Genomic DNA, 144179 nt, shown 5'->3' with positions numbered 1-144179 from the left:
AAGTCACTTTAATGTAGGTGCCTTTTTGATGGGTTTCTACAGACGGGGAGTGTCAGTGTGTGGGAGGATGCTAACAGCTGTGCTCCTTGTCATCCATACTGGAGCTGGAACTGTGGTGGCTGCTAACGTTGGAGCCTTCCGGGGACATAGAGGACAGCAGGGGATCGCTGCATGAAATCGACGACAGGGTGTTGTCCCTTGCCAACTCCTTCATTTTAAGGGTCCTGGAGTTCCCATAGGGGCCAGGGTCCGCAGCGTCTGCAGGAATGTGGTCAAAGGTGATGGTGCCGTTGTTGAGGTCCAGTGTGGTTGGAGGCGACATGTCAGGAGCCGAGCCATGCTGGTAGAGCTCAGAGGGGCAGTCGCCGAGGAGGGGCTCCTGTTTAATGGCTCGGGCTAGTAACTCTGATGTGCAGACAGACGGAGATGACACCACTGTGAGACCATGAGCCCGGGCCTGGATCTCTAACTCCTAGATGAATAAACAAATAAATAAACCATGTCTACTTTTAAACTTTATAGATATATTTATAAATACACACATCCTATATGTTTAGAACACAAAATGGCACTAGTAAAGGATCATTTTCTTATTGATGGGGACCAAAACATTTGGGGAAATGTGCAATTTTTCAGTTTCTAGTTTTCTTGCAAAGAATTAGATGAGAAAAAAAACTGATTCCACTCTCAAGGCAACATGCAGTTAGCTTTGCTTTGCAAAAAGAAAGACAGAGATACAACTGGCCTGGCTCTGTCCACAGTTTAAAAAAAAAGCACTGCCTGAAAGCAAATTTAAAACTCATCAGTTGACATGTTAACTGTGATCATGTTTGTATTCAATAAATTAAAAGAGGGAATACGGGTTTACACAAGTTCGACAAAATGTACTAATGTATGTATTAAAAGCACTATGTGTTGTTTTTAACTTTTTAACTTAACAGACTAATCACTCGTACAAGATTTACTGTAAACCTACAGGATACACAAAATGAATTAGTGAGCTGTAGAGGTGCTAGAGTGTAAAGTCTTTCCCCTATTCATGCAAAGCCACAGTAACCAGCTGCTTGTTTTAGCATCATGTTAAATGGACAGATAGGAGAGAGGCATTAATACTTTCATCTGAACCTCAACGAGGAAGCAGTTTTCAATAATATATTCATAAAGTAATACATGCTTCGTCATAATCATGCCGGGTAAAATATGTCGTAACATTAACTTTGTCAATTGGACACAGGCTGCAGGACAAGACGTAGGACACAAAAGCAAGTATTTAGCCATGTAATATTTATATTACATGGCTAAATATTGTGGTATTATGGTATAGACTGTGGTCTCTTCTAGTTGCACAGATGATCCAAATACCCCTAAACAGTTAAAATATAGTCGAGATGTACTGTGTATCTTTTCTCAGTTTACTATCTGACTTTGGTGCTTTGTTCCACTTTTTTTTTTTCCATGACTTGAAATTATGGCAAAAGTGTATTGACATGTCCTGTTACTACCATCTTAGAATAACTCACCTGTATACGAAGCATCAGGTGGCGGTTAGCGTGCTCCACCTTCCTCTGTCTGCACTCGAGCTCCTTGGCTCTCTGCTGCTCCCGCTGTAGCTTCCTGATATAGTCCACCGAGGCCTTCAGAATGGTGCCCTTATTCCAGCGCATGTCTCTGGGGTATGCAGGAGACAAAGATCTACAGTCAGCGAGTCTGCTGAGCAGCTGACCAGCTGACCAGAACAGCAACCGGATTCTTTACAGCCGCTCTGAGCAAACATGCCATCGCACTAAAAGGACACTTGAACACATGGAGTGGAGGATGTTGGAAATAAAGAATAAGAATGAATAGACAGACAAACAGATAGACGTGGTGGGCACACTCCACGACACACGTAAATACAAACAGGACAATACTTACGGGTCATTTGACTTGGGAATCAAAGTTCCCAGCTCTTTGATACGGTCGTTGATGTTGAATCTCCGTCTCCGTTCAACTACAGTTAATGTCAAATGGGATATACGGTCAGTACAGCAGCCTTGTAATCCGGTCTGTTCAGTCTAACTTCAAGTTTTAGAATAAATGAGTGTAAATTTATATTTTGAAATGTATATAAACATTCTACTTATCTTAAATAGTAAAAAATGAAGAAAAAAAATATTTTGAATTTACTAACAGGACAAAAATGCTAAAAAATAAAATATATAAAACAAATGATGAGAGTATTAACACTGCACACCATTTCTTTCAGGAGATCTGATTCATCATTTTATACCTAACAAGCAGCCTCCCATTTTGCTATAGAAATACTGCATATTAATATAAGTAAATATCCAGAGAATCACTGAGAGAATGAGCTCTAAAAATTGGATTGTGTGGACTTACTTAAGTTGTGGTTGTCCTTCTTCTGTCTCTCTTTGGCAAGAGCACGGACTTCAGCCTCTGTGAACCAAAGAGAAATGTGAATGTCAGCGCATGAGAAAACAAACCATCATTGAGTTGAATGGGTAATAAGACACTAGATATGTAAAATGATCGCATGGAAGCATTGCACATATTGTAAATGAATTGTCCACCTTTGCACATTTAAGATGTGTTAATTTTATGCTGCATAATCACGGCTAGTAAAAAAAAGTCAATTCGCTCTTCAATTTCTATCATGCCAGTTTATTCATATTGTGTGCGATTTAGTCATACAAAAAATACTTTACATACAATTCATGAAAATCAGATTTTACAGTGTTCAACACTTCAACTTCTTTCACTTTCGTTCATTTTGCTTTGCTTACCTACTGGAAAGCCGTCTGGCCTTTGATAGTTTTCGTACTGGCCACTGGATCCAGACTTGTCCAGTACTTGCTTCATGCCAGGAGCTGGAGTAATTATTTGGCAAATAATTTACTTATTGGTATCTAGTGCATTTCCAAATTGCACACAATATCGACAATGGCCAACAAGAATACTCTCACGTTCTACATTCTGATGGAAACACGTTTAATTTAGTCCTTGATTAGGATTTAGCAGTTATTTACAGTATAACTGAACAAGTCATGTATGAGACCTTAGACAAATGACAAACTTTTCATGAAGTTATAGGTTTATAGAAAGTGGTCGGTTTTCAGGAACACATAGGGTTTGAATTTACAGCACTCGTGTGTGACTCTCATTTAAAGTGAGCCGGGAGCGGTATAATACATAGGAACTGTAAATCAACAGTAAAAAGAATACAAAAATAGGGACAATCCCAGATAAATGTGAAATGTGTTTTTCTCAGTGGTTTACCTGAGTATTCCCTTTTGATGCTGGATTGACAGGAGAGGCCCGGGAGTGGAAGTCCTTGATTGCCATACACATCAAGAAGGCTGCCAGACACAGGGAGCTACAGAGCATGAAACAAAATGTCCGATGTGTAGTTATGACAATTAGGTATTAATAACTGTTTCCTGTGTCATAGAGCGACATCATCCATTTGCTGTCATATGCAGTCATATCCTTTCAAAGAGGTACGTATCACTAACAATTACCGTGTTGTTAAGTTGGAGTCCTGGGTCCATCAGTCCAAGAACATCTTCATTATAACTGGACTCCAAGCTAATAATATCATCAATGACATCATCCATCTGTAAAAATAAAAATCACATTTGATTTTGGGAGCGATAAAGCAACAAATGTTTGTCATTACATCATATCGGGGCTTCTGAATGTGATGAAATCAAAGGGTCATTAGCCGACGTACCTCTTTCTCACAGTTGGAGCTGAGGGTGAGCAGGGCCATGGGACTGTTGGGGGCGCTGCTGCCGGGCCCCGGCGGCATGCCGTGTTCAGGGGGCTGACTGGGGCACTGGTTGCCGGCTTTGCCACCCAGGGTTGTGGACAGATACTGCCTCACCTGCTGCCTCTGAGCCTGCTGGATCTGGTACTTTGTGGGATTATCCAGGTGGGACTGCACCTACGTGAGCAAGACCAAAACGACTGAATACAACGGCAGATTTTCAAATAAGTCGTCGATCAAAGCTTGCTTATGACAGCATATATATATATATATATATATATATATATATATATATATATACTTATATACATTTTGGTTTATATAGTAAGGTAGAAGGCAATGATTGAAGATCACAAACAAAAGCTTATTCGAAAAAAAAAAAAAGTATAAGGCCGTAATCTGAGGAAACATGTTTAAAGTACATACAAAATAAGTGCGTGGATTTCAATCTAAAATACGGCCTTGAATGCGTTCACAGCATTATGATTAAAATAAGTAAAATCTGTCAATAAAGACGCTTATATAGATTAAGTTTCATTGTGGGGCTTCTATGTTAAATTCAAATCATAAGCTTTGCTTCCAAAGTAAATACTAAAAATGTACAAAGCAAATACAAATTGTAGTTGAATAAACCTTTTTTACTACTGTATTATGTTGTTCACTGTAGCTTAAAAATTCCCACCAATTTGAAGCTGACTAAACTCCTTACAACACGCTATTCATGCTATGCTGAGTCGTAGAAATGTGTTGAAGCAGTTCTTTTTCCTTAAATGACTTCAAATCTTTCAATTACAGGCTGAAGGACTGATCTCAAGTGTACAATGCATATTTAAGCATCATTCACGCCGACAGGAAATGGACCAAAACTCTTTTCTCCATGAAAGGGACACTGAGGAGCATTACAGCTGTGTCACATGATCTATGGCCGGTTAAAGTTAAGGCAACAACTTTGCATCTTTTAGCCTTTGCTATGTTAATGTGTGGTTCTCATGGCATCAACAGACGTGTTGAAGGTACATAAAAGGTCAAGCAGAGAATAAGGCACACCATGTGAATGTACATACTGTAGATAAATGCAATTTTGATCACAACATATAGGTAGAAATAAAATATTAACAGCTCTGGAAATTTCAACAACGTATTGAATGAGAAATCAACCCATCTCACCTGATAGTGGCTGTATTCAAGCATCTCCATCATGTTATATGAGTAGTATTCGATAAAAACAATTTACATACAGTATATAATCCCTTTTATCTTGTTAGCCTACAGTGTGGACAGCAAGCTAGTTTGTGCAAATCTGAGAGCAGTCACTAGTCCTGCTTAATTTATCCAAGGCTCAAGGCTCATTAGTTATGCAAGTTAAGAAATGGAGGAGGACACTGAGACACATCCTCCCACTACTGTGTTGTTCCAGCTTAACTATGAATTTATGTCTTTATGGAGCCCATTTGACGTCACCACCTCCAGCTCACAAAGGCGTCTTTCTACTGATCACCCCGTAGTCTGCGAACTGAAGCTTGCTTAAGGCCAACTAACGTTTAATCTTTAGTTCTGCTCATCTAGTATAAAACATTATTTGTTCTGAGCGCCAGCAACACAATTGACCCCACTGTTTCACAACAAACTGGCCATATTAAAAACCAAATGTATGGTGTGTTTACCAATCCGCCCATTTTTTCGGGATTTTCAGAGGTTGATTACATTTAAACGTCAATTGTTATGCAGTCACATTTCCGGGGGTGAAGAAGGTGAAGGGCTCAGGCTGAAAGTGTTTTCAGGCTCAAGGGTTTCAGAGAAACATATTTAATTTGACGCTTCAAATGTTTGTTTTTTTCCAACATAGGTCAGCTCCCTTTGTACTAGAAAGCAATTGATATCAACTCCAATAATAGCAGAGCAGCAGTCAAATAGAGCATTTCTGCTCCAAAGCTTTTTATAGGCTTTATTTTGTCAGTCGATCGTGGCACTGAGCGCAGTGGAAAGGTGCACTGCAAAAATAAACTGTAGGCCGGGATGCATGGTCCAGCTGTGGCTTAGAATGAGGTTCCAATTCACCTTTTGGAACCAAGCAAACATTTGATAGACATTTATCTTTCTGCTATCCAGACTCATAGACAGACTTATCAGATACAAAGTGCATTTAGGTAACTCAAATCATGAGAATTTCAATGCGGTATTATTGCTTCCACCGAGGAGGATATGTTTTCACCCTTGTCTTTTCATTGCTTGGTTGGTTGGTTGGTTGGTTGCCTGAAATACGAAAAAACAAATGTCCACGAAACTGGGTGGAAGGATGAGCCCTCGGCCAAGAAAGAGCCCATCAAATTTTGGCATGGATCCAGAAAAAGGGCTGATCCATAATTTTTTTTTAAATCCCTTTTCTTTAACATTGCGAGATGGGCCGCTTTCCCAGGGAATAATACTTGGATCTTGTTGGAAAAGAAAATATATATATAACTACGGGACTGATATCTATGAGTGTGCGCAATTTGGTGCAGTTTGATTTTGAATTTAAGGGGATTGTTGAGCCATTCTAGTTAAGATTTGTTTGTTTGTTTTTTGTTCCCTTATTCTTAAGACAAAGTTATTGCCAAAACATCAATGTTTATAAAATATAATGAAAAGATGTATGTGGACTGGCAACCTGTCCAGGGTGTACCCCGTCTCTCACCGTCCCCACCTTAAAGGATATGCATAATGACTGAATAAACCATAGACCAGTGACATAGTATTTGCAGTTACATGTGTAAACTTTAGGTAGTTACAGTTCTTCATCCAGACAGTGCAGTCAGTCCAAAAGCAATTACTTTAACATGACATTAAGTTGTACAAAAGTCTCAATTGTCCATAGACTACTGTCCTTTGTGTTTATTTAAAATGTTTATTCATTCATAATGACTCTTTTGTTCCAAGCTCGCAGCAACACTGGATAAACTGCGTATGCTTTTGTGCCACCGACTGCAGGCACTTTTTAAGGCTGTAATATCATCAGAGGGATAACATCAATGTCACGCAAAATTCTTTTTTCAATCTGGCTCCCTAATTTAACATTTCATTATTTTGCCGCAGGGCTGCCAAATATTTATGCACTCAACTGAAAGTACATCAAATGTTTTGCTCTTACAAAACTGGAGCATCAATCATTTACAGCATTGCAACTTATATTTCCTGAATTTTTCCTGCTCGCAGAGGCAGAGCACACTTGACACACTGCATTTGAAGCTGATTATACGCGTCTGTATTAATGATGGTGAATAGTAATCTATTCTCAGAATCCAAAATTGATCCAAGGAATTGCACTGCTTAAGAGGAACTGCACGTGTGATGAAGTGCGATCATTTGTGCGGCTAACCGATGGAAACGCTTGCCGTTGCATCTCGTGTAACGCTGCAAGGACACACAGCATCATGCCTTTGTCTGTATTTATTGGAAACTCATCAGGAGCTGGAGAGGTGAACACAAACACAAGAGAAGTGCCCCTGGCTGGACAGAACCTTATACCATACAACAGAGGAAGCATTCTTTCTAAACTCATAGTAGAGTGTTTCTTTGTCTCCCCATCCACTCTGTGGCCTTTTCCTTCAGCCAAACCTTTGGGTTAAGAGGGAACTGTTAACAAGGGATGTATTTCATTTATCCCTACAGCAAGCTGAGCTCTCACTTTATTTGTAGACTCTTTATGAGATAGGCATTTATTACCTTCTGAAGGAGAGCACATGGGTCCATGTTTTAGACTTCTGCCCTGAGGACACATAACGTTTCGAGAAACAGTCGTCACTCCTTGACCCCTGAAGAGAAACAGATCCATTCATATCTCTCAACCAGCTCCACACTGTTCTCTGCATGCTTGGCCATGCAGAGAATTGAGGGCATTTTGTTAAAGGAGGATGCTAAACATTTACTGTGCGTGGAAATTTGAGCGGATGGCTGCCACAGTAGAGCTACGTCGCTGTCAAATCACATCAAAGGCAACGACTTGTTAAAAGCACAAAGAATGGATGGATAGACGCGGGTGGAGTGGGATTAAAAATAGGCCTGGTTAGTAGTTTGATCCCAGCTCCTCCAGTATGCATGCCGAAGTGTCCTTGGGCAAGACACTGAACCACCAAATTTCCCCTTTTACGGCTGTTGCATAGGCGTGTAAATGATGTATGATGGGGAAAAAATGTGCATGCGAATGGGTGAAGGTAGCTTGTTGTGTATAGCGCTTGGTGGTTAATAAGAGTAGAAAAAGTAGTATTTATATATATGAATACAGTCCATTTACCATTTTGACTCTGATATTTTATTACATTATAGTCTATAGATGTAATGATTCAATTTTATTATTGGAAAAACACCTTTTCATATCGAAGCCCACATTTATAACTACAGAGTAGCTCCATTCTCACAAATGACCAAATACGTTTAGTACAAAGAGAGAGATTCCAATTCTAAACTGGACACTACAGAAGTAAACAGCATATATACATTTTATATGTATTCTTTTTTTCTGTTCAGTTTTTTTTGACTTGCTCTTTGTGTAAATTGAATCCACAGTCCCAGTGCTTCCATTGTGGATAGATAAGAAGTACTTATAATGAACCATAAACCATGTAAATCAGAGATAAATTATTATCCTTCGATGACTCAGCCATATGCTGGTATTCTTCATAACGCCTGATTTTTTACATGTATTGATGTGATTTCATGGTGATTTGATTTGATGGTGTGGCAGGGATTCAGGTTTAGAAAATATTTGCTTAATGTTGACAATGAGGTTTACACATGCATAGCTTAAAAAACTAAATGACCCAAAATCTAAACCCCTAAAGGTCTGCAATATTCATTGTGGTCAATATATCCTCAAAACAAACAATGTCATGTTGTCCACCATGAATGGCGAGGTTGGAAGTTGAGTGTGGTTGAAAGGGGCATTAGGATGGAACATTATGTGATTTCTTGTATAATAATAGACATTTTGGAATTAGCTAGAGAGCATGTCACTGGAGTCACCAACACAATTATATGCCAGGACTAGGGACCTTTGGAACATATATTCAGTTATGGCTATGATATTGGACCATGAGTTATTTAATTAGTACACCATACACAAAGGACATATGTCACACTCAAATTGATTTTATCTATGCTTGTTAACATGACTTCAATAAAACCTTTAGTGAGTAAAAAGCTAAAAGGAGTCATTTATCAAAGCACTTTTTACAAATAAAAAACATATAAAACACTAAATAAAAAGAAATATTTCCAGCAGCTTTGACTTTCTGGCTGAAAGAGATGAATACGCATCAGCAGTAAGGGGGTGGACAACAAAGGACAGGATTGATAGCGATTGTTTTCTTGATTTAACTTTATTTTTTATTTTACTTTTTTGTTTTAATTTAAGGAATACAGTATATACAACATTGATTGAAGTATAACTTGTATCATTAAGGATCAAAATCTTACATTTGTTCCCACGCAGCTATTTTTAACTTAAGATGTTATAAACTTCACTGATACTGTTCTTAAAACTATATTCGGTCATATAAATTGATAAATTTCAATCCTGTTGATCTTTTATACATATTATTATTTTAATATATATCCTACTTTTACTTTTAGTAGTAGTTTATATTTACACTTAAATAAAGTAATAATAAAGAACTGATAATAGTAGTAAGAAAACCCCGACAATACTCCAATAATTTCATGTGCACATGAAATTAAGTGGAACTCCAGGTCCAAGTGTTTTTGGATAATGAAAAATCATTTGTTTGTTGAATAATTACATTCCATCATTAAATTTTAATCATATTTATCTTCATTTTAATCTGCTATTCAATACTTAATAATACAAGCATGGATACTTTGTTTTCATAGGACATAATTCTGGAATGGAAAGCGTCATTGGGAATCACTACCCTAAATGACATCACGGAAATATCTGATGACATATTAAAAAGGCCAGTTGACCTAAAATCCAAGCAAATTCCAACTCCACAATGGCTTGTGTGCACAAGATAAACCGTCCACACAATGTCAGCTTTCATGACAGAAATACAGATAAAGGAATACAGTTCACAGAGCAGAGATTCAAAGGGAAGGGTGGTAAGGGTTCTTCTAATTAGCAAGCAGATTCCCAGGTTGTTGAAAGCTGATCTGTATTCCAGTGACTAATGCAATGTAATGTGAATTCACCAAGACCTATGCAGTTGCCTATACCACATCACATTTTGCAAATGTCAAGCAACTTGTTGCGGTGGAGTGATTCTAGTGTTAGGAGGAATGCAGACGACACGATCATGAAATAATTAGCTATAGAACAGAGTCAATTACTATTAAATAAAAAGCAATAGTTGTTTCAAGCTTCAGCAAACTCAATATTTTTCAGGCTTTTCACACATACCTTAGACCTGTATCTTTGGTGAGCATATTTTCTGCTCGCATGTGTGGGTGACAGTAAAGATACAGTATCTGGTTATTAGCACGTGTTTTAGACTGCATGCCAATGAATGATGATATTTCCAGTAACCTTCTGTTTTATTGGATTAGTAGCAGAGCAAATCTGCTGTGACAGAAATTACAAACAGCGCACTAAATAGTTGCAAAATCAAGATCACAGTGAAACTTTTCCACAATTATACTACTATGAAGAGGAGATGGAGTTTATGTTATACAGCAGCAGTAAGTTTTATTGTCCCTGTGACGATGCTATTTTAGCTATACTCTCGTCCCAGATACCCCAGTTCAGCCCACACATCAGATAACAAATCAAGACCTTTGGTAGAGTTTGAATGGAGGTTGCTGTTGCGCAAAACTACAGACTAATCTTCCCCTACTGGAAACCATTGTGAATAACATTACTGCAATTTATCTCAACTTTTTGTGCCAATAGGTCCTCAGGGGCTCTTTGAGGATATTAGCATCTCAATATGCGATGGACTTTTGTCAGAGTCACTGAATAAATGACCTTAAATGCTAGTGTCGGGATGCAGCATACTCAAAATGCTAATGGTAACATACTAACATTTTCTTAGTGTGTTAGCATGTGTTGACAGTTGGTAATTCGCAGCATGGCTGATGGGGATGTCATTATAGCTTGGCATTCATTCAGTCATTCAGTATCATACATAAAACAAAGTAAAAACATTCAGCAACCCTTGTTATTAATGACACCAGTGGCCATTGAGGGAACTTTGGTCAGCATCCTGTTGCTCGCACTCATAGGTAGGTGCAAGCAAGCATCCTTGGCATTGGGCACTCCCCACCATATTCTCCTTCTGAATGAGGTTTCAGCTTCTTAGCTATTAGCTCACTCATGGCAAAACATGCATGTTACACAACATTGTCTCACCCTAACCCGCAAAAGAGGCCAGGACATCTCTTTATCCAAGAGAATATGTCCTTGACACTCCAGTTAAGATGCATGTTTCCACCTGTAACTATGCTTGAGATTGGCCTTTTCATCAATGTAAGCACTTACTGTACAGTAAAGGGCACACTGGCTTGGACACACTGGCTGGCCTTTTACTTCAACAAAAAGTAATTGTTTGTCCATTTCTTTTGGAAAGTGTGACCTTCCATATCTACTTTTATTTTCTTGGCAGCCATGATATTTGTAAGTGATGACATGTAACAGCTACAAGTGTTTTGTTCACTCTGACCCAGATCTGTATACAGCCAGGAAGGCTGTGGGAACAGGTCGTATTGACGACTTGAATCATGGGCCACATCAAACGGTCTTTTTGGGTGTATATGGCCAAGAGGTCGAATATTCCTGATGAAATCCGTTTTCATTGAGTCATACAATTTCTGCATTATATGATATGTGATATGTTCGCTGGTTAGCCAGCTATTTAGCTCAATTAGTTGGATGATAATGAACTAGATAGAATATTATGGATAAGATGTGTTGCCAAAATTAATTTTTGTTGTTTTAGTTTTGATTACAATTCTTATATTGCAAAACAAATGTGCTCACTTTTCAGTCGAAAAAGTACTTTCATTAGAGCCAGACCAATATATCAGTTGGCAAATAATGAACCTTGTTAACATTTGCTGATATGAAAACCTTTCTTCTTCAGAATAAACAATGCAGAGATGATTTTATTTTTGAATTTCAAATAATAATGAAAATGTTTCTTTTCTTTATTCAAGTTCTACTGTATATATTTGGTTTTATTTGCATTTTTGTTTTTTTTCCTTTTATAATAAAGTTTATGGTTAAACTATTGAAAAAATCAAGCCTCAGTTATTCTAATGACATCTTAGGAATCATTGCCACTTAATATAAAACTACCCATTTCCTATATTTTTCGTTATTTCAGGATTCCAGTTCTGACGGATAATAAATGCCCTGTCAATGTTGTCCCAATGACAGTCACATTTGGGTTTGGTTAGACGGGCTTCATTAGATATTACTTTTTCTTTTGTTTTTTATGCTTACTTTGAGTTTGTATTGTATATATAGTCCAGGGTGCCAGTCGGTTGTTGATGCCTCCATTTATAAGTTAACATACTGCACACTGTTCGTGCTGAAGAGAAGCATTGGGACAAGGCACTAGGTGTCTTGCATCCTTTTACGTAGAATTCAGTCCTGAGGCTGTTCTAAGCAAGCGAGAAAGTTGCATTTGATAAAATTAAGAAGGTTACATTATAATACTCTCACACATGGCGATAAAAAAACGAATAGTACAGGATATAGCTTTTCGCTCCTACATGTTAAACCTTTAATTAAGATATGACAGGATCATTCAGGGAATCGCCAATGATTAATCCTGACGGGGACATGGGTATCATCATCTGTAACCATTTGAATACATTTTCAGTGAGAAGAGAATATCAAAAAGGATTTCAAGTTATTTTATATTAGCATTTAAACACTGCAAACACTCAGGAAATAGCTAGCATGGCTCTGTCCAAAGTCACCAGAACCATATCAGCATTTAATCATCTGCTAGCCACTTTCAGAGAGGCTTATTCTAGCTAGCTGCCATCTCCAACCTCCACCTAAGCTAACACAGCAAATAACCCATTGTTCCTAAAATTAGAGAAAGTTATGGCTTTACTGTACCATAATACCTTACAATACTCATCTTTACTGAATATATAATGACATGCAGAACACATTACGTACTATCAAAATTGCTTAAGCCACTAACCCTCAGATTTGTAATTGTGGTTAAAGTTGTGCTCTTCTTACAGTGGGTTATTGGGCAACCATTTAGGCCTACAGTGACAAGTACATCTGTGCATATTAATAAAATACATATAAAACATTACTACAATTAAGGGGCTATATTTTAGCTAAATGTTTTTTTCACCAGTAATTTGACACCATGAGAAGACACCAAAGTGATAATAGGAGCTGGGTTTTGAGACGAACAACTACCACATGTGCTGATTTTCTCCATCGCCTCGAGGAAGTATATTTTTCTCTCTTGCCTAATGCCCTTAGTAACAATTCTCTACAGCAAATAGCACGTACTTTAGAGACAGACCACTTTATCAAGAGGAGGAGCTTGGAACAAAGAGATGTTTTCTCTGCGCCTTACCCTGTGGCTACAGCAAGAATTTAACATCCGTCTGTGTGGGATAAGGAACATGCACTTGCTTCAGTGAAAAACAATAAAGCTTAATTTAGCAGCTACATAGACAGAGCCTCGTTATCATGCCTGGTGTGTTGCTATGCAATCTATCAGCTCAGCTTTTTAACAACAGACTTACACAGTAAAGTGATTCAAATGAGATACTGTATGTTTCCCATGAGCAACAAGGAAAAGCTCACACAGCACTATCTCTATACTTAACAGATGAAGTGCCATACAAAAAATTAAACACAAAAACTTGTCATTGTGGAAAAAGAACTGGCGGAAAATTTCTTGTGGTAGATATTAAAATTTGTGCAGACATGTCCCACACTTTGAAACTTTATCTTGAGAAATCAACTGGTTCTTAGAAATGGAGAACAGAGGTATACTCTGATAAGTTTCATGAACAAAAGGCTCTCTTTGCTCAGCCTCAGCTCAGTTTGAGACCTCAGAGTCTTCCCCGAAATTGAAAGAGCACAAACATGTAGCATTATTCAGCTCAATGTGCCTGGAGTTTGAGCAAAAGGTCAGTGTAAACCACTAAGAGCTGCACGTGGAGTTGTATCTGATGATTTTTAAAAGTCAGGGTTTTTCAAAGCCATCAAACAATACGACTATCTTTGATCCCATTGTTGACAGTGGGACACAGAACAGTTGCCTTGTTCAGAAAAAAACAATAACCCAATATTTCTGTATACAGCAAAAGAAGAATCACATATACAAAAAAAAGACTGAGATTTTAAAAAAGTGAGATTTACTCAGCTACTGTGCACACTACCACTGTTACAAAAGTGCTTATAAAGACAGTACAGAGCCTTTTTTAAATGATGGGTTATTAAAGGTTTATATACAAAAAGAACCCACAAGAGTTGAATTATGTGTTGACTGTAATGAATGATTACAGATGTTGGGTTAAGGAATTACAAAAGAGTAAGACAGAACATTAAAGTTTCAGACTGCAAACCAACCCCAAAAAAAGATTCAGGTGATAATTGTCTGTGGGTTTGTCACTATAAGCAACCGCCCTCTCACAATTCGCACAGCATGACAGCAAATCGCACATCACGACAACAAATCGCACAACACGACAGCAAATCACACAACACGACAGCATTTCACCGCAACATGATAGCAATTCACCACAGCAAAACAGCAATTAACCACAATAAGACAGCAATACACCACAAAACGACAGCAAATCACACAACACGACAGCAATTCAACACAACCACGACAGCAAATCACACAACACGACACCAATTTTACACAACACGACAGCAAATCACACAACACGAGAGCAATTCATCACGCTGTGGTGTTGTGCGAATTGCTGTCGCGTTGTGCGGATTGCTGTCGTGTTGTGTAAAATTGGTGTCGTGTTGTGTGATTTGCTGTCGTGGTTTGCACTTCAGGGCCACCGTAAAGATTTGATCCAAGCATGCACGGGAGAAGTGACAAGCAGAGAAGAAGAAAAAGGGAGCCTGGAGCTCCTGAAACGCCTCATCAATAGTCCGGCTGATGCTCCCCTAGAATTGCTATACCACAATGTTACAGAAGGGCATAAGGCATGTCTAACGGCTAGTCTCGACTGCCCCAAACAAAGCCAGATAAAACAAGAGCAGAGGCCTTCACTTCCTAGTCAAGCTAGGAGCGGTTGACCAATCACAACAAAGTTGGCCAGTTGACCAATCTGGCTGCTTTTCTTGTGAGATGGTGGTCAACGTTCCCTTCTATCTTGTACTTTTGTCACTCTTTCAGAGTTTACAAACTTAGCGCAGCTACCGACGGAGGAGACGAGCCTTCATTGCCTCTGTCATAGCGCAAATCAGCACATTCACCCGGGTGTGACATTCACATCTTTGCAGATCGGAGGTGAAGCCGATTATTACCCAGGTCTATTGCAGAGTCCTCCGACCCGGGGCTGAATGCCGATTAAACGATTTTCAAACTTAAGTGCAGAAGACCTTCAGACCTTCTCTGCCCTCGGCCAGCGAGAGCAAGAGCGGACCAAATGTCACTGCAAATGATGCAATCGGCCTAGAAAGAGGAGGAGGAGAGACAGAGGGTTAAGCGAAATCTGCTTGGAACCTTAGGCTGTTCCTCTACCCAGGCTACTTCTGGCTGATGTCCAGTCGCACGGAAATTAAATAGATTTTGTACTTTTGTTTTGTTATTATTTTTTAATTTTGAGTAGCATAGAGCGACTGCAATGGTAATTCTGTTGTGCAAAATGGCGTTGCATATTGATAAATTGAAACTTAATTGATCGTAATTCAACTGAATCCATGACAATTTTTACTTTACTTTCTATTCCCATCCCCCAAAGCTCCCAAGTTATGGAAAGTTGTTTTGATTTTCCCAGGGGGGCTTACAGTCTCAGAATTAAAAAAATTTAAAAAAAAACCTTACTTGGATTATCTTGCGGTGTATCAGTTGAGTTTCAGCTCAGGTTTGAACTCCAATTTTGATTATTTGTTGCTAACTTGTGAATTGAGTATGTAATAAAACTCTGCATGCCTGTGCCTTGATCTCGGATCACTTGATTCTAACTGGGGTCAGAGGTAACCTGGCTAATTAAGGGGCCCCCCTCCCCTTTTGGACAACCCCATCTGAGCTTTATGTTTTCACTTTCATGGTCTAGCAGCTCTGGCTGGTACATCTAAGCTAATTTTGCCTCGCCTGCACGGTTTTAGGGGGGGTCTCAGATAATCCACAGGTTAGGTTCAAACTGTCAAGAAGTGTTTGTCCAGGAAACTAGCATTGGTGTCTTGATTTTGTTCTGTGAAAATGCTACAGTATAAGAAAATGCTCTGCCACGTAGTTTTCCTGTCGTGTATTAGTGCAATTGTACTTTTCAGTTCATTTCTCTTCCAGCATAAACCTTAGCATAATTATCTCATGACATGGCAGAGTAATATCGTTACAAGGAAATAAACAACAACAAAGTCATTTCCTGTTTTGCCCATAGACACATATCCACGTGAGAAGAGAGAGCCACGTGCCGAGCGACACTGTGGCAAAATATCATTTTCATGCTGAAATTACTTGAAGTTGTATAGTGCTAAAGGATTATGTCACTCTGCTATCAATAAACCCACTGATACGTCAAAGATGAAAATGGCACTTCTCACAAGTTGACAAGTTATGTCATTCATGACCTTAAAAGAATGTCCCCATGACCCAACTGCAGAAACGCTACACTCATCTTGCAGAACATATTGAGCTTAATGATATCGCACATCCATATCTGTGATTACTGGCAGTATGGAAGACATTGTCAGAACTTGTAAGGATATTAAATCAATAATCACAACACTGATATCATTGTTATCACTTTGAGATTGCTTTTAGCAATGACAAGTGCTCTATAAATGAAATGTATTATTATCATTATTATAATAGTTGAAACTGTCTTTCACAACCATTTAAAATGCCTAAAGGGGGTGAAAACTAATACCTGGTTCTTATCTTTAACTGCCGCAAAATGCACTGATTATATTCAGTCAAGAAACATTCATCATAATTATCTAAAGGACTATGTAAGAGTTATTTACGGGACAAAAAAATATTTTTCATATGCCCATGTATTTCATAGGGTCCACATGGTCGCACCAGAAATCAAATGAATGAAAATATGTCAGTGTAGTGGAGCAAATAGGATTAAATGAGTTGAATGCCCAATGTCTGGAAACAGGAATTCTGTCAAGAGATAATCCCCTCTGTGGATTTACCCCACACCACTCAAGAGCTGACACAGATGTAAGAATTCTGCAGCCAAAGTGCATTATGTTGTTAAATTATTTGAAGAAAGGAACATCTACAAATCATCTACTTTCCAATACATGGACACGAGCATACACAAGAGAGCATCCACCACTTTGTTGAACACTGTCACCTTTCACATCACAGCTGTCGCTCATACAGGTGCACCAGACTGTTGGTAGACTTACCTTGAGAACTTCCAAGGGCGGTTGGCTCACAGCAGGCCGGCCGGGAGGAGGCGTTACATGGATGGTGAAGGAGTGTTGGGTGCTGTGATGTAAAAGGTCCTTGGTTCGCGTCTCTCCGTCCTCCCTGTGCTCTTGACCCGGGAGACGGGTAACAACCAGTTGCTCTCGGAGCCGGACCTGTGAGACGTCACAGCCAGGAGAGGGGGGTGTGGGGGGGGGACTCTGGAAGTGCTTGTAGAGACCATGCAGGTCCGGGGAAGCACTGAAGACCCCAGCCCACCCAAAGGCATAGAGAAGAGGGAGGAGTTAAACCAAACCAGGCTACCAGGCTAAATAACCTGCTTGTTTGTACATTCACAGCCAATGGCATTTCTCTGAGCCATCCTGAGTCAGTGAGCAGTATGTGGTATTGTAGGGGAGTACAATATGACGATTGAGAGAGAGGGAAGCCAGGGATTCTTTCACCGAGAATATGTTATTGTTCTTTGAATTGGGGTGAAAGATGCATTTATGTTTCAGGAAGTTATGCGATGTGTGCTAAACATCCACACAGTGCTCCCTAGTCCATTTTAGAAATGTTAACTGCTCCAATGTGAAATGTTAATGAAGATATTGCTTTATAAAATGTATTTTTGAACATCATATATTTTGTTTAACATATCTGTATAGTTGTATTTACATATTTTTTTGTTGGGAAGCAGGACAAAGTTGTAAACACTAAACACCAGCAAACTGGTTACACTCGCATCAAGCACAGCAAAATATTAGCATTCATCATGTTTGTATCCACCTGAAGACTAGAAATCCAATAGTTACTTTCCTTTGAGCTCTGCTTTGGTCTCCACCATATACTTTATTTAAAGATGGTTGACATAACAGCTCCCCAAAAGTGAAGACAAAACATCACTCCCTGGTGGCTGGCTACGGCATAGGTCATAAACCACACCTTTTCCATGTTAGCAGATGGGACATAGGGCAAACTAAAAAAGTTAATTACACATTTATAAAATTTTTCCCAAAGATTGTTTTCTTTCATTTTTGTTGTACTTATCAAACTGATGTATGTTCAATTGTTAATTTTTCTGATGTTTGGTTTTAAAGGAGACATATTATGCCCATATTCAGGTTCATACTTTTAGCTGGCTTATTACTTGAAAAGGTTAACATGCTCTAATGTTCAGCAAACACTTCAGTTTCCTCTTACTGTCCACTCCTGCGGCTCCTCTTTTCAACCTCTCTCTGAAACACTTGGTTTTAGCTCCTGTCTCTTTAAGGCCCTCCTCCCAATGAAGCCCAGACTGCTCTGATTGGCCAGCTGACCCACTCTGTTGGGATTGGCCAACCGCTCCCAAGGCATGTAGGAAGTTCTTGAGGTATGTCTGTGACCGAGAACACAGTACCAAGAACGCGATAACGATGAGGTTGTTCATTAGTTCACTTCTTACCCATACGTGTGGTCACGTCTCCTGGAACTCCAAAGATGGCGAACAACAACGTGACATCTCACCTATTTTCTTGGATTTTATGCTGTTAAAGCGTTTAAATTCTGCATTTAATTTGGTTCAGGCTAGGGTAAGGGTTCGGTGTACACTAAATTTAACATTAGAACAACTTTTTTCGAACCTATCAAAACAAACAATAAATAGGTTTTAGAAACAAATAAGCACTACAATAAAAAACAATTCACAACCGCAATTCATTACCGCCACATTTTAATATGTGCCACGGTCAGAGGAAAGGGAAAATTCCGGAGCAGAAGGTACCGATAATGTGCCTATTAAAAACGATGATGAAGAGTGTAAACCAGATAATGTTGCAATCTCTTAGCTGGTTGTGGCCCAAGAACACGGCCTCCACCATAGCTCAAGTTCTCTTGCCCCCCACGTTACCCGGCTTTGTTGGGAGTGTGCCAGACTAGCCGCTAGACATGCTCGATGCACTTGACAAATTGGCCGCACCACTGACGAGGCGTTTCAGGAGATTTCAGAGCAGTGTTTTCTGTTATGTAGAGGATCTCCCTTTACCGCGGACTTTCAGCTTTTTCACTTTGCAGACCTTTTAAACGTATACACAAAACCTATAACACACTTGAGGAGAGGGAACTAGAGGTCACCTTGAATTAGTTATTTGAGGTTATAAAAACAGGGTGAAATGTCCCGATTGAGGCTGTCTCTTAATTGGTTGAGAGCGAGTATCGCCACAGTCATTTGATCAACTGTAGCACGTAGAAACACTGATTTAGAGCACCTTTAATTCAGAGTTAGGGTGTCACATCACTAGTTAAGTCTGTTAATAAGGCCGGCATCAGCAGTCAAACTGAGTTTTACCCTCGCTCACGGTTTGATGGCACAAGCTGGTGTCGGGAATGTGTCACCAGACACCAGTAATAACTGGTCTGTTGTGAGGTCTCAGTAAAGTACCTGTACCCCCCTGGAAATCACCCAACCCCTTCACAGTTTTACTCGTGCAACAACCCACTGAGCAAAGTCTCAGTTTGTCTGATCTGAGTTCACCCTTTTAAATCTGCAGCATACTTGAGTGGACAGTGCCCGCACCATCCCGAAACCGAAATGGATCTGGCCATGCACACGCTGTCAGGATGAGGCATTCCCCAGGAAAATGATTCTTTTGATAAAAACCACTTCAAATCCTCTCAGCCTGTGCAGCTGTGTGATAATCGCAGTAATTAGGCGGGTGCGTCGGATCTAGCCCCGGTCCGCAGCTATCGCTGCAGCATCACCGGTGGCCACACTTCAGGAGTAGAAAGGAAACTCAATGATCTCTTTCTTTTTTTCTAACCACAGAATATTTTAATTATTCCCAAAAATCTGCGCCTTGTTTCTTAAAGTTCTTCAAGACTGGTGCCACTTGACCAGTGTAAATCCGATACACTCACCAGAAGTGATCTGAATAGAAGATTTGTGAAAAGTTTTGTCGCCTAATTGTCTGTTGCCGTTCTTCTTTTGCCTTGGAATTCTTTTCCCCAGTATAGATCTTTGCAGGAATGCTTTGAAATAAATATGACGAACATTAACCAAACGGTAATATAGACTAGTAAACCATTATTAAGAATACAATCCATTTGTTTATAATTTATCTTTTATAATCACATCTTTAATCAACACATCTTTAATTAAGAACAATCCCACAAGGCACAAAAAACAACAACAGTGATATCGATGAGAAAATATTGCTTTACAATTGTTGAAAGTGAGGCAGGTGCAGGTCAGTTTATGCCTGTTAACAATGGTTACTAATCTCATTTTAAAGCATGTAATGATTCATGTCCAGCTGGCACAGAAGCACTGGTCATGCCCACAATCCATTACAAGGTCGGTACAATCAAATTTTAAACCTTCAATTTCAGCCGCGTGACTGTAAGTGGTTAGTGCGTGTTTTTATTTTTTTTAATTGATTATTGTAAACTTACTGACTTATAACTTAATGGGCTTTGTTCTGTTTCTGAATGAGCTCCACAGTTTTGTTTTTCTTGTGAGCCAATTAAAGAAGTATTTCCCATTATCTGCGACAATCAAATACCACTGAGCTCCAAATGCTTGCTACAGTATATAGAAATTGAAATGCTTCTTATTGTGTTCACAGAAAGGCATCGTTCAGCACACGAAACATATTTTGTAAGATATTTTATGGCACTGAGTGACCTTTTCAAATGAGAGGTTAATTGCCAGATGCAAGAAGCCTATATTGATTTATTGTGCAAACAATGTGCCACCTATGTACAATGTCACCTTTAGCTCATACCGTACACTTTGTTCATGAACCACTACTATACTAGGAATGGATGACCAGGGCATAACGGTGGAGTGGAAGTACAGATAACTTTGTTTAGGGACAATTTTTTCAAAAGTGCTCACAAGGTTGTTTTAAGTAAATATTATATAGAATACTTGCAAAGCTATTTCTAAAAGATTTTGAAACCCTGCTTTGTCTACGTCCATGTTTGCTAGCTTCTTCCGCACTGCCTATGTGGGCGTTTGGCTCTTCAACCCATTTCCGCCACCAACTCTCAATCGGTGGAATTGCGTGAAAGTAGAGGCAGGAATGTGTATTGCATCGCGCCGCTAGAAACCACAAGCAGCGGTAGAAGATACATTCAGATCCCTAACTTGAGTTAAAGCGTCAACACAGCAATGTCAAAACACTCCAATACAAGTAAAAGTCCCATATGGAAATCTGATGGGTCATGAGATGATTACTGTAACTGTCCAAAAATTGCTTTAGTCATGTTAGACGCATATCCACTCTGACGAGCTTGCTCCTACAGTCGGCATTAGGGAAAACAGTGTGTCAGTCATTTCAATTACAAAACCAAATATCACTGATATTAAAACCAAATAAATAGACCAAAAGGCTGACTTGCAGGATTTACACATGCCACAGTTGGCAATTTTCTAATAACATCCTCCCCGGACAGGCAGAACACTGACTTGTTGCATCAAGTGACATTTTTGTCAGAGAAAAAGCAATGACCCGATTATGATGTCAATATGGTCAACTGTATGAAACTCACGGAAAAGCTCATAGGATTCTATGTAAATGAACCTGCCCCACTGCAAATGCCAACATTTGGGTACATTCCAACTTGTTTTGCTTCATTTTTATTTATTATTCACTTATTTATTTGTTTGTATTCATTTTATGTACATGTGTACAACTGAGTATGTGCGTACATATATTTCACAATTCTCATAGTATTTTTCTTCACATCATTATTTATTGTTAATCCATCCATTGATTCCCCCTCCCCCATGAACGATGTAAATTGGGTCATATGCATGATGAAACGCTGGTGGCTAAATTCGTCGTCTTTAACTCAGAATCAGTTTTACTGACTTCTGTTTGTAAAATCGTTAAACCCCAGAAAAACACGTCTCTACAGTCTGCACTCAACAGAGGACAATGACAATGATGTTTGTGTGAGTGTGCGTGCGTGTGCGCGCGCGTACGTGTTTGTGTGTGAGTGTGTGTGTGAGTGTGTGTGCCTCAGACAAACAGCTGATGTGTTGCCAATCGTTGGGATGTGGAAATGTTACAAGCTCAAGCGTAACACACTTATCCAGTCGCTCATAAACACCCATTAGTTAAGCATGGAAAAAGGCACATGGGAACACAGGCAACAACATCTGTGACCTTTATATTGAACTGAAGAAGAATGAATCTCTAAAATACGGAAAAATAGATACAAGGATCCTTTTTCTCAGAGAGGGTTCCTACCTTTTTCAGCTTCATGTTTGTCAGTGATTCAAGGGTTCCCGTCAGCACTTTGAGGAATCAGGTCCTTTTGAAGGGCTCTCGGAAGGTCAGGACTTGCTGGTGTGACACAACGATGTCTCACAATGACGAATCACAAATGTCTTGACGATTGTGCTTTAATTGGATAAAGCCTATTGGTTTGAGGAAGTATTGGCGGGTGGTTCTGTAGTTTAGCAACATGTTCCGGCACACACTTCACTGCAACTAGTGAGTGGAGCAGAGTGAGTGGCGGATTATGTACTGTTTCATCTAAGAGGGTTTTATAAGGTTTAAACTGTACCTCGGGGTCTGCAGCACCATGCCTGTATCCACTGGGTGTTTCAAGGTAAAGTGTGACCTGTCCCAGGAAAGACAAAAGGAGGGAAATGTACTTAAGAAAAACAAAGAACTTTGTAGGTGAAGTAAGTGCATTTTGAAAAAGTATCTATAAACACCACAGCTGAACATTCTGTGTATGCCCACCTGTGATATAGATCACAACTCATTTTGATTGTGACACACAAACAAGCTTCAGAATTTTGGTGAGGAATTTAAAACAAATTTGCTGCTTTTACTTTCATTTTATCGCAGAGGGTGAGATGAGATAACCCGCCACACCACACTCCCTGTCTGTCCGTTAAATATGAGTTTACTGCCAGATTCATGGACTGTATACAGAAATGGACGTAGACGCCGGATTGTTCATTGGTTCACCGTTTGCGCGTGCGTATCGTCGCGTCTCCTGGAAATCCAAAGATGATGGGGCAAAGGATGTAACGTCTCATGGATTTTCTTTGATTTTACACTTTTAAAGCATTCGAATGCTGCGTTTCAATTCAATCGGGCTAAGGGGTCAAGTTAGGGTAAGTTTCAGGGTGAGGGTTCGTTGTCGTTACAGACTTAAATTAACATCAAACAATAACTTTTTTTTATAATCTATCAAAATGAACAATATATTGGTATTAAAAACAAATGACCACTGCATCTTTATTACATTACTCAATGTAGGTGCCACTCTTCTTTTCGCTTTTTTCGCCACATTGAAATATATTGCCACTGTCCAGTGGGTGCAGGTTGCAGGTGCAGGTGGGCGTGCAGGGTCCTTGGCCTCTGAGTCAGGTCCAACCCCCACTCCTCCAAATATGGTTACTTCTGGTTTTAAAAAAAAAACAAGATAGCACTGGCCAATCCCCCTTCGCCCTTCGAAATAAATGACCTTTATCTCCGTTGAAGGAGTTATAAGATCCGCATGGAGACAGCCAAATATCTTACAATATTCATCGAAACGCTTCCCACGTGTAATGATCACGGAATGCTATTATTCCCAAATAACGCCGGTGCGAGGACCTGTCACACTTCATGGAGTAGCTAACACCATAGATGTAATCGCTGGATGCGCTTTTGTGTTTACACACAGTTTTGTTTCCCAGTGGCGATGGCGGCTCTAAAGCACAGAGCAAACCGTGATATTTACTCCCCGGGGCCATTATCCTTGTTCACCTCATCTTCAACAGAGGTCTCTTGTCTTGGCCCTGGTGATTAGAGCTTTGTTCGTGTTTGCATATCTGACTTTTGCTTTATTCATTCCTTGTACGGATGTTCCTTTCGCTGTTGTTGTTCCTTACTCTGTCGCCGAGGAGCACTTCTTTGCGTGCAATCTTTGTGAGGCGACTGACACTACATGAACACTGTATTATTGCTCTTGTATAGCGAAGCAAAGATCCCTGACTCCACTTGTATACGTCAGGTGGACAAATGAATATGGGATGTGCTGATGAATATAGTGAAGGACTAGCCTCAGTTTCTCTGTAGAAGCTTGAATTCTTCAGATTGTAAATGTGGCCCAGCTATTGCGGCCGCTGAAAACAGGAAGCAGGGAATGTGATTCGGCCATTTCCATGCTGAAACTGCTCTAAATTTGGTGCTTTTTTTCCAGACAGTTTCATCATCTTCCTCTAGCTGCGTGAGATTAGAGACTGTTCAACCTTTTTTTTTTTTCTTTTTGATTTTTCAGAGGTCTAGAATCCTGCTCTTCAACGTTCGACTCCAGCGTGGGTCAACTAAAAGGAAGAGGCTCTTCTCCGACGTAACCAGGACAACGTATATACAATCTATTTTGTGTATCTCGTGTGTGTGTGCGTGTGTGTGTGTGTGTGTGTGTGATCAGTGGCAGCCCACTGTGACGTCCCCCACACTGTTTTGTGTCCGTTTTTAAACCTTCGAGTTTGGCATTTTTTGTCCGGCACCATCTTGTTTTTTTTAAAACAAGAACTTACTTCAAATGATTTTCTCTTTCATTCATGAAATAATGTTTTGTATAACACATTTTGTTCCCGTCTTTCTAATTACCAACAGAAATCACCACTGAGCACATCAGATAACAACAGGGCTTGACACAGTCTGTGTGGAGTAAGAGAATGTGGCTTGTCAAATGTGTTTTGCCTCATTCAGAATTCAGTGGAAGAGACTCCCCCTGTGTCTCTCCACTCCATGGCGGGGTGAGGCAGAAAAATTCATTTTTCTGGCTGATGTGCAGGGATGTGACTGGTTACAAGGCCAGTTGTCTGCACACAAAAGGACAATTCAAAGCAACATCTTGTGTTCTTTCCCCCGGATAATGAGTTATTCACAGGATCCAATTCAGAGTAGTGCAGATGATAAATCCTTTTTTCTAATGATCCAACCCACCAATGTGTTTGTATAGGAATGCAAAACATTACCGGTTGAGATCTAAAAATATATTTGTTACTACTTCTTATGCATTACCATTCAAGGTGGTCCTTGTCTCTGACTCACAGGCTGTATCAGCAGAAATATCCAAGTTGAGTAGAAAAGAGAAGAATATTTTCCAGCAAATCTTTCACTGTACTCCTCATCCTCAACCCTCATCTTTTGTGGGGGACCCCCAGGGTTCTATGCTGGCTCTCCATCTGTATGTTCCATTAAGTCACATCATCTTTTACACTGTGGCCACGCGGATAATATACCTGTATAATCAGAGCTGGGATCGAACCGCCAACCCTGGACGAACGGCTCCACCCGCTGAGCCGCAGCCGCCCTGCGTGGATGCAAAATGGTGAGCTTTTGAGAGAAAAATGGGACGGACAATGGACAGGCAATAAAATGAAAGCACGTTCATCCAGTTTGCGGTGATGGGAATTTGACAGCTGGAAACATGAAGCTCGAATTGAGCGCGGCGTGAGTCCAGGCAGGCCACAAAGACTAGCCCAGCCACTGCGCGGCACTCGAGCTGACAGTAGAGATCTCGATGCCAGGCCACATCAGCTGACGGCTCAGCTGATCAACTTCTACGCATTCAATTGGCAGAGATCATTTTGTGCGCCCTATTTAAGCTGCTTTAACCCGCCTACTCTTCTTGCTTTACTGCACGCCACTGCGCAACCCACCTCTACCCCGACACCCCAGTGTCACGTGTTGTCACCGATGCCTGCTCCGTTCTGCGTTGGGGGTCTCCCTGCCGCACGTTCCACGAAGGCTCGTGGAATGGTAGGGAGATGTGCTCTCCCTATCTCAGGCTTCCCACGTATGCACGTGCCAGGGCAGGCAGGTCCAAGAACAGAGCCGTACAGCCAAGCATGACTAACTGTCACTATTGAAATGAAAATGTAATTTGGACTATAGTGGCCCTGACTGAACTGCAGGTGCACCTGGGTGAACGTAATGCTCTTCAGCAGAGTTTGATGTCCAACGAGAAGCCTTCAGTAGACCCCATTCTGACAGAGACAATGTTATACGGACGAGTTTTGTGGTGAGTGAGCGAATAGCTAAGAAGCCGAAACCTCATCCATGAAGAGAAAAATGTGAGGGAGCTTTGTTGCTCCCGAGGAGCTGCTTGAACCAGACGAAGGGATGTTTTCCCTAAGTGTCGGTTGGTCTCGAAGAAGCATTGGAGAGGTTACTGATACGTGACAGGATACAGAACAAAACTCCAAGGGACAGAGCGGGATGTTTCCATGTTTTTCTCTCTGGCCTGGGATGAAAAATGTACATCACAAATACAAATAAGTTTGTTTAAGCCACAACCAACTGTGAGTGGCATCATCAGCATCATCATCACTCATATCAGATGCCTCAGCAAAGTGACGCACCTCTAGCCATCGCTTTAGAGAGGTTACTGTGATGTATGGGTTCAATAATTTGGTATGAACTACATTTGATGTCGTGAATATAAATATAAATGTCATATTGAAATGGCCCTTAGAGGATGGGTTCCACTGCCCCGTGGGTGTCGAAGCTCTGCCACGGCCCCGGATCCAGACATGTTTCACGATGACCTTGGGAAAAGTTTGGAGTCCTGCTGGATGTGCCTGCACCTCATGTGACAAGGCAGACAACAATACCAGATTCAGTGTTCGGCGATCTTGTTCGGAGTAATTGTAAACCCCTTATCTCAATTTTCCCCTGTATTCAACAATTTTGTTCTGTATCTCTGCACTGTACAGCACTTTGGGTCCACTACAGTTTACTGTATGGATATAGAGTTGATTATAACTAATAAATGTATGACATCAATGAGGCAGTAGTTTGTGTTTACTTTCTTTCTCGCACTCAGACAGTTCTGCTGTTTCCTTTGTCTTTTGAATGAGCATGAAATTGCGGAAAAGATGTGGGTTAAATTTTGACACGGTGCATGTTCTTGTAATTTTGTACGGATTAGTCACATGATTTCACTGGTTCTATAAGCACTCTGCATGTGTATATGAGAGAGAAGATGTGAAGATGACAAACACAGCAGATTAGGGCCATGGTGTGTGTGTGTGTGTGTGTGTGTGTGTGTGTGTCTGTCTGTGTCTGTGTGTGTGTGTGTGTGTGTGTGTGTGTGTTATTTCCTACGATTTGGGTGATAATAAAGTCAAGTAGTTACAATAATCAGAAATTCTCTGAATATGCCTCGAAAGACCGAATCAAAAATCAAATCATGTTGATTAGATTTTGATTATATTTTTTGTCAATTAAGACCTGAATCATTATCATAAGCATTTGGAGCAGGCATCTCTGCTGTGCATTGCCTAAAGCCGAGTGATCAAGTTGAAGTCTGTGTGTGGCTTCTCTTCTACTTCAAAAAAAGATCCTCATGAAACTCACTTTGTGTAAAGGGACACTATCACTAGTGACATTAGTGTATTTTTCAGATGAGTATTGTTGTAGCGCAAAATGTTCACCAGATGGCGCCAAAGACAAATAAAGCGCCAAATAGGAGTCATCTTTACTTTTAAGATTAAAAAAAAAGAATTTAAACTAATTATTCTTTTTATATTGTTTTCTATTTCAATAATAATTGTCAGTGAAGGTAGTTTTTTCCTCTGTTTATAACATTTGTTGTTTTTTTGCTTGAAGATCCTTGAGAGATTTTCCACTCTCGCAATATGTTCATACTGTCCCCAAAAATAATGTTTAGAGGGCTAAGGGGGTGAAACAACAGCGTTGTGCTGTAAAAGCTCACGGAGGCAGTTTCAGTCACTCCTACTCACCCCTGGCCCTAAAAACCCTGTGAGTGAAATAGATGAGAAATAACTTACTAGAGAAGAAAATTTTTTTTACTATCATAATACCACTAAAACACAATAGAAATTACAACAATGTAAAAGTTAATTATTCTTGGAAAGGATGAAAGCCAATGTATGTAAAAGGATGATAAATGTTTGAGTACAGTACATTTGATATTTTGTCAGAGCTGCAGTTTCTCAGATTCCTGATGACATATCGTTCGTTGACAGCTCATAATCCTGAGACCCTCTACATTACATTCATTTAGCTGACGCTTTTTTCCAAAGCGACTGACAATAAGTGCATTCAACCACAAAGATGTTACCCATGAAGTGCAAGAATCAACGAAGTACAGGCATATTCATCAAACAGGCCAAAACAGCCTCAAGTGTCCATTTTAGAATTTTTAGAATGCTGTTTTTAAGTTCTAGCTCGTTCAACTATCTCACTGTTTGATCACATTATGTTTTTAAAGGAAATAGTCAAAGGGAAAATCCAAATAAAATCAGTAATTTGGGTTCATATGAGAGCGATCTGCATGTGTGATCTGGGTCTTTGCTCACTGACCAATCGCTGACCAAGTTTCAATCCTCACGCTGAGCTAACGTTAGTTTGAATAAATCTGACCTCTGCTTTGGGCAGTGGTTGACATGTGGCCAGTCCTGCATGGACTGGTGTTCAACATTCTCACACAGGTCATTGTTAAAACAAGATAAGATAAGATATCACTTTATTCGTCCAACAACGGGGACATGTGGCTGTTGACAGCAGCAGCAAAGCAGATAGTAGAAAAAATGTATATCTATATTAAAAAAAAAATTCTGTTTGTTAATTTGAAATCTGTACTGTATATATACTATTGCAAATCTATTGTCTGGATGGCTGGAATCGTGAAGGGTCAAGCAAGTATTGTGCAGTGCATTTTACATTTACATTGCACATGTCTTGTGGGTTGTAATATATATAATATTTCACATGTCAACATATTCCTGCCCTCGGTTTTTTTCAGGACAATGTGGGGGAGGGATAACAGACAGTGAACTTCTGAATTCATTCACTCTGACCTGGAAAACACTAAAGACACGCTGAAATGACCAGGCTATCAAGGAGTATGGAGGCCAGTCGCACAACAGCTGACCTGCTACGAGGTCTGATGAGAGGATGGGATGGCGATGGGGGGGGTGGGTCCGTGCTCACTTATTGTTAATGGTACTCGTTGTCATCCATCCTTTGTTTATCTCTGCTAATTGTGAATTGCCTAAAGGTTGTCTGTCAGAGCACAAAAGCAGATGACGTTACCAGCCCATCAAGGTCAGGGTTGATGGCATGGGGGGGGGGGGGGACAGAGTTAATCTGTCTTGGAGGGGAGCAGGGGACGGTATGCAACTGCAGACTGAAGACTGTGCGACAGTGGGCCTGTCAGTGGCCGCTCTCCGGAGGAAAGACCTCTCCATGTTAACGTCTGTTCCACAAGAGCAACATAATCCCCCTGTCCTTAAAATTCATAGTGTCCTCCCTCTGCGCGCACAAGGGCCCCCTCCACTTGGACAGTTTGCGTCCTTTGTTCTCTTCTCACTTGTTCAACGTGGCCTGCAAATCTGAGGTGCTGTGTTCATTTTGATTAGATTAGGGGCTTAAAAATGACTTCCGAAGTGTAGAGCATTTAGATACTAGCATCTCCCGGAGATAAAAAAAAATAAAGATTTTCTTCATTAGGATCGTGGCCGGGGGGGGGGGTTGTTGTTTTTTGTTTTTTGTTTTTGTTTTTGTTGTTTTGTTTTTTCTTATTATTATTCTGTACTTTTTTACAAATGTTTGTTTTCATTATATAAACCAAACCCCCGGAGGTTACCACGCATATATTTATTCTTTGGACTCACCAAGTAGTGCTGGTATTATCATAATGAGAGTATGGCTTATATGAAGTGTCATCACAACAATAGCTAGTGGGCTAATCTCATTGGGAGCTAGAGCAAAGCAGAGATTGGAGGAAAGGGGGTGGGGGGGTACTTGGTGCACACATGGCACTGGGCTGAGCCTAATCATGGGCTTGCAGAAATCCTCACAAATGGGGAGGGGGATGGGGGCTCTCCCTGGGGTGACTCATTTAGGCTTTGAAGAGAGCATTCTAGCTCCCGTACGCAGCGCCGGCCCTCTACGCAGGGCAGACATGAAGACTCGTCTCGTTCCTTTTTCCATCCGCTCCTCTCCGCGTATTGCACAGCTGAAATGGGCAAGGGCGGGTCCCATCCGCAGCTGCCCTGGTTCACACATGGTTCAACCGGTGCATAATAAACTGGACGGTTTCATCCCTCCCATTTCCTTGCCCCTGCAGTTGTTGTCGGGCCTTTTCCATTGTTCTGCCGGCCACCGGGCCACAACAGTGTGGCACTCCTTTCCTTCCCCTCGCACTGTAGTCACAGGGAAATCTGGTACGTGTCTCCCAAACGTTGCACATAATGTTCCAGGCCAAACTTGTACAGCCACCCGCGTCCAATTTCACTTACTTATACTCCAAAATCGGACTCCTTTGGTAAACTTCTTTTCTTCATGCAATGCCACAGCATTTCGTGAAATCAGATAAATGTCCCGGAAATTTTGTTGAATTTTCCCAGTGAGATATAAATGTGTTGACAAAGTAACCCGTCTTTGTGAGCTTTTATTTCTCAGTTGGGGTCACAGTCATTTCTTACTGGGAAAGTCAACAAAGTCCCGTGACAGACAGACCGACGGACAGTATGGAGGAAGTATAATAGATGTAATAGGAGATAGCGAAATGTGATGATAAAGATAACAATAGTCAACTAAAACCTGCAATATTCTATGTTCTGTCCACGTGTGGGCAGTGCAACAAGTTGCAAAGTCAATATGCCACAACCACATTGAGTCGTGTAGCAAACGTGTTACCGAAACACAGCTGCCTGTTTGAGCCAGCCACGGACACAGGGCGACATTAGCTTTCATTCGCAGTCATATATTTAATCACATGATAAACCGCTGAGTCCATTAAGTCCTCTCTGTAGCTGCCAAATGCTCCACTGTTTTTCACCGGCCTCTTCATAATGCTGTCTGCCTGCCACTTGGTGGGCGGCGCACAGCGGGGTTTTTGAACAGAGCTCGCCTGCCCGCATGCGTTTGCTTGAAACGACCCTGACGAGAAACATGGCAGTTTCCCCAAAAACATGAAAAATTGCTGCTGTGATGCGTTCAGCCATGTGCTGTAAATATGAGCTTATATGGATGATTGGGGGACACTGGGCCACCTAGCCCGCCTTCTCCTACTGATATTATCTTCTTATGTAATGGACCTCGGGTCAGCGTGGCCACTGCTGGCAACATACAGCGACTGAAGGGCACATTAGACAAACCCGTACAGTTGGACTACATATTTGCATCTGGATATTACTGTAAACAATTTCCCCTAACCCGAGCTCTAAGATTGTCTGTTCAAAAGCTTCAAGACACGATGTGATATGAATGTTAAACTATATAACTGCACTCAGCTGTGCTTTATTGAGCCCCTGACACGCTTTTTTTAATTTTTTTTAAGTCTTTATTGCAAATGAAAAAGTACATAGTGTACAGAATATCATACAAAGGTACACAACACCGTATGCAAAGAACACATAACAATAACATTGCCAGGGGTGGCCTATATTTCAGAAAGAATATTTAAAGAGGTCCACATGTTGAAGGTTTTCAAAGCCTTTTTGTTGCTGGATTTACAAATAATAATACAAAAATAATGTTTAAACCTCATGGAGGGAAAACTGCAAAGTTAGTTTTTTTTTTACTGCCTAATTTACACTTTTTTTTTTTTGCCATTAGAATAAACACATTTATATTAAAGCATTTCTTTTTTTCCCTTTGACTTCAGAAAAAACAAAACACCACACTTTCCCACATTAAAGCACAAATCTTTATGTGTGGTCAATGATGAATCTCCTGAAGTTCTGCCAGACTTTTCTGGTAAGTGAACAATGCCAAGAAAAAAGGTGCAAAAACAACTCCTCTTCCTTCACAGAAAGAAACAGTTTGTATTTATTTTTTTCATTTTTCATTTAGCCATGCAGTGATTTGCAGGGTAATACCCGTGCATGCCCCTCCACGACACTTCCTTCACCTTATTGTGAGGAATCATCCATCCTTCCGGCGCCAATATGTCACAACACGTGGGATGGATACAACCATCCCTCTGGGACCAAGCGCGTATGTACCTATTATTCATATTTGGAGGATCCCCTGATCCGCTGTGATTCGCACAACGCGTCACAGAGGCAGCTCCCAGTGCCACTGAGGAGAGGGGGGGGGGGGGGACCCGCCTGCCCCATCCCGCACGTTGCTGAAGCTGGAGGGCAGAGGAGAGGAGGCGGGGAGCGGGAGCGGACGGGACTGGCTGGCTGCGTGGAGTGCGGGAGACGAGGTCCCACTGTGCCGACACAGAACCCCCCCCCCCCCCCCCCCCACCCCCCCCCCCCCCCCCCACCTCCCACCCTTTTGCAGAGGCGACTCTTTCTCATTCATCGTAACAAAAAGACCAGAACAAGAAGAAGAGAAGCGCTGGGCGAGTGCGCGTCCGTCGTGCGCACAGAGGTGGATTATTCGCTCCGAGTGACGGACGCGCCGGCGGAGGCGCGCGGACAATAAGTGGGGGGATCCCGGCAGCAGACAAACAAAAGGTGAGAGCCGATTGATTAGTTTCCCCCTGATTTTGAGCTCATTAAAACCCCCTTTCTTTTTCTCTCTCTCTCTCTCCACATGTTAACAGTCAAAACAGTTTGTGATCACCTGTGCGCAGCCTTTGTGCCAATCGCGCGCATCGTCTGTGTTATCCTGTATTTTCGATTGGATTCGCCGATCTCCATGACGCGTTTTTCCCTAATTGTGAGCTATGAAGTCACTATTTTGTGCCTGAAATGTATTCATTTATTTATTTATTTATTGTACCTGACTTTTGCTGACTGAATGTCATCTGGCTGCTGAGCTGTTGACATGTCAACAGAGAGGCCCTGTTGGGTCAGGAGGGTGTGCTGGAGTTTTGCTCCTGGTGTTCAGGACAGTTTCAACACACACTGACCGTGGAGTGGGGCCACCTCACAATTCAAGAGCCGGTATTCCTATAGCTTCTTCTTTTTAGAAAAAAAAGTTTCTCCGGCTCTGTGGTCTGCTCCTCCGTGTGAATATCCTGTTTCCTGGACCAAACAAACAATGGGGGCGGCAGGCATGTGATATCCTGTGTGGGTCTTGTGTCACCTCGCGCCGTGAAGAAAGAAAAGAAAAGGAGAATGTATGCTTAAAAGCGGAGCTCCGAAACAATGTGCAGGACATCAAAAAGGGAAATGTGGACCGACACTGTCTGCTTCAGTGTCCTCCATTTGTTGTGACACACAGCAGGTCTGGCATGAGGACACCCAGTGACAGGAGGTGTGTGACTGCTACGGAACAAAGGCCTGTACTGAATTTGTGCCTCATGAGAGAGACATGTGCTGCAAGCACACACACGCACACACGCACACGCACACACACACACACACACACACACACACACACACACACACACACACACACACACACAAAGTGCAAAGGCAGCGGCGCTTTGTGTTGACTTTAGTCCAGGATGTTCAGCTGCTTTTAATGGGGTCAGCGTTTCTGATTCAATAAAGCTATTAACCGTCACAGAATTTTTCCAACGCCGCCGTTCTGTTGGGCACAAATGGGAGAATATTTGCCGTTCAGTGGCCATTAACGACCTCATCCGTGCACGGTTGCAGCCTCTACAAGATTGAAAACGCCACATCCAGTCCACCTGGGCGAGTGGGAGCTCAGCCCATGACGCGTTCCCACCACCTCGCCTCCGAGCCCCTGTTTTTTTTTTGTGTGCCAAAAGTTGCTCGTCAGCATGTTTGGTCTTTTTCCCACACGTCTTCATTATAACGCTCTGCGCACCGATTTGAATGAGAGCATTTGTCAGTTAGGCAACGCGATACTGTTGTCATGCAGGTTCACATAATTCAGCACTTCTGCTTGAAAACAAGTTGCCGCCCGACTGGTTCCGTACGCAAATGATCCGCACGCGGGAGGATCCAACTCTCGGCCACGGCATGTGACAGGTGGGGATGTAAATGGGACCAAGTTGAATCGATGCATTTTTACATGTGCTGCTTTGATTTCCAGGTAACAGCATGAGTTAATATGGCCTATTTAAAGATTTAAAAAAAACAAATTAATCTATATTAACAACAAAAAGCACCGGAGCAGAGAGTGCTGCGTTCACTGTCGTCACATTCGGAAGAAAAAAAATAACATGGACGGTGCCGGGGGCCTAATTCAGGGACAGACACTGAAGTGTTTTCTAGTTAATGTGTTTGTGGGTCAACAGTAATCTATAAGCTTTACAGTGGAAATCAATTTAGATCCCGAAGGGAGAGGGCCCATCGGAGCAAAGAGGCTCTGCGCTTATTTAGTGTAAATGATTTGGTCTATTTAAAAAAGGGGAAGCTAACTTTCATCCAAAATGTCACAATCCTGCTGTGTTTGGTGTAAATGTCCCCGGTGCTGGTGCCTGAAACGTAACCACTGAAAACATTGGCTCACACTGAAAGTTGTGTCAACAGGACTCTGTTCCTCGTTGGCCGCGGACAGACGCTACATCTCTTTTCCTTGTTTCATGTCTGCTTTGTCCGCTCAGACAGGACATCCTGAGTAAGACAAAGAGTCTCGAGCTCGGTTTCACATTTAAACCCCCCGAGCCATCTTTTTGAAACATCCCACGTTCGTTGTGTGCTTCAAAACATGCACGGCCCTTTGCATACAAGAAAATAACACGTGCAAGAGTTGGAGGGGACGCCAAAAGAAAAAAGAAGACGCTGTTTTTCTTCTTCTGTCTTTCTGATTTTTCTAAAGGGATTTGGTCCTTTAATGCGGGTATGTAAAGTGTGCTCTGTTTATTTCCCTCCAGAGTAAAGCAGAAAACACCAACATCAGCCCGGGAGAGTGATTCTCAGCTGGTTTGGGAATTCCTCCGGGAGGCAGTCTCCATGTCATTTAAACGAAAGCGACTACATTAAAAACAAGCCTCAATCGGTTTAAGGAGGCAGGCACTCGCCAGTTGGTGGGCGGCCCCCCCTGCTTATGAATTATTTAAAAGAACGGCCACTATGATGGATTTATAGGTTACCCATGTGTTTCAATGGCTATTGACCCGGGCACTTCAGAGTAAAAGCCCCCGGTCTCAGGGGGATGTTAGTGGGGAATTAATCGCAACTCCAACCGTTGCTTGGTTAACACCAGCACAACAACCTGTACCAACTAGGTGCTACGGTCGGTTGGTGACACATCATTATTTCCACATCACGAGGACGACTGCTTTAATGAGAACGCTCAACGGCGAGCAAACGACAGGCTGTTTCAAATGTCACTCTCGCGTAGCGATCTGTGTTTATAGAATACGGACAGCAAAAAGGAACACGCGTTATGTTCTCAGAAGGACCAATGACAGCGATCCTCGGCGAATCCTCACGGAGAAGTTACAGAACCACATGTCACAAGCCGCTGACACGTTCACACGGATCATTTCCAACTGTTGTTCGACGACTTCAGTCACCGACGATTCTAATAATCGATTAATCATTTAATCGTTTGAAGTCCTAGACGTGAGCATTTGCGGCATAACATTAAAGTTCCCTATTTTTTTGCTGCTAGTCAGATGGAACAAAACATCGAGGTCACTGTCAGCTCTAGGACATTGTGATATTCTACAGTTTTCTAGAGGATAAATGGCAGATGAAGTGATAATCATCGGTCAGTCTGTCATCTATTGCCGGTTGCCTCGCAGTAAAATAATGAGCCTCAGGCGGCTTCAAATGCTTGTCACTTTTTTAGCAGCATGCTGAATCTACTAAACACCCCATACATTACAAAATGTAGATATTGGGCCGGTAGAATGGAACGCAGGGTCATTGCATCTCGACCGTTGCTATGACAACGTTTACCTTTTGTACGTGTTTGTTCAAAGCCGAACCCTTAAATCCCCTGTCAGGAGTTCTCACCTGCCACAGTGACAGTTTATAAAGTTGTAGATTAAAACCGAGGAGGACAGTTTTTAAGGCACAAAGAAGAGCGTGTTCCTCACTTCTTTATTTATTCATTTCAGAAATTGTAACAATTGAATTAAAATGGTTGTCATTTCCCTTCTTATCATCGCCATCCAGGTCTCTTTGTTTATCCAGCTCTAAGTATTCATAACGCATCTGAAATCAAAAGCTTTTACACCGCACAGGTGGGCAGGTGACTGCCTTCTTCCTGCGGCAATGGATGGGGGCCTTGAACCCAACGGATCTAAGCAGTGTTCCACCCCAGAGCAGAATATCCCCCTCTCGGTGTGTGTTTACCTCCTCCTCCTCCTCGTGTATCTCTCAGACTGGGATGTAACTGCTGTGAGGCTGAGAACATTGGAAATAACAACAAAGCAGAGCCCTCTTCAAACCTTTCTCTCCGTCTGTGCTGCTGTTGGCTTGCCTGGAAGGTTTTTGGAGAGAACGGGCTGGGAGGAGGCGGGGGCGGGTTCTCCCCGTAATTATGCTGCTTGTGTGCCCCTCTCCATCTTTCCATCCATCCCCCTCTTGTGATCACTCTCCATTTTTTCCTATTTTCCTCTTAAATACACACCACATATCACATGAACTCTCTCACACACACACACACACACACACACACACACAAGCACACACGCTGTGAGGTGGTGATGTAGGGAGGATGTTTGAAAGCCTGAACGATAATGACCAGAATGAGACTCCAATCCCCGTGAGTGTGTGCAAGGTAAAGGAGGGGTGGGGGGGGGGGGGGGGGGGGGGGGGGGAGGTGGTGGACGGAAAAGGGCCTGAGCTGCTATTATTACCCTCTCGGGCGCAAACAGAGAGGTACACGGTGTCGAGTTTGAAGAAAAAAGAATCAACAACAACAACCAAAAAACCTCCTTGCTGTCTACAGCAGACGTGCCCCGCGGCCTTGGAGCTGCAGTGATCAATACTGCTCAATGCTTAAAAACCCCATGTGAGTGTTTCGCATGTTTAGTGCCAGGAGGGGTGGAGACGGTAAAGAGACGCACCAGAGACTTGTGTGAATGTGTGATGCTCCGAATCCCCCCACCCCACCCCCCCCTTCGAAGTAATTTCCTGTTGAGTTGCTGTGCTATATTTTATTCTTCTTCAAACCTCGCCTCAGTGCGTCGATTTAGTTCGGGTTCTATTGTCCTCGGATCTGTAGATTCGGAGCCGCCCCCGGTGCAGTGTGGTAGACAATGGAGATGGAGGACGTGTAGGTGCTCAGCCATTAGAGCTGAGCCTTCATCATTAATGGAGTGTTATGTGAGCCTCCTCTTTTACTGGGTTAATACTGGCCACAAAAACCCCCAACATAGGCCGATACTTTCACACACACACTTACACGTACACATACACAGCAGGTCCCAGACACCCCTCACCCTCCAACTCGTATCACCTGCAGTTTAGAAAGAAAGAAATCATCCCGATCTGCAGTCACCTTCACCGCTGCAGCTCGGGATGAGGAGGAGGAGGAGGAGGTGGAGAAGGAGGAGAAGGAGGGGCGAGGCCAGGGAAGTCATTATCACCTGCCCCGTGGACCGAAACCGAGCACCCCGCTGGTCCACTCAGACAGGCCCGGGCTGAGCTCGGTGACAGGGGGCAGGGGGCCGTGCAAGGGAGACGGCGTGTTAGCAGTAAAAATATGGAGAAAGCATGAAGGTGTGTGCTGATGACATGACAAGGGGAAACCACGTTGGAGTAAATCCTGTAATTCGCCATAGAAAAAGTCTGTCTTTGATCCAGAGGTCTTTCTTTTCAAAGTTCCATTGTGTGGCCAAGAGGCTTGGCTACTTCCTTTTCAAATTCATTCTCGTTCAATATGAACATACCCTTTCACCTACTGCACCGCAGTCTGTCGCAGCAGCGGCACACACGTCTCATGTAGCGGGGTTGGTCATGCACGCTCCCATGGCAACAATGTGCTGCGTTGTCCATCGGCATAGTCAGTGTGCAGAACTGAATGATGTCAGGACAGTGTTTGGTGACTGGTAGAAAGCTGATATGGGGATGGTGGCGCAGGGCACAGTTGTAACAGGTGTCGGGCACACTGGGTGGAAAGATGATACTGTATCCCCAGGGGAAGGCCGTGGCTGTTGGACTGGGGGAAATGACCGGCGGAGCTAGCATGTGTCCGCAAATCCATGCATGTACAGTATTCATCTTTCTGACCAGACTGGGTTTGGAAATGTTTACCTCGTTGCTGAAAGGATTTGCTCATTAATTGATGAGTCGATTGAGTGAAAATGTAATGAACGGACATTTGACTAATCACTGAAGACAAGTTGACAAACTGGTATTATTCTATCTTCTCATATGTTTGAGGGGTTTACGGCTTGTATATTGATTAGATCTGGTTTAGGACTTATGCACAGGAAAAAAAACCAACCTAATAATTCTAGGATTTTACCTTAGGCCATGGGAAAATCTTTAAAGATTTTTTCTTCCTTTTAGCTGGTTATTAAAAAAGAATAATATTATTTAACCAAAAAAGAATAATCAATAGATTAGTTGATATCGAGAAAAGATGGTCCCTTTAAGTGACATTACAATCATACAAGGATTTAACATGTTGCAGAAATCCGCAATGTTTACTTTCAGTTGCCATGTTTGAACTCATGACTGTAGCAGTCTTGTGTTTGACATGATGTGGCACATCCGATGATGAGCATGGAACCCTTGTCATTCATTTAGCAGGCCAGATGAATAATGATCTGTGTGGTTGGCAAACAATGAAATTACAGGCGTCCCCTGGTAATACTAATTCCAGCCAGATACAGCTTTTACAGTGCGTGCGGGTAACTGATCTGGATGGACCTACAGATGTCTCGGACCACTGTAAGGCTGCCGCTGTTATCAGAACAGGAGCATCAGTGATTAGACGACACATGGCAGCAAATCAAATCAAATATCTCAAATGCGGCAAACAACACTAGCTTTATTTTTCATCTACTTCTCTGTACATTCTTGAAATCCGACTGACCTCCAGCAACAAAACGACCAGAGGGTCGTATGACCGTATGACGACTTATTAAAAGGGGCAGTAAGCAATTTTGGAGAAAGCTTGCCTCTATCTTTGTTTTTGTTGTTGGTGATTTTACTGCTCCGACCGGGCCGCGAAACCGCAGCCTCGGGTATGGGAGGCCGACGTGCTAACCGCCACGCCAAACACCCTTAGTCACGGCGCCATTCGCGAGCACATCTCTTGAGGTGTCGGGGAGTCATTTTTACAAACTGCACACGCAGTGTTGTGAGGTGCGGCCCGCACCATTTCTTTGGTTTTCAATTGACAGAGCCAGGGCTGAGCCCCGAAACCCGGATTGTTTTTCCGGCGCACACACAGAGCCGACAGCCAGTGGACCGATTCAAATCGCTCACCGCCGCTATGAATGGATATGCTTATATTCTGCAATCGCGCTGATTCTCTGCCATAACCACACTAACCGTCACCCTTGACCTTTCAAGCTCAACACCCATGCGTTGGTTAAAAACAAATGCAGACAATGCCCGGAGGCGAAAAGTATTTGTGGCATACTTCCTGTCACCGCTAGAGGTGCTATTTTAGGGAAAGGTTCATTCGCTCGCTTTTACCACACACAACATAGTTTGTCGTGAGATGGAGGATTCGGTGATCTAGGTGACATACAGTAGGTTTGATTTTTGCTGAAAACAGCGGCCTGCAGGGAATTGAACTGAGAATGATGAGAGCTGCTAGAGTGAACCAAAATAGCCGAACAATAAAATCTACAAAGATAAAATGCAATGGCCGACTGTATACGCCATACCTTTCAATCCACATATATTGATTTGACCCATGCTTATTATTAAAATACTTTTGCAGCTGACAGTTTCAATATGTCTGATCTGGTCGTATTTTTTTCACAAGCTGCCTCTTTTACTGTATCTATGCCATTCGCGGTCAGCCAGTGAGACATTCTGTGTCTGTCTCCACAGCAACTCTGAGAATAGTTGCTCGATCAAAACCTTAATTTTGTTCACACGTGATGTCTTTTTCTAACCGACAAAATATTGAGAAGCAGTGGGACACGTTTTCCATCTGCGGCGCAGCTGTTTCAGAATATTGGGTTAAAGGTATTGAATAAGACATAGCAACAGGAACAGATGCCAGGCTCTGAGGCGCTTTGCTCCACAGACTCTACCTTCCTATGAATCCATTGGACCGTTTGAGGCGCCCTCTCCTCAAATCACAGCACCTCTCCAAATTGCCCTGACAGAGCTGGAACCTTCAAGAGCTTTTAGCCCATTGAGAGCTTTTGTATTTATACAGTAGGACAAAAATAGCCACATTTTTGGTGTGATATACTGAAAGGACAGTGGCAGTATTCCTCTGTCATCTGTCTGTGTACTGCATGTTAACTTGTAGTAAACAGTGCCGTTTTCAGCGTTCACTGCGCCCTGGATCAGTCGTTATTTTCCAGGCATGCCTGTGTTGTCTGCCCTGATGAATCCATGTAATTGATCTGATTATCTAGTTGGGTAAGTGGATTTGGAGTGATAAACCAGAGGGACTCATTACTGTTCATGGTCTAAATGCAGATATCAGCTGCCAGAAATCAGCTATTTGCAGATTGTTGCCCCATAATGGATTTAGACACTTCATAGAAAAGTATTAGTCTATCTGAAGGGAGCTATAACCCTTCACAGTTAGAGGCACGAGGGCAAAGATTCTGGTATCAGATTAAATCAGGTTGATATGCTGTAGATTATAGGTACCAGATGTCTCCAGCTCCAAAATCAGATCCCGAGAGCCAGCTTGTCAGAAGTCAGGTGAAGATCCACATATAGGATGTTACAACTTCATGGTGAAGCAAAATAGGGAATATCCTGATTTTAACCAGCAGTTTAGCCAGGAGTCTTTTTGCTATAAGCTGAGGCTGAGGTTACGGGTCTTAAGCTATGATATTAAGAACTGTGACCTTTTCCTGCTTCTCCACACGTTTTTCCCTTGACCTTACTCACATAATTGTCTAAATTCATTTTCATTTTTCCCACATGGCTTATTCTTGTACATTCACAGAGCAGGGTCATTCCATAGCTCTGAATGAGGAAAGCGTTGTGCCCATCCAAAGTGACCTATAAGTGAACTCTGATGGTTTGTTGCATGACCAATATTTTATAAAGGTCGTAATATATTACAATGCAACTTAAAAATTGTCGCACTCTTTCACAAAATATATACATTTATATACTTTTAACATCACATTTATATGAATGAAACCAGGATTTATGCATTTTGAAAGCCAAACAAATTAAAATGATTCTGTTCCCTTTTTTTTTTTTTTGCCTCCTTGCAATAATTGAACCGCCTCTGTCGCCTTAAGGCTCATTACAGCCCCTCACTTGTGGTGTCTCCTCCCCTCCCCCTTCTCAGCCTCATCTATGTTGCTTTCTCTTTGTTTCATTTTGACGCCTGTGGAGATGTCCACAGTGACCATTCGTGTTCTCCATAGCCTGACTATGATATCGAAAACTAATAACACAGGCGCTTTATGCTCCATGTAAGAAGTGCCTGGGCCAATCTGGACACCCACAGACCCCCAGGGCAAGCATTTTATCGCAGCAGACAGTGTTGGGCTGTTGGCTGACTCTGTGGCCTCTGCCTCCCACACGCTTGGTCGACCCGGTCTGACCTCCTCCTCCTGATAGCATCTGGGTTATACACACACATGGTTTGTCATGGCCTGTGGCCTCGAGCGTGGCTTTGAGCGCCGTCCCATACAGCGAGAGGAGCTGGCCCCAAATCCCCTGACACAACCGACAAGCCGATCGTTGGATGGTGGCAGAATGAAGCCCCCGGCCCTCGCCTCTTTCCCTGCCTTCTCTGCATTTTTATACCCCCTGCCGGCCCGGCCCACACAAAGGCCGGGTTTGACTGTACCGCCCTAAACACACACAAAAGCTTCACTATCTCTCCATTCATTTACCAAATGGAGCTTTATCACATGGTGTTAATTGGCTGTAATTACGACGTCTTGTGGTTTCTTAAACAGACGCAGTGGCAATTTCACTCATGATGGCTAATGGCAACCTCTAACTCACTGGCACGACTGTCAAATCTGAAGGCGTCAGGCGAAATATACAGTGTCTTCATTTTTGTTTCGCTCATATTCAGCGTGAGACATGCAGAAGCGAAGCCATGGAAAGGTGGGGCATGATCCGTGCATGACCAGAGATGGCCCTCTTTCATGTTTCCTAACCTTAATCTGTGTGTGTGTGAGTGTGTTATGCAGTGTGTCTGGCATACTGCATGTGTCAGCTGCAGTCTCAGTATGTGGCAAAGCTTGTCATCTGTGGGCCCGTGTGGAGGGGCAGCTGGTTGCCTGGCCCGCTCCGGCTCTGTCACATTCACTCGGGGGGCCTTCCCCTTTTAGACAATTAATCTACCACTTACTCTACACGGTAATTGCCATCCCATGTTGAAATGAGCCCGGGGACAGAGAGCTGTGACGATCTTGGCAGCGCGTCTGCCCCCATCTCGCCCTGTCTTGTATTCTCAACAGATTCAGGCCTATTAATACGGAACTTCTGGGACTGAGCAGGGCAGGGGGGGTAAATTGTAACAGCCCGTCTGTCTGGATTCTTATTAAACTTTCAATCCAGGCATCACAAGCGAATGGAGGCCCTTATATTAGGAGAAAGGGCATGACATTGGCATGAAGGTAATAGGAAACCCCTCAAGACAACATGATTTACCACACAATTTCCCACACTAAACGTATTCCCTCTTTTTGTTCCCAAAGGGCCGCGGTGCCACTCACTCTCCCCATCTGCTGGCTTCACAGAGGCACTGCAGCGTGGAGAATAAACACGCCAGCCGCCACTGCCCTTCCACAACAATCGATTGTCCTCAGCCCGAGGGACAAAGTATAGCAACAGCTCGTAGACAGTGACCCTTATTTGCGTAAACATAGTCTTGTGTGCAGCACATGACTCGGTGTAGAGAAATGGAGTGACATCAGAGAGGGTGACGGAGCGTGGTGTGAGGCCATGGGGTCCGGCTGGAGACGGGGAGAGGCGGAGATTGTCAGACAAAAGTTGTGTATGCATTGTAAGGCATTTGCCAGGCAAAGGAAGAAAAGAAAGGAAAAAAAAAAGATGCTGCTGAAAAAGATGTTACCTCAGAGGGGGAAAATGTACCCAAACATATTATGAAATGGAGAACGCAGCTTGTTTGCCTCAAGAGTTGAGCGCATGTGACTCTGAAGATGTCATCTTGAGGTTGTCCTGTTGATTATTTATTACGCAGAGTTTCAAAGCTGCTTTAAGCAATGTTTTCATATTAACAATGAACAGACCTTGTGTGATGTTGACGGGCCTTCTTGTGGTGACGAGCCCGAGACCCTTCACCTGCAGTTCCCCGCAGCTTCGTGGAGCATTTTTAGCGTCCCTCTGCTCGCTGATTTGGTTTACGGCCTGCAACTTTTTCTGTCTTCTTTCCCCCTCTTCAGCATCATTTCCAGACACAGCGGGGAGGGGCTTTCCGAGAAAGAATTACTAATAAACACTCAGCGAGACTTTGCCAACACCAGACAGCCGAAGGTAGCGACTGCAGCCGGTGAACACGACGGAGCATTTAGAGCCAGATGTTTCCGAAGAGGGCTGATATATGGAAACCATAACAACCATATGCAAGAAAATTGGAATTTGGAAGTTTACCAAGTGAACAAAAACACTCACAATTGAATGCTAATGCTGCTGGATGTGAAAATAATTTTGCTACATAATGTCATAATATGTCAGATGTAGCGTTTACAGCCGGTTCCACTGACCCACAGGTGGCCAACAATAGCATCAAATGGGAAGGCATGCATGCACTTATTACTAGTGAAAGATGCTGCAGAGGTGAATGTCTGGAGATGGACCGAGGCAGACAACTTGAGGATCAGATAAGCAGCACGTTGTACATCTCTCAGACTCTGGCGCCCTCTCTGAGCTGAGGCTCCCAGAGATTGATTCTGGCTGAGGTCGTCGCCTCGTCCTTCTTCTTCACCCCTTGGAAACCCCGGTGTAGAGTGTGGACATCAACGGGGATTATGTGCTGCCTGTGGCATGTGTGTAGTTCTGTTTTTTTTTTTTTGGGGGGGGGGGGATATGCATGTGTGGGGCCATCAGTAGACACTATGACATTTCATGCGCTTCCATTGAAAAGAGCCACTACACCCTGAATAAACAATTCAAAGTCTTATTGATTTATTCCAAAAGTTTTATCTTGTAGGAAAATTTATTTTTCGGTGTATTTCGAATGTCATTTGCATATTTCGGAAAAATCAGACCTATTCTTGACTCATCCTGAGCGATCTACTCCACATGTTTTTCTGAAGAAAGTGTAAAGCTGGCGCTTTTGCGCGTGAGAAATGTGTGCTGCAGATGCATGGGTACCTCCTGCATATTAACAGATACGTGGCCCAGAACACGCTGCTCTCCTCCTACACACGTGGCGATCGTGTGTGTGTGTGTGTGTGTGTGTGTGTGATGACCAGCGGCTCGTGTCCACCATATGTTTGGCTGTCTTGCCTGCTGTCGTTCCAGACAGCCGTGGCCTCACACGCCTGTCCGTGTTTGTCATGGTTAGCTGGTTACGGTGAGTCGATACTTTCGGATGGGTCTCTAATGATGAATCCTGCCTTGCGGGAATAGATCCTTCCGGTTCATGCCGGATTACAGCATCAATCCCTTTTTAGGAAACTTTTAAAAAGGCTTTAGAAATGACAGGAGAGCAATAAAATGGCCGCCCTGTTATAATGTTCATAACACTAACAGGGCATTTGCCGTGTCCTTCTTTCATTTGTCTTTTTCATTTGAATTTCATCCCAACCACCTCCAGCAGAATGTTTTTGAATGTCTGCTGAAAATTTGGGAAGTTTGCCGCTAACCACAGAGATCCTGGAATGTATTTTCCATTGTTTCACTGTCTTGCCAAGAGTTTGATGAGACCATTGCAACAACTCTTGTGTCAGAAATGGCAATTATGCAGCTGGTTAGTAAGCTCGGTAACTGGAAACTGGCTAACGTGGCTCTGTTCAGTCAATATCCCAAAATGCTGGACTACAGCTTAATAAGTATATGAAAACAAATTTGCTGCAGAATAAAGGCAAACGTTGATACTGGTCTCTGAGAATGGCACCATTATCCCGTTGTCAGTAAAAGCCCATCATCACGGCCGTCGGTCACTGCCACTGCTTCATGTAGCCAGATCACTGCCTGTATAGGTGCGGGAAATTGACGTGTTTATTTCCGACATGTATGATTTACCCTCAACACGCGTGCAGCTGCGCACGCTGCCAGCAATTTTACGCCTGACTGACAAGCCGGCCGGTTTTGTGCATCATGTGTTTGCGTTGCAAAGGGTCACTGAGCAGTGGGACAGTTCTTCAACAGGGATCTGACTCTGGCTGACTGAAATGACTGGCCTCGTAAATAACCGCAGATGAGGCAGAAAAACAGCAACGCCCGTTTACTCCACCTGCTTTTTGTTTTCATTAAAAGGAAATTTTCACTCTGTGTCCTCCGTGCCATTACTGCAGATGTAGGGGTCACGGTGTTCATGCTCCGAGGCAAGTGTGCTGAGCACATTCAATGAAACAGCGCCATGTCGACTGTGGACACTTAAGCGTTCTTGGAAACTGGGGTCACACAAACAAACAGGCAGATATTGTTTCCAGCTGAGGCGCATCGCAAAGCTGTTCCGCTTTTTTTGGGGGGGGGGTTGCCTTGTTTATCTGAGTCAGGTGTACGACGGCCTGCGTGCGACATTTGCTTATTAAATCGCAGCGGTGCAAAGGAAGACGTCCCGCCGCGAGACACGGGCGCACTTACGTCCACATTTTGGAACATCAAAGCCTTTCTAATAGGTTTCCCCACGCAGTTTCACTTTTAGTTTTGCCCCGTCAGTTCTACAATCCCTGCTGATACAAACGGGGCCAAATTGTTTTTAGTGTTCCTGCAGTATATAATGGGTGGGGACGTCTGGTCTCCTCAGGAAATTGCTCCCACATCCCAGGCGAAGTGTCACGCCACCCCCGCGCCCTTTTCCCAGACGATGAAATTGAAATACATGCTGAAATGAAACAATAACCTGGATAAAAGCTGCAAAGTTAATGAAACCGTGCACATTTGGGTGACACTTCCATTGGTGATCTTTATGAAACAGGGGAGGAGTAAAAATCGCATGAACCAAAACATTTTCGCCATGTGAGTCACAGAGCAATGCAATTGTGACTTTAGCGGTTGAGTTTGTGTCTGTGTACAAGTGTGTTTATGTGGAGGGGATTTGGAGGCCCTGCAGCAGGGGCCCCGTGGTTCTGTCCTGCCCTCCCCTGCACACGATGAGGCAGTGTTTTTGGACCGAGGCCCAGGACCAAGCCCGAGGCACGCTGCTCTGCTCCAGCCTCTCCAGAGCGCCGACTCTCACTGACATTACATCAGCTGGGGAGACATAGTGGACCGTGTGTGCGAGTGTGTGTACTCGAGTGTGGACGCTCCTTTTTAGCTTGTTTGCTCTGAAGCAAAACAACAAGTGGTCTGCAGATCATCTCCTCTCCCCGGTCCCGGATCTGCGAGGTGTCATCAGCAGGAGTAGAAAAGGGGCACCCGGCCATGGCTGTGCGCATCATACGTGGAGTGGAAGACCTGGTGGCATCGGGCAGCCAGCTCGTCTGGAGCCTGGCACATCAGACCCTGAGGAGGTGGTGCGACCGCGGGCTGATGCCCTGCAGACGCTTCCTAGAAGCCTGGCTCAGGATTGGAAAGTGCTACCAGGTACGGCAGTTCCTCTCGCAGTGGGAGCATAAACGCTCAAATTAAAAAGGGCTTTTTTTATCGATCGCTTTCCTGACAGCACGTGTGATCGATCGCCGCTCGCCAGACGGATTCTTCGGGTCGAATTTGCGCGGCTTGTATCACCTACCGTCTCGCCTTGAACACTTTCCCTCCGAGTGAGGCGAGTCGGTAATTCCTCCCGCTCGGCTCATTAGTGTGTGCCTGTGTTTGTTTGCGTGAGCGTGAGGAGGCACAGGCTGCCTCTCGGTGAGTCATAAAAGCGAGAGCTTTTTAACAGGGGTCTCTCTCCCCCCCACACATGGCAGTGGTTAGACAGCGGCGTGACCTGCTGTTTGGTCTCACTTGTGTTTCTGACGGAAGAGGAGAACTTTCAGGGTAGCCTTCGAAACCCGTCGCTGCTGGAACACCGGAGCGCTTGTGTGTATGGTCCCACGCATCCTTCTCACCTGCTCTCCGATTCGCACGTATTTTTCAAGTCAAGCGGCATGAAATACTTTCATTAGCACAATTTCAGCGTGTTAATAAGGTAATCCACTCCCCGTTTCATCCTGAGTCATGCCGTGCAACACGAAATCCCCTCTGTGACGCCTTTTGAAAGTGCACCTGGTGCTCATGTTTTCTCTGTAAAAGATGTTTAATTTTGAAGCAAGATACCAGAATGCTGCCCCCCCCCCCCCCTCAGAGTCTCACACATCACATTTACACCAGTGTAAAATGTATTCAGAACATGAACGGTAAGCAGAAGTACATCAAGACTATAGCAAGTAAAAGTATAACAACATTTACCTTAAGTATAATCTACACTGGAATTACTATATACGTTAAATTACCCCTGTATGTGTTATGTTATGACGTAATTGCAATCTTTATCGTAGATTTAACACGTAAGGACTTTTTTAATGTTGTAGTTTAATTTTCGAATTGCAAAATTGTCTTCATTTGAAAAGTAACAAGGTCTTCTTTACTATATGATATTTATCTTCTTTACATTGTAGAAAGGAAATACTCAAGTTAAGGGCGACCTCAAAGTTTTTACAGCATTTAGGTATAAGTTTTTGTGTTATGTCCCACCACCGTGTATCCTATCGACATTCAGCCTAGCTTTGTGGTACCTGGGGTTAACAGGTGAGGTGGTTGTAGACCCGATCAAGCTACAGGGTGGGCCCAGCTCAGACCGAGCAGGTGAGTGCCTGAAGGGGCCTGACACAGTCGTGACCTCTCTTTTTTATCATGGTTGACATCACCCTGAAGCACAGGTCTTCTCTTAAGCTGGACTGAGTGCCAGGATAAAACTGTCTTACAAAGCTTCAGCGCTACTTTGCACTGCGGTCACTTTTGCATACTCGTAAAATGATTGCCTCATATGAGCGTATACACTGTCATATTGTTTTTTTTATAAACATGTGATATTTTTTTTCAACTCTTTTGAAACTGGTCATGGATTGACACGAGGAGAAATGACAGAGATAAAGGATTCTGAGTCACATGCGCAGCTTTTTGAAGGTGAATATAAAATGCAATGGCTGCCCTTGAGCTTGAAATCAGACTGGTAACTAAAGGCCTATTGTCTATTCGTCCATGTTTTGACGTCAGTGGTTGACAACAATGCCGCATTGATCGACAGGCTCTTTGGGGGATTGTACCGAGCTGGACAAACCACTGCAATTAATGAAAGGGTTATTATAGTAATTAATCCCTGATAAAACTTAGATAGAACTTACTCATATTTCCCATTGAGGCAATTCGGTTAGAGGTGTGGTTTTTTTATTGAGGGGAGTTCTTTGGTATTCATATTCTTGACAGTGAAGTGTCTTGCCTCTTCTGGGCCAGAGACATGAAGCTATAAAAAGTCCCTGCTGTAAAACTCACATCATATGTGGACTAAAGTGTGCAAATTACCAAGTCAGTGTCACTGTAAATGAAAAACCCTTTGTTGAGTGGCAAGCCCGCTGCCCACAGAGCCATAAATCTCAGTGAGGTTTAGGGCGTTGAACAACAACAATGTGTAAAAGTAGCTTGTGCTGTATAAAAGTGAAATGACAGCTCTGTTGTGGTGCCGAGAACAATATGTCCTGGCGGACTGCAGTTAAGCGCGGTGCCAGAGAGCGTCTTCCCGCCCCGCGGTCGCGCTGGACGTCAACATCATGACTCTCACTTTCCAGCGCACAGGCCGAGCAGTTGGACACCACATGTTTTTCATTGAAGTGGCAGAAATGAAAGGCGCCCATGCAGGACACATTCCTGGGCTGCAAACAGCGTCAAGTAAACACCAACACACACTGCTGGCAGTGAGGTTCCGCCTGGTGCCTTTTGCGATCAGACAGTAGTAATCACGCCAATGCTGTCACCGCTGTAATCTGATCAATGCAGGTTCACAGAGTGATGGAATAAGGAAGCAGCTTTCTTTATGGCACCATGCCGCATCTTTTTCAGATTTTGTACTGAACTCCTCCCGCGACTAACAGGCATAATTTCGACACTTTAAAAGCCACTTTGTAACAGATGAACATGTGATTACAGCATTTGTCAGGTTACTGTGATGAAACTCTATCCTTTTTTGTGTTTAGAAGCTGACAGCAAGCACTGTGGGAATTGGTGCTGTCTGGTTTTTTGTTGTTGCTTTCAGCCAATTTTGATCTGCATTTTGTGTCTGCCACAGTATCTTCCAGATTCCACCACTGGTGGAGCAGCAAAGTCTGGAAATTCAAAATCCACACAGAGGTTGTAATTGATAGATCATTTAAACAGTGTGTCATCAAAATCTGTACAATTAAACACGTTTTCAAAATATCAGAATAGGGGCCCGAATGTTGCCTACCGTTTGATACACTGAAATATTTACTTGAAAATGAATATTGTCCATCACCACACAATAGGACACCTGCCTTGTTCTGTATGAAAGGCAGTTCTGCTGACTGCGACAGGCTGACTCTTAAAACTATTCATTCTAAACAAAAGGAAAGGAAATTCAATTAAACCAAGCAGAAGCACTTCATTGTCCTTTAGTTTGGTTACTGTGCAGGAGAGGAAAACGTGGGATGCGACTTTTCAGGGATTTTCATTAGACCAGTGTTGACGCAGAGGAAGGATGTGTGGGTGAAAAAGACAACGGTGTATATCGGAGCTGACGACAAAGGGAAGTTCAGACTCTTTGGTAATTATTCACGGTGCACTTATAAAGAGCTGATTTATGACTCTGCTGCACTTTTTCATAACGCAAAGTAAGGATGATGATCTTACAACGCCTTTGATCTTTTGGGCCGTGGGTCCCATATGGACACTTGCCTGGTGGCTCTCCTCACCTATTCATTCAGCGCAAAGACAAACATGACATTGAGATGAATCACCGTACTAAAACAGAGGAAGGGCGGCTGTGAGTGGAGAGGCGCAGGTAGCGGAGGAGGCAGTGTGCCTTGACTCTTGCAGCAGCTGACATGTCTCATGTGGTCTTTTTTCTTCTTTTCTTCCCCTAGATGACCGAAGGCCGTCTTTGCCAGGTTCACCTCCTCGATGGCAGGAAGCTGGAGCTGCTGGTGCAGGTATAGTTTCATTCATTTCATTCTCAGCGGGATGTTTCGGGACCAGTATTGGAGTTCTGTCTCGTGTACACTCGAGTACCCCCCTTAATTTCTTTAATAGTACATTCAAATGTTTGTTAGTGTGCAAGTGATCTAAACTCAACTCCTGCGTTTCACCCTCAACTCTCCAGCCCAAGCTGTTGTCCCGGGAGCTGTTAGATCTGGTGGCCTCACATTTTAACCTGAAGGAGAAAGAATATTTTGGATTGTGCTTCATAGATGACACGTGAGTGGATTTTCTTCATACAAGAGGCATTTTAAAGCCAAAAAAAGTCTGAGCATGCACTATTACATTACAATTACATTACAACTTGTGATTTATGTGTTTATTGCTGCTCAGTGGCCAGAATAAGTGGCTCCAGCTGGATCGTAAAGTCCTTGATCATGACTTCACCAAGTCTTCTGGGCCATTGGAGCTCAAGTTCCTTGTGAGGTGAGTTCCCTCGCCGCAAAAGCTTTCCAAATGTGCTGTGTTTTCTCAGGCAGATCAGTCTATACTATTAAAATCTATAAAATCTTATTGTTTTACATATGCAGTCAGAGGTTAGGATGGTAGAAGCCAGTTGTATTGAGAGCTGCATGGCTTGGTCTGGCCAGCAGGTTGCAGCGATGGACCACAGTTTAAGTCCTACTGAGTGACTGACACACTACAGTAGATTGTACACAATCGAGTTTGCTGGTTAAGTTGAAACACTGGCATAATGCATTGACGCTACATTTTCAAGTGAGCCTTGCTGATGAACTCTTCACAGGTTTTACATTGAGAAGATCACCTTCTTGAAAGAGAACACGACAGTGGAGCTCTTCTTCCTGAATGCGAAATCTCTAGTGTTTAATGTAAGTGTTTTCAAGCATTTATTTTCTGAAAGCATGTCTCATTTTTCTTTTTTGTTTATCATTGACAAATTTGGCATGCCCTCGAGTTCCATGTGATTGCACACAATCATTGCACACAATCATTGATTGCCATATGAGCAGATGCCTGATTCAACTATTGATCAGCTACCATCCGCTAAACAGATTTCATTCAACTTGGGGTTGATGGTCAAATGGTCACATGATGATCATGATGTTGCAAATTAATTGTTGTTCTTACAAGATAAACCTTGTCTATAACTTTGAAGTTTTATATTTATAAGATTTACTAAACAAGTACATTTAAAGTACATTGTTGTAGCACATAGCATAAGTGTAATGACCTTAAGCCTCATACAATGTCCTATTCCATCTTTACACTGAATTATTCTCCATACATAGCATTAATGGCATTTTATTCATGGTATGCTATTTGTTGTGGCAATATGCATTTCTGTGTCAATGCTTTACCCACAATAGGTTATTTACATGTTTAAAACTTATATCATAATGCTGCTTTCAGGTGCTGTTGGGAATTTTCCAATATAATCCAAAATGGCTCAGTGTCATGCACTTATTCACTCTGAACAAAGACCAATTACAACAGTAATAGCTTAATCAAATATTACAGACACGGACTTTGTGTTTAGGAATATATTAGGAATAGTTATTGATTTCAACTTTAAATAATCAAAGTAAAATATTGATTACCTGCTGTCCATAGACAGAAAAAAATAATATACATGATATGAATCAAATATCGGCAGAAATGTATTTAATAAGGGTGGTATTAGGAAAATATTAACGTAAAAGTGTGTTGCTGTGGTGGGCAGGTAGTTGCTTAAACGAGGACGTGGAACTTTACGAGGAGCACGTGAATGCGGCACGTGATCAGACGTTGCAGTGCCTTTTTTTTTCTTCTTCTTCTTTTTTTTTCGCGGGGAGAGCAGACTGGTCTCCATGGGAGACGGAGACTGTTGAACCTGCTTTCGGACCGTACCACTTTTCCGACAGGGGCCGTAACCTCAGGCAGGACCCCTCAGCTTACACTTCCCATGCACCCGCGCGTGTGTGTGTGTGTGTGTGTGTGTGTGTTTTCTCCGTTTATAGAAAACGCGACGATAGCTCGGGTGCTGGAAAACCGTCTTTAAAAAAAAACAAAAAAACACCCAACGGTCCGTTTTAACGGCAGCGCCGTCTCCGCGGCAGTGGTTCGGTCGGTAACGGTGGGACCGAGGTACGGGACGGGGAAGATTTGCTCTCAAGTCAAGTGTTTCCCGACTCGCAGCACTTTGTGCGTGGAAGCTTCTTCTTTCTTTTCCCCCCCAACAAACATGCTAATGCGACTGTTTTCTTCTACGACAGGAGACCATCGAAGTCGAGAGTGAAAATGTTTTCAAGTTAGCCGCATTCGCATTGCAGGTAAGAAAAGAGTTTGTTCGCGTGCTTTTGCCACACTGTAAATCCCCCCCCCCCCCCCCCCCCAACTGTGAATGAAGAGGACGGTCCGGGGCAACGCAACATTTGAAAACAGTTGCTCTGCGCTATTGTTAATTAAATGTGACCCTTTCGTATTCATATCTCCACCTAACAATGAGCTCTTTGGGGGGGGGGGGGGGGGGGGTTCTGCTGTAACGTTGCCGTTCCCGCATCGGTTGCAGCTCGCTAACATTTAGCATGCCGGTTGTAACGTAGTGACGCGTTTTCCTCCACTACTTTGACCAACTGCATTATTTCGCCCTTCTTTTCTTTTTTCTTCAGGAGGCCAAAGGTGGTTACACCAGGTAAGACGCTTTCAATATTATAATGTAAAAAAAAAGGCCTTTAATGAAAAACAAACAAACAAACAAACAAACAGAAAGGGTCCACTTCAGAGGTGTCTGTTGTTGTAACATTAAGGTGACATATGAAACACTTGAGATGGCAAGAATCTACCGGCACAGTGTTTAGTTTTTTTGTCCAGTGTTCAAGTTATATGTACCGTCATATCTTGTGGTGACCTAGGCCAGCTCTCAGATCCTCAGGTCCTCAGGTCCTCAGGTCCTCAGGTCCTCAGATCCTCAGATCCTCAGGTCCTCAGATCCTCAGATCCTCAGGTCCTCAGATCCTCAGGTCCTCAGATCCTCAGGTCCTCAGGTCCTCAGATCCTCAGATCCTCAGGTCCTCAGATCCTCAGATCCTCAGATCCTCAGGTGGCTCTTCACTAGTTGTTCTAGAGGCCAGGCGAACAATCTAAGGGTGACCGAGCTCTCTCCATCAGGGCCCCTCGACCTTTGGAACGGCCCGCCTGAGGAGATGAGGCTGGCAGAGTCTGTGCCTTCTTTTAAGTCACTTTTTAAAATAAAAAATCCATTTCTATAGACTTGCTCTTATGTGAGATTGTCTTTTTAGATCTTTTTTTTTGTAATACAGATGTGTGACCTGAAAACCGTGCTTTTGTTGCAATGCTGATTTTAATTGTCTGTGATTTGTATTGGTTTTGTGAATGCACTTTGTGAAGCTACTTCTGAAAGGTGCAATATGAATACAATTATTGTTATTATTATATATCTTGATATTTTTGCTGTTTTCATATACAGCGACACTCATACACACTGTATTGATCCAGAGGCTACAGTTGAAAGCACACTCCACACAATCTACAACGTGTTCGTAGCTGCACCCTGAGGAGGAAGCCGGGTTTTCATTTGTCAGTGTGTAAATAATAGCTGTGTACAGCCAGTTAAAGCTCAACTCAATTAGCTTTTACGCTGGACTTCCCTCGGTTAATGATTTACTTTTTTATGTCGCCCTTGTGATATTGAACCTAACCCCTGCTGGCTCGCCGCCACCCGCTCGGTCCAAAGGTTTTTGCCTTTTTCAAAGCAGAACACTCGTTGCTTTTTGTCGCACAAGTCGCCCCTCGAAGGCAGACCCGCAGATGCAACGTGTCTGCGGTTCAAGCAGAACTTTACGGACGCAGTTCTTTTCCAAATGTTGTGATTCCGATTGCATCATCTCCTCGTGTGACACTACGCTCCACACATTTAAGGGCAAGGACACCGGTGGGAGATTCAGTACGAAACCTCCATAATGTGTTCAATGGAGGAGATGATGTTTTCATAGTGGGCCTTGCTCTCAGAGGCTTGACCTGCTGATAAGGTATGTTGGTTTGCCTGCCACAGGAGTGAAGGGCATTGGCTCCCGCTGGTAAACACTACTGTGTCTGACTGAGCGGCCGAGCAGGTTGAAGCAGAACAACCTGTGTGTTGTCCCTGTGCTTTGCCTCTGAAGGCCTCTCTCTGGCCATTATGTGAACACAAAGATTTGTGCTCTGTAAGGAATTGTGTGTGTGTTGTGTGTTGTGTGTGCGCGCGGTTTGAACGGTGATACATGCAATGCTGAAAATACAGCATGACCCCTCGTCAGCCACACTCTTGCAAAAAAACAAAAACAAAACCGAAAGGCAAAAGTTGGCTGCATCTGCGTGTGCTCATTAACTGTCCTGCACGACTGACCTGATAGGTTTTAATTTTTATTAATTATTACGGCTTTAGTACAGATTTATGACTTTAGTGCTTTGATTCAAAATTACTTCACCCTGAGGTGCTGTGCAGTTTGAATTGTCAGTTAATGTGGGTGTGGATGGGCTGTACTTTGTTTTGACTCTGAAAGCACAATAAAGGACAACCTGCCAACAAATCTAGGAAAAATCAGGAAGAATGGGAGTGTGTCCAAATCTTTTTCTTGTTTGCACAGATACGGTTTTACCCCCCTCTTGCTCTTATTGTGGTTTCTATTTAGTTGTGAGACACTTGGAGCATTGGTTTCGTGTCAGTTAACAACAGTTATAGGAGGATGTGTTTGCTTTTTGGGAGGAATGTGTTGAAAATTGAAAAATAAAGGCGGCGTTTTCCAACTTCTCTTTTAACTTTAGCACAGCACTGGCACCAGCATCTAACACTGTTTTTGTACTGATGCATCCCCCACTGTCCTGTGGCAGTATGTCTCCTTCCTGTGAATGATGTCTTTTATTTCGACTTCTTTGAGAGAACAGGCCCAGTAAATCCCCTCATAAAGCATATGATATAAATGTCTCTCCTCTACACTGTGTCAGCAAAGGGCCCTGGAGCAGAGAGATTATCTGTTGAGGAGTTAGGGAGACCTCCTCCTCCTTAAGAAGGATGAGCCAGGCCCACTGTCCAATGGCAGACAACTTGGCGTCAGGAGGGCTCGCTAGAGTCCCGTTATTGTGGTGGTGGTGTAGGCCAGACCCCTGCTGTGCATTGAATTAATGCACCATCAGGTTTCACATTGTACTTGCCGTGTAGTCCATTTGCCTTGTCATTATGGCTTTGCATCTTGGTCTTACTTTACTGATTCACTAAAATGTTTTGTTGCTCTCACCAACTGCAGATATAATTCACAACTGAGTGTTGTGATAAAATGGATTGTGGGAAAACAGGAAATCTGTTTTAAGAGTAACTAAGAGGGGCTTTTGATTTCCTGGTGCAGTGGTCAACAGCTTCACCGAAATGCTTCAGACATCTTTCTGGGCTGCTATACATTAACAGCCAGTATTTTTTTAAATGAAGTTTGATTAACACAATGTCATGTGTGTTTCTAATTGTATCCACACGAACCAATCTTACACCCAGGCAGTCTTAGACCTAAGTTCTATTTGCAGGTGTAGCCTCTAGTTAGTGGTTCATTCACAGCAACAGGCCCTCTCATTTTGCTCCCTCACATAGTCACCACGTCTCGGCCCTGTGGAATAGCTGACACATGAGTATTATCTCTCCCACACCGAGTAGGCTGCATCGGGCTGGGCTGTACTGGGGTGTAGGATTTGCCCCACGCTGCAGGCTGCCGGGAGATAACAGACGTAGTAATGAATTCCAGATTGCTGACGGGGCGACACGGCAGCAGAGTAGATCACACCGACAGCACCAGGCCCCAGCTACCCATAAAAATGTATGCCATCAAACACACAGCGAGGTGCCGTGGCAGCAAAAAACAGTCAGCCTAGGAGAGGTAGCTACGGGGGAGAGTGTTTCAAGTGCCTCTGACCTTGTAGCTGCTCACCTTTGTTTTTGTTTAGTAAGCGGTTTCGCATAACTGGATCATTATGGTTTTGTCCTACGATGTTATCGGCAGTTAAATCCCATTAGAGTTAAATTGGTGTTCATGAAAGGCAACATAAGGTCAGATGGCTTTTTGACCTACTATCAGCCAGTGCTTCATTTTCTTATGTTGGGGGTTTTGTCAAAGACCTAGCTGGTGCACTAGTTGAGGATGTTCTAATAGTTCATGGTCTAACCTAGACCTCTGAGAGCTGAAAGGCCACTGCCTGATTTTTAACAGCCGTGGGGCTCGTACAGTACCTTTCAATACAGGCAGTGGCTGCCAAGTGCTTGTGAATGGCTTTTGTTCAGATCTCTAGTGGACTGGCCCGTCAAGCCAGGGCCCTTTTTTGTCCGGCAGACACTGTAGACCCAGTGCTCCCGCCTAACTGATGCTGGAGTGACTCATAGTTCACTATCGTAGACCTTGACAGTGACAAACACCACGGTTTGTCTGTACAGATAACACAGGGAGTTGCCGTGTTTATTTTGACATCCAATGCCTGTGTGTAATAGAACTGTACCTGCTGCATCTGTCGTGGTGTGATCACCTGCTGAGCTGTAAAGGAGATCAGTACACTATATTTTACCTACAGTAAAGGGGATAACCGATATGTGCAGTACTGTTGAGAAACTGCATGGAATGGCTTTGATATTTTTGAAATATATTTTTTTTCTGCCAAGCTCCTCAAAAGACTCGCTGTAACTTAAAGGCCCCGCACCTGCTTTTAGAAATGAAGTTTGGCAAGACATAAGTGGAGCTCAAGTTTAGTCTTGGCAAGCAGTATTACTCTTTATACATAGGAAAGATGAAAACAATATCCTGACACTGCACCTTTTACAAAGGTTTGCAAACATGAGTTATTGCTGCCATGATTCAAGATACAAATTCAACCCATACTGTGAAAGCACAAAAGCGTGGAGAGCTGTTCTCTACATATTTGCAGACTTTGTGTTGAGATTCTTGTGTAAATATTTACCTTTACTTTCCCTTATGGTCCACATGCTGGAATGGAAAATTCATTTTAAACGCACAGTATGTAATTTTCTGCTGCTAGGTGTCTGTCAATCAAAACAATACCAAAAGACAGAGTTTGGTAACATCATGAAGTAGCATGAGAACATGGGAGTTGTTGCTCTCCTAGTTAGGATTCCTTCACTGGTAATTGTTCAGGAGGTTTTTACTGCAGAGGTCTTCGAGGTCTTCTCCAAAACAAACAGTTGAAAACATGTGTTTCTCTGACCTGTGTCTATGATCTAATGACTAAAATGATTCATTAAAATAAACACTGATTGCCCAAAACATTAAAACCAATAACGGGCCTTTCTTTGTGGAGTTTGCTAGTCCTCCCCTGTGCCCGTGTAGGTATTCTCCTGGTGCTCCAGTTTCCCCCCACAGTCAAAAAAGGCATGCAGCTTAGGTTAAAGGGGCAGTAAGCGATTCTAAAGCAATACACGTTTTGTAAAAATCAGCGAATATTTCCTCACGGTCCGCTAGCTGTCCGTTATGCAGCGGAAAAAATTGCGGACCGCAACACACAACGCTGTGTGTGCAGTTTGTAAACATCACTCATCGACACCTTGGGAGAAGTGCTAGCGTATAACGTTATGACTCAGGGATTTTGGCCTAGTGGTCAGCGCGTCCGTCTCCCATACCCGATGCTGTGGGTTCAGTGCAGTAAAATCACAACAACAAAGAGAGAGACAAGCTTTCTCTGAAATTGCGTACTGCCCCTTTTATTGGAAACTGAATTGCACATAGGCGTGAATGTGAGTGTGGATGGTTGATTGTTTCTGTATGTTGGCCTTGTGATGGACTGGCGACCTGTCCAAGGTTTACCCCGCTTCTCGTCCAATGTCACATGAGATTGGCTTCCACCTTAATGGGCGAGTCGGCACATAGGTAGCTCATGCGAGCAACTTAATCAGACATTACTCTGACTTTTTACTAGGGAGATGGCAGGGTAAAAGTGTTAAATGACCAGAATGACTTCTTCAGACAGAATTATATTTTTTCATTAATTTGTAATTAGTATGCTCTCATGTGCATCCAAATGACAACTACAGAGAGGGCGGTTGTTCAGGTAGGGACACACTAAAACGTCTAACAACCCACATCGCCAAAGACCGCTTTCTGTGTCTGCTCTTGTCGCCGCTTCAGCCAAACAACCCGCAACACACCGCCACGGCCAACTAGCTCGTACATTCTGTGCCTGCGTGAGATGAAATAACTCCTCCATACCAGCAGGTGGCGGTAGTTTGTATATGTCATTCAGAAAGGGAACCGGATATCAGTTGATCCTCAAAGTATTCATTTTAAACAGACACGTCGACCCAGATTGACAGATAGATGAAGATAATCTGGCTGCGAGCCAACCTCTTTAGTCTTGTGGGTGTGTACTCTCTTGATTTTCCTCGTTTGCTTTCGTACTTCCAATTCTCTTCTCAAGCTCTGATTCACTAAATCTGAACAGCCAACCAGAGTGATCCCTTTCTTCATCGACTCCGACATCGATTCAACATGTTCATTCGGCAGAAAAGCAGCTTATTGACAAGTATAGACGGCCATCAATTTCGACAGTGCGGACACACCACCACTTCGACTATTAACGCTCGTCGACATTCAGATGAGTTCAGACAGCTGACAATGGCTGTGGTGTGAAGCACCCTGTAGACCGAGGTCTGCCTGCCTGCTGAGAACTATATGCCCACCGTGGGAAGTTGAAATTAATGATTTTATGCTGACTGATGCCCGTCTGTTGAGGAGGGAAAAAACTTTATGGATTCTTGGAAATCCCACCGACGTGGCAGGTCCAACTATGACAGATAGGTCAATGAGGGAGATGCACACAGCTCTATGATGTAGCAAAAGCAAATTTTATTATGAGAAGTGTAAAACTTTTATCGGATCGTTACGAAACTTTAGTGGGACAAATTGGACTATGGCAGGCCGCCATAGTCTAGGTAATGAATGGGAAACACTTGCATTCAAACAGTACAGTGAGGCTCCTCTGGGTAAGGTGTGAAATCAACTCAGTCGAAATGGCTCTTAAAAAGGACTCGGTTATTGTGAATGAATGCATTTGGTGTTTGTAATCTTTTTTGTATATATTTTTTTTTATTAGTGCTGAGACTGCCAGATCTGACCTGAAGGAGCTCCCAGTGCTGCCAACCAGAGTTTTAAGGGAGCACCCATCTCTCAATTACTGGTAAGAGTTCTTGACGTTCTCGGGCGATGGGGAGAAGAAACTCTACCTCACACCTTCCTCTATAAATGTGCTTACAATCAGCTTGTCGGATTTCCTCAATAGTCAGTAACACCTGGTTGTACCGAGCAGTTTGTAACCTAGAAGAGCCATTTTGGGCAGTGTGGTACATGCAGACCTGTCTGGTGCTTAGTTAAGTAATGCCTGGGTTGTGTTGAATATGTTTGCCCATTAGCCCTGAGAGAGCACAGGGAGGTACAGACTGACACTGACTGGCTGAAGGATGGCTGTCTGTCTGTCTCTTCACTCCACACTGCTGTTATTGCTCCATTGCCCGCCCCCTCCTCTTCTGTTTTGATAATCATCTGAGGCTGCTACAGCTCCCAAAGCGGCTGCAACGAGTTTAATATCCAAATTAAAATTACAGTCTTACGGTACATGGGTGAGCACATGTGCATGGCATGCCTGTCTCTCTCTCTCTCTCTTGTTTCTTTCTGCTTTTTGAGGCACAGTGAGTTTGCAGTCTTGCTGTGCAATTAAAAGCGATGATTACAGTGCTAAGTTAATGGGATGCATCTGCAGGAGAGGAGGATGAGAGCCGTCGGCGGGCCAGTAGGCCAGACTGCATTTTCTGCATGAGCAGACACAATGTGTACCAGAGAAAGGGCCCTCTCACAACAATCACTCTCTGACTGGAATGTGTAACACTTGATGGTTTATTCATTAAATGTTTTATCTATCCATTTGCAGCGAGGACAAAGTGATTGAACATTACAAGAAATTGAAGGGACTGACCAGAGGACAAGCCGTTGTGCAGTAAGTAGTGAAAAATGAATAAATACGCTATCTTTATGGTTTTCAGAATGAGTTTTCAAAATGAACCATCCATAATGCATTACTTCCTCTATTGCACAGTTCTCCACATCCGTTCTTCTTCTCTAACCTCCTGTGCCTGATCTGTGGTGGCTGTTGTTATTAGAGGTGGCTGCTGTCACCATGCCAGAATGTGTCATTAATTAGAGGAGGTACTCTTAGTGTAGGCAACCGGCCAGCACTGGGCGGATCAGAGTCCTCCACTGTGTGTTTTTTCCCGGGACTGTAACTCCGTGCAGCCCAGGGTCATTTTCACTGGGATGATTTGTGCCCTTGGAACTGATCAATGGACTCTCTCCCTCCCTCTGTCACGGCCCTGAAACAAATCGATCAGCTTGCCACTGCAAACGACTGTGGCTTCTCATTCGCTGCAGCTTAAATCCCTCTCTGTCTGTCTTACAATAGCCACCACTTGACAGTGATGAAGTGTAAGTGGCTGAATTCCTGTTAACCTGTTCCTCTTCCTCCGAAAGGTATCTCGCCCTGGTGGAGTCCTTGCCGACGTATGGAGTCCATTATTACCCAGTGAAGGTAACAGTGGTGCCCTGAGTCTTACTGTGGCTTAACCTTAGAAGAAGCTTTTGTCTATGTGTTGCCTTCATTTCTTAGTCTTCATCTAATATAATGCACGAATCTCACCTTAATTGGCTTAACTTTTATTATATTTGAGACTATTTCCTGTTTAAAATGCGAGATGTGGCTAAAGCAGCCCCACATGTATGTTTCTGTAGGAACTCACAGACCTGTACTGGGGCTGTTCGGGATGATAGAGAATGACTCAGTCCAAAATTAAACCTCTTAATAATAATAATAAAAATGTCAGGAATCCTCATAAATTATTGCTGCAAATGTATAGTGTAGCATGATTTAAGTGATTCCTCCTGCTTGCTTTTACAGTACTTGCATCTGCTAACTTTCCCCACCAAGCCCTATAAATTCAAGGTGTCTGAGGAGATCAAACAGTGATGTTAAAATGACTCAGTCAGGCTTGTAGAGATTTTAAGGCCTTTAATGTATCTGATCTCTTCTTTGCTGTGAGCCTATTGGGGTAATCGCTTCGGTAACACGCCTCTGTTTTGTTGTTTTTGTTTTTTTGGAGGAGGGAGGTTTTTTTTTCAAACTCCCACAATAAAGCTTCCTCTAATGAGAAGTGTGTGTGTTTTCATGCAGGACAAGCAAGGGATACCGTGGTGGCTGGGAGTCGGCTACAAAGGCATTGGCCAATTCGATTTGCAGGACAAGCTCAAACCACGAAAGGTAGATTTACTTTTATTTTAATTTTTACTGGTCCTTTATTTTCCTGATCTGCCTTGCCTATATAAACTTTTTTTTTAGTTTTTTTTGGGTTTCAAAGATCAAAATACACAGGGTTTCATATGCTGTACATGTAAGCCCTATGGTACTAACATGAGGTGTGGGCTTTTTAAATAAACCTGACTTGGTTTTCTTAAAAAGAAAGTCATTTCAAATTTGTCTCAACTTTACTAAAGCTGAATTTACAACTTTTTTGGGGATGTTTTTCCTCATTAATCACAGGTTCAAACATGTCACCCAAAAAAAATCACTTTTGGATTGGTTTTGGATTACAACGTTGATGACATTTAGCTAAAACTGACCTATGTTACATTTGATGGCGTTAAATGAAACGCTTGTGACTGTAACCCTAATTATACTTCGAAAAAGGGCAAATGACAGGCTCAGTGATTACATCTTTACCGCCACTTTCCCCCCTGATGATGGTGTTAAACATTATTGAAATACACAAGTTACCCGTTGAATTCTCAGCTTTCAGCCCCATGCTTCATGTGAGCAGGTTAATGATCAATCCAAACTGTACAGAGGCGGAATTGAGGCCTTGTTTCCCATGCTGGTCAGGAGAAAGAGGAACACATGGGAAAAATGTTTCAGTCAAGGCTGAATGTTTAACACCAAATACAGTAAAAAGCAATATTGGCAACAGTGAAATGAAATGCTGTAGGAATTATAAAGCAGCGCAACAAAGTTTGAAAGGGATAATACAACTTTTTTTGTAAAATTAAGTAGAACAAATAGTTTGAACCTAGTGTTAAGAGCAGTCAGGTGCTCACTGACACATCTACGTAATTATTTGAATCTTGGCCCATGTTTAATATGCAAGTCTGACATTGTAACTTCCTGCCATGTACACAAAGGTGTACTGCTCCTGTGCACTTGTGTCTGTGATTACGGACCCCTCTGTTGGAGAGGTGTTCTTTTATCGTACCCCAACCGAGGATTTCTCCCCAACCTCGTTCATTTGACTTGTCATTGCTGGTGTTGTGAGGCAGGAGCCTATTGACATAGCAGGGTGTGCTGTTACACTGAATACTGGGGCATTAATGGGAACAGCCACAGTTTGTCTCTGCCCGGCCGTCTTAGAGGAAGGTGTAATTATGGTGCTCTGTGGGAAGCTGTGGGCCTCTGGGACTTGGGTTGGCGCCCTGCGAGCTGGGTGGGTGGGTTTGGAGTTTAGGAGACGGCAGTGAAGGTGTTGGGGTTCAATAAAACTAGGACTCTGCCTTCTCCAACTCCTCCACACAAGGAGGGGACTGTCACATGGGAACCTCACAAAGAGTTTCCTGTTGTGGGGAAAAATGTTGGCTTTCTAAATTACCTTTATTTAGTCACTTGCTGATAATTGAAAGTGTATGGCTGCGTTCCCTTTGCCTTGGAGGGACTCCTCTATATCTGGAGAATATTGATAGTGTTTCCTGTTTTAGTCCACAGTCCCTGTATTCAACCCAGCCCATCCCTTCTTGCCCTGGGCTCAGCTTCTCTCAGCTTGCTACATTCACTGCTGTGTGTGTGGTCCAGGTATTACTGCTGTTGGAGAACTAAATCTTCTTACACAGTCATGTTATTGAGAATTGTATTCCTCATGGGGACAAAAAACAAATCCTCATAACACAATTCATAGAATAAGTATGGTCGGGTTTAGGATTTCAGATTAGGAGAGTTAAAGTACGTTTCCAAGTGTGTGTGTGTGTGTGTGTGTGTGTGCGCGCGCGTGCGCGTGTGTGCGTGTGCGTGCACGTGTGCGAGAGAGAGATTGTACCCCCCCCCCCCTTCTTGTTCTGTGTTTTTTTTTCTTGGATTGAATACAATTGATGAAATGATGCAAAATACTTGACCAGGCCAGCAGTTGTGCATTTTAGATACATATTTGTTATCATTTCAAGGAGCTACAATAGCATAACCTAACATTATTTTCTCTGCATGCATGGCAGTCTGATCACTCCTTATTAAATATCCTTAATACTGCAAAGCTCAGTCTTCCTTCTGTGTTTAGGAAAAGCCCCATGTTCAGTAATGTGAATACGCCTTCATCATTATAATCACTTACAGACACAGTGTATGAACATGCATTGTGTCTGATAAAAGGGACATATTGTTTTTTCAAAAGATCCAGAATGGACTGAGAGAAAAAAGGAAGATGCTAAAAGAAGTGTTTTGTCTAGGGAAGAGGATTAGTTTCATACAGACTACTTGATATAAGGAAAATGTAACTGTGTTTCCAGGTCAAACGATGGGACTGAAGCAGATGCCAAAATTAGTTAAATTCTTTAAATTAAACCATGAGACTTTTCTTTCTCTCTGCCTCTCTCTTTGTCACTTGGGCTCCTTCCCAGGGGTAACGGGACACTCCTAAAGACCACATGCTGGTCCGCATAAATGATGAGCCTGCAGAACCAAAATAAATCTTCAGTTGATTATGGGTGACAGCGTCAGCTTTTGGGGTAATAATGATATAAGAACTGAAAGGATCATAAAGTTTCTGAACAAAAACACAAAGGTAAAATGAAAACGGAAATATCCTCACCACGCTCACTTATCTTTTAATTAAACTCCCCCTATCAGGAATGAAGAGGTGATACAGTTCCTTCCCCCGTCTTTTCCTGTTATCGAGTCCTCACAACTTGATGCTATGTGTCATGTCGTGGAAACGTACAGTCTTGCCAATCGGCCAGTGCCAGTATGTGATAAGTTACGTAAAGGGTGGGGCCGATCTTTTTCTGTACGGGTGTTTTGAGTCAGAGCCTTTGACACATTTCCATCCATGTGTGCTCCTGCGGACGCTTGCTCTGGCTCCAGGGGGAACCTTGAGTTGTCAGTGTGGGCTGGATCCAAACACCCTGATTTCATCTGAAACCACAGGCATTTTTGGCAAATGTCCGCATGCGAGTAATGAGACATTTGGCAAAAACAAGGGCGAGATGTACACACTGAAGATACAGACATTCTGTATCACTCAAATTATCATTGCACAATTAAGCTGGTGGTTTTTACTCCTTTTCCCCCCTCCACCTCTGGGTTGTGCTGTTCTGGTAATAAATGGAGAGTATGTCAACTTGCTTGTGTGCAGAATGGTTTTTCCAGGCTGACATTGTGGAGTTTGAGGTGTGTCACATCCTTGACATATTTTGGCAGTGTCGCCACCTTCTGAGTTTCATCTGTGTGCCGAAACACAGGTGTGGAGTTTCTCTAACAGGAGGCACGGTCCAGGGAAAGTGTGTCTATTGCCAAGGCCCTTGTTAATATTTTTGTTGCTGTTCAAATGATGCTAAGTGACAGAGACTAGGGGGTGTGAATTGGTGTGGGTATCCCTCCTCAATGGCATGAGGTCTTGGATGCGTCCTGTTCTCTGGTTCCCATTATCCATTAAATACCATGCTCTTTGTTTCACTGGCAGGCGGACGGTGTAATTGATAAGGAGTGCGGTATTGGCTACAACAGCATGTAGAGTGTTATGGGCAATAGCAATAAGGTATAGAACTGTAGCGTTATGGCATTAAAGTGTAATATCAGCATTTAAAGAAAACATGTAAGGTGAGATGTTTCACAGAAACCCTCTGTATTTTGGGTAATTCTTTAAATGTATTATTGTTATTCTCTATATTTTTTGCAATTTGTGTATTTTACATTTATTTGTGTATATATTTAGATATTGTATATATTTTTCACTGTGTGAAACTTGCTGCTGTTCCACCGGAATTTCCCAGCTTGGGATAAAGTAAATATCTATCTATCTATCTATCTATCTATCTATCTATCTATAATACTTGTTTGCTATTTTTTGACAAATAGTGTTTTCTACCTGGGTGGGGGCCCTTGCTATTAATGATTAAACCATAGTGACAGATTCCTAACATTTTTGCCCTGGGGGGGATAGTGGATTCAGCAACACAACAGTGCTTTGTTGGGCATTTATAACATTAGAAGAAGTGAACTTCCCAGATTCCAGTGGTGCATTCAAAGTCTGTATACGTTTGATGGTTTATCTGTGAGTGACAGGACGCAGAGCAAGTAGTTGTGCACAACCTGCGCGTCTGGCTAAAATCAGAATCAGAATCGGTTTCATTGGCCAAGTAACGTACAAGGAATTTGACTCCGGCTTTCTTTTTTACACTCTCTCAAAAAGTAAGCGAGCTGTGTGTGTGTGTGTGTGTGTGTGTGTGTGTGTGTGTGTGTGTGTGTGTGTGTGTGTGTGTGTGTGTGTGTGTGTGTGTGTGTGTGTGTGTGTGTGTGTGTGTGTGTGTGTGTGTGTGTGTGTGTGTGTGTGTGTGTGTGTGTGTGTGTGTGTGTGTGTGTGTGGTGCAGAGCAGGTCAGAGCCTTTAAGGCGGTGTGAGTTGTCAGTGATGTCAGAGGAGGGGGGTGGTTAAAGGGGTGTGGCCAGCTCAGCTGAAACTCTTGCAACACCTATCTGGCTCCCTGAGAACAGACAAGAGAGAGTATTGTTCGAGCAGGCTGTAGCCCTGTGGGAAACTCTGCCAGAGGATTCAATCCCCGGCAGGGATTTGATAAGTGCAAAAGAGCCATCCCGGTAAGACACTCTATTATGTCCACCTATTACCTGCTCTGTTCAATAGGTTTTTATGTTTTATTTTCCTCATGTGCTCCTCTAAACGGTTTGTCTGGTGTAGTGTTGTACCTGCTTTCTGTCATACAGATACAGGCACCGTGTCATTCTGTGAGTCACGCTGTTGTAGAGGAATGTATGTAACCTTCTTTGGCTTCTTTGCTAAATATAAACTATGATCATTAAGTATGTTTGATCAGTGGATGTGAAGAAATTTCAGTTTTTGTGATATATTTAACACTGCACAATTTCTCTCCTGATTTTTGGTTTCATATCAGGTGAAATTTGTTTAGAAATTGTGTTGTTCCACGGCGTCTGATATTTTCCAAAATGAGAGCAGGGAAGAGTTGTTCTCAGGCAAGTGGCTCCAGATCTAGTTTTAATGAGCGTGCTATCTGTGGAGCAGATGTTTCGCTCTGACACAGAAGTCCTGCATGTGTTTTCCTCCTCAGCAGAATGAAGAGAGTAGCTGGCCTGCCGCCTGACACCGTTTCACTCCCTGCAGTTGCGGCAGCATTATAATTGCCCCTGTGTTAGGCTGAACTTACACCTGACTGGCTGGCCCGCTGAGCCCCATTCACGGCTTCTGCTCTTCTGCCGTTTTTTTTGTTAATGTTGCAAGTCGACCAGAACTGAGCCGTTTTAAAAGGCAGGCTGCCGTGGCAGAAACAAAGCCAGTTGTTTCAATACCTGCCTGGCTGTTTTTCTTTTGGCGAGATTGACCCCCCCCCCCCCCCTCCCTTTTAATGAACAAATGTATACTTTCGTGTATTTTAGAGCCTTTTTGTAACAAGTGATTTTTTTATATACATACCAACAACATTTCACGCAAATCCTATGTTGGCTTGTATACTCAGCAGTGTGTAATTTCTCTCTAACCATTCCTTCCTCTTTTGTGTCTTGTTCTCTCTGCAGTTGTTTCAGTGGAAGCAGTTGGAGAATTTGTATTTCCGAGAGAAGAAGTTTGCAGTGGAAGTGAACGACCCACACAGGTCAGAGAGGGCACACAAACTAATTTAGCATATCTGATCTTTCCCTGTTTTTCAAGTGTTCCCGTTTTAGCTGCTGCTTTCTCACCACCGATGTCCTTAACCTACAACTTGCAAATTGTGAAGAGCATCGGCAGCGAGCGGTCCGTTTAGGACGCCATGTTAACGGCTGTAACCTGCCTGTGAAATGACTGCTTCCCCCCCGTCAAGGGCCACTTTATTACTCGGAGGTTGTTATAGGACCTCTGCTCCTCTCCCAGCTATAATGTGGCACTTCCAGCCTCCAGAGCTGTCATTAAATTCCACGTTTCAAAAGTTTGATGTCACCGCTTTGTCTCCTTTCGAGTAAATTTACTGCACAAACTTTAATAGGAAAATGATTTCATGAGAATTTTTTCCCCCCAGTCTTTGATCAAAACATTTAAATTTTAATGAAAACCTTGTTTATCTACCATCAACTTTTTATGCATTTAGCTGTTGATATGATTTGCCTCCTGAATCAGCAGGAGTACTGAGTTTCTGTCTTACTATCTTTTACAGAAGAACAGTGACCAAGCGAACTTTTGGACAGACCGGCCTGGTCATTCACACTTGGTATGCCAGCCACTCGCTGATTAAAACCATCTGGGTGATGGCCATCAGTCAGCACCAGTTCTACCTGGATAGAAAGCAAAGCAAAGTAATAGACGTTTTTTTTTCTTGTTGTACATTGTTCACATGTCCTGCCAACTCAAAGAAACGTCTGATACTCGTCTTACACTAATTCCTGACCTTTGTAGAGAAGTGTGCCTTGTTATCGAGTGACCCACCGACAGATCGGGGTCGGGCAGTAACCGGTGTATGGTCTTACCCTGGTTAAGTGAATAACGGATGTTTTGCCAGTTCTCCCCATATACATGAGCGGGGAAGAATGAGGGGAGTAACTCTACCTCCGGTACAGTAGGTGGCGCTCTGACAACGTACAACTGGTCGGAATAAGGCTTTTTCGTCCGGTTGACAAAATTCATCCCTTGTCAAAATCACAACAACTTGGAAAGCGGAGGAGAACATGGACAGCTTTTCAGCACTGTACATTTACATGCGTTCTATATGCCTTAGTCACGAAGTCGTCGAGTTTAAAGGTAAAGCTTGCGTTGTTGCTGTGTTTTTTTTTGGGCGCTGTTGCTTCCTGATCTCTTGTATTTCCGGGTCGAAGACCACTGCAGCGGAGTGGGGAGGGGCAGTTATAACCTACGGAGCATTCGCGGACGCGTAACCCGAGCTTACCCCGGTTAAGGTGTATACATGCACGAATACCCCGGTTACTTAAGGAGTTATCTAGGTCTGTTGGGTATGAGAACTCGAACACGATGCGTGTTTTCTGTTCTCCGCTGGTTGATAAGATGTATTGTTGTCAAATTAACTTAAGCTGTAGTGTTGGCCTGTTTTCATCTGAGTAGCCTCCGACGGATTAAAACACACAGAGGTTGAAGTGGTTTGAATATGGGCGGAAATTCTGTTTGAAAAAATGATGGTGCACGTATGACAGCTTAGTGCAAGAGTGACTGTTCATCATGTGATGCTCTGCCTGATCCGTATCCTATGCCTGTGACTTGTGTAAACAGGGATATGACAGGCCTACAGGTTTAATATCAGTGGGTCCCATGCTCGTCAGCTTTATGGTGTATTGTTAGGTCGAGCTTATAAATGCTCTGAGGGGAAGTTTTCACTCGAATGACATTGTATTCAGAATGATCGTCATTGTAGTTCCTGTTATTGTGCCTGTTTTTTGCTTTGTCCAGGGCTTAATAGGAAATTCACTGAAGTGTTATGGTGAAGAAGGGATATGTGTGTTTTATGACCATGCCATTGAGAATAAATAGGAAAAGGTACAGCGTGTTCACAGCCCAGGTCCTTGTGCAAGTGTAAAATCTTGCCCCAGTCCCCCGAAGACATTCGCTGCTTAATGTGTTTGTGTTTACGGTGCATATTTGCTGAGCATTGGGGCAATTATAAATTATTAGTGGGTGTGAAGTGCATTTCGTGGCGGAGGTGAGCATGTGTGGCTGTAGTCAAATGAGGTTACTCAGCCTCTGTCTTCCACAGAGGCAGATGGTGTGTCAGTGTTCATCCAGGAATAGAGCCCACACTGATTGATGAGAGAGCAGTGCGCTCGGAGTACAGCGTATGCAAATGCAGGCCAACGCTATCGCAGTGCGCTATCATTAAAATGAAATACTCGCCATCTTCCTTGTTTTCTCCACCCTAACTGTCCTGCTCCTCTCTCCCTTGCAGACAAAGATGACCACAACCAGGAGTTCGGGTGACATTGCCGTGGACCTCACGGAGATCTGCGCCCCGCGGATCAGTAAACTCTCCAGCATTGAGAGCAAAGACCAGCTCATCATGGCCAGCAGCGGAAGCCTCATCTCAGCCGGTGAGCGGAGAGTTAATCAGCTAATGGCCTCTGTTCCCCATCAGATTGATAAATAGTGATTCATGGCCATAATATTTCAGCTAATCAGACATTGGCTTATTCCAGGTTCGGCTGATTCCGAAGTCAGCGAGGAGCAGAAGAAGGAGAAGATTGCAGAGTTAAAAAAGAAAGAAAAGGGCCTTCAAGACATGCTGACACAGAAGCTTGAGGAACTGAAAAAGATCTGCATGAGAGAAGCCGTGAGTGTCTCTCGCTGTCGTTCTGCAATGTGAAGTATCCAAACTATCAGCTGACTGGTGGTGGTTCTTTTTTGCAGGAGCTCACGGGCAGGTTACCTAAAGAGTATCCCCTGGCCACAGGCGAGAAGGCTCCCCACGTCCGTCGCCGAGTCGGCACGGCCTTCAAGCTGGATGACCTTTTCCCCTATGATGAGGTTTGTGTTGCTGCGGTTGTGATGTTTTTATCTTTATCTTTTTGTGTGCTTTAGCATAAATAGTTGGTTAGTTTACTTTAACATCCCTCTGAACCTTTGACTTTGTGCTGAGTCTTTTCATTGCATGTTTTGAATTGTACTGTTGTTGTACAGTCGTAGCTGGTTTATGGAATGTGGAAATATGAATACGAATCAATGTTGTATTTTAAAATGGACATGTTTTTGAAGTTTGTTTTTTGTACAGAGGACTGCTGACAGTCTTTTTTAAATATATGTGTGTGTGTGCACAGGACCCACATCTGAGGAATCTGGAGAGCATGTTCGCCTTGCAGCAGAAAATTGTGGAAGCAGCCATCAAGTTGGCGAGCGAGGGCGACCTCTGCAAGACGGTGAGGAAGAAGAGGAGAAATAACTTTCTGGATGCAAAAAGGAAGCTGGAGGAGATTGAGAGGGAGATCAATGCCTACAGGATCAAGAAGGGAAAGAAGCCCACCCAGAGGGCATCACTGATCTTAGGAGGTACCCACACAGACACACACATCACAAACAATCACAAATTCATCAATGCGAAGCAACCGACTGTAACTATCTGTAAAAAGAAAGCATCTATAAGGACCATTCCTCTCTTCTGTTATCAGATGATGTGAACCCCTCAGACCTCAGCTCTCTATCTGACAGCCTCACTCTGGATGATGGTGAGTTTTCAGGCATAGTAAAGCTCAGTGTGCATGTGCTTACACCCTCCTCCCCCACGTTTCTCCATTATAGATGAGTTAAACTCAGATTATTGCTTTTTATCTTCCAGATGACGAGTTCAGTTCGCAAAGGCAGCGGTCCAGATCGGTGCAGTATTCCCCAAGGCCCCACCACGCAGAGACTCTGGACATCCACTACAACAAGGACAGACGCATCTCTGCCAATGAGCAGCACGGAGAGAGCAGGTACAGTAGACGGCCAGCACCGACACCTTTGGAACATATTCATGTTTTTGATTTCCAGTGTGTGTGTCTGAGCAGAGGCCTGACGTACGGAGCCAGTACAGACCTGTAGAGCAGATCCAGAGCTACATTCCTGCCAGTAACCTCCTCCCAGCTTTGCGCTGCCTCTCCAACACTCTCCCTCTTATCAGCCCAAACGCACTGGCTTTAAAAATAGATTCAGAAGAACATGTCACTGCCTGTGAAGGAGCAGTCAACAATCCGAAGTTGGGGGGGGGGGGGACAGGAAAGTGGCTCTGGAAGCTCTGGAAGTTTAAACGGCAGCCACTTCACAACTGTGTACAAAATGATAGAAGCAAGGTGTTGCCCTAAGCTGTAGAGATGTCAGCCTCTTTTAAATGGTCACCATGCTTACTGTTGCATGAAAAGAAAAGATCAATGGACTATGAAATTACAGACATTCAGGTGTAAGTGATGACTAAAGTGCAGCAGTCAAGCACACGCAAGGTGTTTTGTTTTTTCTTCTTCTTCAGTTTTGAGAGGGAGTTGCGTGAGGGTAGAGGTGTTTATCTTCATTTAAAAATAAAAGCCCTGAAAATGTTGTTCTTATCTGTGTTCCAGATTAAATTACGGACAAGTCCAGGAATTGCTCCACTACAGCCACCGCGATGCCTTATCAAGCCACAGCAGCCCTTTCAGACCGGCTTCCAGACAGCCGCGTGATGCCCGCAGCATGCCCCCCACCCCCCTCCTCACTCGCAATGCCTACAGCAGCACCCAGCTCAGGTGAGGCCTCAGACATGGACTGTGTATTACTGTAGATTTTCTTCTTCATCTATATGTGAGTGAAAACCACCATGTTTTCCACTTGTAGATCGGAGGACCCTCCTCAACATTTCCGCCAGCGTAGCGGGAGTCTGGAGTCCCAATCTCAGTTCCTGACTGAGGCTGAACCCCCGGTGCCGACGTTGACCTTCTCCCCAGCCCGACGCAGCAACAGCACCGAGGTCCTCGACGACGGCTCCTCCTACACAAGCCAGTCTAGCGTGGAGTACAGCGCTCCCGGTAACCACACCCACAGACGGAGAGCTCGCGGTCGCCACAGAAAGGACTTGTACGCAAACACAGGCAGCATGCCGAACCTGGCTCAACCAGACACCCGCTGCTACGCCTACCAGCCCCGCGCTCGGCCCACCACGACGGCCTACTATGTCACAGGCTATCCCAGCTACGCAGACCCAGAGCCGTACTCCAACGGACTCTACATGTACGACAACGAGATGGAGGGTCACTACAATGTCAATCCCTCCTACCCCCCCGCCCCCCCAGATTATCACAGCCACGATGTGCACAGCCACTACGGTAACGACGAGCTGGACGGCATGTCGCAGCACCCGTACGCCACACTGCGGCCGCCCAGGAACCGCCAGGTGCCCCACAGCAACGAGCATGTCGGCAAAAACATCCAAAAGGCCTTGGTGGCGGAGCACCTGAGAGGCTGGTACCATCGCAACGCCGCGCACAAACAAACTGTGTACAACTATGACTACGACAGAGGCTCCCAGCAGAGCCTGGGCTATCAGACCATGCCTGCGCCCTACAGCCACAACAACAGAAACGTGTACTCATCAGGTCAGACTGCCGCACCATGTAAAGTGTCTCTTTTACACTATGTCGTTTCACACGTAGGTGGGTCATGCTCCATTTTTTTCCCCTCCAGTGTCCTCCGCGTCCTCCACTGGAAACTGGCACAGCCACATGAGTGGTGGTATGTCGGAATATGACATGCCCATGCATGCGCCGCCATCCTTCTCTTACAGCACAGCCCCGTACGCCCACTCCGCCCACAGCAGGTGAGAAAGAAAAACTTGGCCTTGACTCAGCTCCTTATCCAATAAGCCACTCCCTGATCCTCCTTATCCCCAGAGCTAAGCACCAGTGTTTAATTGCCCGGGATTGGTTATCCCTGACACACAACACTTCTGTGGACTAATGTGTAGCCGGCGTTGCCTTTTTCTTTAACTTCACCTTTATGACATGTATCTGTTAAACGTTACAGCCTGGTTCAGCAGGATTAGAGAATCTGCGCGGCCATGCAGCCACGTCTTCGTCAGAGTCTAAGAACGGTTCTCCTCTCCTCCTTAACTCTCCATTGGCCCCTTGCTTTCTTATAGATATGGCGCCTCGCAGCTTTTAAAGGCTTCCTGGCACAGCCCCGATGGTCGGAGGCGCTGTTCCTTTTTTCCTGCTAGTTCCTCCTCCTCAGCTTCCTCCTCCACCTCCTCCCTGCCCTCCTCCTCCTTTCCCTCCTCCTCCTCCTCCTCCTCCTCCTACTCCCCTGGCTGTCGGGTCAGACAGGTGGCCTCCAGCCCCGCGCAGCCTCAATCCTCCAGAGGGCACAGGCTCAGTAAGGTGTCCTTTGCTAAAGGTAGCTCATAGTAAGTAAACAGTGACAGCTGGAGCCTGTGCGTTTGCTTCTCTTAGTCTGTCCGCAGTGTGACTAGTCTTGCTTGTTGATGTTTTTGAAGTGAACTTTTGCATTTTTGAGATGTTTTACTGACTGTCCATTGTCATGTATGATACGGTAACTGCATGGCTTCTATAAAAAAAACATGCCTGCCCTACTTCCTCTTCCAGCCAGCTTATTGCCATCCAGTGGTCACATTTCTCTCGTTATTTCTCCTCTGCTGTTTGCCTCCTCGGCACGTGCAGAGGCTCCCTGCCCATGAGCTGCGATTCACCCTTGACCTTTGCCCCCTCTCATGTGCAGATGTCCCCCAGAGTTTGAGAGGCGGAGCTGTAATAGGATGGCGTGCCCTGTGAGGCCTTTAGAGAGGTGTGGTGCTGCGGCCTATGCTACTGACCAGGAAATTTACCCCCCCTCCCCCCTCCCCAATAATCAAAGTCACAGCACAGAAGAAAGGGTGAGAGACAAGAACGAACAACTACCCCACATGGTTATCATGGTGATGGTGATGTGTGTTTTGATATGCGTGGCAGGGACTGACAGAAAGCTGCAAATCATTTGAATCTTTCTGATTTTTATCTTTTGCTGCATTTCTCTGGTGTCTTGTGGTGGTGGGGAGCACTTGTGTGGCAGAGGGAAAATGTGACCGCTGAACATTGTTGCAAGGCTTTGCGTGTTTATCATATCTATGTGTATCTGCTGCCTTGTTGGGTGAGAATGTGTGGCCCTGGGCTGGAAACTGAGTTCAACATCAAAAGTGGAATAAGTGATTCTGAAGAAAGATATTTGACCTCAACAGCAAAACAAACACATGCTCCCCCCTCAGTGCTCATTCAGGAGCGCCGCACCCCCCAAATGCATTGGCGTGCATCAATCGTTCTTCCTAAAGAGCCGCTCAATAGCGATTTTCTTTTTTTCTTAAAATCCCTAGCGTCTTGTATGACGTGAAATTTAACACAAACCCTAAAACGTCAAACAAATGACATGCTAGCATTAACTTGCAAGACTCGTCGTTTAGATTGTTTTCATGAAGCCACAGGGACAGAGGAGAGGACTGTAATTTTGTAGCTATGAGCTAACAAAGAGGGTAACGCATCATGGAATAGTATTTCAAATATTGCATCAATCCAAAATAATCCAACTGCATAAGCAAACTAGGAGTTTGTGGCTGTAAAAACATTGTTTTGACAAACACCATGATATAGTGCAAATGGCGAGACCACAAACTGTCACTACAGTTGCTCCAAAGCTTACCATGATACTCTCCAGCTACTGTAACCAACATCACACTGACCGCATCTCACTAGAAAGTAAGCCGAATGTCCCCGGGCCAGTCATTAAACGTTATAGGACACACAGATGTGACATTGGTACCTCTTTGCTAGCCAACCCGTTTGAATTAGCCATCAAAGACTTTAGCAAACAGGACAAAACAATATCGACCCACCTGCTCTGTGAAGCTGCAAAACCAATGTTCCCCAGCCGTCGGGCAGAGAACAGAGCCACCCCTGCATCCCTCTTCATGCCTTTCAACTCTCAGAGCTTGCTCTACCACAGCTAGACCGGGCCTTCAGCTCCACGGGGACAAAACCCAGTGGGCGCCGCATCAGTGAGTCGGTGAACCGTCAAAAAGCATCCATAAAGTTTTTAACAGCACCATTAGTCTCCTTGCCCGAGCTCGCTGTGCACCGGTCGTGCAGGCCGGTCCTTTCCCCACTCTGACCGGGCAGTCTCCCCCATTTGTTCCTCTGCCGTCTGTCCTTCTTGACACTGTGATTATGCTGTGGAGTACAAACCGCGGTCACGCCACATTCACCTTAACGTCGCTGCCGGTCTCTAATCTTTAATCACTATCATTCAAGACTCCACGGTCTGGCGGTGACAGAAGAGAAGATCGCTCCTTCTCCTGCCCATGAAAATCTTTAAATGTGCCAGATTTACCGTCTCTCGCTCCACCATCTCCCCTCTTCTCGTACAGCATCCTGCACACAAGCACCGCTGTTCATTGGCTGGAATAGTGTTGTGTGGCTCAGTCCAAGGCCGCTCTGTTTCCCATTTAGCCTACTCTGTGCAGGAACAGGCTACTTCTGTGTGTGTTTTTTACACACACACACACACACACACACACACACACACACACACACACACACACACACACACACACAGAACAGACAGCTAGCGGACCGTGAGAAAATGTTCATTATTCACTGACTTGGACAAAAAGTGTCCTGGATCAGAATCACTTACTCCACCTTTATTGTACCTGAGACACATGGAAACTTTTTTTTCATTCCTCCTTTTAGTTTGGCACTTGATGTTGGTATAAGTTGAATAATTGTGGCCCAGGGTTGATTCAATCTAAACCAGTGGTTAACCAGTCACAAGCTACACACTACACAGATTGACACCTGTCTAATGTGTGTCACTCTCTTGTGCCCATCGCAGGTCCTACATAGACGTCAGCAGCCAAATGCACAGTAACATGGACCCAGAGGACCAGATTCACTGGCACGAAGACTCAAAACCGGGAACGATAGTGTAGCCATCACCGAGCCACACGAATCTTTTCACCTTGACACGTCGTCACTGTGCCTTAGACTGCACTTACCCACTGTTCTGGGATCCAAAGAATGAAGGAACTCTAATGTGGAACTCTGAGCTTGTCCGGAAACACAATCGCCAAACACATCCTCGTGTTGGAATCGTAACAAAACCTCTTGAGGGAGCGTCTGCGTGTGTGGAATTTGCGAGTGTTTGTGGTGATGGCACTGAAACTATACCAAGACCTGCTGTGGACTGTGTGGCATATAGCCAAAGGGAACGTGGACTAAACTTCTCCAGTGTTTATCCGTAGAGAGACGCCAGCTTCACAAAGCGAGGACTAGGACTGTCTCTGTGAGAGGATACTGAGCCGAAACGAACAAGAAGGACTCCCCCTGCTTTGCTTCTTACACACACACACGCGAACACTGTAACCATGAAGGATTGATAAGGAGGTCGTTAAAATGAAGGATTGAACTCATTAAAAATGAGTCAAAGAGATGGCAACTTCCTGGAACTTTGTACAGCCACCCGATCCAGTCTTGTCGAACAGCATCGCTTCAAACTACCACTGTGCTTCCTGTACTCCTGTCTGTTATTTACTCAGTATTCAGCACATGTCACTGTCACGATTTAAACACAACGATTGAGCCAAATACCTGTGCAGCGTCACACACACCGTTTGAGTATTACTCGACATCACCAACTTTGATATTACTGCCACATCTGATCGGTCGCTGCAAGAAGACAGAAACACAATGGGGTTTTTGTTTGTCGTTTTTTTAACATGGTTCTTTCATCCATGCTGGAAATCATGGAATGGTGCTCCCATTTTCTCTCAGAGAATGGAGCTGTATGTAAATGTTGGTATTGTAAATACACTGGTTCTGTCTTTTTTCCCCATTTTTTTAGAGCATTTTTATGTATTTGAAAAGCATGTAATATATAGCAAACAACTGTTGTTAAGCTGGTTCTTAGTCATTTGTATAATTGCATTTGTTTGAATTAAAAAAAACAAAATCAGCATTTGAATCATTTTGTGTGGTTGTTTCAAGGTGATATTTATCCAGAGGAACGTCACAGAGACTTTAAGCTTCTTGGTCAATTCAGTCAAAAGAAGAAGAAAAAAAATCTCATCCCTCTCAGCGCAGGATTGCTCCAAAATCCAAATGCCTTAAATTAGGTAAGTGAACGTCTGTTGATCCAGTGCAATTAATGAAATGGGCTTTGAGGGGGGGGAGTACGGCCACTCAGAGGAAATCGACTACTACCTTAAGTCTCTTTTACAGTTAATGGCTCTGAAGAACAGGTTGTGTGTCTGCATTCTCCACATATGAATGGTTTAGCAACTGCTTATCTGGGGAACGTTCAAGGAAGCAGATTAGAGTTGGGGAGATAACCGCAGGGCACTGGCCACAGCCCGGCTTCTCCTTCTCTTTTCTTTTTGTAGCCCGTAAGATTGAATGCAGAATTGCGAGCAGTCGTGATGATAGCAAACTATGCAACAATTATTTGTTTTTTTAAAACTTGCTCTCCTGCTGCAGAGCTCTGTCACTCTTGTGTATGTCTCAGGCTGGCCCCCCCCCCTTAAGCCGTAAACCGACCAAACCAGTCTTTAAACGCAGTCACACCCTGTGTGAGCTAAAACCTCCTCTTCTGTCCTCCCTGTGAATGACAAGCCAGTCTTTATTGCACCAAACCCTTCCTCCAGGCATCCATGCAATAGAAGTCTTCTGCAGACATGCACTGGGCCTCCACCCTCCCACAGATAATGCCCTAACCCTTCACCTCGTTTCCCTCCCCTCCTTCCTCGCATTCTCTGCTGCCACGAGTGTATCCTGCCACCGGCGGCCTCTTTAGTTGAGCGGCTTCACTTTGCTCGCTTTGCCTCGCGGCGTTTTTGCGTCTGAAGCGAGCTCCTGGGGAGGTCTCGGATGCTCAGCCTTTGGCCAGAGGCGGCGTGAGGGGCTGGAGTCGTTTCTCGCATCCAGCTGTCTCCCTCCGTCTCTGCTCCTCTGCTGCCTCACACCAGCTGCAGCCAGACGTTAGGGGAGGCTGTTTCTCCAGCAGGCACCTCCACTGCATAAACAATGAGCTCCTATGTGCTTTGCTCTCGTCGAACTACAGACGAAACTCCTCCAATGTGAACAGCAGTAATGGGATGGGTCTTAAAACTTAGTAGTTAGTTGGTACTGATCAATGTCTGGAACACACGAGTATCAAGAACCATCAGGTGTCTGTGGCCTTCTTAACTTTCTCTCTGATTTGGATGATTCCTGATTTAAAGCCGCACCAATCAATATTTAACATTCTGGTAATACAGCCTGATACTCAAATGTTTTGGCTCAGTCTTACAATTCACAACCCCCATTTTTAACTGAAGGCAGGACATTTCTGTAAATAGTGCAGATAGATGACCCGCCTCCGCTTCCTCCCAGTGCACAAGAATGACGCCATGATACCCCAGATATGGGAGCTGCCATCTTGAGATGGTGATGTCATATGGAGTCAGTGCAGTAGTTGAGCCCAGTTTAAAGAAACGTCTCACCTTAGCTGTTTTATAACATCAAATATCTAATTAAAGACGAAAAGGAACATTTTAACTTGTCAAAAATGACAGAAACCATCAACCATTGGAAAAAATACTTTTATTAACTTTTTTAGCTCGTCACATTCCATCCCATAGAGGGGGCGGGGTTTATGACACATACTACACAGCCAGCCGCCAGGGGGCATTCAACATGTTTTAGAAAAAATACATACTTTAGGCATTGGTACAGAAACTTTGGTATCAAATCTGTGCTTTCAACACAACCCAGATTTAAAGTGACCGTCAACCATCCCAAGGATCGGCACATTGCACCTTTGATCCACGTGTTAGTGGTCCTGACAGGTGATGAAGAGTGAATCGTTGGATTAGCTGACCGGTCACATGCACCGAAGCCTTGTTAACATGGGCTAACATGGATGACCTCTCCTGCAGGAGGCCCGAGAGCAGCGGGGCGGGTGAGCGGTAAAGGTTGAAGAGCTCACATGAGGATGCAGCCGACTGCGAAAGGCCACAGCGGGTCGTCTTTAACGTGTCACGTGAACTGGCTCCAGGCGGCCGGATCTGCTGAATGACTGTTTGAGTTGTGCGGCTAGCTAACCAGCTTAGCCGGCCAAAAGCCAAAGCCTCTCAGGCAAGTTCGAGGAGGAGGAGGAGGAGGAGGAGGCGGAGGAGGGAGGGGGTGGGGCTTGGAAGGGTGAACACGCAGGCGGCGTGTTGTCAATGTGAGTCTGACCGAACCCAACTAAAGTTTTGTCTGACGCAAAAATGATTCCCTGACTCTCGTCTTTGTGTTGTGGCAACTAAACAGGTGGATGATGTTGCAAGTCAAAATCCTGGACACGAGTGTTGTTACTTCGCAGCCGGTGCCACAACAGAGCACAGGTTTGTGCACTGGCTGCGGCTGCCTCGCCGGACACCACCTTTGGGACGCAATTGCGGCTGTTTCGAAAATGACAAGTTAGATAAAGTGTTGCTGATTCATGCAAACAACACCGAGGGAGGAGGAGGAGGATGGGAGTTTGTGTTTTGTTGTGCGTCAGCGTCGGTTGAGGAGAAAACACAGAAGACACACACACACACACACACACACACACACACACACACACACACACACACACACACACACACACACACACACACACACACACACACACACACACACACACACACACACACACACACACACACACACACACACACACACACACACACACACACACACACACCTGTTGGGTGAGCGGCAGCACACGCGTGTCGGTAGGACCCCGACAGCAGCTGCGGCAGCGAGAACAAGGGCCTCCACTGTGCCCTCGGGGACATGACTTTACTTGTGTTCCCTCCTCCACGTTGCACAGTATGGATGGAGATGGGGGCACCGCAGCGGGGGGAAATAAATCACTACTGTAGCAACGGGGTGGGGGGGTAAAGGCCTTGCAGCTTGAGTCAAAGTTAAAGTGGAGGGCCACTGGAATACTGTTACACCAGAGTGTGCAGAGGTCATCTGCGGGGTCAGTCCCAAAAAAAAATATCATGCATTCCTCGGAAGAAGCGGGCCACATCACGTGCTAAAGAGTGGGGGGACGTTCTGAAGGCAAAGGGTTAAACTTGAACACAACAGGCGCCCTGGAACCCTCCTTCCTTTTGATGCCCATCATTCTTATCTTCACATATCCCCCAGCTCCTTACACACCGCCCCTTAAAATCAAAATAACAAGAGCGTTATGTTCCAGGCGGATTCTCGCTATCTGCGGCCAATTTTCAAATGGAATCCCAATATGAAACAGCCAAGGCAGCTGACGCAGCGAGTGACTGGGACTCGGAGGTGAACGACTGCAGATGAGTCCACTTGGTCTCAGCTCGCCACACTATAATCTACTGCAGCCCATTGATTAGCATTGGGGGTGAAGTGGAGAGGAGAGCAAAGTTGGCCCAATCCATCACCCAGGGGGCATTGTCAAGATTAGACAGTCAAGAGGTGCAGGAGGAATACTGATGGGCACGGGGTTAAGAACCTCACGCTGCTTTGAAGTCTTCATTTTAAAATATGGACACGGCTCTGACTCAGTTCTCTCTTTAGTCTGGCTCTCTTTACCAGCATGAACATGAGGTCGGTCGGTTTGTAGTCAGACGTGTGCCTGAGTAAACTGTTGCATTTTTTTCAGCCCCTCGGAGTGTCTTGGCAGCGACGCGTGTTGACTGTGCACTTTTTCACTCTTTGTTAAAAGGCAACACTTGCATCGCTTTCACAATTTGCGCTGAGCGTGAACTGGCAGGAGTGAAGGTTTGTTTCTCAAGACTGATTAAAGGCAGATTTCTGTACGAAGGAGGGAGTCTGCAAAGCTGCGCGGAGCACCGAACACGCTGCATAGCAGAGATGTGAGGCGGCACTGAGGTGCAACTCGATCGCCGCTTCGAAGAAAAGGGCCCCGACAGGTTCTGGGTGGAGTGACAGATAAGCCAGAGGCAAAGATAACAAACCTGCTGTTCGAAACACACAAGGGTAAACACACTGTGTACGAAACAAAACTTTAAAGCAGTTTAGGCTGAGAGATACAGACATTTGTTACATCTAAGGGGGAAAAAAATCTGATTCTTTGACCAAAATGATGGACATGGGGTGTGTGTGTGTGTGTGTGTGTGTGTGTGTGTGTGTGTGTGTGTGTGTGTGTGTGTGTGTGTGTGTGTGTGTGTGTGTGTGTGTGTGTGTGTGTGTGTGTGTGTGTGTGTGTGTGTGTGTGTGTGTGTCCGTTCACTCCTTCAGTTTTCCCTCCAGAAAGCTCTGGATCTTTTGAATGTTCTCCTCTTGCTGACCCAGAGCCTCCAGCAATAAGCCCATGGGTGACCTCTTCAGTCCGGCGCCTTCAATCTTGTTCTCCAGTTTATTCTTCATGTTGCGGAGGCGAAACGAAGCGTGTGCCATTATCACTGGAAGGCAGATGGGAGGGCGACTGGTTATGTTGGAAAAGGCCTTGGCAAAAACAAACCTATAAACTTTTCAAAGAGTCAAACTATGATAACGTCGGTCTCTGAGAATTTGAAACAACACATTCGATTGATTTCTAAAGAACTGAGATCATTTCATAATTCAAATCAACAGATCTCGACACTGCAAAAAGACATTTATAAAGTAATAAATGTTTTCAACTTAGCTATTACATTTATTTCTGGCCTCATCTTACTTTAATGCCAAGAATATATTGCAGAATTAAATATATATACATCAACTTTGCGTCGGTTTGGTTTAAAATCAAAATGTGACAACGTACAAGCCAGAGGTAGAGTGATCGCCGACATGAACACCATGACACTCCCCATCATGGAGATTAAGACGTAGCTGGCGACCATGACGGCGATCACGAACGCCGTGGGATTCTGCCTCTTGAAGTTGTTGATCACCGCTCTGTTCTCTCCGGCCCACACTGAACCCAGGAAGACGGCCGACACCACGGACATGGCTGTGAACATCCCCAGAGGGTTCAGGAACCTGCGGGGCGGCAGCACAAGACACCACAGAGCAGTGGGGGTCAGTTTTACGATGCGAGTGCAGGCAGGATTACTGTGGGGTATTGGCGCCACCTGGTGTTTAAGTGCTGTATGTGCAACAAATAGACCATCACTATCCAAATAAGGCTTCAGAGGTGAGCATCATTTTGTGTGGATTTTAAATGTTTACAGTTTCGGTCCATTGTGTTCATCAATCAAAAATGATATCCCCAAAAACTCAAATTGAACTATAATGAAAACGGAATAACTGTTTCTGCTTTTCTTTGCTTCATGTGGGGGGAAAGGTAAATACACACACACACACACACACACACACACACACACACACACACACACACACACACACACACACACACACACACACACACACACACACACACACACACACACACACACACACACACACACACACACACACACACACACACACACACACACACACACACACACAAAAAAGACTCTCATCTTCCACTGTTGCTTTGTTTTTCTCCCTGGCCAGACGCCTCGTACAGAAAAAGCTCTGTCACAAATCCAGGCCTGGCATGACTGCAGTCAGTGATGTCATCAGGCCGAGTTCATGACCTCGGTGCGTGACCAAGGGCCTGTCTCACACTTTGTCTCACTCTGCCTCTCTTTGAGGTATAGGACTTTGCTGATAGCGGAGATCCGAGATAACTGGCCATCACAAGGCTGAGGAAAACAAAGTTTCCTTCTTAAAGGACAGACCATTGCCTGTCCCTTTTTATGTATTTGGAATTATATTATTGATTGTTTTATAAAAAATTCTTCACAGGTTAAATAAATTGACTTGCCAGTGCCCTCTGGTGTACAACCTGTGTATAAAAAATAACCTCCAAAACAGTTCTGGTATTTCTGTCCTGCGACTTCACGTTATTTATCATTTTACATACTCGCTGATATCAATAGATCTGTGATAAGCTAGTATCAACATAATACCGATACATCTGCCCAAGCCAATTTATTAGTAAATGTCGACCTCATGATATTAAATTTAAATATTAATAATTGCAGACCCTTAATAAAACTGTGTTTTTTATTTAAGAAATGCTCATTAATAAAGACGGTTGTAAAAGAGTTAGTAAAGAGGCTATTTCGCATCTGTAGTTCTCCTGGACAAGATGTCACAAAGTTGAAATTACAATTGAAGTTAGTCGTCATTAATAACATGCAGAGCAGTAATACAAAGAAAAGAGAATATTCAAGTTATAGAAAAAAATCATTCAGGACACCCTTCTATTTCACTGACACATTTTTATAGTAGGACATTGACTGTATTTACAATAAAACACATTGCCATTGAATGTCTTTCTACAGATTTGTAGAGATGACATTCTAATCCTGGACAAAACCTGCTGGTGAAGAAGAACTGTAGGAGGAGGCCCCGAAATGTTTTAAGTTCAATGAGCTGGATAAAAATATGGTTTTATGAAACAAGTCTAATGTTGCAACAGTTATTCAATTAATCGATTACTAAATTAATCACCAACAATTTTGCTAATCGATTAATCGGTTCTAGTAGTTTTCATGAAGGAAAAAAGAAAGAGTCAAAATTCTCCAATTTCAGCTTCTTCGATGTGAATAATTCGGGTTTCTTTGCTCCTCTGTGACAGTTGACTGAATATCTTTGCTGTGTGGACAAAACAAAACAGCACGTTGAGATTTTTGGGAAACACGATCAACAATTTTTTTACCATTTTATGACATTACATGGACCGAACAACCAATCGATTAATCGAGAAAATCAATCTGAATTCTGAATCGATTGTGGAGATAATCGTTAGTTGCAGCCCTAAACAAGTCAATTGAATGTGTCAAAGTTCAGCCACGAGACTTTGAGGTCATGATTCATGATTGACTCACTGAGGGAAAAACCCAATACTGCTCCTACAACCAACCAACCCCCCCCCCCCCCCCCCCCCCCCCACACACACACACACACACTCAATGACACAGGGTCCGGCTGATTGAGCTGCGGGTCTCATAACTGTGCTATCTGCAATGCAACAGCTGACTGGACAACCCATTGCAACAGGATGTCATCACACCGCCCAGTGGACGGACCGTGGCAGAGGGCATCACTATTTTTAGTCAAAGTGGGCTTTAGTTTGGAACAAAGTTGCCAAGTAGAGCCAAGATATTTCATAAAGCAGAGGCCCCCCCCCCCCCTCTCTCGCTCCCTGAGCTGATTGGATTTGGCCTTGTATGGAGTCATCAGATGATGAGACTAGTTCTTGCAGCAGTCTGGGGCTGTGGTCTGGTTCCGGGTCCAGGTCCAGTGTGACTCTCAGGGGCCGACGCCTCTTCACTCAGCGTTTCCAACAGGAAACACCCCGCGAGGCTCATCTCAGCACATTTGCATGAACTTTTTTTTCTTTCTTTCTTTTTACTGGCAACATAACAGTATGAGTGCATCACGTGGTGCCTGCAATAATAGTTTCCCATTCATCCCTGTGGGACTCAAGAGTCCATTAGCAGTCTACGCCCTGCCCTCAGTTTAAATCCCTCTGAAGTAGGCTTCACGTCGGTTGCACACTAAACAGGAGATGCATGCACCGGAAAAGGTGACAGACATCTTGCAGAGTGGCGTTGTCAACACAAGTTCGCAGGTTTGAGCGCTACTTTCAGCGCTTTGGGTACATGAAAAGCGCTTTATAAATCAAATATATTATTATTATTATTATTATTATTATTATTACTCACCCGACGACGAGGAAGACGACGACGGCCGAAGCCAGATAATTGCTCTGGTAGTAAAGAAGGTTGCTGACAACCCTGTTGTTCCACTTCGCCACGTCTTTCACGTCGGGCTTCGCGAACCTCTCCGAGCCGGGGAAGAAGTCGTCCCACGGTCGGAGCGGGGCCAGCTCCACTTTATTAGCCATTTGCCTCCTGCGCCCGTTTGCCAGGGAGTGTGCGTGTGACAGGCAGCACAGCGCCGCTCGGGGGGAGGGAGGGAGGGGAGGAAATCTCACCTGGAGGAAGCGCCACGCGACGATCTCGCGAGAAGCCACCGACAGCACGCGCCGCTTAAAGGCCCCGCCCCGCCCCGCCCCTGAGCCTGACGTGTCGCGCTATTGGTCGGCGAAAGCATGTTATCGATTTTTTTTGTTTTAAAATCAAAAACTTTATTAAGGACAGTTTGCACATACGTATATCACAAATACACTTAAAAACAACAACAACAACAACAACAACACAATAAGTAAATAAATAATGAACAATTCATATTCCAGGGGATCTAGAAAAAGTCCAGCCAGGGTAATCAATTGGCAGTCCAATTCATATCATCAACTACAGTTAGAAGAGTTCCTAAATACTCATGGGAGGTCACAAGTGTTGAATAGATTTGCACAGGCTTCATGGCTTTACAGTTCTTTGAATATTGTATGGAGTCCAACTATTCATTGATTTCATACTCAAACGCAGGAAAGAATGGTTTAGAGCCCCTGAACTTACATCTGTGGATGTCATACTTAGCAAGCAGATATAAAGGATTTATTATAAAATACTTTCCTTCCCTCTGTCTTAGGCTCCACTACACCAAAGAAAAACATCCTCAAAACAAAAAGATAAATCTGTATTAAAATGTGATTTGATGAAATCAAGAACATTTGACCAGAATTTCTAGCGTTGCATTCTGGGTAGTGGTCGCCATAATTTAGGACACGCAAAACAACAATAACAGACTACTGCGGCGGCGACGACCAGTGTAAGAAACGGAGCAGCTGTCAGAGCTGAGCGCTGACGGAGAAAAGCAAATCACAGATCAATATTGAAAAGAAAGACAAAAAAACCCCGCAGGGACCACTAGAAAATTAAGTGCAAGTTTCCTTACCGGGAGAAACTTAATTAGAAAGCATAGTAGCGCTACCTAGAGAAGATCAAGGGAATTTACTTCATTGATCCCAACATCAATATTCTGTGACACCAATAAAGAGGTTCAGAATTTAAGTAGTCAATTGAAGTCATTTATTTTGGTAAAAACATACGGGACTTTCACATGGTTTTTGATTTAAACAGCACATTTTCACTAGCCAGCCAGGTAGCTATGATGAGATTAGCTTCGTTAGCATTGTGACTAATCGCGATTAGCAATGTTTATCGGTAACCACATCACACAACAACAACAACAACAACAACAACAACAACAACAACAACGGTAAAATGTGTTTTTCGATCGTACCGTTCGTGTATGCCGCCGTGTATACACAAACATGTGCCTGGGAAAGCTGCTGAACGTTATATTTGTCCTTCCAGCTGCTACACAGGCCACCCGACGCCTTCTCTGTTAACTCAGCGATGTGTTCCTCTCTGCTGCTTCCAAGCTGGAAAGCTTAAAAAATCGCAATCCATTTGCATCCATTTTCAACGCCGATCACGAGTCCGGCCGTGGCAGTTCACGACGACAGCAAGCGTTCACCATTCCCCGTTTGTTGTTATCGTAGTTATCGTAAAATCAAACCACCACTGTGCACTACACACCAGTCGCTGCAACGCAGCTCCGTTCTCCACAGCACTTCCGTGTCCTAATCCCCTACAATGCATTGCGCTGTGACGTCACGATCCCACAAGATTGTCGGAACGACGGAGCTCACACGAAACGACAACTGACCTGTGTGTTGATGAACTCCTCCGTTTGAGTTGCGTTCGCCTCTGTGTGAAATATCTGGTACGTATTGCGTTGACACGCTGGCGTGGGTCATGTGCCGGTTATGAATGAACAACGTGACACGGCGCACGCCGACATGTAGCGTCAGCTAGCCGGCTAAAGGCTAACGGACACATGTAGAAAAGGAAGCACATGACGACGTTTGTGTTGTTCGCGCAGATGTGGAGCAGAGTACTGGGTCCTGGTGTGGTTGGCAGAACAGCTCTCTGTTGGAGGAGTCTCTACACCATGCAGCTGAAGACCGGCGAGTTCCAGTCTCTGTTCACCGACGGGCTGAATGGACTCGTAGGTGAGATCATGCAAGCGGACACATTCCAGCTGTGGTCACTCGGCAGCACCCCGTGTTCGCCTCTGCCCCGTTTGCCACTGACATGTCCGAAGAGGCGGCCACGGTCACAGGTTTCTGCACGTGAAGTGAAGTCGCAGGACAGTTCATAATCCGGTTCTCAATCGGATTATATACACAACTTTGATGGTTTCAAAAACGAAGGTCACGTTATCACTGTTCCCCCTACCGTTGCGCCCCGCCCCCTCAACGATAGTCCCCGCCCCCACCTGAAATTTCAAATTAATTTTAATAAAACATTCTTTTTTTTTTTACATATAATGTCAAGCAGAAGTCATTTCAGGTCACTTTCCTTATACACCGTATTCCTCATTCCTGTATGAAAGTTTGTGTATGAAACTTAACATGATTATGTGAACCCTATCGAGCCCTAACCCCCCCCCACAACCAGTAAACCTAGGGGAAACACTGCATTATGTGTTGTATACAAAAGCTGGCTCTGCGACATAGACACTTACACATACTTTCAAATTGTAAGTTTCAATGGGTCCTTTTTAATAATGTTTGTGTATATAGTGATGCATTCATGTCAAAAAATGTAATATCGGTTGATCAGTTGATGTGTGAATCTGCTTCAAAATTCCATTAGTGACCACTAATTTCTAAGTGTATATTTGGTCTTTGCAGAGATATTTGGGAAACACAAGCATGAGCTGAGGATCGCCGGAGGCGCTGTGCGGGACCTGCTGTCGGGGAAGCGGCCAGAAGACGTGGACTTTGCCACGACAGCCACTCCAGAGGAGATGAAGCTCATGTTCCAGATGGCTGGCATCAGGATGATCAACAATAAAGGAGAGAAGCATGGGACCATTACAGCAAGGGTGAGACATTTGATCCACATGCAGTCAAACATGTAGGGCTGAAGTCTTAGTTTGAATCCTGATGGATTGCGGGAGAGTATTCCAGAGATCAGAAAGTAACAGAAAGATATGTTTCTGATTAATGTGTTTATTCCTGGAATATCTAAATGAGTAGCTTCTGACTGGAACATGTGGCTCCGTTAGGTTGGATAAATAAAGTGTCTGAAAATGTTCTAAGAATATGACATGATTTTAACCTGTACAGACTGTGAAGCAACTATATTGTTTTAGTACCCTACCCAAAAGTGAGAGTGAGGAAAAAATGAGACCATGCATACATGTCATTTAAATTTTATCACAGCACCACGACTGCAGTCTTGCTGTGCCTCCATTCGTCTGTTTTTTTTTATCATTTTTTTTATTTTCTAAAGCTACACAATGAGAACTTTGAGGTGACCACGTTGCGGGTGGATGTTGAGACGGACGGGCGTCATGCAGAGGTGGAATTCACCACTGACTGGCTGAAAGACGCAGAGCGGAGAGACCTCACCATCAACTCCATGTTTTTAGGTACGAGTTGTGCCGCTGAACTTTGTTGAGGAATGTCTTAACCCTTTGTTTGCTTTTGTTGTAGAAATGCACGAGGTGTTGGTTCATGTACATTCACACCGTGTCCACACTAATACTTTTTATTTTAAAACGCTTTTTTCCATTTTGTTTTCATCTGCCATTCACACTATGAAAAACTGAGACTTTTGAAAATGCTGCCGGCCCCGTTTTAGCTTTAAAACGATAGGGTTGTATTTTATTGTGGACGGGCAAAACAGTTGACGCCCTGATTGGGCGTTATCAGATACGATTCGACTACCAGCAGTGAATGCAAATAGTTGCTAACAATAACTGTCAGTAACAGTTGCACCTCGTCGTTAGAAAAAAGAATCTGATTTATTCATTCATAATATTTTCTGCAACTAAGCAACCAATTGCAGAGTAGACTATATGATATCTGATCATGTGGCATGTGTTTTCAGGTGTGGATGGATGGAAATTATTTTCGTTTGGAAAAATGCCACATTCAAATGAAAATGTATAAGTGTGGTGGTAGCCTCAGTGGACATACTTGTTTCATACTTGTTTCAAACCTCCTCGCCATGTTCTGTTGACTGTTTTGGCCTCGTAGGTCTCGATGGCACATTATACGACTATTTCAAAGGATACGAAGACCTGCAAAACCGCAAAGTTCGGTTTGTTGGGAGCGCCGAGCAAAGAATCCAGGAGGACTACCTGAGAATACTGCGATATTTCAGGTAGACTGTTTCGTTCCTTTTCCATCTCAACCAATACAAACTCAAATTCAAGTAAAAAAAGGAGTGGGAACCAAGTGAAAACTAAAATCATCTTGTGTTTATTTAAGAGAAGGTGTAATGACCATAACCCTCTAATTTCAACCCAGGTTCTACGGCAGGGTGGCTTTGGAGCCTGGTGACCACGAGCCTGAGACGCTGACCGCCATTAGGGAAAATGGCCACGGACTGGCAGCAATATCAGGAGAGCGGATTTGGGTGGAACTGAAGAAGATGGTGGTTGGTAACCATGCGGCTCATCTGCTGGAGCTGATGTACAGGCTTAAACTGGCCCAGTACATAGGTGAGAGGAGAGGGGTGCAAAGACATTTTTCATACAGTTTCAGCAACAATCACACTATGTAAAGAGGTGACGGTTATGGTACAATCTTTTGAAAAAAAGTGTCTCTGCCTAACTGTGGAGAATAGTTATTTGAAACGACAGAGGCCAACAAAAATGCTTGATCCTACACTTCCCATAATGCAATTCAACAGCATCTTTCATAGACTCTTCCTGCCTAGTAAATTGCCTCTGTTTAAACTACACATGTCCAGTCTGTCAAACTGGCTTTCTGTTAAAATGTTTCAGTCTCAACCTCAAGCTGAGCTGAACCTGCTGACATCATAATGAGATCATCAGGGTTGTTTTGGTTTTTTTTCAGCCTCAGAATGATTATACAACTGTTTTCTCAACGTCTTTTTTTGGATAAATTGGTGCGTGTGGAAAACACGCATACACATAAATCCTTTCAACTGCTTATTCTCCTTTGAGCAAAACAGGTTCATTTGCTAATACTCTTGAACTAGTTGTTCTAACAAGATAAAATGTACACTACACTACACTGAGCTAAAACTGTCTAATGGCTCACGTGTTGCTCATGCTGCCCAGTTGAGTGAAAAATCTTCCCACATTTTAGAACATCTCGTCCTTTGTCATGGCTCAGATCTCTCTTGAGAATGGACTCCAGCACATAATGACTTCTATCAAGTCATCATGTGCACAGTGCGGGGCCTCGGTGAAAATGATCAATGTTGTCAGTAAATCTCAAGGGCCGAAACAATTTGGAGCCGTTTCTAAAAGGAATTAATCTTCTACTGAGAGGACTTTGATGCGTCTTGACTCCTGTGGTACTGTGGACTGGTATTAGTCAACACTAGACGGACAGTCCAATCACTCTTAGTTTCAGGAAAGGTTATTTAGTAAGAAGTGTTTCAACAAGATACCAGTGCTTCAGACGTGTTCTTGGCATAATTCCAATAAATGTTTTTTTTCGTTTCTCCTGCTCATCCCTCCTGTGCCTGGTCCTCCTCAGGTTTACCTCCAGGTGGCGATGTTGAGGTGATGAAGCAAGTGTGGCAGAACGCTAAAGACCACTCTCCCAAGCCCATGACCGTCCTGGCTGCTCTCTTCCACTGCCCCAAGGAGGTGGATAAGATGGACTTTCGACTGAAGGTTTCCAGGGAGGAGAAGAATCTGGCTCTGTTTCTGGTCAAACACAGACGGGAGCTGTGCAAGAGCAGAGACGAGCCGCACAGCTCCAAACCCTTCACTGACTTCATCATTGACGTAAGTTTTAACCCCTCCCTTTCTTCGGTGCGTCAAGAGCAGACCACCACGTTTGTTTTTGACATAAAGGGCAGAACCATGTGTTTGATTTTAGCCTCCAGTACTTTCAGTATTTGCCGTGCACATGTGACGTTCTATAGGCAGACATTGATTATTCTTCAGTCATCTTTCTATTCATCTTTTGAAGCTGAACGCAGCAGCTGCTTAACAAAGTTGGGTCATAAGACTTTAAATCTTAAAGCAGATATTAAAGAAAAGAATGAAAAAAATGTATAGTGTTAGAAAATAGGAAATACTAGGGATGCACGATATGGATTATTTCAGCCAATACTGATAACAATTGCACATTTTTGTATTTTAAAACTAAGTTCATAACTGCAGTTTATTCACCCCTGAGGATAAAAAGGCTCAGATGTAGTGAGCTAAGATGAATTATTTAACATCTTTATTCCCAACATTTGACATCCCTATTGTTGACACAACATAGACAAAAAACAGTTCTGACCCAAAGGTTCTGACTCCAAATTTTGTATTTATTTATTTTGAGTGAGGAATTTTTTTCTGTACTTTGGTTTTCACATAAAAAATTAAATGCACTGATAATCTCAAATCAGACATGTTGACGTATTAAACACGGTATTAAAGTAATTGAAACAAAAAATTAAGTGCATCCCTCAATTCAAAAATTAAGGCATAAAGACAAGCCTATGGCTGCTCAGTTTCAAAACATTGGCAAAAGGCACGTACAGTAGTTGGCGTTCACAAATCAACAAACCAAATACCTCTCAGCTCAGAATGTGTGTGTGTGTCAGTCAGTCATATCTCGAGAACCGTTCATCTTCTCAGTCTCACACGTCATGTGTGTTGTTTAGGGACACGCGTTATGTTCAGTGTTGAATCAACAGCTGATTAGCTGTGGAACCGTAAAGACGTTGCCAACCTCGACAAAGGTGTGTTCACAACAACAGCCACAACAGTTGAGTCTCTGGTTCAGGGTTCTGTGTCCTGAGTCGCGATTCACCGAAATAGTTTGTTATCCGCCCGTGTGAACGTAGAACGTGAGCGGAGCAAGGCTGTAGTCTGAGAGCTGCTGTGCTTATGGTTGCTGACGCTAAACACACACAAGCCCCACAGGAGCATCCCGAGAGCGGCATGCTACTTGTGAGCTGCGGTTTCGCCACAGCTGGACTAGACTCTCGCCGGGGGAAAATGTAGTTTTATCTTAACACACTATGGGACTATTTATCGGCTATAATGTTATTATCCGATAGACAAATAATAGTATAAAATTCCCACTATCGTCTGATAATCTATCGGCCGATATATAACATGCATCCCTAGGAAACAATACCGTTTGTGTGGGTTTTGCTCAGACAAAATAGATTTATTAACCTCACCTTGGGCTCTGGGGAAAACTTTGATCAGCATAACTTATATAACAATATAATATAACAATTAAATGTTTCATCAAAAAAAACAATCAGCATATTAATCAACCATGAAATTGACTGTAGGTATGCGGCACTACTTGGAATACACAAATCGTTCCCTTCATCTTACCTCCCTGCTTTTGCTAATGCGGCTTGATAATTGAAATGTTTGTAATCTCCAATTAGGATTTTGTTCTCATGGCCCAAAGTGGTTGAATTTTATATTAAGTTTTCATTAGTACGTTTAGATTTTAAACTTTTCTCATGACTTAATAATACTGAAACAGAACAACAACTTAAAAAAGGGCTTCAAAAGTAATTGTGTGTGATAAACTCAGTCAATACCAGATTAAGCTGTAATAAAATTCAATGGAAACACGCTGATCGCTTACATTAAGAGAATTAGGAAAAGCGAGAGAAGAGGAAATGAGTACAGTAAAAATAATATAGGAAGGACACGACGACCTGTTTTCAGTTGTGGTTATTTCAGGTTTTCCCCCGTTTTGTGCCCTTCTCTCGGTGGAGAGAAAAGTTGGTTGGAAATACGTGATGTCACAGTTCTGTGAACCGATCAGGGTTTTATGAATATTCACATCAAAATCTGACGTCTGTTTGTCTTGTGAATATTCAATGTCGATGAAGCATTAATTCTCACATGCCACGTGTTTTCAGAGTCGGGAGCTGGATTCTCAGGCCAAAGTTTGCGAGTTGCTGAAGTATCAGGGCGAGGAGAAGCTGCTGGCCGAGCTCAGCAGGTGGTCCATCCCTCGATTTCCCGTCAGCGGACACGACCTGAGGAGGATGGGCGTCGTGTCGGGAAAGGAGATCGGCGCCACTTTACAGAATCTCCGCGACATATGGAAGACGAGTCGCTATCAGATGGACAAAGAGGAACTCCTCAGTTATGTAAAGCCTTGAATCAACATGCGCAAGTGTTTTTGTGTCACACGCCGGTGATGGTCCACGCACCCGACTCTGGAACTGTGCTGCTCACAGGTATCGATCAAGCACACCGGTGAGCATTGTTGACGGAGGACGCTAAAAGAAAGAGACATGCATACCCATTGATGAAAGCAATTTCATTCTAAATTACCCTAGGGGCCCGCTTGTGTTCGTCTTCATCGCCCACAGCTGCCACATTATGGGAGCACGTGTAATGGATGGCGGCAGCTGAATTCACCACATGTGTTATCACGGAGTCCTGCTGTCAACGTCAGCCCCTCAGATAAGCGGCTGATACTGTAATGATGCCGTTTGAATTCCAAACTGCATCACTGGTTACACTGGTGGGGGGATGGAAGGTGAAACAGGTCGTAATCTCGTTAATGATGAAGTACAATCTCGGTTACTAAAAAAAGAATATTTATTTTTATTGTTGAAACAGACGTTTGGCTGTGATGGCTGGTTTTCTCCTTTTAGTTTAACTGCACTTAGAGAATATCGAATTCCTTGTTTTATGTTTTCAGTGAAGAAAATGTGTGTTTTGTCAAAAAGGTTGTACTTTTTAATTAAAGAGATGGACACAGCGATTCTCGCGTCCAAAGTCAATTGCTCTGCAGATTACAGCGCATTACATGTATGTGTCCATTCCCCACACAGAAATAAGTGTTTTCCTTCCTCGCAGTGACGTTGCCCCTCCTCCCTCCTGCAGAGATGAGCTATAAAGCCCCCCACTCTCCATTACTAACACCTCACTTTCTGAGTGACTCTCAACTTGTTTCAAATCCATCCTTCACACCCCCGCGGTGATGATTTTTTTCCAATTACCTTTTTGAAATGTAATCCTAGGCCTCCAAAAGTTTGTCTTTTTTTATATTTTTCAATGTCTATACTTTTACTGGATTCCCCTGGACTGGTGATGTGACGGTGTCCAGCCGTATTCCGCCTGACAGCATGGCCCGGTCGAGTGTGAATGTCAGCAACAGCACTTTGGAGCGTGCGCCGCCGGAGGACGAGCCGCGAGATGAGCGCCTGGCGCAGCTGGAAATAGTTCTCCTGTCCATCATCTTCGTCACCGCGGGCGTCCTGAACTCCGGGCTGCTGCTGGTGCTGTGGAGGCGGAGGAAGCAGCTCTCCAGGATGCGCGTCTTCGTGCTCCACCTGTGCGTCGCCGACCTGGTGGTCACCTTCTTCCAGATTTGCCCGCAGCTCATGTGGGACATCACGGACCGATTCCTCGGCCCGGACGTCCTGTGCCGCGCGGTCAAGTACCTGCAGGTGGTCGGGATGTTCGCCTCCACGTACATGATCGTGGCGATGACGCTGGACCGACACCAAGCCATCTGCAACCCCATGGTGACTTTCCAGAGGCGCAGGGCGCGCTGGAACGGCCCGGTGTGCGCCGCCTGGTGCGTCTCCCTCGTCGGCAGCCTCCCGCAGGTCTTCATCTTCTCCCGCGTCGAGGTCGCGCCCGGCGTGTACGACTGCTGGGCGCAGTTCATCAAGCCGTGGGGGCCGAGGGCCTACGTGACCTGGACGACCCTGGTGATCTTCGTGCTGCCCGTCCTCACGGTGATCGTGTGCCAGGTGCGCATCTGCCGCACCGTGCACGCCAACTTCCACACGAAGACGCAGCAGCAGCAGCAGCAGCAGCGGCAGCCCGCCAGAGAGGCGCTCGGCAAGCCGCTGTCCTCCAGGGCCAGCTGCGTGGCAGGCGTGTCCAAGGCCAGGGCGAAGACGGTGAAGATGACCGTGGTCATCGTGCTCGCCTACGTCGTCTGCTGGACGCCCTTCTTCGTCGTGCAGCTCTGGTCCGTCTGGGACGACGAGGCGCCCACTCAGAGTAAGATCACAGGGGTCTAGCTTCGTGAAAGAAATGCATTCATCATATAAGATATCTCCACATATGACTGGTGATAATAGTGCCATATATGCGGAGCCGGCTGTAGCCCATATGGGGGCCCTAAGCACAATTTGATTGCGCCCCCCTTTTCGTGACATTGCTTAAAAGGGTGAGTTCAGTGATTTCGAAGTGGGGTTGTGTGAGTTACTTGTGCATATTGAATGTGTTGCCTTATGGAGATGGTGATCAGCGAGGTCATTTAACGGAATTTGGAGGAGAAGTGGAAGTGGCGTGAGTCTGAGTCCCGCTGTTGCAGAGAGGACCACCGAAAAAACATCTTTTTCGCAACATTTTTAAACGTTACCAAAAAAAATGTATATATATATATCCGTGCAATTATACACTAATGGGTTTGTATTTTTTTACTGCTTATAGCTGCCAGACAGCCATTTAAGTTTGCACTTTTTTTCAAGTTTACGCTTAAGACCGCGTTTGCTACGTCGTGTTTCATTCGGATGCACGAAACGGTCCAGAATACATCTCATTCGCGTTGAATTGTCAGCGCCGACGGGAAACCGGAAATGGAATCAGCGGTGCGCCACCATAAAGTGTCCCCTGTCGGTTGCTCAGTTGGTTGCGGTTGGCAACTTTACCACCAGGTGCCGCCAGAAAATTACGAAATTTACAAACTGGGGCTTTAACTTTATACGCCACTGCCTTTTCCATCAACTGAATGACTGACTAAGGTTCTATCATGTCTATAGTTACATTGGGCCGCTTATGCCTTGGGCCGGCCCTGCATATATATCTACTCTTTTTAATAGAAGAGTAGAATACTGTCTGCCCCACAAATCCGGGCAAATTGAGTTTAGTTAATGATAACGTGTATCTATAACCAAAGGGACGTCCTCTCCATTCAAAGAGATCAAATTTGAAAAAAAAGGACAATAGCGCACGTGCGACTGTCGCTCATTCCCTCCTGTGTTTCCAGGTGCCACCTTCACCATCCTCATGCTGCTGGCCAGTCTGAACAGCTGCGCCAACCCCTGCATTTACCTGCTGTTCAGCGGGAAGCTGCCCAGGAGACTGGTGGCCATGGTGTGCGCGGGCCAGTCGGAGTTGAAGGACTCCATCCAGGAGGAGGCCACCATGGTCAGCTCCCTGTTCATCAACCTCAAGAGCCTGTCAGGCAGCAGATAAAAAAGCCTGAGGTTCTCGCCATGCGTCCCTCACACCTGTCGCAAGCCAGTTGAACACGGTGTATCAAAGACAGGTAACTGTATGGTAGGGAGAACTCATTGAAGAAATGGACACCGGTGAAATGCTTTCACAGGAAGTCCCTGTTGAATACCTGACAAGTCATTAAAGGGATGTTCCGAATACATATACAAACAGTTGAATGCTACATACATTATTTTTACCCACAGGACGGGTGCGGCTCAAGACATGATCTGTTGATTGACTGGTCCAGCTCTTTGGTGCAGACTGGCTGAATTGTCATATTCATCCAGTTGTCCAGTATGTCATATTCATCGATGTCCCTAGAGGGTTAACCCTAATGACTTTGCTGATCCCCTGGATTGGCCGCCGTGAGTTTGGCATTTTTAGTATCGATTGAAATTGATGAAATTATTGATTGTAGTGTCATGACATTTGGCTCAGGCATGTACGATCCCCACAAGACTAACTGTAATACCATTAGTGTCGCCACAAATTTATCGGTCGTGCTTTTTGTTTCGTGTAAATCAATTGGCGTTAGCATTATGGTGGTGAACATGATATCTGCACAACACAAATGTAGTTCATCCTGTGGAACGTATATTTTATATGCAACGGTTCATATGTATCATATGTCCTTTGAATGTGATTCTTCAATACACCTGACCTCTCATCTGTAAATATGATCATATGTATGATTATGACAGATTAAAATAGTGTTGTATATTATGAGACAACAGGTCGGTCTCTATTCTGTATAAATATTCAGTGTCTTCAGCGAGATACTCACGGAGAAATGTTGCAACATTTTTACATTTTTCACAGATGTTTCTCTCAGCCTCGGGGGAGTGTTGCCCAATAAACGGTTGTGACTTTCCACGCGACTGTTCTCTGTCTTCCCTAAAGCACAGGTCATGTTGAGAAACATTTCCCTTTGGATTTAAAGCTAAAATATCCATTTCCGCTCGTTAAAAGGGCCATGCAGATTTCCATTTTTTCTGCCCCCCCCCCGTCACCGAGTTGTTCCCCTTATTCGGAGAGCGGAACATGAAGGGGAAGCTATCAGGTTACAGACACAAGGAGCCAGAAAGACATTTTTCAAGGATAACTGCAGTGTTATGTCTCGGTAATTAACATATGTCTCGTAGCAGCAGTAATGTAGTAATCATTCATATAATGGTATAAGGGGAGCTGGGTGAGAAACGCGGCATATGGCGATTCTTACAGAAAGGACAGGGTTCAATTAGCGTGAAATCGGTCTGCAAACCCAATCAGTGGGAAAAGCTTTTCGCCGAGCTTGTTCACGCAAATCCACCAGCAAACCTTTTTCAATAGTCCTGTGCCTTGAGCCTCATCAGTGACTGACTGGCAGCTTGCTGGGACTCGTCTCTGACCTTTAACGCGAATAGATGACCGGCAGCGTGCCCCAGCTGCCAGACACTCGGAGAGGACGGGGCGAGGTGAGCTGAGGTGCGGCTCGTGGGTCACGGCATTGTTTTTTTTAATTTAGACCGTGCGACACGCACCCTATAGTCGTAGTACTATTTTTTATTAAGAAAACCTTCATATTCAGTCAGTACAAGAAAAAAGGAGTCATGACATCTCGCAATGTACAGCGGGAAACATTTTGTTCACATGAGGTTCTGATGAAATGCTTACGTGTACCTTGATGGGTACAAGGGAACAAGTACAGGAAGAAAGTTACTATTCAGTTTTTTAAAGGGACACTGTAATAGCAACAGAAATCTTCTCACTATTGTGTCCCGCAATAATAACAGTGCGATGAATGCCATTAGTCTACTTGATTTATGGTTTATGTCAGGGAACGCCCCTGACTGTTGCACTGTGGGTACTTGGATATGGTATGAGCACCATGGTTTGATGCATTTGCAACTGCCACTCAGCCCTACCGCCATTTGCCAAAGTGGTATTAATCAGCAAGGCAGTCGTTGCCTGGACGCCAGCTCCAACTGCAAAAGAGGGCAGCGATTACTTTTTTGTAACATTCATTTTGAGGATTGAATGAGGATAAGAATTGTGTCTTTTGCTCTCGCTGCCCCTGTTTAGACTTCAAGCAGCATCCATCCACCTAACCATGCGCATGCACATTCACACCTACGGTCAATTTAGAACCTCCAATCCGCCAAACCCCAATCTGCATGTCTTTGGGAGGACGCCGGTGTACCCGGAGAGACACGGGGAGAACATGCAAACTCCACACAGAAAGGCCCTGGATGGTTTGAACCCGGAACCTCGTCGCCGTGAGGCGACGGCGCTGAGCAACTCACCGCCGTGCCGCCCCTCAAGCAGCATGTCATCTTTATTATTTTTTATTATTTTAGTTGACACATTTCCATGTGCACCTTGAAGAAGTGCTTTTCGATTACAGCAGCTGTCCATGATGGAGGTCCAGTCAGAAGAACCCAAATCAAAAAATCAGCGAAGCAATCATCAACCAATCATCAGTCAGCAGCAGCTAATAATAATAATAATAATAATAATAATAATAAAGCTGTAAAGCAACACATCACAGGTTGTTTTTTTTCTATAAGATAGTGGTTCTGCTGCCACACAACTGGTTAGTCTAATAGCAGTGGATGGAATCACACAATAATTCACATTTTCTTTTGCCTATTTTTTTTTAAATTTTCTGTTCAAAAACTTGACTTGTGAGCATATCATTAGACAAGCTGGGGGGGGGGGGGCATTAAAACAGTTTTGCCCATTTCTGCCGTTATTAGTGACAGTAGAGAAATGAGGTACAGTTCAAATCATTAAAGTATTTATCGGCAACATTTTTTGGGGGGGTTTATTGGGAAGAGCAAAGAGAAATCAAATAAAACGTCTGATTCTTTAACATGTGAGTGAAATGTTGTCCTGCACCCACATCAACAAAAGACATGTAATATTCTCTCAAGGGTTCAAACTGTAGAGCTAAACAGGATCTCAAATGAAAGGACAGGTCTGTTCAGGTTCAATACGTGCTCATACTCCAAATGACTTGAGAGATTCAGCATCCTGAATGCCTGAAATTGCTTTTTTATATAAGACACTTATTCCATACACTCCAGGCAGACCGGCACTCATTTCATTCCTTACATGCATCCTTAGAGGAAAAAGTGCATTAGCATCAGCGTAAATAAGGATGTCACTCAATGGCGACCCATGCCTCTGTTAGGATTGGAGATATTCACGGATTTCTGAAATAGCAGACCGCTGTTAACCCTACAAAGCAGGATTCGTTGTACATGCCCTCAAAAAAGATTTATTTATCTTTACCTAAAATTAGACAAATAATCACCAAATCGTTTTCCTCTGACTGAGAAGACCCCCTTGTGGAAAGACAAAGATTGGAAAGATTATAATTCTCAAAACACCATACTGCAGCTGCATCTGATGGTGTTTACACTCTTGATTCACACAAATTCATCCACATGTTCGTGTAGTTTTTATTTCTATTTGATTTGCGTGCGTGCGTGTGTGTGTGTGTGTGTGTGTGTGTGTGTGTGTGTGTGTGTGTGAGAGAGAGAGCAAATCCGTCATGGCTCCAATTTTTTAACACTATTCAAAACACAGTTGTCAAACATAATGGGGGAGGGAGTCCTCTCTGCAGGATACTGCAACTTGGCAGAAATAACAATAGCTTATGGTGAGTGACCTTGCTTGACATTCATACAAATACTGTACCTCCAATCCCTATTTTCTTTCTTCTTTTGATGTTTTACAGAGTCTGGATAAGCAAGCTATATACAGTGACATGTCATGTCATAAATAATTCAAAAAATGATTATTACGATGGTTTGAAACATGGCAGGTTTCAATCATGACTCCCTATGATAATATATTTCACAACCTTGATGAATAAATTGGATAATTTACACTAACGGATCTAAGAGAGGGGAAAATAAACAACCCCAAAGCTCCTGTGGTCCAGATGTTTCATTGTGGGGTTTTAATATCAAGCGCGAGTTTCTCATGAAACTTTTAAAGAGTGCAAAGATGAATAAAGGACTCTATAATTCATGCACCTGACTGATTCATGCGCTGGCTTAATTAAAATGAAACAAGGCTGTGGGTTCATGACGCGCCGCTGGTCCCAGGAATAGGTCCGAGTCCTTATTATTCCCCGGCCTGAAGGATGTGTCCATTTATCAGAGCCGCTATTAGGCTCCGATGAGTGTTGTAGTGGCCCCGAGACATTTTTTTTACTCCAGTGTTTGAGGAGAGGGAAGGTTACACGGTCACAGCACGGGCATTTACACATCATATACCGAGCCAGTGAAATGTGATATACTTTATTGTGTTACTGACATAAATCAACATAAATGGATTTAACTATAAAACCATTTTTTTTTAACAAAAACGGCACAAAAAGCAAAAATTATAGACGAAACCATGACTTAAAGGAGATATAAATATGTATCTGATGCCTACATACGCTACGTGAGAGAGTGCTAAGAGATTTGGGGATAAAGCTTTGGCTACATGTTCCAGGCAAAAGGACAAAAACAAAAAGATTTAAACTATTCCGCTACTGAATGTAAACTCGGACAGTGCCTGGCTTAATCGCGTCATAAGAAAATAGTGACACTGAGAGACTAGTGAAACTGAAACCACAGTTGCCAGCAAAAGCTACATGTGGTCACGATCATGTAACGTGTAACTTCAACGCTTACTTAGATACTGTTGGGAGTGAGACTTAAAGCCAGCCATGGAGATGCTATCTTTTGCAACCCTTTAATGGCCGCGTGATAATGGTAAAAAGAGAGCAACATATTTGACTTAATCAATTTGCGTGAAAGGGAGAGGACAGCGTGAAAACCAAAGGACAAAAAAAGAGGGCAAGACAGAGAGCACGAAATGAGATGAGATAACGAGACCCGCGAAGGAGAAGAGAGTGGCGATGGAGGGGCAGAGACTATGTGGAGTGGACAGAAGCGGACGAGAGAGTGCACGCGCGAGTGCAGGAGAACATTGTAATTCAGCCGTTCCTCGAGTGGATGTTGATCCATTGCCCGGTGCCATGCATTTCAGAGCAGCTCCTTCTTGAGATCGCATCCAAATAGTGCGTGAACACATTTCCAGGAGTTGGGCACGCGGCCCACGTGGTGGCACGGGCGAACATTCTTTGTTGACTCGCACGCCGTCTCAGGTAGCCGTCGTCACACTTGCTATTTTGTGTGCGCTAGTGCACTCGCACTGACAAATAAGCTATGACAACATGCACAGTAGCGCACTCCGAGCAAAAGTGGAAAGGCGCTCAGGTGGAAGTTCAGCGACTTAATATATATTTTACCCAAGCAGAAGAAAAAGGACTTGTGCACAAACGTTCATTGAGCGAATGTTCCTGGGTTACATGAATCCGATAGCCTGCCGCTTCTTATAGAGTGACAGCAGGACAAAGCAGTGGCGAAAAAGGAGAAGTATGAGCGACAAACTCACACAGCGACTGCAGGCGACAGATCACATACAAAGATGCTACGTTGCTAGGCGACGGAGCAGTTGCGCCGCAGCAGTTTTGGCGACGCCCTCCTCTGTACCAATCAGTCATTTGCTGTGAACCGCTTTCTGAACACCGCCGAGTCTGCGAGTCTTGACCACTGCAAACATCCTCCACAGGCCGCCACGCGTCCTCAGCCCCACCGCTCCTCCGATTTTCGAACTCAAAGCTGAGAGGACGGCGAATACCTCGCCGACGGTGCACGTAGGAGTCCACTATCAGTATTTATAGGGTTTAGCCAGACCCAGCAGGCACCCGTTTTTTTAACACCAGCGTTTGTTCTGGTATAATTGATTTAAAATGATGGATGCGTCGCAACCTCAATGGTTGCTAGCAGATATTCCGCAAAGAATCCTGCAATATACATCCTAGACTGACAACATAGTGGACATGGAGGGGACTTGGTGCATTCGTAGGTGATTATTAGATTTAGTATGTGTACTGATCTTTCGTGTTGGTTCAGGGCCAGGACAAGGATGGTAGGTCGTCCTCACCTATAGTCCATAGTTCTGTTTTTATGCAAAAAAAAAAACAAGATTGAATCTTTTTTTATTGCAAATGTTTGAATGCAGTTACATTCTAATCTATACTTAAAATGCAGTTAGTTCCTCGTAAAATTCATCCGCCATGCTTGATCAGTCGGAGTTTTGCCATTGATCGTCCCACAGAGAGAACTCTGACCTTGTGTTCAGAAGGGGCCTTTGTTAAGGCTCTGCGTCAGAGGGTGGCACGTTCACCGCGGTGGACATAAATCAGAAGTGAAGCTGTGTGGTTCGACCTTTGACTCCCAGTTCTCAGAAGATTAGATGTGGAGGCAGAATTCGTGAAGGCTAGGAGACACCAAGAGAGGCGACTGTTGTACCAATTAATAGTTGGAGGGACATTTTCTGAGGGTTACAGGGCACTGTGCACCTTTGTGTGGTGACCGTGGCTACCACTATAATGATCACTATTAAAGTGCTTTGGGAGGCTTCTGTCACATGTGTATGATCAGTAGATGAACTATAGTCCACTTCTCTGTGTAAGATCCAGTTTTATTACGGAAACAAATGCATTTTCTTTTCTGAGAGACACTGAGGAAGGAGGCACGTGGAAGCAATGAAGGAGACCGTGTGCATACAACAATGGTTGCTTCGCCACTCATCACTTCATGACAAAAAGGAAAAACCGCTGAATGAAACACACAAGATATCACATCTTCTCTGAAGGAGACTGATGACACCAAAAGGGAGCATTCTGGCTCTCATTTCAATGTAAGTGCTATGTATGGTGGGCATTTTCAAAGACTGAAATGATTGCAGTAAAATACATGCAAAAAAATCCAGGAGGAAAACTCTCCAGAGATGGGAACTGTGACATGTGAAAGAACGGACTTCACAGGAAGGTATTGAGCGGGGACTCAGTTGGAGATAGAGGAGTTACACGGAGAGTAAATTGACTCGTAGATTGTTTGCTGCATCGAAAGGCTGGCAAGCTGGGAGCCACCATGTGTCAGTGGCAAGAAACATCTTATCAGGCTCGATGTCCTCTACTTTGAGACCGACTCCAATTCAGGACTTATATCAAAGAGCCGTGTCTGGCAGCACAGTGTACGTTCAGCTACAATTCACCACTTTTTACACGTTGTCAGACATTCCACTTTTGTCAGACATAAAACATTCCAAGAAAGAACATATGACAGATTTCAAATACAGATTTCAATTAAAACAGTCTCTCTGTACATCAGAGGTTAGGAATCCATTACAAATGTATTACACGTCCTGATCCACAGCCAACACAAGCTTTATACATCATATCATTTAATGATTCTAAAAAAGACTGGATTACCCAATATCTAACGAGTTGACACCGACCTTGGCAGATATCTAGAGAAAATAAATGATCAATACCAGGAGAGCATGGGGATGTTAAACCACACTTGAGTGTTGTAGAATTTGTGAGAACTAGAGCTACGGTATGGCCTATTAATAAGGCAGATGGCGTGATGAATTCCAAATTAGATTCATATTCACGTGTCAGTTTGATTTATCATTTTGATCTACCTACATGCCTGAAAGCTTTCTGATGATGAAGAGAAAACTTACTTTTCTCATATTCAACCCATCTGTCTTCATGGGGGGAAAAAAAAAAAAAGAATTATAGTCATTCTATATTTTAGTGTAACGTGTGAGGTCAATTCATCCCGTCTTTGTTAATTATACATAGACTTATCTCGCACGGTGGAGGATTCTTTTACCAGAGAAGAAGTGAAGCAGTCCAGTGAGGCAGTCTATAACTGACATTTCTGATCATGTGAAAGGGAGTTAGTGAAAAGTACAAAACAAAAAAACACAAAGGGCACAAGGATTGGTCTAAAGTTTGATTGATAGTGCAGCCAAATTTGTGAAGGGACAACACATTTTAAGTGGCATTAATCGCATTCCATAATAATAATAATAATAATAATAATAATTCTTCATTTAAATGCTGGTCTTGTGCTCTGAACTTGTATCCTTGATACCCATGGCATTTTTGTTGGAAAGCATCAAAGTAATTCCGCTGTAAATCATTTTCCCTTTTTTTACCCACCATTTTCTACATATCTATATAGTCCACATCAGGCTTTCAATCTCCTCCTCCTCCTCCTCCTCCTCCTCATTGTCCACCAGGAATGAGTCATGCTGAATGCACAGAAAGAAAAAGATTATTGAATGTAGTCATCTAGGGTTGTTTCTTCTCATTTTCTGCCTAAGATTATACATGTGGTAGCAATTGGCAATCAAAGAGGCCCGACGTGCCTTTAAAAGAAAACAACATTGTGCACTAGTGAGCAGCATAATACCAAGAGATACACATTTATGAATTCACGCATTCTGTATAATGATCGGGATGACATGAAAAGATCATGCTCTACATGTTCTCAATCACGCGTGATGAACACGCTAATGAATCCCGGCTGTGCACAGCAAAAGGCATTCAAGTATCAATCCAGCCTCTGCTCACGTTTTACCCTCGTGTGTGCTGCTTCCTCCGTTGGGCATATTGGTTGTGCATAGCAGTGCATTTAAATGATGATGCAAGATGTTAAATGGATGAACTGGGTGCCTGTTATGAGTCAACTGGCACCGCATAAAACATTAAGAAACATGTATTTGCCAACTTTATTGTCAAGCATGTTTCAGCGCTGCTAGTGTCACCTTGCAGTTTTGACCACAGAAAGCTCATTCACGAACCTTGTGACCTTACATATGGAGACGTGCTGTTTTTAGTTCCCATCCCTGTTCTGGACTACCAGGGCTACTGACAGATAACAAAAAGTTAGCCCACACTTTACAGCCAGTCATAATCAAGAATTCCCTGTGGCCATTAGTGTGAATATTATTTAGGTATATTAAATAGCAGGAGACCCAATATACATCCTTGTGGGACACCTAAATCGACATCGTGGGGACTTAGCAGGACAAGGGACAGCAAGGCCTGATGCAGTTGATGGACACTGTAGGCTACTCAGATTTACTTTATCAGTGTGAGTTCATGTATTAAAGGTGACATGTTATCCAAAAATCTCTTTTCAGCGTTTGTGCACATAATGTGTTCAGATTTCTCTCCCACTCTGATGTCACAGTTGGACTCTTTTGGGGTAACCCCACCTGCAATCGGAGAACCTCCACTTTTCTGGTGAAGCGGCGTGACGTTTACCTACACATTGTAAAAGCGGTTGACCAATCACAACAGACTGGGCCAGCTGGCCAATCAGAGCAGACTTGTCATATTTACACTTGTTCCCCATCCCCCCCCAAGTATCTAATATGCAGAATTCATCTGTGAAATGTAATTTACACTTACAGTAAATGCCACATGTACAATGGCGTCCAACTGACACTTCAACTTAGGGCTTGCCGTTTTCATAGAAGCACACCATATTTCTGCTCTCACGCACCTTTATGATTTGTGTACTTCATGTTGGAAGCTGCTTTGGTTGTATCTGAACCAATGGCTGTCAGTCAACTGAGTTCAATAAATCCTTTCAAAAGACTGAAATACTGCTGAGCAGAATCTTTTGTAATGGGTATCCACTGTCACTCTCAAAAGAGATTGCATACAATAGACATGCTACACATAATTCAAAGACACAACTCAAAGATTCAGCCGAAATTCAATCTGTCAACTGAATATCCAATGTTGCTCTCACCGGTGTATGAAAATGATCACTGATGTTTTCTTTAATCACACCTGCTCATCCAAGTTTTGCTTTGTACTAGATAGTGCCAAGTGAAATAAATAACTGTGCCTCTTGTTGATGATCTATAAATGTGAAGAAACAACCCAAGGTTACTGCATGACAATTATCATTTTCCTTCTTTTTTTTTTACCCCTTTATTCTTTCAGCAGAGGTTAAAATAAAAAGGAGATTAAATCAAACACCAATAACCCTACATTGTTTATCCACTGTGGCTCATTCTGTCATTTCATTCATTTTTCTTTGCCAGGTTCAGGAATGATGTAAATGACCCATCTCTTGATTTTCAAACCATCCTTGTTTCCTTCTATCTAACAAGAGTAATCGTTCCTAAGAGTAATATACAGTTTCCACAGGCGCCTGCCTTTTTATCCAACTGAAATTACCATTGAACAGGAATGTGAATGATGTGTGGGTTTGTCTTAAGGCAGCATTTTCTGAGCCCATCAATTTCAGTGAACCAAAACAAGATTGCAATGATAGGATGTGCTGCATCCTGCCCCAAAAAACATGTGTTGTGTGTATCAGTCGCAGCATGACCCAGTGTCCTTTTCCATTTCTATACAACTAAACAGATATTAGGTTTTGTAGGAAATGTAATCACTGGCTGGATGATTCAGATACAAATAAAGTTTTGTATGAATAAAACGACCTGGAACTGTTTGTGCCCTTTCAAACCTACCTTGTTTGGTCTGGGCCAGAGCCGTTGAGAGAGAGAAGCGACAACTCCGTTCACTCCAATGGACCTTTTCCAGGGATCATGGAGCCTCTCAATAGTTCCCGGAAGTGAGCAGCAGCGCATTAGAGTAGCAGCAGAATGGAGTCAATGGACCCCCTATGTTGCAATTATTATTATCATTATTATGAAGGGTAAGACGTTTAAATAATCAGATTGTATATTATCAGCACATCTGAATCAAATCAACATGCGCATTTAAGCATGTTAGTGGATTATATCCAAATAAATACAAAATAAAAAAATTGTTTAAAAAAAAACCTATTGACTAATTACATAGAGCAACCACATAGGCATATCGGTCTGCTATATTGTAAATCCATACATTAACAAACTACTAATTAACAAAAGTCGGATTTCTGTCGCGCTGAATAAAGGATTCAAATTGCGCAGCAAGAACTTCAGGGAACTATCTGAAGTCTACATGAGTCACGTCACCTGCAAACATTTTGGACCCCCGTTGTCGCTACTCTCTCTCAACCGCTCTGGACCTTTGGATTTTTCAGTTTAGCCCAAACCAAAATGACCGGTGTGAGCGATGCCTCGGGGCATGGTTCACACCAACAGACTAAAATTCATTCCGCCCAAAAGAGGTGACCTTGGTCCATATCAAACTTTACCATGGCTCAGTTTGTTTGCAAAAAACACTTTTGGGGACATTTCTGTCTTTCTGACGAATTTCAGGAAGTTGATGCCCCATTAAAAAAAAATTGTTGGAAGAAAAAGAAGCAGAAGTTACCAAAATTAGGAAATATTTAATTTCATTTTTTGCAGTTGTGAAATAGTGTAAAAAAAACTACACCTAAAGTTGGTGATGCTCGTAGTAATACCATAATGAGATTGCAGTGGAACGAAATAAACAACATGAACCAGTTCTTTCATTTCCTCAGCGGCGAGACAACTACCTGCCCAACTGACAAGACAACATGCAGGACATACATGCTTTATAGGAACACAATGGATAAGCAACAATTGCTAAGTACGTTCAATTTAAGCGAACTCTGTAGTCTATGTTCAAAACCCATATGAGCATCCTCTTACCATTTGTGAACTCAATGCTAAGAGCCTCCGCAGTCGTACCCTCCTGTGTGTCTCATTGGTTCCGCTGAAATGTGAGACACACCGCAGCAGCAAGCTCCAATTTCCACTTTGCTCTGTAGCTGTAATTCTCACCAGCTGCCCTTTACAGTATAAGCCACTAATTGAGGATAGGCTTGTAGGGATATGAACTAGGCAGTCTGTCAAGTCTTGACCACTTGATAGTAGTATCTAATAGTACCCTAATGTCTTTGGGGATATTTAAGTGTGATGTGACATCAAGTCACTTCTAAAGCTATTATATGCTTTGTAATCAGTGTTAGGAGAACAATAGGGCAGAATATCTGAGATGCACCTTTTGTAGTCTAATTTTGGAACCTTGTAGTTGCGCCACAGCACATTATTTAAGTCTGACGTTGCACAATTGTGTAGTTAAGTTTTATGTGCGGATTCTCACAGCACTACAGAAAACATGACATGAGGGATAACAAAAGGTACTTAACTAAGGCAGAGATGGGACATGACCAAAATAAAACAGAACGTATATGTATTTATCATTCAATAAATAAATACATAATACACCATCAAAATTAAACAAACTTGAAGTAATGTTTAATGCAATTTGGAAAACTGTCAAATTCCAGCTCTACTGCAGGAAACTGTCATAGCCAATCTGTGTTGATTTGTGAAGTTTACAGTGTATCTCTTGATATGTGTCACCTCCTGGTCCTTTTAAGATTGGCTATTTGCTTATACCAAGTCCAATCTGATACTAGAGTTGGGTATAATATAAAAAGGGTCTGGATGGTGATGAACCTGATGTTATTTACATTCATTTTGATTAAATGTATGCATCTGTCACACACTGAAAAACAGCTGTAGCCTACTTAGACAACTTATTTTTTCCAGCAATTATATCTAAATTATTGAGTTCCTGAATCATCAATATAAAATTATAAAAGTTATTTTTTTATTAACCCATTTAGTTGATATAAATTAAAGTTTCTCCTGGAGGATGTGAATTGAGTGAATATCACAAATTATCTTTGGCTGAAACCAGACAACAGGCAAGTCTGATCTTGGCCAATCAAGGTAATGGAGTTATCGATGTTACTAATTGACAGGTTGCTCTGGCACCACTGGTAAAGGTGACAGTTAGCCTTGCAAAGCTGCTAGATGAATGTTTTGCACTCTGATATTAGGTTTTGTTTTTTCTCTTTAAATTGCCAATGTATAAGCTGAGTTTTGAATGAAAACTGAGGACATAAAAATGTGTTTTCCCCTATATTTCTTTTTACATTGTTTACAAGTATACACTTTGTCTCATTCAAGGTCAGTCTGATAAGATATTACAGTATATTATCTCAACCACCCAGTGAGTCTGCACTTACTGTATGTTTGGAATAATACTCTCATAAATGCTTCCCAAGATTGAAAAGTATCAATCCATTGTACTTACAGCCTTTCACAGATCGATTATAGATAGTTTTCTTAGCATTTATGCATGTTCTCCTCTTTCAGTAGCAAACAGATTTTGGTGTTACTCAAGCCAACATCAGCCACAGCATTTATTTACTGATTATAGAGCAATAAGGTTTTGCTCTATATTCTGCAAATATAATCAATAAAATTCCACACATCATGGGACATCCTCATAGTACATGGATATTTCAGTTTAGGCATGAAAGAACGCGTCACCAGTAATACCAGATTTTTAGACAGGATTTCTTAATCTGCTGTATCACTACAACAGACAAAACTGAGCTCTGACACTATAGCAAAGTATCACTGACAGCCCCTTTTCTTGTAGGTAATGATTACAATTTTATTTTTTTTAAAACTGCGTTCTTTTGGCATGGATGGATACACAGACATGGCCAAAAGTGCATTTCCTCTCATTGAAACAAAGCTCCATTCTTCCTGAATGAATGACATTAAAAGCTCTTTTGTCATGCATGTACCTGCAAGCCTTAGGTTTGTCATCCCTCCCCAAAAAAAACGAAGCTGTGAAAGGTGTTGATTCTTGCCGATTTCACAAAGAACTTCTAAAGATGCCTTGAGAAAATGATCGACACCGCGTTGCAGTGGTGATTAATAAGGGCATTGAATTGACATTTCAAGCAGAGTGTTGTCTTTAATTGGTACCACACGTGTTTCCAATCTCACAATCAGTCATTCAGCCTATTCAGAAAGGAGAAAGGTCACTGCTCTTTGGTATCATTGTGTGCACTACAGGGAATAAAGGAGTTGGTGAAGAAGAGGAGGTGAAGAAGAAGAAGAAGAAGAAGAAAACTGCCAATCATGGTCAAGGTAAAGGCTATAGGATCATCTCCAAGCAGCTTGGTTTTCCTGTGGCAATACCACTTAAGGTCAAGAGGGCTGTAACCAAACCTAAAAACATATAAGATCAATGAATGACTGAATAAATAACACTGGCAAGCATTACTTTTCACACATCACGGGTGTATTCCAAAAAGCAGGTTTTGCTTAAACTCTGAGTTTCTTATCCCTGAGAAGAGGGAAACTCTGGGTTTTTCCATTCCAGAACAGGAGTGAACTTAACCTTTAGGTCAGTTACCATGGTAACGATATGGAAGCATTAATTATTCAGTAGGGTTACGTCGGGAGAGGATGTTGTCAACTGCCCATGAAGAAAAGTGGCCAAGAGTTTTACATGGTGAAAGCAAGGCCCAGAAGGTACAAATACAAGTGCTGATGATCTCATTTCTATGTCGGCATTACACTTTGCAATCAGTTTTTACATCATGACACGTTGAAGCCAATAAGTTGTCAATTTCTGTCTTCACAGTGGCTTTAGCGAAAACTGTGAAGCAAGCAGGAGTGTATTTAAATGAATGGGCGAACAAAAATGAAACTTACAGAAAATGAATGAATCCAACAAAATCCAAAAAGAGTAACCCACAGGGAAAAACACTCGGAACCAAAAACACAGGGCTAAACAGAGTTGACACGGAAAACAGCATCGGTGTCTTAACAGACAAAGACAAGAGGACTCACAGCCAGAGTCTATCTGCTATATACACAAGGTGGGCGGGGCTAATTGAACACAGGTGAAACACATTAGGAACAGGTGCAGTCAATCAAGAAAAAAAGACAACCTTAAAAGTCAGCCTTAAAATATCATGTAAATAAGCACAGGAATTTATCGAGTTTACTATTGAGTGAATACTTGTACTCCTTTTGTCCGACAATGATCAAAACTATTATGAAGAGAAGCTGAATTTATATCAGACTGTTTCTGCTGCTGAAGCAGAGAGAAGTTAAAGCTACAGTGTGTCATATTTAGAATAAATTATTCAACGAAATTGAATAGATTGTCCATAACTATGTGTTCATATATGTATAACCTTCTGCAACAAAGAACTGATGTTTTTTCATCAACTTTGAATGAGTTAATATGGTAACATGAGGTGGACCCGACTTCCGTGTAAGGCGCCATGTTGCTACGTCGGGTTGAATACGGTTGCACCAACCGGTCCATAATACGACGCATTCGGGTTGAATTTTTTAGCGCTAGATAGAATAGAATCAGCGGTGCGCCGCCATATAGTGTGCCAGTCAGTCGCTCAGTTGGTTGTGGTTTGCAACTTTACCACCAGATGCCGCCAGAAAATTACAAAAATTAAACACTGGGGCTTTAATGTGTGATGAAGTCAATCACTTTGATTTGTTCATTCATAATAATGAGACATTATGAGAATGAGATATTGATCAGTGTGTGGATCGTTTTTCTAATGAAAGATGTCGTATTATGTTTTGTTACTATTTATCATCATGCAGTCTCCACAGTTTTCCGAGCTACAGTGGAAGAATAAGAAAGTCAAACTGTGAGATTGAAGGTGGCTCAGGAGAGACCTCCAGCTGCACCAGGGAGTGATTAGCAAACCGGATTTCCATTGTCTAATCATTCCCCTGGTTGAAAAGCCTGGAGAAGGTTCCAGAGGAGAGAGACTATGTAGAACATGTGTCACAGAAACCTGACAGTCACACAGTTAAAGTTGTCGTATGTTTTGTTTTTTCCATTAATAAAAGAGCATGCTCGTCGTCCTCATCGGGGTCTCGACCTGACTGCAGTTCGTCGTCGTAACCGACTTGAGTGGGCAAATGCTCACATTCGATGGCGTCTGGCACTTTGGAGAGGTGTTCTCTTCACGGATGAATCCCGGTTTTCGCTGTACAGGGCAGATGGCAGACAGCGTGTATGGCGTCGTGTGGGTGAGCGGTTTGCTGATGTCAACGTTGTGGATCGAGTGGCCCATGGTGGCGGTGGGGTTATGGTATGGGCAGGCGTGTGTTATGGACATCGAACACAGGTGCATTTTATTGATGGCATTTTGAATGCACAGAGATACTGTGACGCGATCCTGAGGCCCATTGTTGTGCCATTCATCCACTACCATCACCTCATGTTTCAGCATGATAATGCACCGCCCCATGTTGTCTAACAAAGGATCTGATTAATCATGACATATGAGCAACAGTTCGTTTGCACAAATTTGTTCTTAAAACGTGCGTATGTGGAAAACTTCCCGCAATCACCAATCTTCTCGTATTTTACGATTTCTTTCAAGTATGAACAGAACTTACGTGTGGTCCAGACCTGTCGTAGGAACACGTAAATTTGTCTGCTGTTAATCAAACCAAGTTTGTCCACTTATGAGTCATTTTTTTCATTTAGCAAAGAACGAAAGTGAACTGATCCATCACCAGCTAAAACATGTGCAACATCGCCGGTTATGACACTGCAAGAAGGTGCCGATTATTCGAAGGGATGTTACTATCAAGTCCTATAAGCTCAAATAAAAAAGGCCTGGGAGCGTAGGCTGTGACTGCAGTGCTTGCTTGCACAGAATGAATCCCCCATATAGGCAGGCGTCAGCATGCCGTCTGGTCCTCCCCTCCCTAAAGAAAAACATTGCACTTCAGACTCCGGGAGGCACCCTATGCTAAGCTAGCTTGTTGCAATATGGCTGGTTGCAAAACTGCTGTCCCCGCAGCAGTTTTGTTTTTTCCCTCTTTGAATCAGCTGTTCAACTGATTCAAAGAGGGAAACGCAAATATAATAAAACAAAAGCCCAAACAGAACTAACTGTGTGAAGCACCTGCTGTTGATCTTACTGCAGACCGGTGCATGTCAAGGCTACACAAAGCTATTTATTAATATATTTACAAATGGTGATTAATCATAATTAATCCACAGCTCCCCTTTGATTAATCTGATTAATATGTACTGATAAAAATAAACCATGCTTATCTTTAAAAATAACCTTAGTTGTAGACTTGTTTATTATTATTGTTCACACACACTTCACCTACCATGCATGCACATATCACAATCATAACTGATAACTCTTAAATTCTTAGTATAACTTAACTTAATTCATGTAAAGTTCATGTGATTTGTCTCTTGCTCTAGGTAATGTTTGTGACATGTGATAGGCCTGAACATAAGCTAGACATTTGGCCTTAATACCTTTGACTCAGTGTTGGTAGAATCTAATTAAAACATACTGTGTTTGCCTTTAGGCTGCTCATACATGAACACAAACAACATCTCTTATTGACAAGAACCCATGCAAATGTCACAGGGGGAGAGCGCCTGTCTCTTTCAAGGAGAACAATCTCATTAGGTCTCATGTTAAGGGAATAACAAATCAGTTAATCAGAGTAATGGCTTGGCTCTTTGACAAATATCAATTTCACTCTTGAAATGATAGTTATTGCTTTACGTCGAAGAGCAATGCGGAACCCTTAATTTGGAGCATTAGTGTGAATGAGCTTTTCACACCATCCGATCGTCTTGAAGCTATTTGCTATCCTCAATTTTTCATTTAAATAACTCTACATAATTAATTCATCTGAAAGATATGCATAGCCACAGATTAATTTGAAAGGAGTCAGCATAACTAATGAAAATGTAATTGAGTCCCTTGTCTGCCTGCCCTGGATGGACTGTGGAAGCATGGACAGTTGACAGTCAGTTGAGGAATTCAACGGACAGCTTTTGAGGCCAGCAGCTTCCAGGCCTGCAATTCTTGGCTAGTGAGTAGTTTTGGACCATACGCTCTGAAAGTAAATAAAAGACTAAACTAAGGCACATGGTAGGGGTGGTAGAGAAAAAAAAGACCCCCTTTATTTACCAAACCCTGCAGATGATAGTCACACTAAGCGAGAAATATACTCTTCATCTAATGTATCATCTACAGGCACTGAAATGGCCTCTGGCTGTTTCTAATCATCGAACTAATAGCTGTGGGTGAACGTTGAACCATGTTTCATATTGGTGTCTGCACATATTCTGGTCCAAACCCAAAACATATTTCAAAATGGGACCCATTGCTATAAGGTCTTCCTGTGTGGCTTCAGGCAGGATCAAATCTTTAGAATTGCTCTCATTATGTAAGGCACTTCTTTATGCTTCTGTGGTCCTCAGCTGGGCCAGATCAGGCTTCACCAACAGCAATTTTATTTAGAATTTCCAGGAAAGGATCTGTCCCGATACCTTTCCCAATATTTAATCAAAAATCAAAAATTGTGTTTGTAGCCCAAACCTATCCACCGATTGGATACATGGAATTTCAGCAACTGAGTTCAAGTCTTGGACTTACTTACAACCCTAGCTGACGTTAACCCTAACCCAACAGCTATTGCATGAATTACCCTAAAATTTTGTACAGATATTTTAGGGTCCCCAGAGGATGGATTCTATTGACTTTAGTGACTCCCTGTCACAGATTTTAAAGTTAGACGAAAAAGTTATCAAGTGAAAAATCTAGATATTTGTATTTCAAATGTGGTTTCCAGAGGATGTATCTTAATGACTGATTATTCCTGACTTTTACTGTACTACCATTAGCAGCTTGACATTTCGTTTAATATATATTAAATATTTCAACCACCATCAGATTTATTACTGTTACAGACATTCATGGTCCCCAGAAGATGGGTTGCAATAACCTTGATTCTTTTGCCATTTGTCCAATAATATGGTTTTATGGCCAAATACCTACCTGCCAAATTTAAGACATTCCAATTATCCTCTGCTGTACATTGAGTTAAGTGCTAATTAGCAAATGTTAGCATGCAAAAAACAACATTTTCATGAGAATTGTAGCAGCTTCCATCTCACACAGTTTTGAGAAGAGGTAAGACTTTAGTGTCCTTGTTTTAATGAAATTCACCCTCTGCACAGCCTCATATAGCACATATGGGGGCATGGTTTTGGCAACTTACGCTTCTCGATGCGAAATACAGTGCTTTGTCACAATAAGATACTATAACCCTTGAGTCCCACTATGTAAACATTTGCCATGATACAGCAACAAATGAGATATTAAAAATTGAAGAAACAACGGTTAAGTTATAAGTTAGAATGCAATATAAACACAATGAAAAAAAAAAAAATAGCAGAATATATACAGGCTGCACAGAATAAATAAATTAAGTTAAATGAGAACTATCATAGAGCAGTCCCAGAATTGGGATCATGTAATCGACTGGGAGCAGTGTGCTTGTTGAACAGGCCAACGTGTCATGATCCGCAAGGTATGAACTCCTCAGTTATAGTGGACTCTGTAGTTTGTTTATTTTGTCAACCCCTTGTTGTACTTTTCCTTGTGTATCGGTTATATTAGTTTCTTGATCCCGTGCTGTTGTTTCCAGTTTTATTTTGAAGTCCTTTTCCCTGTGTTGCTTCACTTCCTGTCCCGTGTCTAGTTTCTGGTGTCTTTACTTTTCCTGTGTCTCCTGCCCCTGTGATTGTCTGCACCTGTTCCTAATGTGTCTCACCTGTGTTCAATTAGCCCCGCCCACCTTGTGTCTATTTAGTCTCTGTTGGTTCGTCTGTGATTTCCCCCCAGTCTGTACCCGTGATGTTGTTTCTGTTATGTCCCTCCCCAGTCTGTACCCGTGATGTTGTTTCCCTCCCAGTCTGTACCCGTGATGTTGTTTCTGTTATGTCTCTCCCCAGTCTGTACTCGTGATGTTGTTTCTGTTATGTCCCTCCCCAGTCTGTACCTGTGATGTTGTTTCTGTTATTCCCCCCCCCCAGTCTTTTCCTGTGATGTTCTTCCTGTTATTTTCCCCCTGGCTCCTGTTTTGCGGACACTCTTAGTTGGTTTTTATCAGTTCTTAAGTTAGTTTTCTTTTTCAATTTATTAAAACATTTAAGTTTCACAGCATCTGCATTTGGCTCCAGTTCCTGCACAACCCTGACATAACGCCTCAGGGATGATCGCTTGGCTATCATTCTCTTCTTTCCCACCACCTCCATTGGGTCAAGGGGGATATCCTAGCCTTCCCAATGAGTCTATCCTCTTCCTGTCAGCGTCCAGATGTGGAACTACTCTAAAGAAGCTGGCTGATGGCCACCACAGAGTCATCAAAGGTCTTCAGGAGTCCCACCTGCACTCCAAAGACTTATCTTTCTTTTACTGTGCAGTAGCATAATCAGTCCAGTCCAGTTTATTGTTCAGGTGAACACCCAGTACTTTCTTAAAATACGTTGCCATCTCAAAGTCAATATTTGGGATTTGGGCTTTTACCTTGATAATAAATCCCCTCACTTGCCCTCTCATGCTTGCTGCACCATCTGTGCAAAGACTAATGCACATATCCCTGGACAGACTTTTCTCTTTCAAATACTCATCAGTTATTTCTGACAGTCGATTTGTTTGATTCTAGAGACAACGTGCCTCTCACCTGCCTTTAACTCCAGCAAATATTACTCAATGTCATATGACATGGTATTAATTTTTCCTTTGATTGTATTATCAGACTGAGGCAGCTTTTGAACCTACCATCACACCTGCAATTTCTTTGGACGTGGGGGGGTGGAGTTTCTGTTAGGCTCTATTGCAATAAGCTAAACTTGCCTCCATCATCTTATCAGACAATTCAACAAAGGATATTGCTGCCTCTCAATCACTCTTTTAGAGGTGTTAGCAATAGAAAAACTTCTCCCGACAGCTCACAGCTCCCTCTTGCAAGACACGTTTTAGTCAGCTGTTGCCGGCGGCAGGCACATATGTAGGTCCTCGGAGCATGCCTTACCCGGCTGCACAGTTAGCAGTTTGTTTGTGTGGCAGTGTTGTGGGTGTTTGGACCGGTGCGGCGTGTCCTAGTAGAAAGGGCACCATGGGTAGGATTGGGCAGACACTTAAAGCTGTGCAAGTGAGCTGCAGCAGTGTATTGACACGGCGTAATCATTCTTTGTGACGGAGTGACTTACGGTATGCTGGCTGCTGCAATGTTTTATATTACATTATTTTTTCTTTTTTTTTTTTGGTTTAGTAATTTTATGTTCATCTGTTCATTAAGTATTTCGCTGGGTAACCGAGTGAGGTCAATATCTATTATCGGATATCGTGTATGGGTGCTGCTCCGATATTTTAAAACTGAAATTCCCTCTACCCAGTTGGCTATTGGGTTTACGTAGACTCCAGTACTGGTGATGTGTGAGCCATTGACATAGGGGTAAGTGTATTCACGAGGGTGGGAAAAGATCTGCTCTGCTGTGCAGTGCTTCTGAATTTCTAGTGTGAAGTGGGTTTTTTTTTTTGATGAATTACAGGCTTGCAGTGATTGAAGTGGTTTTGTATTTATTTCACGTACGATACAGAAACCTTAGCTTCCAACACTAAAACTCAAGTCCCAGATGGCCCTTCCAATCCAAGGCTGAGTGTTACATGAACTGCTATTAAAGTCCTATGTTGTTATGTTGACCAACCTAACTGCTGCCTCGAAAATTGTAGTCGTATTTTTATAAACCTGCATATGTGAATTTATTAGGGGCACTACAATTAGTTACATTGATTAAACGAAGCTTCGAGGCAAATCATTTTGCATCAATGATTTTTAGTAACTGAATTATTTGAATTACTCGAGGAATCGTTTCAGCCCTACAAGAAAGTGATCAATTTCCCTTTAACAGATTTCCATGGATTTCCTTACTGTCAGTCAGGCCCTTTGATGCAGTGCTGGACTGGTAATCTGGGGCCGGTACAATCCAATTAAATTTGTGTAACTTATCTTTCACTTGTAGATCAGGTGATACACATTTGTGACCTTTTTGAGACTCCTTTCTCTACATTGCGCAGGAGTTTGACAGGCAGGGACAGAGTGAGAAGCAGGAGAGTGTAGTTGAGGCAGCGGAATAGCTTCGTGATGAACAGCAATTCATTTATGGCTTTCATTCTGTCTTCTTTGCTTCTTAAAAAAACTTTCATGCTATTAAGGGTTTTTTTCTTCTTCCTGCCCTGCAAGCACTATTTCTTTCAGGAAATGGATCTCTTGTTAAAATGATCAGGCTCAGGGTTCCTGCCAGCTTATGTACTAGTATACAGGAAAAAACGGTTTATTTTTAGCCAGGTATGGTGGTAACATATGTCATGTATTACTACTGAGTAGCTCTCGACTTACAGTAAGTTCAGATTGTTTGGTGCTACTGCCCACTGAGCTGCACCTTCATGAGGTAGACACATGAAGTGTAAGTCAAACTCCCCAAACAAACAAGCACATCATTGATTTAATTTGCCCAATAACATGATCTATTACTCCGCTCTGAACAATAATATAAAATAAGAATCAAGATCAACTGTTAAACCTTGTACAGTATTCTTCATCAATATTTGGATGATTGAAATCTGAATGAACTGATAAATGAAATAAGATGGAACAGCCCCATGCTTTAATTGAATGAACAACTATTTGTTGTGTGGTGTAGTTTAAAATTGTTCAGCTTTTTTGCACATCTTTGTCAATGAATTCCAACAATTCTGGACCTGAATGTATAATTATTCAGAGCTCTTGATACAAGGAATACCAGTTTGTAAAACCTTTATGAGTTTTAGTTGTATTTTAAAGCCGTACAAGCTTTGTTTAAATTGTTATTTGTTTGTAAAAACAAATTACAGCAAAAGAGGCTTGTATTTTGAGCTATAGTGAAATAATAACAATAAAAGGGCACATTGTCCATCTAGAGGTCTTACTCTTCAAGAATATAGAACACACTTTTTGAAATCATTGTTGGAGACTGCCACGTTCTGATAATTCCCACCGACTGGAGTTTCCTTGACTGGATTTTTAAATTTTTTTTAATGGGTGTAGAATCAGCCTCTGTAATGGTTGATTGAGTGATGTAATAAATTAAAAATAAATTCATAATGTTTGGAATAGTGTTTATTTCAATGATGATGTACAAAATCCCACAGCACACCGGGTCTTGCCTCATAGCTCACCGGCGTGCTGGGGAACGCCAATTTGGAACCACTGCTTTTTACGCTTTTCTCATTGATTGAGGTCTGAACCCACTAGTCTTGTTCTAGTAATTATAGCAATTGACAGATCTCTCACTTCAACTGCTAATTTCATGGCCATCCACTTTGGCCGGTGATGCGATGAAAGAACCAAAGCCGCCTTGCTGCGACATGACTCATGCTTCTGACCCGTGAAACCATTTTTTTTGTTCAAGGCTCTGTAGGAACCCTCTAATGGTGGTGTTCATTCTGTAGAACTTCTTTGTTTTGTTGAGGCTTTCAACCCAGTGTGATTAAATGTCTTGGCAACTCATTGAGCACATTCTAGACGGAACGGGGGGGGGGGGAAATCACATGACCAGGATCTTTATTTTACAGTGTAGAGGTACTTAATACTGAGTGCTTAGGTTGACGGATCTGACCAATAAGGCATGTGAATGTTCTCATGTGGCCTGTAGCGATGCAATTAAGTTTCACTTGGATTCTTCTCCGTGTGAAAGAAACCGAAACAAAGAAAAATGCTCAGTTTACAAACTCATCAGCTGATTCAGACCAGCAAACTGCCGGTGTGAAAATGCCTCTGGCTCTGGATCAAGCGCTTTACTTTCATCTGAAGACAAAGGACTTTGGAGACAATACCAATCAATTGGTTTGTTTTTACCCTTATACCTAACAGAAGCTCGGCTACAAAACTGGTGCAAACAGTAGAGGAGCCCAATAAACTATATAGTTATACTGTACTTTATAAAGATTATATACATATGTTTAAGATAATCCTTTATTAGTCCCATTATGGGGACATTTGTCATGTTGCAGCAATACAATGTCGACAGAAAAATTTGTGTTGCACGGTTTTATGGATTTACCCCTGAATTGATTTGTAGCGCAAGTCCCAGAATTTGTTGTTTGTTGTTTCCTGGGAGCAGGGCTGGTTGTACAGTCTAACAGCAGCCGGAAGGGGCGACCTGCATTACCTTCGGGTGGATTGTACACGTGAGTGTTGCAAAATGTGTTCCCTTTTTTGTATGCCGGCAGCGGGAGGAGACAGAGCTAAATCAATGTTTGTGAAAGAGGGAGAGGTTGTCGGGAAACCTGGCGTGCTGCTTAAAACTGGGGCGTCAGCTTGTTTGGTTCAGCGTAGACACGCAAAGGCGGCATAACCGGGAGTCCTCTCAATGGCAATGCAGTAGGATCTTTCTCATGTTTTCTAGTGTCACAAAAAACAATGACAACAACACGGAGAAGCGAAAGTTATAAGTGCATATCGTGTCCTATTTCACATGTGGTCATCAGTGGAACTGGCATAATGTGATTATCTCAGCTGCTCCATGAAATTGCAACAACATCACTGATACAAATAGTACTGCAAACATAGCCGACAATGTAAGCAGTAGAGCAACAGAATTCCGAGAGTCCGTGCGGATGATATACGCTGTCAAACGTATTCTCGGCACAAAGAGAATATGCCCGGCAGCTGGAGTGAGGGGGGGGGAAAAAATGGAAAAACCGCATACAGCTTGTTGTTATTCAACAGAACCACCCCACTGTAGCGAGACGCAGACATCTAAAGGTTGAACGCACTGGCAGCAAACTCCTACGGGACACAAAGTCAGGTGTCTGCCTTGAATATGCATCACACGCGCTCATCTCTGTTTTCACCTTGTTGCTCGAAGGGTGCAGAACAGGCTTCCTTCCTGCTTTGGCACCGAACTCTGAACAACCGGGGATTTGAACGCATCAAAAAAGTCCTCCTGCTTTAGGACAATATCTGAAATCCGCAGGGGCAGCCTTTATGGTTAAAAATAACATTAAAAGTCTTCAATAATCAAGCATGGTACAAATCTTTTGCAACGAAACAAGATATGTATGATTTAGTAGCCAAACAAAAACATTTCAGATTAGCTTGGAGTTACAAATACGTGGGTGTTCACCTTATAAATAAACTGGACTGGTCTCACAACACAGATGTTCTGTACAAGAAGGGCCAGAGTCGTCTCCATCTCCTGAGGAGACTGAGGTCCTTCGGTGTGTGCAGGCCACAATGTTAAGGACTTTCTGTGACACTGCGGTGGCGTCTGCAATTTGGTCTGTTGGGGCCACCACAAGACTGTGGGGGCTTTAAGCAGCTCCTTCAGCAACAGACTGCTGCACCCCCTATGCAAGACGGAACGCAAGCGCAGGTCCTTCATCCCGACAGTTGTCAGACTATATAATAACCATATTTAATGTAATGCTCTTTATTCAGTACCATTCCATGTATAGTATGTTTCCGTGAAATACATTATGCATATTTAATAATAATAATATTTATTATTTTCGACCCACTGCACATTACTCTTGCACTCTCTATATATATATATGTACATAGCTTTTTGAAAACAGTTTGTTCCTGTACTTTTAATTGTATTTCTGCTACCCTGGCAAGTGAATTTCCCCGAGCGGGATGAATGAAGTATTCTATTCTATTCAATTTAGCTGTGCTCATCATCAACACCACGTGCTGCACGTCCACTGAATCAGGCGGATGACACTGTTGTGCAGAAGAAGACATCTAGTGCCCTCTAGGGGAAATTGCTTGCCAGCACCGCTACGTATGAGCAGCTCAACCAGTAGTCTGCAGAAGACTTTTCAAATGAACCACCGCGTGAATGGCTGCTTAATATACAGAATCATTTTCTTGAAGATGGAGCCTTTATCGTCTCATATCTATAGCGGGGCAAATTTAATGTTCAATGTTGCATAAAATGAATGAATATGAGTAAATAAAGACTGTGACTTAGTCACTGGCAAGAAATCTCACCGGTTATTTACAGCTTTCCGACTGTGGCCTTGGATTTGTTGTATCACGTTCACTCTTGCAGGCTTGCTCTCTGTCCAGGAGATGTCAGTACCGTTATTTGAAACGGGCAAGCGCGCTGCCGCTGACTGTATGGCGATGAGGGGTGATGAACGTTTGGATGGGAACTGGATCAATATCATAATCCCTCCTCCCGAGCTTCATAAACAACGAAAGTTACAGAGACAGCTGAACGACTTCGGTTCAACATCAAAATTCCACCTCTGACCGACTTTGTGGCGACGCTGTCGTGTTTATTGTCCATTTATTAAATGTAACAATCACTTTTGCTGTGGCTCCGCTCCGAAACTACACATCATCATTTACGGTGTAGTGACTGCAGTCTGCCAAAAGCCTAATTAAAAAAAACAAAAACAGCTCAACACAAACATAATGCGGTGTCACAAGACAAGATTATGTGATATATAAATCTCCCTCTATATCCTGTGGCACTTCAGTGGGTCTGGGCCACGGCAGGGATCAGCACGAGGGCCTGGCGAGCCCTGGCCAGATCGATCGCCGCCATCTATCTGCCATCCACCAGGCAGTGGTGGACACCTCCCAAGGTCAGAGCCGGGCCTGTCAACAGTAGACAGGTTTCAGCACCAACGGCGTTTGTCTCCCGGACACATTTATTGCCGTGAGTGTGTGCAGTTAAAAGTAACCGATAGAGGCGACACTGGAGGATCAGGCCGCAATGTGGACAGAGGCAGGGAATGATCAGCTCCGCGGACGGACGCAGAGGAGGATCTACCGCAGCTGGCAGCCGGCGGCTGCACACTTAGTGTGCATTATTCATCCAGAGTATTCTCAGGGCTGCACTCAGCCCGCCGCCGACGTGAGCGAGGAAACTTGCGCTGATCCTTTGCTGACCGAGCCAAATTCACAGGACACGCAGACAAAACCGGCAAAGGAAAGCTGCTTATCCAGCTCACTATGTGGCGCTGATAATTTCTTATCTCAAATATGCCACTGATTGTTTTGTTTTTTTGTTTTTGTTGAAGTCCTTGCGAAAGCCAACATTCAAGACATCTGAGCGCGGTGTATCTTATGTCACGAGTTTCATTTCTGTAGTGTCTCTGTGGTTTCATGCTGCAGATCTCAACAGACGAAGCAGTGCAGGACGCGTCCGGGAGTTTCACAGCTGTTCCCCTAACCTCTGGCGTCCTCCCAGCTTCCCCGCAGCAGAGCCTGACGAGGCTGCAGTGGCTGTGAAATCAAGACGTGACGTGAGCGTGGTAGGAAGTGCGGGTCGCCTACTTTCTGGCCTTCACGTTTCCATCCGTTGTCTGCATCCCGCAACACCTGCGCTGCGGCAGGGCGGGGGGCGCCGACCTTTACAGAATGTCACGGGGAAATGCGTTGACATCCTTCGCAAGGGTGCAGCTCCCGCCGCTGTTGTTGTACATCCTGTGTCGTCGGCTGCCCCCGGCGGTAAGGCTGCCGATGTCCTGGAAGTGATGAGATTCATGACATGGATTTTCCTTGACGCAAATAACCCCTCTCCGCTAACGGGCAGGTGCGTGCCATGACGTGTTGATACGGCGACAGGAGAGCACAGAACTGTGTTGAGGAGCAGACGATGCTCGGTTCACGACGTGACAGTTGGACTGGATTCTGACGAACTCTGATAAAACTAGGCATGGGTCCAGAAGTATTAAGTTCTTATGAAGCTAAAGTGCCTTATATCAACATATTAGGCTTTCAATACCCCCCCCAGCCCCAGATACCTTGACCGGACTGCATGAGAGCAGGAGGCCAGTGTTGATGCTTGAGCATGGAGACTGCAGGAGGAAATGCGTGAAAAAATGTTTTATCGGTCGAGGATAAATAAGTAAACAGCACTTTTCATATCACTAAGCTCTGTTGTATACTGTAGTGGCAATGTGCTGTAAGTAGAGGACCATGTGAAATAAAATGTTCAATATAACAGTTTGATATACTAGAAAATATTTGCTCTCTTTCTGAGACTTGGATTGGAAGACTGATACCGCTCTCACGTCTGTCTGCTAAATATGATAGTACATACAGTAACTGTTTCCAACATGGCTGCAACACAGTATGTCTTGGCTAAGACACAAATGGTTTTTTTCGGTAACTCTTCCTTTCGTATATATAATCCAGTCTGTATCTTCATATTTATCACACGGACATAAGAATGCCGTCCATCCTTCTGTGTTATTATTGGCAGCGAAAGCACATGAGCTGTTTTATTGAAAAAACAGAATTACAACCAAATGCTGTTTTTTTTCTCTCTCCATCCAGACGGAAACCATAAGATCAGCAAACCAAAAATAATGTTTTCCCTTATTAGCTGGCAAGTAGACATAGTCAAAGACCCTCACATGATTTCTACACTGTCTGATGATCAAGTACGAGAGTGGACCAGAGCAGGCCGCTGTGGTTCGAGTTGTGAGCGGAGGAGGAGGAGAGCAAGTAGTGGAGCGAATGAAAATGACAGCTTCGAGCCCCCCGTCACCCTGGCAGAGGGAGGACAGATGAGCCGCCTTTTTTTTTTTCTCTTCTTCACCCCAGCGACCTCTGTCTCTCCATCCGTCATCTCCTTTGGAGCCGGATCTGCCGGAGAGAGCGTGTCTCTGTCATCAATTACAGGAGATTTCGCCACAACAAAGCTGATCAGGTAAAAAATAAAATAAAATACAGCCGAAGTTTGCTCTCCTCCACTGAACACGTCAAGGCGCGCTCCCCGCTGTGAAGCTGCACGGATATAAACCGATTTCCAGGATCCTCAAAGTCGCCGCAGAGCTCAGATTAGACCCGTTCGTTCATATGCTGCGATTTTCCGCCCCCCTTCACAGCAACGGAGGCACCGGTTTGTGCCAACACTAGCTGTGTGTATTACATAAGCCCCAGCAGCGCTATCATTCTCAATTATTGATGAGCCATTATCATAGCCAATTACTTGAATGGCTGGTAATATGAATTGACTTCTGACTCGGGGTAAAAGTCTTTTTGTATTAGCATGTTCATTCATACTCGTACATGAGTTATGGCTGATGCGGCGAACAGACCACTTAGCAGAGATGAGCAGGGAAACTATTTTCTGGCAAGGTCTACTTCAACTTATCGCACATAATAAACTTTGCCCCATGCGACCTTTATCACTTCTTTAATGATGACCCACCCTGGACGGTGCTGTCCAACACGGCACTGCTGACTGGACTGGGCCATTTGTGAGCCGGACACAAGGCTTTCATTTCAAATATCAAAAAAAATGTTCGAGTGTACAGCTACTAAGAAAACTGTAAGGCAAGATTTAGATGTTTACAAAGCATCTTTAACAACATCCGCGACAACAAAGCGGGTAAACCCTACGTCACGCTTGCTCAGATCAAACGATGAAAGCTTCGTGAAATGAAAAGTCAATAGGCGAGACCACATCTTGATGAGGTTGTGGTGGTTTTTTGGGGTATAAACCTTGTCAAGAAATATGCAAGATGACCTTTGTCTAGAGAACTGCAGGTCAGCATGACCCAGTATGGACGACCATAAGGGGGTCTGCGTGTTGTGTGTGTGTCACGTGAGCCAATGACTGATGATGGTATAAAAGTGGGAGCGAACTGCATATGATTTGACCTATCTTCGAGCTGTATGAAGAGCTACGTTGAGATTAAAGATCCCCCTGAAACTGCATTCTTGGGTCTATCTTCTGAATAACTCCGACCACAATATAATGGCTCTTCATACTGTCTTGTGTCTCAAAATAAATGGTGTGAAGGTTTAGGTGTCTGCTGGATGTGAAAATATTGCAACAGCTTTTTCTATCATGTTCACCGTCGCAGCTGTTTTGTGTTAACAGCTTGTTCCACTCCCATAGGGACAAACAATAATAAAAAAAAAATGCATCTTAATATAATTTATGGTCTACAGAAAACTCTGCATCACTTATTTATATCTTGTGTACTGTTATAACAATACTACCATGCATATTTCTGTTCGAGAAGAAACCCACGCGGCGCTCAGAGCACACGTGGGCTCCTTTACATAATCACATCTGCACTGCACTCTCAGATGTTGTAAACTAATTTCTTAATGCTCACAGAAAAACCCCAGTGGATTTAGCACTCTTTGTATGACTGCATCAGAAGTTAAAGGTGTGTGGAGGATTCGGGACAACCGAAAAGCCAAATCTTTTCCGAGGGCAAGCCTTGAGAAATAGGCATCATGAGACGAATGGTGACAAGCCTTAATCCATGAGTGAACACAGTGAAAGAATAAATCCACTTAGTCGCTGCATTTTCATTTCCTTCTGTCAAACAAGTGCCAGAAACTGTCCTTTAACAGGTACACTCATAACCAAGTCACCGGGCGCTCGGCGTGAGCGGGGTTGCCGTTTCCTTGCAGCAACCCCTGACTTTTGGAGGAAAGATGTGTAAAATTGGATAAAGATGGGATCGGACAAATTGAGCGGCTGCGGCTGAAAGACCAGCATTCTGTCGGGTTCTGCTGATTAGATTTGTACCTGCTGCAGACGGCTACTAAAGGACTTCACTGCGTCGCCAGTAGAGCTGTTGATTGCCATGGCAGAGCTGAGTGCGGGCCACTCGCATAAGTCAGAGCTCATCCCATTAAAAACAGCACTTGGAAGGTATTTATGATAAAGTGCACGCACACACTTCGCTTATCCACGATCAAGGTTTGTGACCTCATTCTGGTTGGATGTGTGTGGAAGTCACCGGCAAACTTGGACAGGGGAAGCCCCACAACCCGTCTCCCTGAAACACGCAAATGGACAGCAGGGGGTCCCCGGGGCCCCCCCCCCCCACCACCACCAGCATCCCACTGTGGTTCCCGCTGCGTAAGAGGTTCATAGTGAATAAAATGGGTGGAGGGGGTTGCTGCCTTAAGCTGATCACACTTGTCTGGGTGCTGAACTGAATTGGAACAACAATATTTAGGCAATCACTGAGAACGGGATCAAAGCTGATTGCTGAGATTTGGGTCCAGTGAAGCCTGATGAGGCGAGGAATATGAGTGGAGTGATGATCAGGCGGGTTAGTGACAGGGAATATATTGAGTTTCAGTGAATTAAACGATGGCAGTAATAGCACATGAGGCGGAATTCGGGGCGATGGGTGCCATGAGCAAATTTGCTCACTGAGGTTAATGTTTCACCTGCATGGATGTGATTGGATGGTGGCTCAAGCTGACTACCCAGGGCCCAAGGGTGGGGGGACGCTGGAAAGGCTGGAATTAAAAGTTTCCACCGCAGGAATTATACCCAGTGGGAGGAACTCCGTGCGCTTCCGACTGCAGGAACCAGGGTCTAAATTTAGTTACCGTGTAACTTTATTTACTCTCGAAAAAGACCCTGCTCGGGTGGTAGTACTAACCGAAGGCTCAGGCACTATGGGGGCGGGGCTGCAGTGCTGAAGAATTGTGATTGGTCGATCACTCGCCGCGTTTAAAAGCCGGTGTGCAGCTGCTCACTATACTGTTTTGTTTTGAAACGAAAAAGTGTACGCCATACGTCGTCGGCCTGCTTTGCATAAGCCTTCCGGGACTTCAGGCCGCGCTGGAAACGCAGACGACAATGGGCCACAGAATCCTTTTAGTTCCTGGAAGAGTAGTTCCAGGAACTAATAGTTCTTTTGTTGGAAACGCGGCTCAAGTTTTTTAATTAGTGTTTTTCTAAGTAATTATTGTCATAACATTAATTATTATCAAAAATCAGCTGAATACATTGGTTGAGAGACTGAACAATGTATTTTCAAAAAATATTGGAGGTTCTCTGAGGGCCCTCTCACCCCTCACCAAAGGGGGGCCCACAGAGACTGCGTATGTATAGGGCCCATAATTTGGGGCTACAACACTGCTTCTGTGTTCTGGGCAACCAATAACCGTGGTGTCGGTCTGTAAACTGTGACGGGCTAAGCTAGCTGAAAGCTTAGGTCCCATGTGATCGTCTTATTATCACTATAAGCAATGACAGTCTGAACCAGGTTTTCAGGTCCTCAGGCCTCAACTACACTGTGTTGAGTCCAAAGAGATTATCGCTCACAAGTTCAATGTGCAAGACGTAGCCCTAAAACTCCTTTTCTGAGCAACAAAATGTGCTAATTGGATTTTCCCCTTAAATTTGCGGCACCTTTCACCTTTAGTGAAAAATAGACATGAATGATAAAACGTAAAAGAGGTGATAGATAGTAGATCTACAAGCTATGATAGGAAGTCGTCGCTGCAGTATTAGCAGCGAAAGTATTTGGTTTCCTGGCATAATTTCCTGCATGAATACTTTAATTGTTTCGTCATGCTGTGATTCCCCCCCCCCCCCCCCCCCCCCCCCTCAGGCACTGCTTCATGTTTTGCATGAATATTGACGAGTCCGGCAGTTCCTCGCCTTTTTATTGCTCTAACCTGCCTCGAAATCCAGAGGCAGGTACAGTATAGTGAGGCTTCCTGTTGCGATCACGGCCGAGGGTCCCCTTTGGATGAGTAAAAAAACGAGCGCTTTCTGTCTTTTGGTGGAGCCATTGGGGATACAAGCTAAATTACACGCGGGCCAGAGATCACAGTGAATCATTTATGTGCTTCCTGCCCTGTGCCCCTGCTCCTCTCGGTATTGCCTTGCAGGGGTAGCGGAGTCAGACCAGGACATGCCTTCAAGCCCTTATTACATCCTGGTATTCCTCCAGCAGCCATCATGGCAATCGATACTGTCTATCCCCCGCAGGGTTTTACTGGACTTGAAAAGCAACACAGGGAGGATTAGGTTGTGTAAGAAAAGGATGTCCGTAGAACATTTAAGTGGTTGTATTACAGAGTGGCATGTCTTCAGAACAGGTGATGAAGTCGTCGTTTCACTGCTGTTTACCCCCAAACAGTCAGATTAGGCATTTATAGTGCGCAATTCCATTATTTTCTCCAAGCGATCCATTGCGTTTTAAAGATGAGTGGACAGCAGTCTCCGCCTCTCCACGACAGGGACACAGATACATCGTGGAAGTGATTGGATTGTTGCATGCGGGTAAACTGGTTCGGCTGCGAGTGTTGTGGCCTCGGAGCAGAGCCGGAGGACAGGCGCTGAGGGAGGGAGATAAGGACCAATGGCACCTGACGGGAGACGGTGGCTGAAGGGGAAGTCTTGGGATAGAGCACAACATGTTGTGTTTGTCTTTTCCGAAGAAGCACGGCTAATCCGATTACCGTCTCCATGTGCTCTGTGGGATGTCGTTCGAGTTGGGTGCAATAACAGAGCACAGATGCACAAGGCTCAGGCTCAGGGGCTCTGTTGTGATGCCTGCATGATTTGCGTCGAGGGGGTTTGGCTAATAAAATAAATTTTTTGCTGCGAGGTGCTGCAGAGACCAACAACGGAAGCTATTCAATAAACACGCCTTAATTAAGCAATTACATGATATTCTCATATGTGGAGAAGAGAAAATGATTGCACTTGTGAAATCAGCTTCAGGAAAGCTCAATAGGCAAAAAACAATGAGCATGTATCCAAGTTTATATGTTACTTTTAAACAGTGTTCCCAACCTTTTTGACTCATTACACAGTATGTCCACCTTATTGTCAGAAACATATTGATATTTGACTATTCTGCACAGTGTTTTGTAACATTCATTGCCATGCAACATAAAGACTACAATACTTTCTACACTGGCTCTGCATATAAATCATTACTTGCAGAATCATCCATTAGCAATGTACGGTAGTTCCGGGGCTGTAGAGCTGATCTATGACGTCAGAGCGGTTCAGTAGTTTGAAAAGCTCTGGAGAAGAAAAATCCCCAGTATTTTATAATTACAAAGCAAAAAAATAAATCAAAGTCATAAAGAAAAAGCCATAAGCAGACTTGCAACTCTTCATAATTCTGTGCAAAAGCTTACTTATCCAAAGCAGATTTGGTAGAATAAAGTATACTAACAGAAATTACTTCGAAGCACATCGTTGGAGGTGATTGAAATAATATTCTCATATCAAAAAACAGACTATGTGAATGGGGTGCCCTATTGAGATGAACACACAGATAGAGCTTTTAAAAGGAGAGTGAATATTGGATATACATCCAATAAGTTGACCAGATGACATGACTCCAAATAAATGCTAATGTTGCTGCATGTCTGCTGGATGTGGCAACTGTCTGCTTACATGTTCACCACATCTGATTTACAGGGACTTCACTGGTGCCTAGTAAATATGGACTTAAAGCTGCTTTCCCAGCTAAATAAGGTATCTATCTGTCAACCTGTCTGTATAGACAAATAATTCCTTGCACTCTGCTTGTTCTTTTACAATTCTTCGCCTTAACGTGGACATGATTGACATGATTTAAAAAACACATTAAAGGAGAGAATGTGAGCACAGACTCTCACCTTTTGTACAGTGTGTACTGCAGCCATGTGGCTTCTGGTGATATTTATTTTAAATGTCTTAGTTTTTTTTGTTAACATTCTTTTAAATATTTGAGATAATCTGTCAGATTCCCAACATGAAAGACTTCTGCATGCTCCGGCAGTAGCAGCTACAGCGTGTCTCTGCTTCTGTGAACCTCGAGAAACGGTGACAACAGAGACACTATAAAGCGGCACCACCATGATTTCACTGTCACGAAGCTGGCGCTTTTTTTTTTATTAGTGTGCTCTCTTTCCTTTGACTAGCTGTCAGGGAACCAAACCTTTATTTGACAGTAGCTCACATTGGGTTGAAAGTGAAATGTTCTTTTTGATCACTAAATTGTGCAGAGAGCTTTCAGACGCCCCAGTGAAGTTGGCAAAACATCTATTCGAACAAAGTAAGAAGGAATATAAAAGCCGTGCCATGATTGACGTTGACGGGTTTGAGGGAGAGCTTTTAATGGTTTCTTATGTTTGCAGTTCAACTAAATGAGTCACAGAAGGTAAGAGCAGAGCAGCATGCCGTGCATGTATCATTTCTAATTATAGGACGGTTGGCGTTTCATTTTTCACATCAAGAGAAAAACTAATTTCCACACATTGTTATAATGAAGCTTCTTCTCTGCTGATGGCTGACTATGGGGACGTGAAGCTTTTTATTGCCTTCAAGTCAAATCCACAGTGGTGCGCAAAGCAACGCGGCTAAATATCATTGGACCTGTCAACAAAACATTCTTGCCCTGCATTGGCCCAGCAGCCTGCAAACGATGTACACTTCCGACAGGGATTACTGTGCATCGTCATTCATCTGATTATGAACGTATCCGCTGCTCTTCCACTGAGAAGGATATGAAGAAGGGGATCAGACACAGAACACTGACTGACTTGGTGAAGACCATCTGTTAAGAGACCCTGTAATAAAAGCCCACGCTTAATATCGACATTCACATTCTCCATGAGGTCATTGTTACCTTAACGGACGGGGAAAATATGAAGGTAGAGGTCGCTGTGTCCTTTCTCTTGGGAACTGTTGTTATGTGATACGAGACCTTATGACTGGTTTGGTTAGAAATTAGGCAAAGAATGCCGAGGTTTAGGTAGAGATGTGGTTTTTTTTTGTGGTATTTACTTTATCAGGACAGTGAATGTGTGAATAATGTTCCCAGGAGCTGATCAGTAAACTGCAACAGGATTTACAGGCCAACCACAACAAACTGGTCATGGGTTTTTATCAGGTTAGAATATGTGTGGTTATGATCAACGAGAACACAAACCAGTGCATGGAGCTGCTTGTGTTATTGTTTGCTTGAGGATTGAGGGAGAAACCGTGAATTGAGCCATATTCTGATATATGCATGGAGAGCAGAGATATTGATTATGCTGCACTTTCTGGATTGTTCTGTTACTTGTACTTTCTTGTGTCGGAATCCGTGCGTCATTCTGTACTTCTACCACTGCTGTTTTATTTTGACACCTCACTAACTTTTTTCCTTGTGCAACCTATTTTCGGTCACGCTGGTCCTGCTGATGACTGGTAACAAGAACTCCTAAATTTGCCGATTATCGACTGTTGTTCAATCTGCACAAAAACTGAGGTGTAGCACCTGGTTTTTGAAGTTGAACAGGATATAGGATCCATCTCTGCCAGGAAGAAAAAAAGAAGGAGATTGAGAAAATAATATTCAATATACTATTCATTCATCATTCATAGTGATCCACAGTGTGGTGAATGTGTACAGTACAGTGACATATTCGCCCCCACTCAGAAGCACATACAGTGCATGCTGTACAGAGAAAGTGTACATGTGTGTTTGTGCAGACGCACACACCTGCAGCTACAGCAAGACCCAGCTCTTTTTGCGAAAAGCCCCAGATGGCAACTTATCCAGTCACGGCTGCAGAAACACCGGTTACAAGGGAGTCAACTCTGAAATTGCCTGGTGTGAGTCGGTGTGGCCCGCGCGACGTGCAAAGTCGACAGTGCGACTTCTGACTGGGCTCCCAGCTGAGAGATTAACTCCCCCTAGTGCGCAGCCCTGTCAGAACCCCGGGGCCGCGTGCCAGAGCAGGGAGGTGAATATTACCGGCGGTTTGCTCTCACTGCAGGAAATCTCGAACAAGTGCCTCCTCAAGACGGCAGAGTGAGCGATCCTCGCGAATGTCACCGTCCTGTTGTGAACACCAACAAATGGCAATGTAAAAATGTTTTAGCTGCATAACAGATGAAGTAAGATTTGAATTCGGATGCATCAGCGGTGTGTACAGGAGTGTGACAGTTGTTGCGTTCATCTCAGCCTCTGACTGAACTCGGAGCTCTTGGCTGTTTCCCCCTTTCCCCTATTTCTTGCTGTGTGTTTATTGAGCAGATTCACAAAAACCTAAGTGCAAATATGTGTTTTACCTCATCTTTGCGCGACGGCGGGCGACCTCTCGTACTTCCCATTGACCTCGGCTGCCTCTGAGATTCATGTTCTGTCCGAACATCCGTTAAGATTCCACCCTTTGGGTGGGAGGGGCCGTCTCGGAAGTGGAAGCTGTTTTCCTTCTTTCACACATCCAGGAAAGGCTCACGACAGTGACGTACCTCTCAAACCAACAAGTTACAGTCCCCTCGTGGTCAGTCGGAATGAAAAATTCATGTGTCCTCTGGCACATTGATACCGGCGGCGCTGTGACCATAAATGAGTAAATAATTGATAAACGAATCATTTCTGCGTCTTGCACATTAATATTTAAGTAAAAAAAGATGTGCGACAAAGATTTAGGTACATGGATTTCATAGCATTTTTTTTCTCCAACTTTTTTCAAAGTTCGACTCGCAGCACCTTGCGGCAAAGATGTCTGAAATCTGGTCAAACTGTAAATTAATACAACTGTAATGTCAAATCTACAATTGACCAAATGTGTTTTGTATAAAATCTTCGACATGTCCTTTTTAATCAACTGATAAAAACATAGGGGGCACCTCAGATTCCACCCCTTGTCTTTCTGCTCTGCGTCACGAGTTATTAGGGAACTTGGGAGAAAGTTGAGGGACAAACGAGAAGTTCGACTTTCATGAGACGACGACGTTGAACTGGCGTGTAATGATTCAGCTGCATATCTTGTCCGGGCGCCTCTAAAATGCTCGCGTAGCTGTTCCGGCAGGCTTAGACTCCTGTCTTCTGTGGTAATAAATAGAGAATGTGCTCTTCTGTGAAGTTTGACGTGCGGCAAGCACAACTTCTTTGTCAGAGTCGCTGTTGCCGTGCAGAATATTCATCAGTTTGCCTCAAAAAAAAAAAAAATGGACGCCCCCTTTTGATGTGCCTGCAGCTTACACTGATTTCCCCTCATTAGAATTTCGTAAAACTCCCAGCCTCAAATCGCATTAGCAGAGCATGGCGGGATCCCTGGTGATGCAACCTCACACGGTTGTGCAGGGGAAGAGCTGTTCAAAACAGGGAAGTGTGTTCAGGAAGTCGCTTTGCTCTCGTCATGACTGCTCACCCGCTGCAAGGTCATGAGAGTCAGACATGCATATTGACGAAGGGGGTGATAGTGTCGGACGTGCCCCGGAGCAAGTGGTAATCAATGTATGGAGGAAAACAAATTAGCTTGACAGTGTGTGTGGCAGTTCCAGGCAATTAAAACATGAACAACGCGCGCACACACTCTCTCACTTGACCCGGGAAAAGACGATCTCCCACAAACACGGGGGGGGGGGGGGGTCACTCAAAGTGAGACACGTGCAACGGCTGCGGGTTTGTCTTGTTTTCGTCGGGCAAACATGGGAGAAACAAAGCCCCGATAAATGTTCCAGCTCGCAAAGTCAATAATGCATGCAACCTGGGTAAATAATGGATCACACACACACACTTCATATACCTTCAGTTCTTCTTCTGTGTTGAATAATTGAGACGGGAATTGTTATCTTCTGGGGGCGCCCCCCCCCCTCGGCGCGCGTTTCCCCGCAGAGATGTTTTACATTTCCGAGCGCGGTGTTTGGGATTAAAGGCCACCTCCCACCTGAGACCCAGCCGCGGCACAGACATGATCTGAGAATCGGGGAGCGGGTCGGACGGGGCAACCTGACAGGAGAGGCTGATTCCACAGGGGACGTCATTTACCCACTGATAATAACATTCATCTTAGTCGTTCCGCGGTTTCTTTTTGCCCCGCGGCTATCGGATGTAATATTTGCCAATTCAATTCTACTTGTACTGCGCCAAATCATACCATACATTATCCCAAGGCCCCTTGCGTAGTAAACAATACGACATTGCAGAGAAATTTGTATTTGTCCACTCCACATACTTGAAAACCATTTTAAGAGTATTGACACAAATATAACGAGATGGAGTTTAGACGATAAACAATGAATCAAAATTTTAAAAAAAATTCAATAAAGGCTTTTGAAAATTAAACATAAAGTCTCGCTTCCACCAGACATTTTTTCTTCTTTTTCTTTTTTCTCCGAAGAGACACATCCTCTTCATGTGGTTTCCCGCTGAGCTGTGTAACGAGGGCGCAGGCTCGATGTTCCTGCATTGTGAGCAATCTCCACTGTTGATCGTTTCGCATCATCTCCAGATGCAGATGGATTTATCAGTTCATTCAAATACAGTCGGGACGTTAGTTTTGATCCTTCTCATTGTCGTGAGTGGAGACCGCGTGATGATGTGCAGTATTTGCGCGCTGGATTGTGTCTTCCCATTATAACCATTGGCAGGAAACTTGTTTCGTCGCTCACGGAATCATGGTGACGCGTGTCCCGTGATATTCCAGATATCCTCCGACCTGCCCGTTCCTGCACACCCCTCCTTCCACATCAAACCCCTACTGTCCTTCATCAACCAAATATATTCTGGCCACTTGGCCATTTGCAATTGATTGTGGTGTTTTTTTCTCCCCGTGTGATTGTGTTCCTGCCCTTCCAGTCCGACTGCTTCTCGTTCCTGTAAATCCGCCTCTTTAAATACTGCACCGATTTGTCCTTCGCCTGTTTCTGGCCTCTGCCCTGTTTGGAATCGTTTGAATTCGTTTCAATATTTGTTTAAAACCTTTGCCTTGTTCATAATGGAGACTGGGTTGTGACTCCAATCTTCTTCAGTACAAATTTTCATGCACATGCACCTTCTGTATTTTGAATTGGTTTCTAGCTCATGTTTTCCATTTTCAGTATTAGTTGAGACAAAAAGAAAGGGGAGTTTGATATACCCCTCAGCTCTCTCATCCTTTACAGATGAAACTCTACTACCCTTCCCTCACTCTGCTGTGGCAACAGGTGTTGTGGTGGTTTGAAAATATATATATCCATTGCATATAAAAACCAAGGCTTTCCGTCTGGCTGCTACGCTCCCTGGGCGTGAGTTGAAGTAAAATATGTGATCTGACTCCATAAATCCCCTCGTCAAAGGCACTTCAGCATGTTGTTGAGACTTTTCAAAAACAGGGCAGATGGATATTTTCCCCCCAAATCATGTTCAACTCCAAATCGGAATACGTGTGGCCTGTACCACAATGTGGGTTGGATCCCTTATGATACACGGCTAACATTCTCCAGACAGAGCCGGTTAACTTCAGAGGATCAGATTAAAGTCATCATTCCTACAGGATCCTGACCGGGACAAAGGAGTTTAGATTATCGTGAAGAGCAGTAGATATTTTTAATAGATCAGTCAAGCCGTGTTTCTGTGCCAGGCTTTCCAATTTGTCAGAGCTTTTAACAAACAAATGAATGGAGGGTTGGCCACTAAATACATAATGACTGTGCAAACAACAGTTTCAATTGTGTGCTGATGTTGATGATTTGACTCCATCGCTGCAGCCCAGAATAATAAGCGGCGCTGCTGTGATCGTAATTGGAAATAAAATTATGCCTTCTGATATTTTGTATGAGATAGACCTCATTAGATGTGAACTACTTTTCTCCTCCGTCGCCATTTGGCAGCAGAAACATCGTCTGTATCTTTTGTGCGCATCACACATTCAGTTTGTTCATCACCGGACCATGCATTTGCTTTAATATTTACAGGATCATATCTCAAACTTCTTCTAGTTTCTGTTGACCCTGTTGTTTATACACGCGAGCCAGTGGAATGACACATTCTGCTGTCAATGCCTGCAGGTATTGCTGTTTCATTATGTCATGAGCGATGTTGCTTGTAAAAAGACAATCTGCGCCTCTTTAATATGAACATGCTTGTAGCCAGAGTTAACTCCATGAAACCAGTAATCCAGGACAGCCAACGTTGCTCAGTGGAGCCAGGTAACCCCGAGAGAACCAGCGGAAATGAAACACACTTTGCAGTGCAGGCACTTTGCAGCATATCTTTTTTTTTTTTTTTTTTCTGTGTGTGGTAAATACAGAGGATTGTTGATAGATGGGAGCAGCATGGATGGGACCCTGACAAAGCTCTGTAAAAAAGGCAACCTTGAAACTTAGACAGTTAAGAAAATACGAAGAATTCCAAAAACATTGTTTCCCGCATTCTGGCGACGTAAAAGTCTGAAAATAACAAACAAAAATTACATCGCAACAGCATTTCTTAATTTTGCATACCAACACTTTTGTAGGAATTCTTTTTTCTTTTCTTCTCCATTTCTCCCTCGCTCGACGCGCCTTCTCTTTCATCGTCGTCTTGTGCTCTGGGATTTAACGTCGGCTTGCATTTTTAACGTTGTACTACTGACCGCTCACAGCGGCGTGGACATGGATGAAGCGCTTTTTCGTGGAAGAGGAAAAAGCGACTTGACTTTCACTTCACCACGTCATCACGCGACGGCGGCGGCGGCTGTAATTGCCGAAGCGTCTGCCGTGGTGAAACTACAAGTTTCCGAAGATGGGCTACAAATAAACGCAGTGGCTCCATCCACCATGTGACATCAGACGGAAACGATTCACATGTAACAGTTACTGACATGATGACGCGCGTCTCTCCTGGGTCATATTCATACTCTCCTGCTCGTTCACTTTCGTGCATGTCGCGAGAGGAAAGGAAGCATTGGAGCTCCTTTCAGCTCTGTTTTGCTTTTATATATTTTCGAAGCATAACACTGCGGGAGGAAAACGGGAGAGGGTGGTGAAAATCGTGAGTCTCCCGCCCGGCTTACAGCTCACCGGCACCGATGCTTTTCACAGTTTTGATGGTTTTTTTCACACTCCCGAAAGGATTTTGAGTTTGCTATTCTGTGACAGGGTGAGGGTTTCTCAGTGAGAAGGCACGTGTATGGAGATGAACGGTAGTTTGAGGGGAAACAACGTAGCTGACAGGTTCTCACACACAAACACTTGTGCACTTTCTAAATGAAAAGACAATACCTGTACAATTTGCGCACAGAGGTGTTATGGCTATAATCTCCATCAGCCCATCAGCGCTTACTCTACAAGCACTTCAAAGTCTGCCAGTTTCCCCCATCAGTCTCTAAAACAGCTGTGGCACCGCAGTATAATTCTTTATGGGGCCATACTTGTAGTGTAATGGGATGCATTTAGCCTGGCTCAACTCCAAATGTAGGAGGCTAAAAGCTTTTTATTCCAAGACACATTTCTATTTAAAAAAGGCCGTGTGTGTGTGTGTGTGTGTGCGTGTGCGTGCGCGTGCGCATGCGTGCGTGCGTGCCCCTTTGGGGAAGTGCCATAGTTCCAACTGGGGGAAAAAAGCAGATTTGAGTCAGGTGAGGCTCAGGTTAAAGCTCGATGTACTCTTTGGCAAGGCGTCGTTGTAGTTAGGTATAAGTCTCCGGGAAAATGAATGTAAGTCTACGTAAAGTCCCCAAAAGTGGCTTATGACAAAGTCTGTTTCACCGTCATCTCATCCTGATGATTCAGCAAGTGACCCCGTACAGATCACTTTTTTGGCTCTCCAATCACGTAATAACGCCATCACATTCATAAATGCAACGTCTACTTAATCACACTGTTCTATGGTTTATGGTGCTATAAAATACTTCTAAGAGGGTGGAATCTATTTTGATGGCTGCCCCAGTGACCCACTGTGGGCAAGATACAGTAAATCTGACTTCATATACAAAAAAAACCCCCCCTGTCCTTGAAACCTAATGATTAACAGTGGTTAAGCTTATTAGATGCACTGCAGCATTTTCTTCTTCCAGTTCCATACGAGATGTAATAAAAAAAAAATTCTAGCTCGAGCACACATACTGCGTCGGCCATTTCAATCACGTGTCCCGCGTTCTTCTTTAGGAAACGGCATTTTTCCATCTCCGCCTGTGCAAAAAGTTTTTCCATGCCAATCAACTTTGACCTACAGTGTATTTGCCTACAGCACAAAAAAAAAAGTTGTTGTGGAGTTTAGAAGTGTCATTGATTCAAGGAGAAATATCCATGAAGGAAAAAACTACATTTTAGTAATTTACTATATGACTATCCAGGCGAATACTAGCAATTCATTGGAGGAGGAATTTGTAGTTATACCTTCCCCTTTAACCTGCTCTCAATCAAAACATGGACTCTGAAACAAAAAAGAAGGTTTCTATAGAAGTCTATGAGGAAACGACTCCGACTTCTCACTTGACTCATAACGTCAGTAAACATTTTCCTGAGGAGTTGATGGTCTCGATCTCTAGTTTCAAGTCTTCTACAATACAGCACGATGTTCATTTTGTAAATGATGGTCTACTTTAGAGTAAAATGGATGATGAGCACGGTATGCATTGACATTTAGTACTGTACCGATGGGTGCAGGTCGCAGGTGTAGGTGGGCGTGCAGTGGATGAGTTCTGTCAGGCTCCTCCAAAGTGTTTACCTCTGGGTTCTTAAAAAATGTAAAAGAAAACAAAAAAATGCCAAACTCAAGGCTCCAAAAGAGAATTCTACTAGGCAACGAGTGACGTCAAGGTGGATTGCCACTTGCCTCAGATACAGTCTGAGCTTTTCCGTGGTCAGTGGTGTAATCTGAACAGTTGCCAGGTGGGACTGTGTATAAATGTCGCAGCTCCTCACTCAGACCTTTGCTGTTACGAGTTGTCAAGTGTTTTCTTAGAAATGAGATTTCATTTGTTTCTTTTGTACAGCAAGTTTGTAAAAAATACACATTATTTCCCAAAATAAATATAATATATAAGAATATTAAAAGTCTCATCTCGTGCTCTATAAATGAAATTTATTATTATTATTATTATTGTTCACTGGATTTTGTAAAGACATATGCATATTAACATAATATCTGTTCATTCAAGACTGTAGAGCATGGGACACATGGAATACTGAGTTGTTGAGTTTGAATTAGTCGTTTTATTGTTTTTTCACACACTTCTGCATCACGGCCCGATTCTGCTCCTGTAAAAGCTAATACAGTCGGATCAGCGATGCCGTTATGTTCTTCTCTAAAACGAAGCAAACCGAAGGAGAAGACTTCCTGCATCGATGTATCAGTGAGCTTAAACAAGATGGGAGTCTCTATGTGCTTTGTGAGGCGCGCGGACGCTCTCAGCAGTTGAATTCGGCTCTTGTAAAGTACATATGGATTTGCAGAGTGTTTAAAGCCACTGGATCGTTCGGTGGAATCTGGATATTCATGTCCGTCGTCACGGATGCGAGGATTCGACCTCCTTTTCTCGCACAGCTTGACTGACGTGGACGATGCCTCTTCAGCGCGTGGTCGACTGCTCAGTGGGGCCGCGTCCTGCAACAGCCCCATGACTTGTGCTGGGTCTAATTGTTAGTCGTTAAGGATCCATAAAGCCACAATGTTTTCCCCTTTCTGATGTTAACGGCCTCTAAAGTCCCTCTCAGAGCGAGCTCTAAAAAGGGACATGCATAAGCCTGCGCGGGGATACGACCGAGCGGTCTGCTTGGCAAACCGTGCACCGGTAGCCGGCGTCCGCGGGGGAGCCCTTAAAACGCACGCCGCCTCCGTCCCACCGCGCTCATCGCCATCCTCCGCTCACAGCCATCGTCTCCGAGAGCCAGGATTTTTCTTCATTAGCGAACGAGAGGTGACCAGAGAGGGTACATGGCAGGTTCTCCCCGCTTGTCCCATTCACCATCGAACAATGAGACGACCGTCTCAATGATGCTTCTTTTAAGCAGACTTCTAACCACCCACCCGTCGAGGAGATGCGTCTTCATGTTCCACTTCAGTGGCTGCCTTTGCTTTTCTCTGCTGTTTATGCTGTATATTATCATGTGACTACACACACTTTATGATATCAAATAACTTTGAGGGCAGTCTGTTTGTTTTTTTTTGTTTTTTTCAACCAAACTGAAAAGATGAAAAATATCACTGCAATCAGCACCAGGCATTGAGGTGACATTGAGAATGTAAAACGAAAATGCAGAGGAATCAAGTTCATTAGTATTTTATGATGCGTGCACTGGGTGATGTGGGTGTTCAGCTTTGCACACTGATTTTTAGAATCTGTGATTTGTTTTTTAAAGAAAATTGCCAAATATGATCCGAGTTTTCACCCACACACCGCAGTAAACAAAAACACCCAGGAGCCGCACATTTGAAAAGAATTATCCAGCGGGTACTAATGTAAGCCACAATGTGATTTGATCGTGGAAGTTCATCCTTGGCATTTTTTGTAAGTTTCCATTCCTCCTCGCCCGGGTCCATGTCGGGGCTGATGGGAGAACTGTGGAGACCACATCGTACTGAACGGTAGCCGAGAACGGCCGTGCTTGCAATTTCAAAAAGAATGCCCTTATTGTGAGATAACTAGTTATTATTTCATAATAACAAGTAATGATCTCAGTATATCGAGATAGCAAAATAATAACTTGTTATAATGAAATAATAACGCGTTATCACGAGAAAACAAAGGGTTGTTTCCTCTTACACTGTAACTTACTATATTGAACCTAATAGAGAACAGGAGAGTCATGCCAGTCAGCCACAGAACTCATCTTAAGCACCACTGCCTCCCTCCAGAACCTCTGCCTGCCTGCTCATCAACCAATGTATTCATCCATATCCCCTTTCCCCTGGATTTCCATTAAAATTCCTCTCCACCAAAGTCTGGTGTTCTGCATATTGGGGTCCGTATCCTGCTCAGTCCTAACAGAACTTATTGTCCCAGGGCCGAATTATACGTGGCATGTGAAGTGTAACGAAAAGCTGACGCCTTTTGGCATTGGAGTAAATGGGGGGGAAAGATGGGTTATCATGTAATAATATAGACAAATTTATGCGTTGACTTGACTGTTCAGTTAGTTGCTACCATGCATTCAGGTGTGGTCAAACGAACCAGACTCAGCTTTAGTTGTGGTTGTCAGTGACTTTTCCTCAGTTGGTTCATAGTTCAGACTGAAATTAAAAAAGGAAGTTTGGAACAGATATATATGGTCCGCCAAGGATGAATTCCGATGACTACATGAGGTTTCACAAAAGAAATATTAATTGGTTGCGACTTATTTTCTGCAAGATGAATTGTATTGACTCTGTCCAATATTTGGGCTGATGCTAGAATACTTTCATGGTCTTGTACGTTTTGGGCCAGTTTACAATGACACTGCTTACACACTAAAGTGAGAAGCTGAACACTGTAAACACTACACCTGCTGAACATCAACACGTTAGCATTGACACTGTGAGCATGTCAGCATGCCGATGTTAGAATTGAGCTAAAAGCAATAGTGTGTCTCTGTACAGCCTCAAGGGGTCCACTCGAATGGCAGCCGACTCTTAGTCTTATTATTTTCTTTATCTTCTGAAATGATATCTAGTGAAATGAGGTAACAGCTAAATATAAAGTGTGTCTTGTCAATGCTGTCATTTTGACACTTTTTCTCTGTGCAGTCCTTTTTACTAAATAGTCAGGTGGCAGACAGTGCTGTATATTAAAAATGGCAGCACCAGAACAAAAATAGCAATGTTCCTAAACATTTCACGACCTTGAGTCATGTTGCTTTTTGTGACGATCTATTTCTGGGACGGAGTCGATTTTTGCCTTCCTCTCCTCTGCCAACCGGTATCGGTTGCATCTCTGTTGCTCTGCTTTTATGAGAACTTTCAAAGAAGCCGTCAGTGGTACACAAAGTGGGAAGACATCCTTTGAATTTCAAAGGCCTGACAGAGCACATTGGCTCTATCCGCAGAGTAAAGGTCCTCTTGACACGAAAGTGCCTTCAGAATTAATCATCCACACGGAGAGTCCTCACGAATGCTGCGTCGTACCAATTTGGTGGTTGAAGAGAGAGCAGGTAGTCACAGCCGGACTTCATCAGAGAGCAGAAAAACCTCCCAGCCGCCATTCGTGTGCTTTTATGGCACAAGCAGCATGAGGTCATCTCGTTCCCAATCGTGCTCTCTGCTCACATTGGTGTATTTCAGTGTTTCACAAAAAAAAAAAGATCTTAAACTGTGTCATTTTCAGTGCACGTAAAATGACCCAGGCAAACGCAGAGAGACACACGTCACCGGCGGACGGCAGACGGCTTCCAGCCCTCAGCGCCATGAGCTAATTGGCCGTCACTAATGTGAATCAGCTTCCACTTTCACTCACTTTGATTTACTGGGCCCGTCCCCGTTACATCTCCATGGAGACGATTCAGTCTTGATGGACTGTCGTGGGCTCCGCGCACTAAATGATCCCATAAATACTCCATCTTCCCTTGGAGGAGAGCCCGGTGGCGGGATCAGATGTCTTCACCGCCCCGCCAGATCCTTATCTGCAGGTTTGGGCTCCGGTGCCAGATGACGAGCGCATGAGTAAATGTTTCGTTTCAGCCGACACACTAAACTTTCTAATAATGTGCGAGGTAGACGTAGACCCAGATCGCAGTATTAACAACATTGACATCATGACGCTGCCTGATTGAGTTTCCTTCCAGTGCGTCGTCAAAACTGCCGCTGTCTGCATGCGTGTGCTGACACAAGCAAAATATATAAAGTAAAACCGAAACAAGGCAAATCCTTTTGTGGCAGTCAAACATATTTCTCTCTGCAAAAAAATAAAAAAAGAGGCCAAACTCAAAGCAGGACAAAAAAAGAAACTATTGCAAAAACCTCCTCCTGTGCGCACCCTGCTGTGTCCCTGATCTCTCTCCAAGAATTGTGTTTTGTCCTCCTGTAAAAAAAAAAAACAAGCCCATATGGTCGTCTCCGCAAGTAGCTGATTACGACCCAGAGTTAGGTTTTATTGGTAGGGGACCTAGCGGCCGTGGTAAATATGGCGTGAGGCGAGGAGGAAGTCAGGACATGTGAAGTGACGTGGTCAGTGTTAGGAGCTGGGGTAAATGGGTGCAATTGCTAGTGATCACAATAATGGAAGTAGTTGGGCAAAGTATGAACATAGTATATTATGATCATGATGTGCTTTTTGTACAATAAGGTCAAAACCTGTTAAAAAAAAAACTGCCAGATTCTGCCCCCCCCCCCCCTCCTCAACTGTGAAGTAATACAGAGCCGATTTTGAACCACCACGATCATCCATTGCTCGGTGATTATGTTTGTAATATATTAGAGCAAACTGAGCCTGGATCTACACGAAATGATCAAATCACAGCTTTGAACTTGTGTGACCGACATTAAACTCTTTGTGATTGCCTTACACGCAACTTTCCTTTGGCTTAAGGCTGCGTTCCGTTTGCTCAGGTGATCTCCAAGTTCCGTTTGGTATGCATTATAAAAATGCTGTGGCTGTAACCTGTTCGATATGGGACGGAGGGAGAGCGTGTCCTGTAGCCACATTTAAAATTACACTGGCCAGTAGCTGGAGCCCGTTGCAGCAGGTGGAGTCATGGGTGTGTTACGAACCACTGCGGCACAGACCTCTGGTGCAAATTCATATATGATGAAATCTCT

At 43.6% G+C, this 144179-nt stretch overlaps 5 protein-coding genes across 12 annotated transcripts in view; 3 read left to right on the top strand and 2 right to left on the bottom strand.

The window, feature by feature from the left end:
* mitfa (melanocyte inducing transcription factor a) overlaps positions 1–17541 on the bottom strand; it is an 18686-nt gene extending 1145 nt beyond the window's left edge. Inside the window, exons 1-9 of one of the 5 annotated variants that reach the window (XM_047332868.1) lie at positions 17292–17539; positions 3731–3943; positions 3519–3614; positions 3277–3373; positions 2784–2867; positions 2380–2436; positions 1915–1990; positions 1521–1668; positions 1–472 (exon numbers count right to left, since the gene is read on the bottom strand). The exon at positions 1–472 is cut by the window's left edge and continues 1145 nt beyond it. In XM_047332868.1, coding sequence (XP_047188824.1) covers positions 71–472; positions 1521–1668; positions 1915–1990; positions 2380–2436; positions 2784–2867; positions 3277–3373; positions 3519–3614; positions 3731–3808 — 1038 coding nt within the window. In that variant the 5' untranslated portion in view covers positions 3809–3943; positions 17292–17539 and the 3' untranslated portion in view covers positions 1–70. Of the gene's footprint in view, positions 473–1520; positions 1669–1914; positions 1991–2379; positions 2437–2783; positions 2868–3276; positions 3374–3518; positions 3615–3730; positions 3944–4933; positions 5060–17291 lie in introns of those variants that run through there. The other 4 variants (XM_035632251.2, XM_035632253.2, XM_035632254.2 and 1 more) reach the window with 4 other exon arrangements.
* A 15017-nt stretch (positions 17542–32558) lies between these two features.
* LOC118308891 (FERM domain-containing protein 4B) lies at positions 32559–77249 on the top strand. Of its 4 annotated transcripts, XM_035630322.2 has the most exons (24): positions 46687–46930; positions 50425–50490; positions 50661–50755; positions 50870–50962; positions 51282–51366; positions 52750–52806; positions 53146–53168; positions 59612–59695; positions 60443–60508; positions 61039–61096; positions 61736–61822; positions 67357–67433; positions 67971–68109; positions 69705–69846; positions 69952–70085; positions 70163–70279; positions 70570–70798; positions 70918–70974; positions 71085–71220; positions 71839–72003; positions 72092–72849; positions 72938–73070; positions 73988–74141; positions 76130–77249. In XM_035630322.2, exons 1-24 carry the CDS (start codon positions 46769–46771, stop codon positions 76163–76165), a joined length of 3153 nt encoding a protein of 1050 aa, XP_035486215.2. In that variant the 5' UTR covers positions 46687–46768; the 3' UTR covers positions 76166–77249. The 4 variants fall into 4 exon arrangements, with proteins under 4 accessions (XP_035486216.2, XP_035486214.2, XP_035486215.2 ...); XM_035630323.2 differs by lacking the exons at positions 46687–46930; positions 73988–74141; positions 76130–77249 and adding exons at positions 32559–32731; positions 73392–73981; XM_035630321.2 differs by lacking the exons at positions 73988–74141; positions 76130–77249 and adding an exon at positions 73392–73981 and having other exon boundaries at positions 46682–46930.
* A 1607-nt stretch (positions 77250–78856) lies between these two features.
* On the bottom strand, positions 78857–85262 carry arl6ip5a (ADP-ribosylation factor-like 6 interacting protein 5a). The gene is made up of 3 exons (XM_035630327.2): positions 85002–85262; positions 82043–82260; positions 78857–81701 (listed from the first exon to the last, which is right to left on the bottom strand). The coding sequence occupies exons 1-3, from the start codon at positions 85181–85183 to the stop codon at positions 81526–81528; spliced, it is 576 nt and encodes a 191-aa protein (XP_035486220.1). The 5' UTR covers positions 85184–85262; the 3' UTR covers positions 78857–81525.
* A 1566-nt stretch (positions 85263–86828) lies between these two features.
* Positions 86829–93985, top strand: trnt1 (tRNA nucleotidyl transferase, CCA-adding, 1). Its single transcript, XM_035630325.2, has 8 exons — positions 86829–86970; positions 87130–87259; positions 87944–88137; positions 88548–88686; positions 89297–89423; positions 89570–89763; positions 90773–91026; positions 93129–93985. The coding sequence occupies exons 2-8, from the start codon at positions 87130–87132 to the stop codon at positions 93372–93374; spliced, it is 1284 nt and encodes a 427-aa protein (XP_035486218.1). The 5' UTR covers positions 86829–86970; the 3' UTR covers positions 93375–93985.
* A 147-nt stretch (positions 93986–94132) lies between these two features.
* Positions 94133–97323, top strand: avpr2b.1 (arginine vasopressin receptor 2b, tandem duplicate, 1). Its single transcript, XM_035630326.2, has 2 exons — positions 94133–95238; positions 96230–97323. The coding sequence occupies exons 1-2, from the start codon at positions 94350–94352 to the stop codon at positions 96436–96438; spliced, it is 1098 nt and encodes a 365-aa protein (XP_035486219.2). The 5' UTR covers positions 94133–94349; the 3' UTR covers positions 96439–97323.
* The last annotated feature ends 46856 nt before the right edge of the window (positions 97324–144179 follow it).

The sequence above is a fragment of the Scophthalmus maximus genome, chromosome 6 (genome assembly GCF_022379125.1).
Source record: "Scophthalmus maximus strain ysfricsl-2021 chromosome 6, ASM2237912v1, whole genome shotgun sequence".
NCBI classification, from domain to species: domain Eukaryota; kingdom Metazoa; phylum Chordata; class Actinopteri; order Pleuronectiformes; family Scophthalmidae; genus Scophthalmus; species Scophthalmus maximus.
This window is presented reverse-complemented; position numbering and strand designations above follow the sequence as displayed.

Excerpts from the sequence above, each read along its gene's own strand:
- LOC118308891 (XM_035630321.2), top strand. The coding sequence starts at position 46,769 with ATGGCTGTGCGCATCATACGTGGAGTGGAAGACCTGGTGGCATCGGGC. Across the intron at positions 59,696-60,442 it reads CACCCATCTCTCAATTACTG|CGAGGACAAAGTGATTGAAC; the intron begins GTAAGAGTTCTT and ends ATCCATTTGCAG. Across the intron at positions 70,280-70,569 it reads ACCTTTTCCCCTATGATGAG|GACCCACATCTGAGGAATCT; the intron begins GTTTGTGTTGCT and ends GTGTGTGCACAG.
- avpr2b.1 (XM_035630326.2), top strand. The coding sequence starts at position 94,350 with ATGGCCCGGTCGAGTGTGAATGTCAGCAACAGCACTTTGGAGCGTGCG. Across the intron at positions 95,239-96,229 it reads CGACGAGGCGCCCACTCAGA|GTGCCACCTTCACCATCCTC; the intron begins GTAAGATCACAG and ends CTGTGTTTCCAG.
- arl6ip5a (XM_035630327.2), bottom strand. The coding sequence starts at position 85,183 with ATGGCTAATAAAGTGGAGCTGGCCCCGCTCCGACCGTGGGACGACTTC. Across the intron at positions 82,261-85,001 it reads GTCGTCTTCCTCGTCGTCGG|GTTCCTGAACCCTCTGGGGA; the intron begins GTGAGTAATAAT and ends GCCGCCCCGCAG. Across the intron at positions 81,702-82,042 it reads GATCACTCTACCTCTGGCTT|TGATAATGGCACACGCTTCG; the intron begins GTACGTTGTCAC and ends TCTGCCTTCCAG.
- trnt1 (XM_035630325.2), top strand. The coding sequence starts at position 87,130 with ATGTGGAGCAGAGTACTGGGTCCTGGTGTGGTTGGCAGAACAGCTCTC. Across the intron at positions 87,260-87,943 it reads CGGGCTGAATGGACTCGTAG|AGATATTTGGGAAACACAAG; the intron begins GTGAGATCATGC and ends TGGTCTTTGCAG. Across the intron at positions 91,027-93,128 it reads TCACTGACTTCATCATTGAC|AGTCGGGAGCTGGATTCTCA; the intron begins GTAAGTTTTAAC and ends ACGTGTTTTCAG.